This window comes from Leptosomus discolor, chromosome 4 (genome assembly GCF_034619465.1).
Source record: "Leptosomus discolor isolate bLepDis1 chromosome 4, bLepDis1.hap2, whole genome shotgun sequence".
Taxonomy (NCBI): Eukaryota; Metazoa; Chordata; class Aves; order Leptosomiformes; family Leptosomidae; genus Leptosomus; species Leptosomus discolor.
Genome location: NC_141394.1, coordinates 83,074,611 through 83,175,676, shown reverse-complemented (window position 1 = coordinate 83,175,676; position 101,066 = coordinate 83,074,611). Strand labels below are relative to the sequence as shown.

General features: G+C 60.8%; 3 protein-coding genes across 3 annotated transcripts in view; 2 read left to right on the top strand and 1 right to left on the bottom strand.

Annotated features, from left to right (window-relative positions):
- Positions 1-620: 620 nt before the first annotated feature.
- PAIP2B (poly(A) binding protein interacting protein 2B) lies at positions 621-13,995 on the bottom strand. Its single transcript, XM_086464877.1, is given in 4 exon segments — positions 621-707; positions 709-820; positions 4,017-4,182; positions 13,962-13,995. Coding segments are annotated over 3 exon segments (357 nt in total). The 5' UTR covers positions 4,175-4,182; positions 13,962-13,995.
- Positions 13,996-41,760: 27,765 nt separating this feature from the next.
- On the top strand, positions 41,761-84,828 carry ZNF638 (zinc finger protein 638). The gene is made up of 25 exons (XM_086463913.1): positions 41,761-43,362; positions 50,755-50,816; positions 51,069-51,107; positions 53,598-53,905; positions 55,185-55,510; positions 55,919-56,065; positions 56,407-56,538; positions 56,854-56,912; positions 57,081-57,124; positions 58,113-58,184; positions 58,630-58,803; positions 58,891-58,962; positions 59,902-59,954; positions 61,107-61,238; positions 61,388-61,516; positions 61,818-61,859; positions 63,602-63,742; positions 65,266-65,391; positions 70,383-70,432; positions 74,296-75,694; positions 76,316-76,381; positions 78,322-79,321; positions 82,070-82,162; positions 83,167-83,285; positions 84,524-84,828. Exons 1-25 carry the CDS (start codon positions 41,959-41,961, stop codon positions 84,581-84,583), a joined length of 6,249 nt encoding a protein of 2,082 aa, XP_086320039.1. The 5' UTR covers positions 41,761-41,958; the 3' UTR covers positions 84,584-84,828.
- Positions 84,829-88,615: 3,787 nt separating this feature from the next.
- The window catches only part of DYSF (dysferlin), a 101,461-nt gene continuing 89,010 nt past the window's right edge, over positions 88,616-101,066 (top strand). Inside the window, 11 exon segments of the mRNA XM_086464921.1 lie at positions 88,616-88,703; positions 93,766-93,821; positions 94,587-94,678; positions 97,732-97,837; positions 98,973-99,026; positions 99,028-99,088; positions 99,235-99,442; positions 99,608-99,722; positions 100,452-100,514; positions 100,681-100,731; positions 100,825-100,855. Coding sequence (XP_086321047.1) covers positions 88,616-88,703; positions 93,766-93,821; positions 94,587-94,678; positions 97,732-97,837; positions 98,973-99,026; positions 99,028-99,088; positions 99,235-99,442; positions 99,608-99,722; positions 100,452-100,514; positions 100,681-100,731; positions 100,825-100,855 — 925 coding nt within the window.

Genomic DNA, 101,066 nt, shown 5'->3' with positions numbered 1-101,066 from the left:
TTCCCTTCCCTCCCCGCCACCCGGCAGGTTTCCCGGCTCTGCATCCATCCGTGCAGGCTCGGGGCGCTCAGCACCCCCGGAGCAGACCCACCCGCTCCTCCCGTACCTCCCCAGCCCCGCCAGGACACCCCAGCTCTGCCCCAAAACGCCAGAAAGGTCCCGGTTCGCTCCGGGACCGGAGCCCAGCTCAGACGCCAGCGGCAGCCCCGTCCCACGGCTCCTGGAGAGCAAGTGACCCCGGGGTGACACGTCCCCTCCGAAACGCATCGGCAGCGGGGCGTGAGCAGCAGCTCCTGCACCGACCCCCCCAAAGGATCCACCCCCGCCCCCAGGACAGCTCCTCTGCGCTTCGCCAGACCTCGCAGAACGTCCCCCGACCCGAGGCCCTTACCAGAATGTCCCCCAAACTGTGGCCCTTACCAGAACGTCCCCCAAACCGAGGCCCTTACTAAAATGTCCCCCAAACCGAGGCCCTTACCAGAATGTCCCCCAAACTGTGGCCCTTACCAGAACGTCCCCCAAACTGTGGCCCTTTACAGAATGTCCCCCAAACCATGGCCCTTACGCAGAATGTCCCCCAAACCGAGGCCCTTACCAGAATGTCCCCCAAACTGTGGCCCTTACCAAAACGTCCCCCAAACCATGGCCCTTACCAGAATGTCCTCCGACCCGTGGCCCTCGCCGAGGGCGAGGCCGTTGAGCTGCTGCTTGCAGCTGCCCCATGCCCTGGGGCAGGTCGCGCGACGGAATGAACCAGTCCTGGTCTTCTTCCTCCAGCATCTCCTGGAAGCAGCGGTCGAGAAACTCCTGCTCCTGACAGCTCCTCCTCCACCTGCCCAGAGAGGACGGCACAGCTTCGGTGTCTCCCTGATCCCAAGAGCCTGCAGTGCTCCCGCCGCACCCCCGCTGCCGGCCGTGCCTCGCCTCGCCGGGCAGCCAGGCCCGGGTTTGAAACCGAGGCGAGCTCTGCCGAGGGACAAGAGGCGCGTTCCGCGGCCGCCGCGCGGCTCCGCTGCCGCGGGGCGCGGTGCCGGAGCTCGGCCGGCCTTTTCGGCTTCTCCCGCCTTCCCCGGCTCGTTGCAGCGGCTCTGCTCAGCCCCCGCGGCTCTGCGAGCACCCACGCAGGGCGGCAGTCGGCTCCCGTCGTCTCCGTGGCGGGAAAACTCCTCCCGAGGGCGAGGAAAAGCCCAGGACGGGGCTGGGGCTCGCGGGGCTGACGGCTGCTGGGGCAGGGGCGGGCAGGCAGGAGAGACGGGCAGGAGCGGGGCTGGGGGTCCCGTCCTCGCCCCCGGGCAGGCGCGAACCGTCGGTGGGTCGCGTCGACCGGCTGCTCCCATCTCCCAGGCTGGTTTCCTCTGGGTGCTGCCTCGAGCGAAGCCAGCAAGCGGCCACGGGGTGGCCCGAAACCGAGCCGACCGCCAGCACCCGGCACGATTTCGAGCTGCTGTGACCGAGTCCGAGGGGGCTGCGCGAGCCCACGAACCCCCAAATGCTCACAAAAACTCCAACCCTTTCACACAAAAGCAGAAACGACAACTGAAACCGGCTCCCTGGGGAACCAGCCGGGGAGCTCTGCCACCCCCCGCGCCCCGCACCGCAGCCCCCGAGGTGGGGACGGGCTGGCAGCCCCCGCCGCCGGGGGGCTACTGGGGTGCTGCCACCCCACCGTGGTGTTTGGAGAGACCTGCCCGTCACAAAGGGCTCGGGAAGGTCACCCTGGGACGCCCAGGCCGCCATCGGCTTTGGGGTTCTTCGCCGCCGGTCCCTGCCGCGTTGGAAACCGCGCCCGGGAGAACTCCTTGCCAGGGCCGGGCGCCGTCTCCGGCCCCAGCTGCCGAGAGCTTCCCACCCCCAGCCCTGGAAATTGGGTCTGGGCAGGGGAAAACCCCCTTGGCCGCCAACAAACCACCCCAAACCATCCCACCGCTGGGTTTCCAGGGCTGTCCTTGAATCTGGCGCTACCACGGGGGATAAAAAAACCCCACGCCGGGACCGCCGGCCGCCCCGGGATCCCGCCCTGCCGCGGGACACCGCCGGAGCGAGCCCAGGGCTTCGGGCCCCCGCCGACACCGCAGCCCCAGGGGCAGGGTCCCTCTCCTCCGCTCCACCCGCAGCCCCGCCGTGCCCTTTTCGGGGGCCACGGGGGCCGATGGCAGCGCTGGCGGCGAGGCGGGGACGCGGCGACGATGTCGGTGCCGGGCCAGGGAGGGGGAGACCCTGGACACACTCGCCGCACCGTGACAACCCGCACCGGGAAACAAAGGGTTCAGGGTTGGCTCCGGGCTGTTCTTCGGCTCCCGGCGGTATTTCATGCAGCTCTGTCACCTCCCAGGTCCTTCTGCACCAACCTCACCCGCTGTCGGCAGTTTCTTCGCAGCACAAGGGCCCACCACTCCCTTTTTGCCCTCCGGGATGTGCTGGCTCCATGGGAAAAGGAACGTCGCGCGTGTAAATAAGGCAGGACCGTGCCAAGAGGTTCCTGGAGACGCCTGCCTGCTCCCCTTGCTCGGGGCCGGGACGGCAGGAAACCTTTGCCGAGGAGGCAAGGGAGCAGCGCGGGCTCGGAGAGCTGAGGAAGAGCCGAGAGCCAGGGGGTCTGGAGGAAGGTTCAGCCCCGGATCCTACCGGGGCGTGCACGTGGAGGCGGCAGAAGCCGCCAAAAGGGACGCGCCTGCTGGCCCCCACCCCGCGCCCCCACCGCCGGTGTCTCATCCTCTCCCGGGGCCGCTCAGCAGCGACTCCGGGCAGGGAGCGGGATGGAGCGGGACAAGAGGCGCGGCCCCCGCGCCAGCCCGCGGGCGGCTCTCCCGGGCACCCCGCCTGCCGACGGACGAGGGGCCTGGCGCGGGGCCGCCCTCCCTGCCCCGGCTGCTGCCCCGCCGGCAGGCGCGCGGCCTCCAGAGCCCAGGCTCTGCCCGACCCACCGGCCCCGGGAGCGGCGTTCCAGCAGGAGCTGGGCGAAGGGCTGAGCTCCCAGGGCCCCGCCACGGGGCTGGGAGCGCCGAGGCGAGGGCTGGCGGACCAGGAAGGCACAGGCGAGGATCCCGGCGGCGCGGCAGCCCCACCCAGGGAAGCGCCGAGGTTTTGGCTCCCTCCCTCCGCCTTGCTCCTCCGCCCCGGGACGCTCCCTCCGGCGCGGAGCCGCGGTGGAGTTTGCTTTGCACCTCGCCGTCGGCCGGCTGGTCGGCCGGCCGGCGCTTCACCGACGCCAACGAACGGGTGTCGCCCGTTTCCACCGGCGCGGCCGCTCGCGGGGGCCGGCTGCTGCCCTGGCCACGCCGCGCAATGACACCCAAGCCTCGAGTCACAGCCCACTGGCGCGGCCCTCACCGGCGAGCGGCCGCCGTCTCCTGCCGTGGGAACGAGCCTCCAGCGTCACCACGGGGAGGTTTTGTGCCGAGAACACCGGGAGAGCCGATGAAACCCTCCTGGGGTGACCGGGGCTGCGGCTCCCTCTGCTCCAGCTCGCCGGCGTCGCAGCGTTATCTCACGACCACGAGCTGTCCCAGTCCCACCAGCAGCTCTCGAGAGCTTCCCCGGCCACGATGGGACGCAGCATCCGGTGGCCGAGGCTCCTCCCAAGCGGTCTGGCTGCTCCGGGGCCGTTTCACCGAAACGGAGACTTTCCACCCCAAAGGAGAGCCGCTAACTGCAGGAACTCCTTGCCGAGACAGCCGGGCTACGAACACTCTCCAACCTGGAGCACCGACTGTGAGGCCGGTGCCCTCCCTCCAGCGGAGCAGGCGGGAAGGGAAGGTCTCGGTTCGCACAGCAACGGGCAGGAGAAGGTGACAGCGCCGTCACCGTCCCTCTGAGAGAGACCTGAGAGGGTCAAAGGCGTCGTGAGGGGTTTTTTTTTCCCCCGACTTTATCCACCCCGAGTCCTCATGGGCAGGTCCCACGCAAACAGGACGACTCCTCCCTTGAGCCGCCGTCTCCGTGCCGGGCCCGTGGCTCAGCCCTCGCCCTCGCCTCCCTTTTAGCCGCCGAAACGCGGAGCCGGCGCCCACCCCCGCCCCGGGCTCACCTGTCTGTTGAAGTCTTCCTCGTTCTCCATCCACATGTACTCTGCAAAGGGGTTGTTGTCCTTCTCATCGTGGCCGTTCACTACTTGGTCCTCTTTGGATTTGGGACTGGACGCCGTCGTGCTGGCGAGGTCGGAGCCATTCATCATGACGGACTCTGGGAAGAGAAAAACACGGCGGGTGAGGGAGCTGCCGGGGACCCCCGTGCCCCCCCAACCCACCCAGCTCCCAGCTCGCCACCGGCCCCGCTGGTGGGTGACAGCTCAGGCTCCCAGCACAGGAACCAGGGGGTTTCCAAGGTCCCACCTCCTCCCCTCTCCCCCCAAAGCAGCGGCACTACACCTCCCCGGCAGCGGCAGCATTTCTTTTCGGCGGTTTTGTCCCACCAGGGACAGCCTGAATGTACTCGGGCTGGACTTGGAGCAAGGGGGGGCCTGACCAGCAGCTCCCGGAGAAGCTGTCAACAGGGCTTGGAAAGGCACCGGCACCCCAGACCCCGTCCAGCCGTCAGGTTTATTTTAAATCTGCCACAAAAATACACCAACAGACCCCAAGGGGGTTGTCCCTGCAGCCAACACACCAACACCGCAGGAGCAGACTGCCCCCTGCCCCAAAATCGGGCGGTTTTTTGGCAGAACACGCCACTTCGGGCCCCTTTGCCCCCGCTGTAACTTGCTGATTTTGAAGAGGGCATTTCACAGAAGCCTGGGGGTGGGCGACACGAGGGCTGCCTTTTCCCAAGGCGCAGATTAAAGCCAGACGAACCCTCCAGAGGCGCAACCCTCCGCTTCTGCCACGAGGGAGCAGACGGAGGGAAGGACGCCCGGGCGGAGAAACGACCCCAGAACCCAACCAAGTCCCAGGGAGCAGCGAGACGCGGACCAAGGCCAGCCCAACCCCGCTGAAAACCACCCCAACGCCCCGTAACGACAGCCCAGGCGGGTGTTTCGCCCTCCCCTGGCAAAGGCTTTATCCGGAGCGGGGCGGCACCCAGCTCCCGCACAGCGCCGGGGCGCAGGGACGACCCCGCGAGCCCCCTGCCCGAGCAGGAAAACTCCTTGGGATGGCCCGACCCTGCGCGAGGACCACCGAGGCGAAGCAGACGAGCTCTGGGAGCCTCCCCGAGCCCCCCCGAGGCGGCCAGAGCCGGCAGCCCCCCCTTTTCTGTCCCCCCGCAGGTCCCAGGTGCCCTCGGATCTGCCTCCCGGCTCCCACCCCGCGGAGCTCGCTCAGGGGCCGAGGGGATGCTTCGCGTTTTCGGGAGGACTCCGAAGCAGAGCCAAGTCCCCGGCGGCTGCCCCTCGGGGGGGCTCTGCACCCGCGCTCGGGGGTCCCCGGGAGCGGCGCGGCTTTAACGTGGCCGCTCCTGGGCAAAGAAAAAAGGGGGAAAGAAAGGAAAAAAAAAGGGGGAAGGAAGAGCAGCGAGGTCCTGCAGCCTCGGTGTTATCATCAGGTCTGAATTTCGAATAGATAATTGCTTTTCATTGGTAATTAATCGCTTTTAATGACCAGCTTAAGCGCTTTAATGAACAAGTAACGAACGTTTTGTATTAATTTCCTGATTCAGTTCATTCACACGATGGTAAGAAACACCCAACCCCTCCCTGATGCTCAGAGCCAGCAGCTGCTGCCTTACGGAGACGGGCAAAGCCAGAGCTGCTGCGGGGGTGAAGTGGTGCAGAGCAGAGCAGGGAGGCAGGTACAGGGGGTGAGATTGTACATTCCCAGCTCGTTCTTGTCTTATGGGATGGAACCACAGAAACAAAGGAATGTTGCTGTGAAGGGTCTCCCCTCCTCCCCATCCTGATTTGTAGATCAGAGATTTTGATCAGTAAAATAACCAATGATTATATCAGTGCAGGAGTGTGAATAAAGTCCTATAACAGGGTGGAGCAACCGCTGTGAATGTCCACGTGAACAGCGGGCAGAACACGCGCGCTGAGGTTAAAATCTGTTAAGGATCACGGCTTTGCAGGAAAAGGATACAAAAATGTTGACTTTCCCTGTAACTCTGAGGCGCGTCAGGAGGAGCCACCCCCGTGCTGCCAGCGCCGCAGCACAGAAGTCTGCGGTGAGGGCGACCCTCCGAGTCGTGGGGCAGGCGGGGAGGGCAACGCAGCAAGGGAAAAGGCCCGGAAGGTTCGGCCCGGGGAGTGCTCCGTGCTCCCTCCTCCTCCTCCTCCTCCTCCTCCTCCCCGGAGCTCAAGGCCACGCGAGTGCCGAGGAGCCGGCGGGTGTCGCGGCTGACGTACGGCGCGGAGCCGGCGCTGGGGTGCCAGCCGCCGCACAGAGCAGTTTAGCCGGAGAAGCAGCCCGAAGAGAAGAGGGAAAGCTTTTGCAACGTGGTTTTTAAGCTTTTTTTTTTTTTTTTTTTTAGAAAAATAAAGATAGAAAGCTGCGTGTCCCCCCCCCAGGGCTCCGCACCCCGCACCAAGCTGGCTGCAAGCTCCCGCGGCGCCGGCTCTCGGCAGAGCTTCGTGGCTCGCTCTGAGCAGCTGTCCTGGTTTGGGCTAAACCAGAACTCACTCTGGTTTAGTGCTTTAACTTTTCAGTTCGGTCTGTTCTAAGTAACGGCACTTTCTGAAACAGCAGCGTGTTTTTCCAGACAGTGACTGCTCCCAGCAGCGCTAAGGGCTGGTGTTTACAGTCAGCACCAAGGAACGGGATGCAGAGAGGCCCTGGCTTGTACTTGTTCTTACGGCGACCAAGGTCACTGCTAAATCCTGTGCTCCGTGTTGGGAATGAAAAGGGTCACACCTGCAGGGAGGAGCGAACCGGACGGGTGACCCAAACCTGACCCACAGCGTGTTCCACCCCATGGACGTCACGGTCAGTGTAAAGCTGAGGGGTCACCAGGGTCTCACTCTCTTCTTCGACGGCCGACACCTGAGGAGGGCTCTGTCTGTCCTTCTGTCGTCGATCCCGACCCGTGCGTCCCTGGATCCAGGGCCTGAGTCCAGCTCCTGCCTCCCGTCCCTGTCTGCTGCCCAGTCCAGCCTGGGACTGCCCCAGTGCCAGCCCTGCACTGCGGTGGTTTTATTTCATTAAAGCTGTTTCAGTTTTCTTTTCCAAACCGTAAAGTCTCTCTCCCTTGTTCTCTCTCCTTTTCCCTTTTGGGAGGGGAGAGGGGTTCACAGAGTCTGTCAGTTGTTGGTGACGAGCCCAGCCTCAAACCTTGAGCGCTCGGTGTGGGTGACGTGGGGCCCACGGCAGAGCCACGGGGAGCTGCCGGTGCCTCCCGCCCGGGTTTGAGGGCAGCAGCCGCGCTCCCCGTCGGCAGGGCGGGTTTTTTTGGGCGGCCGGGGCGCAGCGACGCAGCTCTGGGCACCCACAGGTCGTAGCAGCGGGGCAGCCCCCGTCACCCCAGCAGCCCCTCGGCCACCGCCAGGGCACCCAAGGGCTCCCGCGGGGCGGCCGGCTGAGCTCGGCCTCCCGATTTCAGCTTCCCCCCCTCCCCGCAGGGGCAGACGGAGAGCCGGGACCCCCGGGAAGGGCGGCCCCACCCGCTGCAGTCCCCGGGCTGCGAACGCAGACCTGCCGCTCGCCAAAATTAGAGGGCGAGAAACGCCCACGTCGCTCCCAACGCCGCTTGTTTACTCCATCACCAACGGGGCTATTTTTCCTTCCTTTTTTTCCTCCTTTTTTTTTTTTTTTTTAAATTTTTAAGCACAGAGCTGGCCAAAGCCCCTCTCAGCAGACCCCGACCCCCCCCACACACTCACCAGGGAAGTTGCTTCACCGCAGCTCTCGCACCCGCTGCCCCACCACACGCTTTTGTTCGGTTTAAGCCACCCCAAAGCCTCCCGAGCCATCCCCTGCCAGAGCTTTCCCACAGGCCCCCCCCCCAGAAAGAGGAGGTGGGAGAGGCCAGCAGGGAGGAGCGGGCCAGGAGCCCTCCGCAGAGCGATGCCCCCGGGCTCGGCTGGGAGAAGCGGTGGGCAGGAGGGGCGGCTGCCACCCACGCTCCTCCCTGCCCCGGGGGGAGCTCCTGCCTGCTGGGAACACCCTGGGGGAAAGAAATCACCCCAAAGGAGGAGAGACACCCAAATCTCGGTGCTGGCACGAGGGGCAGCGGACACCCAGGGGCAGGGGTACGTGCACCGACGGCGACAGCACAGGAGCGACCCCAAGTGACGTATTGCTTCGGTAGCCCCCCAAAAAAAACAGGGAAAAAAAACCCAACCCCAACACCAAAAACGGCTTTTCCACCTCCCATTTTTCGCAGCTGGCTCCGAAGGACCCCAAGGTCGGGGTTTCCCCCCGCAGCCGGCGCTGGGAGCAGGCCAGCAGCCCCTCGCAGCAGCCCCAGCCGCGCAGAGCCATCCCCGCCTGGAAAACCGCCTCCCAGGAGCCCATTTTCCAGCCTGGCCCAGCCAGGCTCGATGTATGTTTTGGTTTGCGTGTCATCGACCTGAGTCACCGGAGCAGCGCCGTAACCCTCAGCCTGACCACGTACGCGCAGAGCCGGGGTAATGCTGAGGCGTTGCTGCAGCCGGCTTGCTGCTCCGAGCCCCGGCCCTCCATTAAAACCAAGATAAATGGTAAAAATCTGCTTTCTTATAACGAAGCCTTCTTGGATTTGTTTCTTTTTTCCCCCTTGGAAAATGAAGTAGGCTCAAAAAAGAAAAAGAATCAACCTGGGGACTGAAAAAACACACCCAGAGCACGGTAAAGCCCGAGGAGCTACGCCGTGGCGAGGGAGGGAGGCAGCCTGGGAGGTCCCCGCTAGTCTTTACAAACCCCTTCGTCGCTCTGAACGCCCCCACAGCCGCCTGGCGCTGGAGCAGCAGCCTGGCAAGGCGGGTTTCCTTCGGACAAGGGTACGGGACAACGCGAGGTGGGAAAATCCAGCCCCTGAGTTTGGTATTTAGGTGCTGCTTAAAGGCACGATGCTTCAGGGCTGCGGATCGGGCTGGACCCAACCCCAGCAGCGGCTACCAGGGGGTCCTGGGCTCGTTAGGCTGGAAATAGTCACCGATGCCAATTAGGACAAGGGACCGAGACACCCGCGGGCAAGCGAATCGGTCTCGGCCGACGCCAAGGCAACGCCGCTGCCGCGGCGCCACCGGCATCTCGAGGATGGCCCTTTTTTGGGGAGGAAACCCCCCCGTTTCGGCACGGCCACGGCCCTCAGCTGCGCAGAGGCGGCTCCGCGGCGCAGCACAGGGCCAGGCGTCGCCTCGCCGAAGCCAACGGGGCGAAGCTCCCGCTCCTCGGCGGCACGGAGCGGAGCCCGAGCGAGGTCCCCTCGGGGACGAAAACGTTGGGGTGTTCAACGCGAGAAGGGCAGAAGCTTCACGGCTGGACCCCGCAGGAGGCGCAGAGGAGGGGGCAGGAGGCGCAGGGAAGCACGGCCACCTCGCTGCCCGCCGGCCTCGGGGGCTGCGGCACCGTCCGTCGGGCGCCGAGGGGCACGGAGAAGAGGCGGCAGACGGCGGGGTGGCGCGGCGGTCGGAATCGAGGCCTTCTGGGAGGAGAGAGCCCACGGAGGGAGGCTTCGGCAGGAGGTCACGGCGAGCTATTCCTCCTGCGGATAATGCCCTGCGGATAACGCCCCGCGGATAACGCCCGGCGACAGCCCAGCTTTACAGACGCGGTGATCGGCTCTGCCCAGGCAGGCCATCAGACATTTCCTTACCTAATCCAGGAGGACCACGGGCGGCAGAACCCCCCGGGGGTCAGTCACGGCGGGACTGAGGAGGCCAGACCCTTCGCGAGCCCCGTTTCTGGCTGGTTGCTGCCCCCGGGGAGAGCGTCCCTTGCTTGGAGGGCGTGTGGCGCGAGCCACGTTCCTCCCCTTTGCCCCCAAAGAGTTAACGTGTGTGTGTGTCCCCCGGCTGGGGGAACCGAGCGCAGCTGCGCTCTTGGCTCCGGGCAGGGACATATGGGCCTCCTCACCCTCCCCGGCTGGCGCGGCCGGAGCCAAAACCTCGGCGGAGGCGGCTGCTTCGGCGGGGTGACGTGCCGGGGGGAGGCTGGCCAGGGCTCCCAGCTCTATAAATAGCTTTGGGAATCATCGGGTTTGCCGACGGGGCTGGTGGTTCAGCAGGGAAAACCCACCCTTCCAGAAACCACCCCCCCCCCCCGCCCCCGAAGCAGAGCCCTTCTTTCTCCCCGCTGCGGGGCACGGCCGGCTTTGCGAGGGCTGGGGGAAGGCGAGAGGTCAGCGCTGCCTCCCCAAACCTCTGCCACCACCACTTTGGGTTTCACAACACTCCCAGTCTCAACCCGTAGAGCCTTCGTAAAAAAAAAAAACCAAAACCAAACACCATTTTGCACCCTCCACCAGTACAGACCAGACTGGTTTGAAATCCTCGGTCTGACCCCGACTGGGGGCCCAGCACTGACCCGTGCCCAGCTGGGGCAAGGAGGGCAGGCGAGGGCCGCCTGTTTTTGCAGGCCACCTCTTGACTCCTCTGAAGCAGCCACCAGAGAAGCCCCGGCTCGCCGGCGAGGCGAGAGCTCGCCCCGTCTCCCGCGAGCGCGGGCTCTCCCGTCCCCTCACGCTCCGCAGGTCACTCTGGTTCAGCCCCAGCTCCTTCCACCGCCTTCTCCCTCTGCCCACGGAGAGCCCCTCGCTCCAGTCACCAGCAGCAGACAAGGTCTCTGCCCTCCAGAGGCCCAAGCTGCGCTTTTTATCTCCCAGCCGTGTGGATTTTTCCAGCAGCCGCGAGCACTCGCCACGTTCCCGGCTCTCCGCCTCCTCGCCGGGGAACCCGCCGTGCCTGGGTCTGGCTTTCCTGCCGGGCTGCCACCCGGCTCCGGCCCAGCCCACGCTCTATCACCACCCCAATGTCTTTCAAGTAGGGTTCCCCCCCCCCCCCCCCAGGCTTTTCCTTCCCATTCGACTGGTGCTTCAGGTTTGGTTCCCCGCCGCCGAGGCGCTGAGCTGGCGAGCTGCTGCAGAGCTGGGGGAGTCACCCGCTGCTCCCCGCTGACTTCAGCCCTCTCTCATGGCAGGTGAGTCTTCCCGGTGAGTCTGGGCTTCCAACCTTAGGCTGGGCTCCTGGTCCTCCCTTCTCACGCCTGCTGGGCTACCGGGGGGGGGGGGTGCCAGTCCCTGCTCGCAGCAGATGTGGAGCTTTCCTTTTTCAGCCCTCTCAGTTGCCGAGGAACTGCATCCTATTTCCATCTCCGAGCTGGGGGATAATCTCCTCCGGCACTATTTTAATCTGCATCCACAAGCACAAGCCCCCACTTCGCTCAGGCCCAAAACAAAGCGCCACCAAGTTCCCCCCCCCCCCCCCCCGCCCCCATCGGTTTGAAAGGGCCAGAACCCTGGAGCGCCGCTCTCGACCTGTGTCCGGGAAACACTCAGAAGCCTCATCCCAAATCCACCAAACCCGTCCTGAACGCTGCTCTTCACTGAGCTGCTTCTAATCCCAGGCAAAGACGACGCGTTCCGCGCTCACCAGCTCACGGACGGGTCCTGCTGCTCGCCAGGACTGACGCCAGCGCCACGCACGAGCCGCACTCTGCTGTGATTTCTCTGCAGGAATTGGTAACAGAAATTGCTTGGAGCCTTCCAGCCAGAGCACCCATCCAGCAGCACCTTCCAGCCTCCTGGGCAGAGGCAGCCACTTCTGCTCCGGGACGGGAACCCTCGGGATCGGAGCGGGGCGATGCTCTTCCCACGGCCCTTCCCGCAGAGGGACCTCCACGGGGCAGGGCAGGGATGGCCCCGCGGGGAAGCGGGAGCACAAAATCCCAGCGGTGCCGTTTCTGCAGGAGCAGCTGCAGCCCCGGCTGGAAGCGGAGACGAGGGCGGCAAACCCGACGCTCCGCCAGGGCTCTCCGGATCCGCAGGAGCAGCTTTATCCCTCGTTCAGGCCGGAGGCACCTTCCCGGGCACGTTGTGGCTGTGCCCGTCCCGGCGTCGGACGCCTGCCCTCCGCGCCGTGAGCGGGGCCGGGGAAGCAAAGCCGGGGCAATTCGGGGGCTCGGGGCTGGCTGCCCCCTCCCTGGAGCTCCGTCCCAGCCGCCGGGGCTCGGGGCCGTCCTCGGGGCCACCGCGACCTGCCGAAACCCCCCCTGTCAACGCCAACCGAGAGCGGGCGCGGGGCTGGCAGCTGCCCCGGGATTTCGGCTGCCGACAACATCGGCGTGGATCAAGTTCAGGGCGGTGGAAGGGCCGGGGTGATGACAGCTCCGGGGCAGCCGCTGTCCTCACGCTGTCGCGGTGCCCCGGGGACGGGCCAAGCCCCGCCGGGGGAGGGATGGGTGACCCAGAGGCCGAGGGTCTCGCTTCAGCGGCCTCAAGCTCCAGCTCAGGGCTGCGAGGGGACAACAAAGCGCTGCTTCGAGGGAGGGGAAGGAGCTGCTTCCCTCCTCGGGAGCACCAAAGGGCTGGAGGAAAGCCGGGCTACACTATTCCCCTGCGTACGGCCAGGGCTTTCTGCGTGTCTCAGGTGGGGAATCCTGCGAGGACACGTGGGCACCTCCCGCACACACGTGCCTGGCTCTTCCTTTCTCAGCCTGGACCAGGGCTGTCCCCTCAGCGTGCCACCCAGAGGCTCCTCAGCGGGCAAAACCGCCCACTTCTTCGCACAGAAAGGAGCCGGGGACGCTTTCAACGCCCTGTTGTGACCCGCATTTTTTTTGTCTCGAGCTACGAGGAACCCAAAAACGCCACAACTGAGGGCTTCACACAGCCTTTTCCGCAGCCTCCCTGTGCAGAGAGGTTTCCCTGCCCGGCCACATGCTCCTGGAGCAACGTCTGACTTGTCGCCGCACGCCCGGCCGAAACCTGACGCGCCGGCACGTCCCTCAAGAGCTGAAGGGCACCACGCCACGCCGAGCCTGCCGCTGCCGTGGCCCCCGTAAACACGGCTGGCAGGGGCAGGCTGGCCCGGGCTGGGGAGGGCGATCTCCTCCCAGCCCAAACCCACCCGTGCGTCACATCCCGAGCCTCCAGGGCACGGGCCGGGCTATTTTTTGGGGGGCGGTAACGTTGAGAAAACAGTTTGCAGTCGCTGCAATCTGCAAAGACAGCACATTGTGGTGCCTGACGTGGGACTGGGTGTCCCTCCGGAGTGATGGCTGCATGTGGGACCCCTGTGCCCGTCCCCTGGGACCCCTGTGCCCGTCCCCTGGGTGCTCCGCTGGACCGTGGGAGCGGGTCTGAGGGGGCTGAGGAGGGAGAAGCCCACCTCCCCCCAGCCCGTGGCCTTGCTGAAGGCACCCCCCTTCCCTGCAGGGCGGGTCGGCAGGGCCGGTGGCACGCTCCCCTCGCCTCGCCCCACGGGCACGGGACCCGGCCCACGCAGAGGGAGACCGTGGGGGCTGTTTCGGGAGCTGCCCCCAAGCGGTGCCGGGAGAGGACAAGGGGCAGGGCGGTGGGAGAGCACCCAGCTGGAATCTGGCAGGGCCCCAGCTGCCAGCGCTGGTTTCTTCCATGAAAGCAACCAGGAGGGACTTCTGCCGGGCTGCCCGAGCCGGCTCCGTGGCCGAATACCCGCTCCCGGGGGTCCTCCACACCCCCCTCACCCCGGGGGAAGGAGCCCCCCGGGCAGCCCGAGCCCCGCGGCCCCCAATCTCCGGCTTTACCCGGCCTACGTGCCCTGGGGAAGGAAGCTCCCCCACCAAACCGCGGCACCTACGATCCGGTACAGAGCCCGGAGCCGAGACACGCTCGCTGCTCCCCTCCGGGCTGTCCCCCGCCGGCTGCAGCCCTCCCACCGGGAGCAGGCCGGAGCCTGGCCGAGGGCCGCCGGAGCCTCGCGGTTGCGCTGGCAGAGGCGCGGGGCCTGCGAGCGTCGCCCAGCGGGGCTTTAATCCGAGACGGGCCGGGCTGGGGCCTGCCAGGCCTGCGCCCGCCGGAGGCCCGCCGGCCCCAGCTCCCCCCCGGGGCCTGCCCCAGCGGCCCGCGGGCTGCCGAGGCCCGGTCGGGGCCTGCGCCCCGGGCTCGCCCCGGGTCCCCCCTCCCCGCCCTCGTACCTGCCGGCCGGGCCGGGCCGGTGCCGCTCGCCGAGCGCCCGCCCTCCGCTGCCACCGCCGCCGCCGCCGCCGCCACCGCCGGACCCCGCCGCCGCGGCGGGGACACGCCCACCCGCCCCGCCTTTACAGGACCTGGCCCCCCCATTGGCCAGCCCCTCCACGCGTCCCCGCCCCGCTCCCCTCCTCCCCGCCCTCAGTTCTAAGCCTGGTTGGGCGGCAGGGCTCGCGAGCGTGCCGCTATTGCACCAGTCCCCTGCCGCTCCAGCTTTTAGTCCCGCCCCGTCTGACGCCGTCTGATTGGAGACCCCCGATCCACCTCCTCGCCTCCCGATTGGTTAACCTCGAAGGGTCGGATTGGCTGCGTGCACGCGGCCCCCACGTGGGGTCAGACAGGCAGGCCTCGGGGGCGGGGCCATGGCGGGGGGAGGCGTGGCTGGCCACAATGTAAATAATCACATCAGCCCGCCCCTTCTCCCAGCTCCTGATCGGCGGGCACAGCGCCCAATGGGATGAGGCTTCACAAGCCGCCCGCCCCCCGCCGTGCCGGTGTGCTGCTAGAGTGCCGCTGATTGGCGGGTTGATGTAAACACAGCGAGGGGGCGGGGGATTCCCCGGGCGCTAACGGAGGAGGCGGCGGCGGCGGCGGGGGGGGCTGTCACGTGGCGGGCGCGTGGCTGGGGGGGGGGGCACCCCGGGGGGGGTTGTCCCGGCTCTGCACCCCAGTTTTTTTTTTGGGGGGGGGCACCTCAGGGGCCACTCAGCCCTGTCCCCCGCGGTGGGGGGGGGCCTGGGGCGCGCAGCCCCGCACCCCCAGGGTCTGGGGGACCCCTCGGGGGTCCCCCAGCCCCGCAGCCCCGGAGAGGGGGGGAGCACCGGGGGGGGGGCCACCCAGCCCGCACCGCAGTTTTGGGGGGCACCGGGGGGAGGGCAGGCTTGCACCCCCAGCGGTGGGGGGGACCCACCCTTGCACTCCCAGAGTGTCGGGGGCGCCTCGGGGGGGGGGTCCCAGTCGCGTCCCCCCCCACCCGATCCCTGGCTGCCCCAGCGCCGCCCCCGAGGCCGCCCCCCGTCCCCCCCCGCCCCGGTGACGAGCCCGGGCCGGCGGCCAGGACCGAGCCGGGGCCGCGCCCGCGGACACCCGCTCCCCGGTCCCCCGAGATGCCGGCGGGCGACAGCGGGGGCTCCGCGCCCCGAAAACGGGGTCCCCAACGCCCCCCGGTCACCGGCTCGTTGCCCCTCGACCCGCTCGGACGGTGAGTGCCGGGGTCCCGGGGGTTCCCGCTGCCCCCCCCCCAGGGGGTCCTCAGCCCAAACACAGGAGTGGGTTTTTTTTGGGGGGGGGCGGGGGCAGTTAGAGCCTTTCCCAGCCCCTCGGTGCCCCCAGCCCCACTGGCCACCCCCACTGGGGGTACGGAGGAGCTGGGTGGGAGAAGCAGCCCCCCACCCTGGCACTGGGACGGGGGGTCTGACCCCCATGTGGAAGGGGGGGGCACATCACCATGGCAGAAGGGTGGGTGACCCCAAACCCCTTCCACCTTCCGCGCTGGGATTTTGCTAAAATGGGGGGAGCGTGACAGCCTGGGGGGGGGGGGGGGGGGGCATCCATGTACCCCTGCCCAAGGGAGTGTCCCCACACTGTGGGGAGGCTTCATCTTTGGGGATACAAGGTTTGGGGATCAGCCAAGGGTGGTCCAGAGACACCCCCCCCCCCCAAGCCTTCAGGTTTGCCTGACCCCCATTTTTGGAGTAGGATGAGCCCCCCCCCCCCCCCCGGCAAAGTCATGACGTCTCTGCCACTGGTGTGCAGGATGTCCCTGGGCATGTCACTTAGCTCTCCTGCAGGATGGGGAGGTGAGCAAGCAAAAACCCAATCTGCTGGGCTGGGGGGGCGAAGGGGAGGGCCGGATCCAGGGCCGTTGGCCCTGGATCCGGCCCTCCCCTCGCCCCCCCAGCCCCACATTTAGATGGTTGTACCAGCCCCACGGCCACCACGCGCCCCTGGACGAGCTATTTCTAACCCTGTGCCCTCATCCGTCGGGAACCTGTTCCTCACCGGGTGCTAATTTGGGGCGAGTGGAGAAATCGAGGCTGGATCTCGAGCCGGGGGGGGGGGGAACAACCCACAAACATCCCAAGGTGTCCCCGAGAGGTCAGCGGGGTGGCCGACCGGCCGGGGGGCGGGGGGGGGGATGTAAGACGAGCGTCGAGGTGACAATCCCCCTCCCCGGGGGGCGGCTGATGGCTCCTTGTATGGCTGAGGACCGGGCGCTGCCACCGGACGGGACAAAAATAGCCTGTGGCCAAAGGGCCTGATCCGGGGAGGTGCTGGGCAACCCCCCCCTTTCCAGCGCAAGGGTCTTGCCCATGTGGGTTTTGGGGTGCGGGAGATGCTGGTGGGGGTCTGGGGGTGCCCTGCTGGGTCCGTCCCCGCTGTTCGGCGGCGGGAATGGCCCCGGGGAGGCAGCACGGGATGTCCCCAGGGCGTGGGGACGTTCGTCCTTACGCCTTGTGACACGGGGGGGGACACACACACCCCCAAGCGCGTCCCCACGCCGCGGTCCCACCACGAGGAGCCCCACAGCTCCGGTGGGTTTGCAGTTGACCCCCCTCCCACACCCCATGGATCCCCTTTTGGGGGCGCAGAGACACCCCCCCCCCCCCCCCCTTGGAGCTCCCACGCACCGGCAGGGCGAGGACCTGAGGTGGCGGGGGGCAGCGGTTTGGGGGCTCCCGGGTCCCTTTGAGGGGACGAGAGGCCCTGGGGTGGAGCCGGGGGGGTGGGCACGGCTCTGTCCCCCGCCCCATCCCCGGACCCTGTGGGGTTAACGGGACGGGGAGGGCGAGGGCGGCCCCGCAAGGTCAGTGAAGGCCACCGAAGGCCACCGAGCGCCCGAGTCAGCGCAGGAATGTCACCACCGCCGGGTGACACACCGCCTCCCTCCGCACCCTCCGTGGTGCCGGGGCTGCGGGCGTCCCCCCTGCTCTGTCCCCAGCGGCGACACGGGGCTCCCCGTGTCCCTCCGTTTAACCAGCCCCCGTCCTCGGGCCCTCGTCCCGCCAGCCCCGAGCCCTCCGTGCCCGCACGCCCCTCCGCAGCCCCCCGAGCCCTCCTTCCCAGCCGCCTTGCGGCCGTTTTGGGATGGATCCGTGCCCGTTTGGGGGTCCTGGTGGCCAAAGCGGCACCCAAAAGGTCCCGTCTGGGTCCGCTTTTGGAGCCAGAGGAGGGAATTCGGGAGCATTTTGGACCATGGTGCATTTTCTGGGGTTTCCCCCCGTTTCCCTGCACGGGTCGTTCCAAACCCAGCCCTAAAAATGTCCTTTTTCTTCCCAAACTGCTCTCCAGCACCAAGGGCTCTCACCCCGCGTGTTGTGGGGGACAGTGTCCGGATGGGTCCTGCCTGGCAGGGGTCCCAGCTCCCAGCCCTCCCAGCTCCCCAGTCCTCGCAGCTCCCAGTCCTCCCAGCTCCCAGCCCTCCCAGCTCCCAGCCCTCCCAGCTCCCAGTCCTCCCAGTCCTCGCAGCTCCCCAGTCCTCCCAGTCCTCGCAGCTCCCCAGTCCTCGCAGCTCCCCAGTCCTCGCAGCTCCCCAGTCCTCGCAGCTTCCAGTCCTCCCAGCTCCCTAGTCCTCCCAGCTCCCCAGTCCTCGCAGTCCTCCCAGCTCCCAGTCCTCCCAGCTCCCCAGTCCTCCCAGTCCTCGCAGCTCCCCAGTCCTTGCAGCTCCCCAGTCCTCCCAGTCCTCCCAGCTCCCAGTTCTCGCAGCTCCCCAGTCCTCGCAGCTCCCCAGTCCTCGCAGCTCCCCAGTCCTCCCAGTCCTCCCAGCTCCCCAGTCCTCCCAGCTCCCAGTCCTCGCAGCTCCCCAGTCCTCGCAGCTCCCCAGTCCTCGCAGCTCCCCAGTCCTCCCAGCTCCCAGTCCTCGCAGCTCCCCAGTCCTCGCAGCTCCCCAGTCCTCGCAGCTCCCCAGTCCTCGCAGCTTCCAGTCCTCCCAGCTCCCCAGTCCTCCCAGCTCCCCAGTCCTCGCAGTCCTCCCAGCTCCCAGTCCTCCCAGCTCCCAGTCCTCCCAGCTCCCCAGTCCTCCCAGTCCTCCCAGCTCCCCAGTCCTCGCAGCTCCCCAGTCCTCCCAGTCCTCCCAGCTCCCCAGTCCTCCCAGCTCCCAGTCCTCGCAGCTCCCCAGTCCTCGCAGCTCCCCAGTCCTCGCAGCTTCCAGTCCTCCCAGCTCCCCAGTCCTCCCAGTCCTCGCAGCTCCCCAGTCCTTGCAGCTCCCCAGTCCTCCCAGTCCTCCCAGCTCCCAGTTCTCGCAGCTCCCCAGTCCTCGCAGCTCCCCAGTCCTCCCAGCTCCCCAGTCCTCCCAGCTCCCCAGTCCTTGCAGTCCTCCCAGCTCCCAGTCCTCCCAGCTCCCCAGTCCTCGCAGCTCTCCAGTCCTCCCAGTCCTCGCAGCTCCCCAGTCCTCGCAGCTCCCCAGTCCTCCCAGCTGCCCAGTCCTCCCAGTGCCCCAGCTGAGGAGCAGCGGTGCATCAGCTCACCGGACCGTGCAGCGGCGCAGCAGGGCCGTGCCCGCGGGCGGTTTGGAGACACGGGTGGGGGGTGGCCGGGGGCTGTCCCCCGCCTTGGCGCCGGTGTCACGCAGCGTGAGCCCCCCGGGGGGCTGCCATCTGGGGCGAGGGGCTGTCACACCCCCCCGGGAAGCGTCCCTCTGGTCCGTCCTTGCTGATGGATTAATGGATCCACCGGGCGAGCGGGGGGAAGGAGGCGCTTGGGCACGTCCCTCGTGTCCTGCTCCGGCCGCCGAGGGGGCAGCTGGGACCCGGGCGGGTGGAAGGTGTCAGGGAGGGAGGTGGTGGCTCCTCCGTGTCCTTGTCCCCGCCGAGGGGCCGAGGATCCCAACGCGAAGGGTGGGTTGCTGGGGCTTTGCAGGAGCCGGCGCCGGAGCAGAGGGGGCTTCACGGGGGTTTCCAGCAGCCCCGGCACAGGGGGGCTTTGCTCCCGCATCCCCTCACGCAGGCAGAGGCCAGAAGGACCTGGGGGGGGGCAGGGTGGCTCCTCTTCTCTCCTCTTCCATGTTATTCCTGCTCCTCGGAGCCACGTGGGAAGCGAGCAGAGGGGATCCCCTGGCAGCTGGGATCCCCCCACCCCTCCGAAAACGGCCTTTTCGTCTCGCCAAGCTCAACGTTCCCGTTCGATCCCGCCAGCCTCGCTTCCACACGCGGCTCCGCCTGCGGGATCACCATCTCGTGGGTCCATCCCGCCTCCCCAGGCCTCGCCCCAGTTACCACCAGTTAAACCCAGCGGTAAAACTCGCTCACCACAAGAGCAGATGTCCCGTTGGGGCAAAACTGGATCTTGAGGGGTGATCCTGGGCGGGGGGAGCTGTCAGCTCAAGCCCTGGGCTGCCTGGCTGGGAAGCCAGTCCCTGGAGGAGCCAGTCCCTGGAGGAGCCAGTCCTTGGAGCAGCCAGTCCTTGGAGGAGCCAGTCCCTGGAGGAGCCAGTCCTTGGAGCAGCCAGTCCTTGGAGCAGCCAGTCCCTGGAGGAGCCAGTCCCTGGAGCAGCCAGTCCCTGGAGGAGCCAGTCCCGGGAGGAGCCAGTCCTTGGAGCAGCCAGTCCCTGGAGCAGCCAGTCCCTGGAGCAGCCAGTCCCTGGAGCAGCCAGTCCTTGGAGCAGCCAGTCCCTGGAGGAGCCAGTCCCTGGAGGAGCCAGTCCTTGGAGCAGCCAGTCCTTGGAGCAGCCAGTCCCTGGAGCAGCCAGTCCCTGGAGGAGCCAGTCCCTGGAGCAGCCAGTCCCTGGAGGAGCCAGTCCCTGGAGGAGCCAGTCCTTGGAGCAGCCAGTCCCTGGAGGAGCCAGTCCTTGGAGCAGCCAGTCCTTGGAGCAGCCAGTCCCTGGAGGAGCCAGTCCTTGGAGCAGCCAGTCCCTGGAGCAGCCAGTCCCTGGAGCAGCCAGTCCTTGGAGGAGACAGCCCTTGGAGCAGCCAGTCCTTGAAGGAGCCAGTCCCTGGAGCAGCCAGCCCCCGGAGGAGCCAGCCCCCGGAGTAGCCAGCCCCCGGAGCAGCCAGCCCGGCGGTGCAGGCTCCCGGCCCCGCTGCAGCCTTGCCGGCTCAGAGGCCCCCTGTGCCAGGAAAGCTGCCGGCTCAGCCCAGGGCTGGATGGGCCAGCAAGGCGTGAGGGAAACTGGTTTCCCCAGTAAAGCCCAGCTCCTTCCCTGCAGAGCAGCAGGGGCACAGGGCTGTGGAGGGAGGCAGAGCAGATAAACGTGTCCCGGGGTCTCCAGCCTCCGTGAGACCCCCTGGCAGAGGCGCTCGCCTGCGCTGCCACCGCTCGGGTCCCTTTTCAGCCCCCACTGGCTGTCACTGGACGTGCTTCAAGGGCAAGAGGGGTTTTTTTTTGGCTCAGGCAGGAGAAACTGGTTGGTTTTACAGCCTTTTTGGGTGTTTCTGCTCAGGGGGGAGAGGGTGGGGACCCGAGGAAGCTGCAGGGGGACGTCCTGGTGCCCCCTTCCCCCGGGGGAGGGTGGCCCATGGGGCACGGAGCCGGCACGCTCCCAGGGTCTGCAGGCTATTCTCCCGGGAAGCCCAGGGATGGTGGTGAGGAAAATGGAGCCGTGGGAGGTGGATCTTTGGAACCCACGGCACGGGCACCTCCGGCCTCAGCCCCGGCAAACCAGGCGGGGGTCCAGACCTCCTCCCCACGGGCTCCCGCAGCACCCACTACCGGTGACCCCCTTGGTGCTGTCAGCGACAGGAGACCCCTTGGGTGCCTGTGGGGGCACAGGGGATGCCCGGACCCACCGAGCTGGGACACAACTGCATGTCTGGGCTGCGCTTCTCCCGCTCCTCCACCCCACCCCCCCCGGCCTTGGCTGTCACCCCTTGTGTCGGGGGGGTGACCCACCTTGCCTACAGGGTGTAAAGGCAAACGACCCCCCCCCGCATGCTCAGAGGGAAGGGCAGACCTGCTGCGCCTCTGCTGTAGGGGAAGGGCCTGAATTCCCACTGCCCCCCCCCCCACGCTGCAGCCCCGCTTACTGGGCTTACTGGGCGGAGGGATTGGCCATCTGAAGAGGTAAACCCTGTCCCCAGCCCCGGCTGCGGGCTGAGGCAACCCCCACCATCCCGGGGAGCGGGGCCAGCTGCCAGGCACCCGTGTGTCAGGCGAAGGGCACGCGGGGCTCGGCAGCTGCCAGCCCGCTCCCGGGGCTCCCAGCTCCAAGGGCTGTGAATACCCGTGGGATCAGCTGGAAAACAGGCTGTGGGCAAGGCTTGGCAAGATGATGGGGCTGGGGGGGCAGCTGGGAGCCAGGTAGTGCTGTCCAGTAGCCAAAAACCTGCCCCAGTGAAGCCCCTTCGCTTGAGGAGACGCCGGCTCCTTCCTCGCTCCGGGGTTTCCATCGCTTCCCCAGGGCACAGCCCGCTCCCCAGCAGCAGCTGGCCCAGCCCCAGCCTCGGGCAGTCCCCCCAGCGGAAAAAACATCTCACTTGCTGGCTACACCCCAAGAGTTTTTCTCCCCGCACCCCAACAGCTGCTGGGAAGTCCTGGGTGGTTTCTGGGGAGCTTCAGGGCCAGCGCTGGAGAAAGGAGCGGAGCTCCTGCCCCTGCGGGCCGGGCGGCTGGGCCGAGCTCTCCGCTGTCCCCTGGGGTTGTTCTGGTTTTGGTCACACGTCCCACCTCTTCTGGAGACTTTCGCTCATTTTGACCCAGGGCAGCACATCCAAGAGCTGAAGGGGTTCAGGGCAAGGCAGCTCCGTGGCTTCATCCCAGCTGGAGCCGAGTCAGAAGCAGCAGGTTTGGCAAAGAGCTGGCAAACCCCCCCACAGGAGCTGGGCTGGGACCTACCCACATCCCACAGGGATGGGCCCCAGCTTATCCTGAAGCTTTTACCTGTGTCCCCCCCGTTGCCTCCTGCCCTTTGCACCTCCCCAATCCTGCAAGAAACGAGGCAAAAAGTCCTGCAGCGAACAGGTGCCCCAGAGCAGAGCTGCGGGGGCTCCAGCGTCCCATCCCGTGACTGGAGATCGGGTGTGGGGACACCAGGAGGTGTGGGACAGATCGGGCTGCACAAGCAGCCTAAATGTTTACATCCCCCAAGGCCGCTCTGCTTAATTGGCTTCATTTTACCACCTTAACGATGCCTTTTGAGACAGCACTGCTGGAATTGCCACCGTGTCTTTAGCAAAGGAGCCCGTGGAGGTGATTCCGGCCTCGTTTGCGCCTGGAACTCGGTGTGTTTTGACTCAAAAGGTGATTTCTCACGTCTGGCTGTGACCTTTCACCGCCTTCAGGGCAGCCCCCGCGGGAGCAGGGCAGTGTTCAAGCTCCAGGGAGGCAGAGCAGTCACCTTGGCTTCCTTCTGTAAAGCCTTTGACCCCAACGATTCTTTCCCAACTGAAAGGATCCCCAGCAGAGGCCACCCTCGGGGGGCTCCGAACCCCACCGTTGGCTCTGGCAGAGTCCCACGGTCTCACGGTAAAAGCTGCTCCTGTCTTTTCGTCTGCAGCGGGGTTTCCCTCCTGCAGTACGTCAGTGAAGGTCTTCGGGCTGGCCTGAGGATGGCAGAACAGACACAGCTCGTAGAATTGAGCTGTAAGCTTGACTCCAAGTTTAGGAAATAAAGCTCCCAACTCTCCAAAATGACCCGAGCTGCTTCCCCCCTGCGGTGCCGTGCTGGGAGTAAGGACTGCCTGCGGTCTACAGAAGCCTCGCAGGGCTACACAGCGCTAAGCAGGTTTCCAAAGCCAAGAAGAAATGGAAATCTTAAAGGTTTTTGGCGTTTCCAAGACTGTCATGCACTGGAGAGGAACTGGAAGAAGTTTGGAGACAAGGACCAGCGAGCAATTTCGGTGTCCCAGCACACCCAGCACCAGCAGATCACTAAAGATGCTGCCGAGGGGGCACCCTGCTGTCTGCCACGGCTGCAGCAGGACGGGGAGGGGGCTCCCAGCAGCGTGGAAATCTGCCCCCCGGCGGGAGCAGGTGGCGGGGTTTGGGGCAGAGCTGCTCGCAGGGCTGCTTGGTACCCGCCCCGCTTCGGGCTGCAGCAGCAGCAGCGTTTCCAGCCCTCGCTGGGGTTCGGTTTGGCCTCCGCCACGGTGTTTTCAGGAAATAATGTGGCAGCTCTTAAAGGCACCTTGTGTCTGCTCAGAGAGCAGCCTGTGAAAGTGCTTTGTGGGCAAGAGCACGGGGAACCTGGAGCAACAGGATGTCTCTGTGCCAGAACCTCGTGGGGCCACCCAAGGTGACAGAGCTTTTTGTACTCTCCTTTCCCAGTCCGCACCAGCACCTCGGGCCGCAGGGAGTGGGGGAAGCCTGCACGTGGGGACGCTGAGCCGCTGTTCCCCGGGGGAAGCAGCTTGTTGGAGGGACCAGGTCTGAAGGCTGCTGCTCCAAAAGCAAACCTCTTCCTAGCCAGCAACCCCCGCGAGTCAGTGCCAGCTCCGTGCTGGTTTTCACTGGGAAAACTGAGGCAGCCACCAGCTCCCGCTCAAGCCCAGGACACCTCGAAGAGGAACTCAGCAGAGGGAACCCCCACGTTCAGCTGGAGGCACCTCAGGTGGGAGCCCCCAGAAGGGCCAACTCCAGGCGCGCCGGGCACGGCAGAGGGAGGCTCCAGCAGGGAAGAGGACGGCGGCCGCTCGGTGCCCTCGTGTCTCTGCTCTCTGTCGGTGCAGGCCAACGGCAGGCAGGGGGGAAGGCAGGTGCCCTCATGTCGGAGGGGCGAAGCGCAGCCCCATGGCGGACACCGGGCCTGCGGCAGAGGAGCTGGGGGGGGGGGGGGGGAAGGCTCGAAGCAGGATGACAGCACCGGCGGGCGCACGGGAGGGCACAACAGCAGTGCTGGGAGGAGCAGGAGGCGGTAACGACGCCCGGAGGGAGGCACGGAGCGGCCCTGGGCCCTCCCGCCAACATGGCGGCCCGGCCCCTGAGGCGGCGCTCAGAGCGTGAAATCCCAGCATGCTCTGCGGCCCGCGCAGTTGCCCGCCCCCACGCGAGGCGCATGCGCAGCTCTCCCTCGCGAAGCCATCCGCGCCCGCGGGTACCGTGCCCACAACGGGGGGAACGGACCGGCTGAGGCTTCGCGGGCGCTCGATGCGCCTGCGCCGCTGGCCGCGCTCCGCCCCCTTCCCTCCGCGCGCAGGCGCAGTGGCCGTCGTCTCCTTCCTCGGGGTTGCATCGCCGCGGTGGCGGAGCCCGGCCCGGCCCGGCGCGACGAGAGCGGCGGCGGGGAGGAGCGGCCGGGGAAGCGGAGCGAAGGGCGGCTGCGAGCAGCGCGGCTCGGCTGGGCCCTGCCGGAGGTAGGAGCTGGGCGCCCGCCGCCCCCCCCGCCCCTGTGTGGCGCAGCGGGGGCTGAGGGGACGCACAAAATGGCGGCGGCGGCGGCGAGGGGGGGCGACCGGCCGGCGTTCCCGCCCTCCGGGGCAGCCCCGCACCGGTACCGCTGCCAGACCCCGCCGCGGCCCGTGGGCCCACGGGCCGCGGCGGGGTCTGGCAGCGGTACCGGTGCGGGGCTGCTCCGGCTCGCGGTGTAACGGCCCCGCCGGTTTCTGCCTCGGTTGCTGCGAACCGCGGCAGCCGGTTGATACCGGGGTGTTGGCGGCCGGGTTATAGGCGCTTGCAGCGCGTTTGGGCTTGCGGCTGCCGCCCTTTTGCATCGGGATTTCGCCAGCCGAGGGGTGTCAGCGCGGCGGCGGAGGGCACGGAGCGCCCCGCCATGTTATCATCAGGTCTGAATTTTGAATAGATAATTGCTTTTCATTGGTAATTAATCGCTTTTAATGACCAGCTTAAGCGCTTTAATGAACAACCAACGAACGTTTTGTATTAATTTCCTGATTCAGTTCATTCACACGATGGTAAGAAACACCCAACCCCTCCCTGATGCTCAGAGCCAGCAGCTGCTGCCTTACGGAGACGGGCAAAGCCAGAGCTGCTGCGGGGGTGAAATGGTGCAGAGCAGAGCAGGGAGGCAGGTACAGGGGGTGAGATTGTACATTCCCAGCTCGTTCTTGTCTTATGGGATGGAGCCACAGAAACAAAGGAATGTTGCTGTGAAGGGTCTCCCCTCCTCCCCATCCTGATTTGTAGATCAGAGATTTTGATCAGTAAAATAACCAATGATTATATCAGTGCCGGAGTGTGAATAAAGTCCTATAACAGGGTGGAGCAACCGCTGTGAATGTCCACGTGAACAGCGGGCAGAACACGCGCGCTGAGGTTAAAATCTGTTAAGGATCACGGCTTTGCAGGAAAAGGATACAAAAATGTTGACTTTCCCTGTAACTCTGAGGCGCGTCAGGAGGAGCCACCCCCGTGCTGCCCAGCCCAGAAGCGCCGGCTCCTGTGCCGCGCTGTGGGTGAGTTTATGGTGAGGGCGACCCCCCGCCGACCCCGGGGGGCTGCGGGACCCGCGGGCTCCCCGGCCCCGCGGCTGGTGGCGGTTCCTGCCGTGCCCCCGGCAGGGGAACAGAGCCGGGGGGCGTTGGGGCCGGCAGCGCGGCTGGTGGCGTGGTGGGTTGGACAGCCCGGCGTGCGGCTGCTCAAGCTCAGCTCTTTGGGAAGTTGGGGAAAGGCGCCGTTTACCTGTGGGGGCTGAGCTGGGATCTCTCTGTGTGTCAGTGGCAGCTCAGGGCTTTAATTAAACCCATCAGTTGAGCCCATTGCGCTGAAACAGCTGTCTGGCAGGTTGGGGTCGGTGGTTTTGCCTTTCAGACTGGCCCGTGGGTGAAGCAGCACTCGCTCTGGGTAGCTGGAGAGATTGGTTTTCATATCCTTTGAGAGCTCAGAACGTGGACGTGTCTTCTGGCACCTCATACCTGTGTGTCAGGGTTAAAAAGAGAACTCTCCCTTTTCCCGACCTTGAGGATGGTGGTAATTGTTCTCAATTGGTGAAAAGAACCAAATCAAGAATTCCTTCCAGCCAAGGCAAAGTGTTTTAGCACCGTGGCTAGGCTGGGTCACAGTGCTTACCCAGGAACCTCGCCTATTTGGAGATTTGACCTTTTTTTTTTTGCAATTTAGACACATACTGCTTTAGTATTTTTGCTCAATTAGGATTATTCTTTTCCCAACTGAGGAGCGACAGGACGAGAGGTGATGGCCTTGGGCTGTGCCAGGGGAGGTTTAGACTGGCCATCAGGAGAGGTTTCTTCACTGAAAGAGTGGTCAAACATGGAACAGGCTGCCCGGGGAGGTGGTGGTGTCACCGTCCCTGGGGCTGTTCAAAACCTGGGTAGATGTGGCACGTGGGGACGTGGTGGTGTCGGGTCAGTGGTTGGACTTGATGATCTCAGAGGTCTGTTCCAACCTAAATGATTCTGTGATCCTATTTTAGTGCAGTAATGTAATGTAGGTGGTTAAATTTTTTTTTTTTTTAAATTTCCTTTTCTATAGGATTATTTTAAAAAGTATTTAGCTGATTAAAATGTATTGTTTTTTTTTTTTAAAAAAGAAACAAACATACACACACCCAAAAACCCCCAACCAAAACAAAACCACCCCAACCATCCATCCTGGTTTATAGCCCAGAGTTGATGTTGAAATGTGTGTTCAGCTTTGGGTCACGCTCTTCTCTCTGGTGTGTGGTCATTCACTAGACATCTAAAATATCCAATTGTAACTGTGTTGTGAAGTCTTCAAGAGGGTGGATATAAAAGTGAGGCAATCGTTTTCCCTGTTGAGAAGCACTCTTCAAGGACAAGGAGTATCTTTAATTGCATTTTTTTCTGATTTTAAAAGAATACTCGTCTGCCAGAACTAACAGACGAGTCACGCTGGCTCGAAGGGTGGAGGACGTGAGGGACTGGACCGGTCTCCTCTTCTACAGCTTCTACAACAACTGATATCACCGAGTGAGGTTTAGCCAGGGGTGGGGTTCCAAGCCGTTACAAAACCCTTGGGTTCCTTTTCTTCCCTCCTCCTGTTTCCCAAGTATCCTGCGGTTCAGTTTTGGGAGGCTCAGCCGTGCTTGTGTTCGTCCTTCCCAAACCAGGAGCTCTTCTGTGTATGAAACGGGAAGAACGTTGAGATGTTTTTTTTTTTTCCCCCCAGTGTTTCACATTTGAAGGTAAATAAAATGTTTTCTTATCTTTTGGCCATCAAATTAAATATTCTGAGTGGAGTGTGGGGTTTTTTAGTCAGTTTAAGGCAGAGGTGTTAGTAGGTGCTCTTTGTCCATGGTGCTCTCGGGCCCGTCTCTGCATCAGGCGTGCAGAGCTCCGTCTGCCTTGGAGCTGCTGCACGTATATAAACGTACAGGGTTTGTGCTGCTCTGAAATCTGATGTGGAGAATGAAAACTGAAAAAGGCCGGGAGGTTTCTGCTGCTGGTGTTCCACGAAGGTGTTAAAATGCCCTTCTTTCTCTCGTTTTAAGAACTACTTGCCAAAAAACTTGTGCTGATTGGTATTTTTTTTTTTTTTGGTTTTGGTGTGTCTGTGTATGAATTTGGTGCGTTGAACACCGGGGTGGAATGGAGTCTTTTGGGAAGATTTCGGTGAATTGCGTTACTGGGCGGTACTGGCCGTGGCTGGGATGGCGGTTACCGGCCCGCACAGCAGGCTGTGAGCCGCGGGTTTGTGGCTAAACCCGCGTGGGTCACCGTGGGCCGCCACCAGCTTTTTGGCTGTGGCTGAGCAGTGCTTGCACAGGGCCAGGGCTGCCCCCCTGCGCCCTGAGAGCGGGCTGGGAGGGTGCTGGCGGTGCGCTGGGCTGGCCAGAGGGGTGTTCTGCTCCGTGGACAGCCGGGCTGGAGGGGGAAGAACACGGTGGGTTGGGAGCCTGGCTGGGCGCTGCTCTGCCTGCGGGAGGTGGTGGGTTATCATTGCCTTTGCTTTGCCTTTTTTTTTTTTTTCCTCCTCCTTTTCCTTGCCTTTATCCTACCCCCTGGGCTTTCTTACTTTTGTGTCTCCTTTTCTCCCCCCCGTCCTGCTGGGCTGGGGCTTGGGGGGGAGCAGGGGCTCTGCTGGCTGGGGTCAGCACCCCACGGACCTTTGTGGGGGGTCAAGAGATGATGATGGGTGTGACTGGGGGGCGCTGGGCTGGGTTACTGGTGTTCAGCTGGGCTCGGTGGGGCTTTGCCGTGGCGGGTCCCAGCCTTGGCTGTTGGCTGGGTCGTTCTGTTTTGCGTGGGAAACCTACGGTGAAAGCGGCGCTTTGAGCCTGGTCCGGGGGTTGGCCTCTGCGTTGCTGTCGTCCCAGCGCTCTGGGAACCATCCCCTGGAGACAAACAGCAGTTACACCTTCCTCCTCCTCCTCCTCTCCTCGGGGGCAGATCCTGCCAACCTTGCTGCAGTGGCTCCTCGGCTTCCCCGGCGTCCTGGCGTAACCGAAACTTCCGTAGCGCGGTGTGCTGTGAACCTGGGCTTGCTTTTGACCCGTCGTTTGTCGTGGTAAGAGCAGTGCCTTCCTGCCACCAGTGCCGCCTCACCAGGCTCTGAACCCCCGGATCCGAATGCAGATCTTGGTGGATCCTCCAGTAACCAGCCAGCCGGGGATGGCAGGCGGGAACGTGCCCCGCGGCAGCCGGCTCCTGGGTGGCACGGCGTGTGGGAGGGTGTGGGCAGGTGCCTGGAGCCGCTTTCACCTCCCGTGGCCTGGGAGTGTTTGCCTGAGCGGGCGTGTAATCCTGCGGAACCGGCGAACCACCGGCGGGAAGGGTGCCTCGTCTCTGCCAGAGAGTGACAGTGGCTTCGAGAGCTGCGTGGGGACCCGGCCGGCGCTCACCCGCCCTCTGTGCAGCGCCCTCGAAGGAGCCGGAGGGTCCCCGCTGGAAGGAGGGTACAAACGGACGCTGTGGCTAAACCAGCGACTCGGTGCAGCCTGTCGAGGGTGAAGGGTCACTTCGAGGATGATCTGATCGGCTGCAGTGGTGGGTGGACCACCGGGTCCGGGGAGGCGGTGGAGGCGAACACCACCCGGGTCCCCAGAGATTGGGACGACGTCCAGGGCACAGGGGCTGCCTGGCCGAGGTCAGCGCCTGCGTGATGGTGGGCCAGCCCCGCGGCGGTTGAAGGGCTGAGGATGCCTCTCCTCCTCCTCCTCCTCCTCCTCGTCACGTTGATGAAGGCACGTCTGGTCTGCTGCGGCAGGAGTCAGATCATGAATGCTGCAGCCGGGAGGAGGGGAGCCCTGCCTCTGGCCAGGCAGAGGAAAGGGACAGCGGGCTCGACTGGAGGGTGTGGGTTCGGTGGCCTGGCACGTCGGAGCCATGGGAGCAGAAGGCTCCGGTGCCCCTGAGCACACCCACCGTACGCTGCCAACGTCGTGGTGTCGGGCAACGCAGCGTAGGAAGTGTTGGAGAAAGGAAGGGAATGACCCAGATCCTTCTGAAGGCTGGTTTTGCCCCAAACCGAAGCAAGATGAAGGGACCTGCGAAAGAGATGGGTTCTTGGGACTGAAGTGGGAAGGACGGACGTCGTCCCACCCTGCTGGCTATACGACAGCCGCGTCCCCCGCAGCTCAGGAGAGGGAAATGACAGCTTTCCTGGGCGTGGTGGTGCTCCGGAGGATGTGCTCGGGGTGGCAGCCAGCGGGTCCTCGCTGTTGAGGAGCCCAGAAGAAGAACTGTTCCCGGCGGGGCCGTCGGGCAGGTCCGACAGCGGAGCGTGGTGCGCTCGTCCTTGGGCCAGGCCGGAGGGGCCCAGCTGCGAGGAGCAGAAACCCCCTGGGGAGACCCGAGGCCACTCCAGGATTTGGGAATATTTCGGTGGATCGTGTTGCTGAGCAGGCTGGGTCCCGCTGGGGTGGAGCGTGGGGCCGTGTTTCGGGCGTGCGGCTGACCCAGCGGGGGTAAGTGCCCGTTGCGGCTCTCGCTGGGCACCCAGGCTTTCTGCCGGGCCCGGCCCCCCCAAGCGAGCGGGCGGGGGTTGGCAGGAGGCTGGGAGGGGACGCAGCTGGGACAGCGACCCGAGCTGGCCGAGGAGCTGTTCCCTGCTGCCTAACGTCATGCTTGGCCAGAAAAACGGGCGTAGAGGAGGGAGAAGAGGGTGGGTTTTGACTTCCAGGGTCGTGTTTTTGGAGCCGGCTGAGCATCTCGCTGCCTGGGGGAGGAGGTTAGTGATTGCCTTTGCTTTGCTCAGGGTTGTTCCCCTCCAACTCCACTTCTGGGGCGGTGGCTAAAGCCCTGTCAGGCTGTCTTTGTTGTAACCCGTGGGTTTTCCTTTGCTCTTCCTGGTCTCTCCCTGTCGGGCTGGGGTGTGTGAGTGCTTGGCCGCCGGCTGCGGCCAGCCCAGCACGTAAGTATGGGTCGTGTTCTGTTGATGCTTGGGAAACTTCAGCTTCTGCTGCGTTTTTCTGGGTGCTTTCATACTTGAGATAGCTCCGTAATGGTTTCTGTCGGGGTCTTGCTGATGCTTGACAACGTTAATTCTATGGTCAGCTCACACCGTTGCTCATTGTGTGTGTCAGGTTTAGGTGACCAGTTCATATGTGCTCATACTAGGGCTCAGTTCTGGTTTTCACTGGAGAGGGCAGTGGGGCAGGGCTTGGGGGCAGTGGGGCAGGGCTTGGGGGCAGTGGGGCAGGGCTTGGGGGCAGTGGCTGTGGTTTGGAGTGCTCTGAGTGACGGGAGCCGTGGGGGCTGTGTCCTGAAGGCAGGCAACGCTGCAGGCGCTCCCTGAGTGCAGCCTGGGCAGCGGGGAGCAAGTGCCGCTGCCTGCCAGGAGGGTGAGCCTTCAATGGTCGCTTTTGTAGCCAGGCAGTGATAAACATCTTCGCTGACTGCCTTCTCACAGCCCTCTGCTCCAGCTAGGGCTCTTTTTTTTTTTTTTTTTTTTTTTTTTTTTTTTTTTTTCTTCTTTTCTTTTTATTTCTCTCCCAGTACTGCCAAAGAGGTAGCTGCAGAGGCAGGAGTGAATTACACGTTCGCACCACAGATCTCTGCAGGCCTGTTCTTGAATTCATCCTTGTCCTAGGTTACAGTGTAAGATGTGCCCCAAAAGTATTCTATTACCATCTTCGGGAGCTGTTGAGACCAGGGGGGGCGGTGCTCCCTGCCTCCCCCCTCTGGACTATCTCCTGTCAATGGGCACAACAATGCCTTATCGCCTGACCCATCGATAACTCGCTCCTGGGCTATCTCCTGTTAATGGCCCATCAAGGAACTGCCTCACGACTCCCCATCCCATGGTGAGATGCTCCGCCCGGGGGGAAGGAGCCAAGCAGTCCATGCCAAATAAAAACGGAGATCTCCAACACCCTAGCAGCCTTCTTCCACTGGATTCCCAGAGGAGTTTCCCCCCCCCCCCCGGAGTTCCAGAGGACAAGAGCTACCTACCTACCACTGGACCTTCGGAGGAAGACCAGACCCTTTTACCTGATTGCTGCTTCCACAGCACTACACCCATCACTTAGGAGGACTGCAGCCAGCATCTTATCGGACTGCTACTGCCACCCTAACAGGGGGTCAGGTTGTATTCCTGACTCTGTCAGTGTAAACCAGTGGGTTGCTTTTCTGCTTTGTTTTATATATAGGTATATATATATATATATGTAAAGAACTGTTATTGCTGTTCCCCATATCTTTGCCTGAAGGCCCCTTAATTTCAAAATCATAATGATTTGGAGGGAAGGGGGCTGCATTTTCCGTTTCAAGGGAGGCTCCTGCCTTCCTCCACAGACACCTGTCTTTCAAACCAAGACAGATTTTGGTGCCCAACGTGGGGCACGAGAGGGCATCGAGAGAAAAAGGAATAACGGTTCTTGTGCGTTGGGTATAGATTCCTCGTTAGGTGGCATCATGTGGGTTAGCTCATCCTGGGTCGTGTGGCATGTGGTGGTGGCTGTATTTCTCCCATTTGCAGGCCCTTATCTAAACATGGGTCCTATAACTAAGGCTACTGTGACTGTTATCCAGTTTGTTTTATGGATTAATAAGGTGAGGAATTCATGGCTTATTAACTTCCTCTGGAAGGTGGGCACATGGATTCAGAGCTATCACACACTAACTGTATGTTTTTGGGGTTACTTTAATAATGGTACCTACTGTGAGGAAATGACACCGGGAGAAATTTTCTCCCAACCCTTAACCCAGGTTTTTGGGTCTGCTCCACCGGTTTTCGAAGGATTCAGATCTTCCCTACGTGCTAATGATATCATACAGTGGCTGGTCTTGCTGATAGTCCTATTTTATTCAGTATTCAGAGATAAGGGGAGATTGACTTGGATAACCACCCTGATACCTACCCCAGGGACTAGGAATGCTGCTCCAGAACCTGACCCTGCCTCACAGCTCTACCTTTATACTGATTCGTGGGTGGTAGCCAATGCTCTGTGGGGCTGGCTGGAAAGGTGGAAAAAGGCCAACTGGCAGCGTAGGGGAAAACCAGTCTGGGCTGCTGATGAGTGGAAAGATATTGCCACTCGGGTAAAGAAGCTACCTGTGAGGGTCCGTCATGTAGATGCTCATGTCCCCAGGAGTCGGGCTAATGAAGAACATCGTAACAACAAACAGGTAGATCAGGCTGCAAAAATAGAGGTGTCCCAGATAGACTTGGATTGGCAACATGAAGGAGAGTTGTTCTTAGCTCGATGGGCCCATGATGCCTCAGGCCATCAAGGCAGAGAGGCCACTTATAAATGGGCACGGGACCGAGGGGTGGATCTAACCATGAACAGTATCTCCCGGGTTATCCAAGACTGTGAGACCTGCGCTGCGATCAAGCAGGCCAAGCGGGTAAAGCCTCTGTGGTACGGTGGACGATGGTCCAAGTACAGGTATGGGGAAGCCTGGCAAATTGACTACATCCCTCTTCCCCAAACCCGTCAAGGCAAGCGCTACGTGCTGACCATGGTGGAAGCAACCACTGGGTGGCTGGAAACCTACCCTGTGCCTCATGCTACTGCCTGGAACACCATCTTGGGCCTGGAAAAGCAAGTTCTTTGGAGACATGGCACCCCTGAGAGAATTGAGTCCGACAACGGGACACGTTTCAAGAACAGCCTCATAAGCACTTGGGCCAGAGAACATGGAATCGAGTGGATATATCATATCCCTTATCATGCACCAGCTGCCGGGAAAGTGGAACGGTGCAACGGGCTACTTAAGACTACCCTAAAAGCACTTGGAGGGGGGACTTTCAAAAATTGGGAACTGAACTTAGCAAAGGCCACCTGGATGGTCAATACCCGAGGGTCCATCCATCGAGCTGGTCCCGCCCAGTCTGGACCCTTGCACACAGTGGACGGAGATAAAGTCCCTGTGGTACACACGAGAGGTATGTTAGGAAAGACTGTTTGGATTAATCCCACGTCAGGCAAAGGCACACCCCTCCGTGGGGTTGTTTTTGCTCAAGGACCTGGTTACACTTGGTGGGTAATGCAGAAAAATGGGGAAACCCGTTGTGTACCACAGGGAGACCTGATTTTAAAGTGACAGCTATGTGTAAGGTTTCATGGTGTATATATGTACATATGTATCTGTAAGGGGGCATTGGGTTGGGTATGGTGTAGATGGTAATAGAATAAGGGGTGGATTATGTCCTAGGTTGCAGTGTAAGATGTGCCCCCAAAAAAGTATTCTATTACCATCTTCAGGAGCTGTTGAGACCAGGGGGGGCGGTGCTCCCTGCCTCCCCCCTCTGGACTATCTCCTGTCAATGGGCACAACAATGCCTTATCGCCTGACCCATCGGTAACTCGCTCCTGGGCTATCTCCTGTTAATGGCCCATCAAGGAACTGCCTCACGACTCCCCATCCCATTGTGAGATGCTCCGCCCGGGGGGAAGGAGCCAAGCAGTCCATGCCAAATAAAAACGGAGATCTCCAACACCCTAGCAGCCTTTCTTCCACTGGATTCCCAGAGGAGCTTTTCCCCCCACTGGAGTTCCAGAGGACAAGAGCTACCTACCTACCACTGGACCTTCGGAGGAAGACCAGACTCTTTTACCTGATTGCTGCTTCCACAGAACTACACCCATCACTTCAGGAGGACTGCAGCCACCATCTTATCGGACTGCTACTGCCACCCTAACAGGGGGTCAGGTTGTATTCCTGACTCTGTCAGTGTAAACCAGGGGGTTCGTTTTTGCTGCCTTGTTTTATATAGATATATATATATATGTAAAGAACTGTTATTCCTGTTCCCCATATCTTTGCCTGAAGGCCCCTTAATTTCAAAATTATAATGATTTGGAGGGAAGGGGGCTGCATTTTCCGTTTCAAGGGAGGCTCCTGCCTTCCTCCGCAGACACCTGTCTTTCAAACCAAGACAATCCTCTTGGTTGATTTTACTTTTCAGGAAGGTGCTTGTTTGGTATTGATCACATGCCCCTAATAAATTTGTGTTTGCTTCAAGTGGAAGTAGCCCGTTTCCTAAGGATTTGTAGGTTTGAAGGAAAGCAAGGAACAAATCCTCTGGTTTGATTTTTCAAGCTCAGAATATGTGTAGTTGCTTTGGCGTTTCGAGGGAAGAAGTCGGACGTGTATCAAGCTCGGATTTCTCATATTTGGGGTGTGGAGTTTCTGTTGCTGCTTTCGCTGTAGTTGGGCCGGCAGCGATGGAGGAGTCTGGTTTAGATGCAGTTTGTTTAATGCTTCACGTCCTGCTGAGCCGGACTTTCAGGGAGATCAAGGTGTTCTGGTGATGGCTTGCTGTGGTTTGTTTTCCTTCTGCTGGTGTCTGGCTGCTAACCCGGGCTGTGCGCTTCGTGTTCCCGTGGCGTGAAGTTGGTACGGCTCTGTCCTGGCTCTGCCTGGGCTGGAGGAGGTCACTGCCTTCCCCAAACCCGTGCTGGGCACACCCCGGGGTTTTGGCCGCTGCTGGCCAGTGCTTGCGGTGTCCAGGCTCTTTGTTTGTCCTCCTCTGCCCCCCAAGTGTCGGCTGGGAGGGGCGCAGTGGGGACAACCGAGGGGCTGTTCCGTACAGAGCAGTGTCCTGTAGCGCCCTGCTCGGCAGCGACATGGGGTGGAGGGAGGAGGAGGAGGGGGTTGGCTTTGGCCTTTGCTCTGCTCCCCCCGTTTCACTCGTCCTCCCAGGAGCTTTGTCACTTTTCCCCTCGTGGCCCCGCTGGGGAGGGGACGTGAGCGAGCGGCTGGGTGGGTGCTCGGCTGCTGGTGGGGGGCGGCGCTGCCCGTTTGCCGTCGCGCTGCTGCCGGTGCCGCCGGCGGGTCCCGTTGGGGCTCCCGGGCTCCCGTTGCTCGTGGCCTGGGGACGTTGGCTGCTTGGTTGGCGCTAGTGTGGTCTCTGCAGCCTGCCTGCGTTCCTGAAGTGTCGTTAGGTTGAAATGCAATCTTTGACTGCTCTCTAATTAGCACATACCCAGAAAATGCAATACCATTTATAGAGAGAAATCAGAAAATTACCCTTTCAATGACTGTGCAAGACTGTCTTCAGGGAAAGCCCTCTCTTGTGACTAGAGAAAACAGCCTCCACGTTCCGATGAGGTCTGGCTGCCAAACCTGTAACTTAAGCCCCCGTTTTGTTTCTTCCTTTGAGTGGTTTTTGTATTGTGCTGCTGCCTTAAAGGTGTTTCTGCGGCTGAGAGGCAGCTGACCACCGAAACGGTACAGCTGCGGGATGTACCTGCTGATTTTTCTCACCCTCAACACTAAGAGCTTGGACTCGGTGGCCCTGCTGCTCGGTGCTGCCTTGCCCTTGCTCCGCTTGCAGGACTTCTTCTCCTTTTAGCTTCAGATCTGCTGGTACCCGCTGCTTCTGGCTGACGCCTCCTGTACCTGTAAGAGAAAGGAGTTTTCTGCAGGTTTTTGTGGGCTTGCCTCCAGGTTGGCTTCGTGAGCCCTCAGCTTTGTCAGCACCCTCTCTGGGTCGCTTTGATTCGGTGGCTTTAGCCTTGCACGGAGGCTCTGCACGCAGGCTAGAGAGAGTTTTAAGAAAGGAAACGGTTATTTTGGGCTGAACACGCCGTGGGGCTGGTGGGGCTTCCCAGAGAGCTGCTCTAGGCGTTACCGGGCGGGCTGCCCCGGGGGGCGGCGGGGGGTGTTTGCTGCCCAGATGGGCAGCGGCAGGAGGCAGCCTCGCACCCGTCCATCACCACAGTCTCCCTGCCTGTTTTCTTTAGGATTTTTTTTTACCATTCTCTGTGTTTTTCCTGTTGAATCCTGCTTGTCTGTGCCTGTAATCCCCCCCCCCCTTTTTTTTTTAGCGCGCTCTACAGACTTTAGCAGACCTCTTTCCTCCAGCTCCAGCAGTTTTCTCGGCAGCCTGGCCAGGCTTCTGCAGCTGGGCTGCCCCAGAGGCGGGCCTGGGATCCTGGGACCCGGGGAGCGAGCAGGGAGGTTACAGGGAGACCTTGTTCTGGTTGTATCCTTCGTGTAGGGAGGGCGCAAGCCCGTCCCGTACGCACCGCCTGGGCGGATGCTGTCCTTCAGGCCCTCTGTCCAAACCTGCAGGGGTCAGAAAAACTCCTCTACACGCAGTTCAATAAGCAGAGACGTCCTTTATTAAGGGGACACGGGATCCTTCCCCAGCATGTCCGCCTGCACATTGCAGTCCACAAATATTTATATATTAAATCCCTACATATTCAGGCTATACAACGCATATTTAATTTCATCCTCTCGATGACTGGTTCTTCCCTTCTCGCTTCTGATGCAAATCAGCGCGCAGCCTCTGTCGTAGTCTTCTGTTGTTCCCTTGTGAGTAGGTCGTGTAATTTGGGTGGGTGGTCTGTGAGTCGGAGGTCTCGACCACTCCTCAAATTGACCATGTTTGGTCAGGGAACACGTCCTTGGCTCGCAGGCTCTTGGCTCGTACCTGCTTCGGTCACGATTCAAAGATTATACGCAATGGGAACCACCATAAATCCTGTCTTGCAGACATCTTGGACTGCAACAGACTGTCCCTCACCACCAACAGATCACTGGTTAATGAATACCTCAGGTCTGGAATTTTACAGGAGTACGCTAGCAGCATTGGCAGTACAGGTTTTATTTTATATTTGATCATTTATTCCATTTGAGACTTACTTTTCCAAAATAATCATTAGTCTCTCCTATTAATATCCACTAATTAGAATTCTTGATATTCAAATCAGGATGGGAAAAGTAAGGGGATTTCCAAGCAGTATCCTAAAATCCTAAATCTGGTGATTTCTGCAACACCTTCAGTGTGGAAGTCGGTAGCCAGAGCTTTTAAGTTACGTGCCCGTGTTGGGAAGCTCTGCAGAATGACTGGCGCGGTTGAAGGGGAAGCAAGGAGGGTGTCACTTGGTGTTTCGCTGATGCTCTGACGTTTTAAGTTTGAAGGACTACCTTTTCCAGGAGTGGGGCGAGGCCAGCGGTCTTTGGGGAACTCCACCTATGTTTCATTCCCTGACGAGGAAGCACCAGCAAAGCGCTGGTCGCTGCTGTGAGCCTGGTCGGGGTGTCCTGCGCAGAAAAGGCAGCCGAGAGGCTCACAGACATGCCCCGAACGCAGCTTCTCTTGAAGAGGAAGGTGAGGCTCTAGCCTTCAACGTCCAGAACATTGTTTCCTTAGTCTTGGCATCCCTTTATCTTTCAACTGCCGTTTCCAGCATTTCTTGTGAAGAGGTCAGTCGTGAGCCAGGGCTGAGGAAGGCTTCCCTGCAGCTCCCTGCTGCGCCACGCCTGGCTGCGGGTCCGAACAGGACTGTACAGCTTCCACGGGGAAATGCGCTTTTAAGTGTTTGGCTTCTGTTTCGGGCGTGGGTAGGGCCGGGTGACGAGGGAACCGGTGTCTTAGGCGTGCTCAGGTACATTTGTGGTGGTGTGGGTCTGAGCAAAGTCCCCAACGTTTCCCTGCGGGTGGGTTTGAGTCGTGCAGGGCTGTACAGCACAGCTACGGATGTCTTTTAAAACCTGGACTTGCAGGTTACTTTGTGTTTATGTTTTGAATTCTTTCATGAACTAGCATTTGATCACAGAAATCCTGAAATTTGTCTTCTCTGTTTCTTCAACGATTAATATTGACGGAGAGCCTAACAGTTTTAGTTGGAGAGAGAACTTCGTAGTATCTGTTCTCTTATTTCTCTGGCCCAGGAAGGTGGTTTTAAATGCCAGTGCCGCGTCTCTCCTGTTTACCTGAAGAGACTGGGTTTGGTGTGTGTCTCCCAACACCACAGTGGCTGAGAAAGTGGCTCTCACAGTCCTGTTTGTTACAGAACATCCACTTCTGAGGCTGTGCTGATCATTTTTGGAGGGTAAGTTAGCAGGCCTGGTATTATCTCATCTGGATAGATTGCAGCATTTTGTTCGTTGGGTCTGAGAAAAGTCTCTATTTGACTCTTTTGTTTAGTGAACATCTCGGGTAAAAATGATGTTACACCTTTCAGAGTGTTCACTGAAGAAAGTTGCGGGACTTAGGAGAGAAAGTACCTGCGTGGTCTGTAGCATCGGGTGTTGGTTACTGCCGAACACAGGGTACTGGAGCTCTGTTCTACTTCGGGAGGCTGGTTTTATGTTTTTAGTATCCAAAATTGAAGGTGTGTTTTCCTCATTTTGGAGTACTGTGCTGAAACCGTTGTGGTTTAACCCCAGCTGGCACCTCGGCCCCACGCAGCTGCTCGCTCGCTCCCCCGTGGTGGGATCGGGGAGAGAATCAGGGGAGTAAAAGTGGGAAAACTCAGGGGTTGAGGTGAAGACGGTTTAATAGGCAAAGCAAGAGCCCCCCCCCCCAGCAAAGCGGAGGCATCGATTCCCCAGTCCCGTGCAGGCAGGTGTGGGTGTGCGGCTGTCCCCAGGGCAGCAGGGCCGCTCCTCACATCCCCCCTTCCTCCTCCTTCCCCAGCTTTACATGCTGGCCGTGACCTCGTCTGGTGTGGGACATCCCTCGGGTGAGCTGGGGGGGTCGGCTGTCCCGGCTGTGTCCCCTCCCAGCTCCCTGTGCCCCCCCCAGCCCGCTTGGGTGGGAGGAGCAGGAAAGGCCTCGACTGCGCGTGAGCTCCGCTCAGCGGGAAGGAGACATCGCCCTGTGATCCCAGCACGAAGCCAAAACACGGCCCCGGGTTGGCTACTGTGAAGAAACTTAGCCCTACCCCAGCCAAAACCACCACAAAAGTGGGAAGAAGTTATCCTCAATTTCAGTTTAGGATATTCACGGGAACACGAGAGAAATTTAATCTGTCTTGCTTTTAAATAGCTGATTCCCTGTGGACCATGACCCATGCGTGCCGTAGGGGTCTGCTGGAGGGGTAGCCTCAGAAATTGCCGTAACGGAGGAGACCTCTCGTTGTGGCGTCCTGGTGTTGGACCGACCGTGCGAGATGTCGGTCAACGCTTTCCCCCTGCCCATCCCCGCTCGCCCCCTGCCCAGGCTGGGTGCAGGCGTTTGCAGGGGCGTACGGCTTGCGGCACTGGGTGCTGGTGCGGGAGCAAACTGGTGATGGAGAGCTCTGCGCTGCCGGGAAACCTCTGCTTGAGGGGGAAAAGCCTCTTCCCATTGCAGCTGTGGTTTGCTGCGTGCGGTGGGTGCCCGCCGAAGCTGCTCTGGCGCTGCCCTGCTCAGCTGGGAGAGCAGAACGCAAGGAGAGGCTCGCGGTGGAGGTCAGGGCAGGGAGGGCACCCGGCAGTTACCAGCACGGGCAAAACGGACTCGCCTTGGGGAAATTAGCTTGGTTTAATAGCAATCAAACCGGAGTAGGATAGTGAGAAATAGAACCTAAATGTTAAAACACCTTCCCCCCACCCTTCCCTTCTTCCTGGGCTTCACTTTACTCCTCGTTTTCTCCACCTCCTCCCCGCAGCGGCGCACGCGGATGGGGACGGGGGTTACAGTTCATCCCACGTTCTCTGCTGCTCCTTCCTCCTCGGGGGGGAGGACTCCCCGCGCTCCTCGCTCTTCCCCTGCTCCAACGTGGGGTCCCTCCCGCGGCAGACAGTCCTCCAGGGGCTGCAGCTCCTCGTGGCCTTCCCACGGGGCACGTCCCCGCCGTGGGGTGGGAGAGACTCTGAAAAGGGGTGAGTGTGGTGGGGTGAGGGGAAGGCAGGTTCATAGGGCAGGCAGGGGAGGGAGGATCATCCCCAGCGATGAGAGGACACACGGAACCAGTGGTGCCCCTTGCAGTTGCTCCCTGCCCGCTGGTGGATGCCCAGCCAGTCCCCGAGCAGCAGCCCCCGGCCAGTGCTCCCCCCCAGTTTCGGTACTGAGCATGAGGCTGGATGGCCTGGAACATCCCTCCGTCCTCTCCCAGCTCCTCCTGCCCCCCAGCGCTGTGTGAGGAGCTGGGAAGCCCCTGACTTAGCGCGCGCGCGCTGCTCAGCAGCAGCTGGAGCATCGGGGCGTTACCAGCATCGTTCTGGTCCCGAATCCAAACCGCAGCGCTGCGCCAGCTGCTCGGAAGAAAACCAGCTCTACCCCGGCCGAAAGCAGCACCCCCCAGAGGGGATCTCCCGGGAGATTCCTCATCCACAGAGTTAAGGTTCGGTTTGCAGACCGGCGTGGTTGGTGTTACCTCGTGCTCTGCTGACACGGGCGTACTTGCCATGGGAGGCTTTGGTGGTGGTCTCTCTCCAGTTGTTTTCCAAATCCGTGTGCCGAGGGGCTTTTTTGCCCTCCGGTGCCGCGAGTTCCCGAGAACAGCAAGACTGAAAGGCGAGAGGTTGCTCTGTGGATGTTTGCTTCATGGGCTGGTTTGAAACGGTCTTGAATGAACTTGGCCCAAGGTGCAGTTACCGTCTAAACGCGATTTAATTTGTGGAGGGATGTTGGGTAAGGAGCCCTGGGTGGGAGGCCAGAGTTCTGGGATCGTTGTCTGGTGGGGATCTTTTCTTTATCACTGCAGCTTCTGGTGTTTCTGTAGTGGAGGAGAGGTGATTAACGTTTCTGTAGCTTGGCCTGACTTCAGTTTGTACTTAGCAAAACCAATAATGGCTAATAGAACTTAAAAAGAATGGTTTTGCGGAGTGAAAAATCTGCTGGTAAACCGGGTTCACACCTGATGTGTCGCTGCCAGAAGAATGAAGACGGCAGGGTACCCCGTTCCGGGAGGTGGCAGGCTGCCGAGGGGCGGAGCGGGGGCTGCAGCTTCGGGGTGCGGGCAGGGCTGGGCGGATGGGGCACCTCGCTTTGGGGATGCATCTCCAAAATTTTGGGTTTTGTTCCTGCGAGCATCACTTTGTCGTCTTTTACCTGCGTTCGTACATCCTTTGCTGCGTTACAGGTTGGGTTCGCCGTGGTTTCAGCCGAAGTGGGATGGCAGTTGCCGTCATGCTTTTTTCCGTGCTTGTATGTAGACGGTTTCAGTTTCTGTGTGATTTTACACCTTTCTCTATCAAATAGTTTCCACATAAGGTCTTGCCTTTAACATCTGGGAAATGGAAGTTGTCAAATCCTGTCCCACCCCCTGGATGCCTTCAGGCTGTGGTAGTTTACCCGGGAGGGTGCTCATGGGAGTGTCCCTCCTGAAAACGGTCCTGCTGTCTCCAGATCAATCCCACAGTGACTTGACCTTCGAGTTGTAACTGGTTTGAGTTCTCTACATAATGGTTTCACTTACGGTTGTACCTCATAAACAGCTGGAGAGGGTCTTAACGCTTTGGTTTGTTGCTCATGAAATAGCTCTAATTGTAAATAAATCCAAACGATGTTGTCGTTAAGAACTGAGCCACCGAGTTTCAGCAAATGCTGTTGAAAGTGTCATCACGAGGTACGTTACCTGTGACGTGGAACTTGCTGGGTAAAGCTCATTTACTTAATGGTCTGTTACCTCTTCGCTGCGTGTTAACGTTTTATGCAGTGAAAGAAAACGGTTTTGTTCGACAGAGTTTTGAATTCCAAAGTCCCATTTAAACTGTCATTAAAATGCTGTTTTGTGACCGCAGTTGTTTTTCTCACCGGTTATAGAATCCACTGCGCGAAGTAGGTGAAAAGATAAAATAATCTAATACTTGTCTTTTAACTTTCAGCTTTGTGTTATTCTTGGAAAGTTTCGCACCACTTGTGAATTCCTTGAACCTTGGCATTGCGAGCCCACTTCTGTTGGGCCCTCCTCCCTTACAGCTTGCCCAAATTAAGACCCAGTTGGCTCTTCAGCAATTGACCTCAGTTGCTACCAACAGCCCTGCACCTCCCCATGCTTGGTTCAATCGGGCGGTTCTGAAAAGCGCCATGTTTAGCCCTAGAGGAACTTTACCTCAGAGGCCGAGAGGACCTAATCCGTCTGGCACCAAGCCTCCGGGATCCTTTAGGGGAGGAGGTGCAGCGGGTCTTCCGAGAAAGCCTGCGCCTGGAACGCCCCAAGGAATGGCACCCAGATTTTCGGGACAGGACAAGTTTCAGTGGACGGGTTCGCAGAGGATAAACGTTCGGGTCACTCTGCACAGGCCCGATCCGAGGAAGGTGAAGGAGAAGACGAACCTCCACCAGGAGCAGAAGGGAGAGCCTCGCACGAGTCACTGGGAGAGCAGCCCGTGCTCAGCTGGGACAACTGGGCAAAAACCCTCGGCCTCGGCGCGGATCTCGGAGCAGAATTCGAATGCCCAGAACCGCTACACGCCAGAAAGCGCTTCCAGTATTTTAGCGAGTTTTGGGCTGTCCAACGAAGATTTGGAGGAACTCAGCCGCTATCCAGACGATCAGCTGACGCCTGAGAACATGCCGCTGATCCTGAGAGAAATACGGATTCGTAAGATGGGCCCTTCTTTGCCCGGTCTGCACGCTCAGAGCCGAGGGGAAGAAGCGCTGGGCGGTACGAGCGGCGCGGCGGTCAAGAGCAAAGTGATCGATTACGGGCACGCGAGCAAATACGGTTACACGGAAGATCCTCTTGAAGTGCACGCCTACAATCCCGAGGTGCTGACTGAAGATCCTCTCGAAGCGCGTGTCTATAAACCCGACGCGTCGAGCGGAGAGAGCAGGGAAGACTTCCAGCGAGAGCAGAACATGCCAATGGGTGTCCCGCCGCCGAGCGTGACGTGTAACCCCGTGTTTCCAGTGGAAGAGCTGATAAAACCGACGGGCTTCCAGGGTGAATCCTCAAATACTCGATCATTTTTTCCAGCTGAGACTACGGGAAAGGTGGCCGGACTGTGTCCAGCACCCGCCGGGCTCCCCGTGGTGAAGACCGTATCCCAGCCCGCCATCCCGCCCGTCATGCCGCCGATGATGCCGCCGATGATGCCGCCCTTGGCCCAGCCCGTGATGCCGCCGCCGGTCATGCCTCCTCTCGTCCAGCAGCCGCTGCCCCAGCACGTGATGCCGCCGCTGGCCCAGCCGCCCTTCTCGGCCGAACTCCTCGCAGCCCTGAGCCAGCACGACGCGGGGACGAGCCAGGCGAGCGCCCCGGGCGGCGCCGGGGCAGGCCAGAAGCCCTTCAAGCCGCCGGCGGAGGAGCCGTTTAAAACCCCTTTCGGTATCGTGAAAGCCTCCTGGCTGCCCGTGTTCCCCCAGTCGGACGCCCAGAAGGTCAAACGGTTGCCCACCCCGTCCATGATGAATGACTACTATGCCACCTCGCCGAGAATATTTCCACATATGTGTTCTCTGTGTAACATTGAATGCACTCATATGAAGGTGAGTGGCTTTCAAAGCTTATTGCCTAAACTTGTCCTCGGCCTCTTACCCGCTGCACTGTTTGATGAACTAATTTTCCCCTGTCCGTTACGTGAGTTGTGGTGTCGCTCGCCAGTCGGAGCGCTAGGAGCGGTGCTGGTGAACGTTTGTAACCGCTGCACAGTCCTGTTCCAACGTGCCTTTCGGAGTTGCCATGCCCCTTGGGTTTTTTTAATAATTTTTTAATATTAAAAATGTTTAATGTCTTCCGCAGTGGGTTTCCAGTGACAAAACAAACCCTTTATCAGTGGCAAACGGTTTTAATGTTCAAAATGCGTTATGTCTTCCGCAGTGGGTTTCAAATGACAAAACAAACCTTTTATCATCGGGGTGACTAAAATGTGGGCAACAATTGCGCGCTGGGTCTCGGCAGGGTAGAGGAGATGTTTGTGTGTTCAGCCCCCCCCCCCCCCCCCCCCCCCTCGCAAAGCCTGCGTTAAAACAAAGCAGCCGATTTAGCTGCAAAAATTTAATGTTCCACATGTGGTCTGTGTGACAGTGGCTCTTCCAGAGGCTGAAGACTAGCTCTGAGGGACGCGCAAAATGCTTTCATTCATCTGCCTGAGCGTTCAGCTCTGAAGCAAATAACAGTTTCAGCTCTTAAAGGAAGAAAAGGAAGGAACTGGTGAATGCTGGGAGAGAGGAAAGCGTGCTGAGAGCGGTGGATGTGTCTTGAGAAGGACCTAGGCTTAACGTGTCAAAAATACAGGAGAATGTAATTTAAAAAAAAAAAAAGAGTAATTTGTTATGGGTTTGTGTGTTTAAATTTTAAACAGGCTTCAACAAGCGTGCGGAAGGCCTGTGGGGAAGCACTTTTTTTAAAATTTTCTTTTGGAATTTGGCAAAATTGCGCACGATGATGGTGCTGTTTGTGCCGTGTGTTAAAAAAGCGGAGTGAGCAGTCAAGGCGGGGAGAGCTGCGTCAGGGGCAAACCGAATCTCCAGGTGCTTTGGCGCTGGCAGCACGGCAGGCCAGGGAAGTTGGGTTTAAGGGAAAAACGTGTGAAATGGAACAGGGCAGCGCATTGGGGTAACGAAGCGCTTTGGGAAGGTGTGAGCTGCTTTGACGTGAATTATTCGGTAGCTTCCTGGTGCTTTCGAGAATGAAGCGAACGTTATTACTAAAAATACTTGCTGACACATCTTTTCTGGGGAGGTTAAAGGTTCTGACTTCTTGTCCTGATGGCGCTACACGTAGCACGTGGTGTCCGGCCGGCCCCATCCCGCTGCAGCTCCGCAGCCTGCCCTCCCTGGCGGGGCTGCCTCCCGCTCTGCCGGGCGTGGGCTCCATCCTGCGCAGTGGGTTTTGCTCTGTCTGCCCCTCCTGCTGCCTGGGCAGCTCCGACTGCTGTGAGGGCGCACGGGGCAAGCCGGGTTTAGACAAGTGTTGCAAAATAACCAGCAGAGTTAGAGGTTGTGGGGTTTTTTTTGTTACTGCAAAAAATAAAAGTTTGTTCAAGGAATGTCAGTCTTGTGTGTTTGTGAATTCTAAAGAATGAAGAATTCCTCTTTCTTTCGGTTTTACAGTTTGGTTTTACAAATAAAGTTGTCGTCTTTGTCTCAGTTGCGTGGCTAAAGGTGACCTAGAGCTTCAGTTTTTTGTCTTTAAAGCTGTGCTCGGTGTTACGGAGAAGTGTATGAAACGGCCCCTTCGAACGGGGAGAGGGGATGGGGAAGTGGCGTCGCAGAAGCTGGTCAGCACGTGCGGTGTGTCTTGCCCTAGGGAACGGTTGTTCCACCCACAGCACGGGTGCTGTTGGCCACAGGGTTGGGAAATCCGAGTTGAGAAGTAACTGAACAAGCTGGTGGAAGACGATCCTTCAGAGGCCGAGCAAAGACCCTCTGAGGGCTCCAGAAGTCCTGGATGAGATGATGGCCGGAGGCGCGTTCTGGTGCTCTGTTTTGCCGTGCACCTCCCCTGCTGCACGCCACGGAGGAAGAAGTGCTAGGTCGGCTAGATGGACCTTTGGTCTCCCCAGCACACCTGGAGATGAACTGAACCTTCAGAGCTGGTTTTAGGTCAAAGTGATTCGACATGATGATTTCTGGTGCGTCACCCCAAGGTTGTGTACAAAGCATTTGACAGTCCCACGCGACGTCATTGTCTTTGACCTGGAGAGACATGGATTTGATGGATGGACCACTTGGTCGATAAAGAATTGGCTGGAAGGTCACACTCAGAGAGTCGCAGTCAATGGTTTGATGTCCAAGTGGAGACCAGTGACGAGTGGTGTTCCTCAAGGGTGGATGCTGGGACTGGTGCTGTTCAGCGTCTTTGTTGGTGAGAGGGACAGTGGCATTGAGTGCTCCCTCAGCAAGTTTGATGATGACACCAAGCTGTGTGGTGGGATCGACGTGCTGGAGGGAAGGGAGGCCATGCAGAGGGACCGTGACAGGCTGGAGAGGTGGGACCGTGCAAACCTCATGAAGTTCTGCAAAGTCCTGCCCGTGGGTCGGGGCAATCCCCAGCACAGACACAAGCTGGGTGACGAGGGGATGGAGAGCAGCCCTGGGGAGAAGGACTTGGGGGCGTTGGTGGATGAGGAGCTCACCGTGACCCGGCAAGGGGCGCTCACAGCCCCGAAGGCCAACGGCATCCTGGGCTGCACCCAGAGCAGCGTGGGCAGCAGGGCGCGGGAGGGGATTCTGCCCCTCTGCTCTGCTCTGGTGAGACCCCGCTGCAGGGCTGCGTCCAGCTCTGGGGGCACCAGCACAGGACAGACACGGAGCTGCTCGAGCGGGTCCAGAGGAGGCCACGAAGATGCTGAGGGGCTGGAGCAGCTCCCTGTGAGGACAGGCTGGGGGAGTTGGGGGTGTTCAGCCTGGAGAGGAGAAGGCTCCAGGGAGACCTTAGAGTGGCTTCCAGTGCTGAAAGGGGCTGCAGGAGAGGTGGGGAGGGACTCTGGATCAGGGGGTGGTGACAGGACAAGGGGTAACGGTTTCACACTGCAAGAGGGGAGATTGAGATGAGATCTTGGGAAGAAATTCTTCCCTGTGAGGGTGGTGAGGCCCTGGCCCAGGCTGCCCAGAGCAGCTGTGGCTGCCCGCTCCCTGGCAGGGCTCAAGGCCAGGCTGGATGGGGCTGGGAGCGACCTGCTCTGGTGGGAGGTGTCCCTGCCCAGGGCAGGGGGTGGGACTGGGTGGTCTTTGAGGTCCATCCAACCCAAACCGTGCTGTGATTCTGTGAAGTTGCAACCAGCGGTTTGCAGCGCTGTTACGGGCAGGTGTCCTTGGAAAGAAGGTGGCAAGTGAGGTGGATGATGTGCAACAGGAATGGATGAAGGTGATGAAAGATACCAAATGAGGGAAACCTCTTTATCCAACGCTCGAAGATGCTGGGTATCCGAAACACAGCGTTCCAGTGGTGTTAAAACGAGGGATTTCAAGTTCAGGTTGTTCATGGTCATGAGCTGTCTTTTTTGGTGGATTCTTTTAATCCAGCCTTGTACTGACGTGCAAACTCGTCCAGGATTCCTTTGCCCACCGAGGCTGAAGCAGAAGCTGCGTTGCCCGTTGGAAGAGAATTCCGGGTGTGTCAGCTGGCATCGGTTTACTGAAGTGGCAGGATTAGGGCTGGATGTGAGACCCGAGCCCTGCTCCTGGAGGGTCACGGCCTCTGGGGCTACGGTCAACGTTTGGGGCTGAAACGTCGTGTTTGCATCACCTGGGCTGCCTCCCCCTTGTTCCTTCCCCTTGGCTCTCCCAGAAATGCAGTGAGACGGCGGCTTGGAGTGAAAAACGCTTCTGCTGTTCCCTCAGCATCGGCCGGTTCTCCTCGTCGGTCTGTCTTGAGTATCTTAACTTGCCTAATGAACGAGGTCTGATGGAATCAAAGCTGGAAATGGCCTTGGGATGTCTGCAGCGTGGCAGAATGCAGAGTGTCTTACAGCTAAGCAAGGGAATGTATTTTCTGGTTCTTTTGTAATCTGCAGAGAACCCTGAGCACCTCTTCTGCAGAGCTGGGTACATCTATTTGACGTTGTTTTTTTTGTTCAGAAGTCAAAAGTGAAAATATTTCCCATCTGCCTGGCGTAGCCATGGTAGATCTGTCCATGGAAAAAAAAAAAAGGAGGTTTTAAGCTTTGAACCTTTTTTGTACTGCGCGTGGGCAGTCCTCGTGCGCAGTGCTGCACGGCGGGTCAGCGGCTGCAGCCCAGGGAGAACACTTGAGCTGCCCCACGGTTGGAAAGGCTCTGCTCGGCGTTCCTGTTCCTGTCTGAACGGTTCGCTGGATCTGTGGCTGATGCCTCCAGCCGCCTCAGTTGGGTCTCGCTGAGGTTTTTGCTCAGAGGTGAACTGGGACGCGTCCTGCCTTTGGAATCCGCAGCGCAGCTTCATGCTTGGGTGGCCTTTGTGGCCCTTCGGTCGGGGATCGGCGCTCTAACAGGCCGTTCAGCTTTCTGAAATGGGGTGGGTCTGTGGTAAAACGTGATTCCCGCGGAGCTGAAAGCTGGTTGTTACCCGAGCAGCATCAGAAACGTGCACGATTTGTCCTTATTTCTGGCGTGCGTTGGGAGGGCTTCTGCAGCCTTGTCAGAGGCGGCTGGACACGGTACTGCGTTACAAGAAAAGGTGGGCTTTTGGAGCTTTAAAGGATTAATTTGGAAAATTAATTGATGCTAAGGGGGACTTGTCGATCTGAAAGTGGTTACCGAAAACGTGTGTGGTTGTGTCCTGCAACGCTTTTAGTGGACGAGTGCCCGGTTTTGCCCTTGGCCAGGTGGAACCTCCCCTCGGGGTTGGCTTCTTTCACACGTGGTTACAAACCCCCCAGCGTGCAGAAGGGTTTCGTGAGCGCTGCGCAGAGCAGCCGGCTCTTCGACTGGAGGTGGCGGATGCCTCGGCCTAACAAAGCGCCGTTGCTCGGTCTCCAAGCGCCCGTCGCTTCTGGACGAAGCGGATCGGCGACGGTGCCGGCACAGGGAACGCGCTGGCCGTGGAGGAGAGTTGGTGTTTCCTGGCCTGAATGGATTTAACCGAGGGTGACGTCTTCTGGGCACGGGGCTCCTTGTTCTCCCCGCAGAACCGTGCTTGGGATGGGAGGGGGCGGAACGGGGTCTGCCCCGGTTCGCTCCTGGCTCTCCGGTGTGAGGCCGTGCTGTGGGAGCAACACAGACGAGTGCGGGGCCCGTCCCTCCGTGTTCTCGCCTGGCCGCTGGGAGAGGAGGCGGGTTCGGAGACCGGAGACGCTTCGCTCTGTCGGCTGCTGCTGCTCCGGCGGGCTCTTACTGGGACGTGTTGGAGTGCTTGGGCGGGGAGGGGATCCTGTCCTTGGCGGGAGGCTCCGGCTTTGGGGACAGGCTCGCCCGAGGGAGCGGAGTGTTTCTGAAGACTGGGAAGGGCGAGGGATGAATCAGAGAGGAGGAACATGCAGAAATGGAGACTCCTGTGATTTTGTGAAGTACAGGAGGGCGTTGGCGTAGCGAAGGCTTGGAGAGGAGAAGAAGGTCGTGTCTGTCGGGAGGAGGATCTCTCCGTAGCCTGCCAGGCTCCTTCACGCTCCTGGGCCCGGCAGCTACAGCCAGTGGGAAGGGAAACGGCCTCCCCCGGCCCCGCAGGCCCTGGGCGCCCTGTCCTCCTCTGGGACCGCAAAGTGGGTGCTTGGAGCCCCGTTCCCCTTTGTTTCTGCGAGCTGATTCGCTTCAGCCCTCCAGGAATAGTTTTCCTTTTTCCTGGCTAACTAAGACTGGAGATAAATGATGTGCTTAAGGGTAGGATTGCTCAGTAACGGCGTGTTGTTAGGAAAAACCAGTGTGTAACGGTGACCTGCTTGCTGGTGCGCACGCTGGGCGTTCGCCGGGCGCACACGTGGGCGGCCACGAGCTGTTTTAGCCGCCTGCTCTTTGGCTTTTCATCTGCTGTGGCTCACCGAGAGAGGCTGAGGCAAAGGGTCTTCTGAGAAGTACGGGTCTGACCTTGTTGGAAGGGTTAGGGTGGTTTTATCAACGCAGCTAGTGAGACCTCTCAGTGCCTCTCCAAGATGGGTTGACCAGTATATCCATTTCTTCAGGAAATTATAGTGAGTTTTGTGCTTAAAATGTCTTTTTGTTTCTTGAAACCCCCTCGTTTCATACGTCAGCAGTCCGGGTAGGTGTCCTGTAGCCCATCTTGGCATGGATGGGCTGGAGCGGCTGTTCTCACCGCGTTCCCTGGGCTGCCCAGCTGCACAAAACTGGCCGTGCCCTGGCCACGTGAATCCTTCCACCTCACGGCCTTTGAGTCAACCATCACGAGCCGTTCTTGTAACCGGCGCGCTCAGCGTTTCTGCCAGCCAACGAGCGGGGCCGGCGCTGCCAGCTCCGCGCTTCAGCCTCCTTTGTGTTAGGAGCCGGCGGGGACGCCGGGTTTCCCAGCCGCCGGTGATTTCCTGCAGCCTTGCCTGGCGCTGGCGTTGCGCAGCCACCCGTTACTGCCTGGTTTAGGAGATGAAAGCAGCTGCAAGTTGCGTTTGTAAGGGTGCTTGGTCACGGTCCTCGGCTGTGACCCAGGGCGCCTTCCAGCCTCAGGGCACGCAAGGTCTCTTCTCAGTAGCAAACCGACCGCAGCGGTTGCTTCCTCTCTAGCAGGTCGGTTTATTTTCGTAACAATAATGCCAGACTAAAGTCTTCAGGCGAAGCTTCCCGTGCTGGGGGCTGGTTCTGCCTTTGCAGTTAAACCCGTGCTGGGAGGCCTTTTCGAGGGCGAGGGCTTGCGTTGTCCTGCTGGAGTTGTCTCACGCTTAACCCACCGGCTCTTCCCCAAGTCAAACCTTTTGTTAAGGTTTTTTTTTTTTTTTTTTTTTTGAAATACAAACCCGAAAACCCAGCGTGTGCGTGAAAGATTTCACCAGGCTTTTTGACTGACCGTTGGCTGTGACGTTCTAGGAGCGAATGTTCTGGAGCTCAAGGCGTGAAAAGTCGCGCCTCCAGGGCTGGGATATGGCTCCCAGGACAGCGTGTTGGGTTGGGGTCTCTGATTGATTTGCCGGGCAGGCGTTCAGCAGTCTGGCAGCCTGGGGAGACCGCTGGTAGTTTTGTTTTAATTCCGCTGGAGGTTGGAGCAACCTTTCGTGCCGTGAGCGTGGGGACAACAGCCCAGTGTGTTGCTGGAAGTGACGCATCCCTTCCTCGGGATGCATTTTGTTCTGCTTCCACTTGGGTTCCTTTGTGTTCTTCAGCAGCTTTGGGTAATCGATCAGTGTTTGCATAAAGGGTCGTAATTTTGAGTGGGAAACGCGACCTTGACGTAGGATCAAAATCTGATGGAAAAATCTGATGGAAGGTTCAATGTGGCGGCTCGCCGCCAGGAGCTGTGGTCCCACGCTGACGTTTTAGGCGCTAACCGACCCTCTCTGGCTGTCTTCTCTCCACCTAGGACTGGATCCTGCACCAGAACACCCCTTCGCACATCGAGAGCTGCCGCCAGTTACGCCAACAGTAAGGGCTCTGCTTCCAAAGTTCCCCTGGGCCGAGCGTGGGGTCTGTGCATGCAGCCGTGGGCGAACGCGTGCGTTGTGCTGGGTTTCCTTTGGGGGGGCTGGGGGTACCTCAGCTGTCGGGGCGGGCTGTAGGCCGGGAGGGGGAAAGAGGAACCTGGTGCCGCTGGAGCCCTGAAGGGGAGCGTTCCTCTGTAAAAGCTCAGGAGAACGGGGCTTTGTCACTGACGGCTGCGTTTTTAACGTTTGACAGGTACCCCGACTGGAACCCCGAGTCTCACTCCTCAAAGAGGTAACTGCTTGGTGATTACAGGCTGGTTTTAATCTGTTGCCCTGACAAGCGCGTGGTAATTAATGCCGTTAATTGGCCTCTTTTGCTCACTGCCAGCTGCCGTCAGCGGGGTCGTGTTTTCCTTACGCAATCGCAGCTTTGGGGGTTTGCCCTGAGCTCGCGTCGCCCCGTGGGCGGCACAGCCCCTCCCGATCCTCCCCAGGGCGAGGAGGGGGAGCTCTGGAGAAGCCCCTGAAGACTGACCCTGGCAGCAGCCTCGTCTTGACCCTCCTTCTGCCCGCGCCTCGGTTCGTCCGAGGCGCTGGGGGGGAATGGAGCTGTACCGAGCGGGCCTGCCCCGCGTCAGCTCCCTGGCGAGGCTGCGGCAGCGAGTGCTGACTTCAGGCTCCGTCTTCTTCCCGGCGGCGCCGCTCCTGTTTGCCCCTTCAGACCAGTTTGACAGCAGGCGTGCTGGGCTTGGCTCTGAGGTCGCAGGCTGCGGTCCGTAGGTCCCTCGGGGAGCTACGTGATTACGGGTTGAAAGAACAGTGGAATCCATGAACTCACGTCCCTTCTGTCCTTTAAAACCGTGCTGTTTGCTGTTTTCTGAAAAACCACACCCTGTGGACTAATTCTGCTTCAGCCTCAGCAAGGTTGGGTTGTTTTGCTGGTTCAGTACTTGTGCATGTTTCGACGTGCGTACAAATAGGAACGCTGGGACTTTAATTTCTGCTGGATTTCCCTGTGACTTTGCATTAATTACTTTGACATACTTCCCGGGAAGCTAACTATTAATTTCTTTTTTTTAAAAAAAAAAAGTGGTACAAAGCTGCGTATGTAGGTCAGGTTAATTTGTGAGTGCATCTGAGGTCTCCCCACATTATAAACAAGGAGAAATGAGACTTTAGAGAGAGTAATAAAGCAAATAAACTTTGGAAACGTTCGTGAGAAGAATGAATTACTTTTTAAAACCTCGAAGTGAAATTGCTCTCCAGTGCTGCTGACGTTACGTACAGCCGAGGCGAAGGAAACCGCTCGTAGCTGGAGGCCCTCGATAAATTGGAGAAGCGTTTGGTTGCCCTTCTTGCGAGCGAGGGCTCTTGGGGTGCTCGCAGGCGGGGCGAGAGTTGTTTCGAGGGTGGAGCTTTCTCGAATCCTGCCCGCTGCCATCAGTACAGTCAAACGTTCTGACTGGGCACAGGCCTCCTGGGATTTATGTGGATTTTTAACCATGTTTGAAACTTGCTGATGGAGCAACGCCCGTGGGGTGGGTTGGCACATCACCGCGGAGGCCTGCGGGGTGTCGGGCTGTCCCCATCGAGCTGCTGGGCGAGGAGGTCGGGCAGCGGCTGCCTCGGGCGCTTGTCGTCCCCCTCTGTCCGTCCTCGCTCCTTCGCCTGTCCCCTCTCACGGGAACTTTCTGTTCGGAGCCTTCAGCAGCACCAGTGGGGCTCGACGGGGTGGTTCAGGGAGCTCTGCCGCTCGGGACGGGCTTCGGCAGCCTCACGCACCCCTCAGCTGGCGCGGGAACTCCCCCCGCGGGTCGTGTGAGGGACTCGTGCACGTCGTTGTCCAGCCTGCCGTCTTCCCAGTCAGCCCAGTTGGGCTGGAAGGACCAGCATCAGTTAGTTCCCGGGTTGCCGTTGGGTTTGTCGCTGTCGTGACTGGGGAGCTGCTGCTTTTCCTAGTGCAGCCAGGGGACGTGCTTCGTCAGCGGCTTCTGCCGGTTTCAGGTCTCAGGGGCTGTGCCTGCTCGGCCCGGTGCTGAGCGCCGGTGCGGCCTGTCTTGGGCGTCCCAGAATCCCGGGTGGGCTGGGAAATTGGGCGAGTGCTTGGCTGGGGCGCGCTGGCCTGCCGGCTGACGAGCTCATCCAGTGTTGGGGGTGTTTAAGCATGTACTCTGCGTTTTCCAGGTTTTCCCTTTTACTCCTGTGGTCTGTCCTGTCAGGGTGTTCCTATGCCTGACCCCTTCCCGTGTCTCCGAGAGGGACCGTTCCTCTCGTGGATCTCTTCACCATTGCTCCTTTCCGTGTCCTTCGTCACTTTTGACATCTCTGGGTAGCCTCAGCGTGCAGTGCATGTGTGTTTACCTAGCACCCTCAGATCTCTCTTTCAGTCTTTTAGACATAATGTCTCCAGGTTGCTTACTTCCAAACGGAATTTGGAAGAAGCAAGGAAAGTGTCTTGGTTTATTTCTCTTTTACGTACCCTTTTCCTCTTCCTCCTCTTTTTGCATCGCACTGCAGCTTGTAACTTCAGAGTTTTCTTTGCAGCTCTCTCCTGTTCCACGCGGGTTGTTCTCTCCTACTTGCTTCTTTTCAGTTCTGTCTGCCCGTCCTAAATCAACGTTAGCAAACGTTACCGGTGTGTGAGGTGTGTTCGTTAACAAACGAGCCTCTCAACTTTGTCAGGTTTGGTTCTTTTTTCTCGCAGAAAGTCTGTTTCCACAGACTGGGGTGAATGACTCTGTTCTGTCCTGTCCACGCTCATCGTGTGCCTTTATCCTGTTAGAAACGCCGGCGACAGGAAAGAAAACCAGACCCCGAAGCGTCGCTCCAACTCCGCCAGCCCCAGTCCCAGGCGCTCGAGGGTCGCGGGCTCCAGCTATGTCCTTCGCCGCTCGCGGTCGAGATCCAGGAGCCCCGGGCGGTTCCGGCCCACGAGGCCGAGAAGCCGAAGCCCGCGGCAGATGCGGCGGCTCAGCCCCAGACACAGGTCACGGTCGCCGCAGCGATCCAGGAATCCGCTGAGGACCAGTCCCCGACCTCAGAGATCCTCCAGTAACGACTGGTCATCGAGGAGGTCAACGCGCTCGCAAGGTACGGGGAGGGGGGGGGGTACGCGCCGCCAGGTTGGACCTGCCTCTGATTTCGGGGAAACCGAGTGGATTCCAGGAGGTTGATTTATCTGTTCAGGTGCCGCCTGGGCGTTTTTTCGTGGCAAAATTCTGCTTTTGAAAATTTCCTTTTGCTGTCGCTCCGGGAGGAGTAGCTTCGAAGGGAGAGGGCTGAGGTCTCCCTCACCTCGCGCCGGGAGTTGGGTCGTCGCGTCGAGCACCGCTGGACGCCTGTCTGTGCGCAGCGTGCTCGGCTTTCCCGCCAGCGAGGGTCCTCAGGGCCCGAAGCCGCGGGAGGCAGTGCTGCAGGGGGACGGGGCTGAGGAGAGGGAGGTGCTCGGGAGCTGCGCGGAGCCGGGGGCGGCTGGCGGGGCCGGGCCGGGGCTGAGGGGCCGCTGCGGCGCTGGGAGCGCGCGGGGTGGAAGGTTGGTGCTGAACCCGCCTTCAGCTTCCTCCAGCTCGGTTCTAGGACGTCTGATGTGAACGTGGTCAGGTCCTTGTGGAGGCTCAGGCTCTGGCTGAAATGCCCGTTTCTTTGGAGTTTTTGCTTCTGTTTAAATTCTGAAGAGAAAAAAAGAGGAATATTGAAAGGTTGATTTTTTTTTTTTCCCTTTGATCTGTGTGCTGTGGGTACGTTGGTGCTGTGCTTTCAGGAAACAAAGAGGCACTGAGCTCCTGGGGGAAAGCAGCCTGGGTAGGAAAGTTGGGAAGGGGGCAGGCAGGCACAAAGGGATCTTCTGAAGGGTGGAATGCAGGCGGTTGTAGGGGAGAAGGATGAGGGGAAGGAGCAACGAATAACCAGACATTCTCCACGGAAAGAAAGCGTACAGAAAACCAGCGGTGTATCGGTCGTTAAAGAGTAGTTTAACCCAGAACACCGGTCTGTAGGACAAAGAGCCAGACAGAGGAGGGTACAGAATTTAGCGGGAGGCATCCAGGCAGTGAGGGCTGCTGAGCACCAGCGTGCGAGAGGAAGATCGGTCTTGAAAACATCGTTTCTTCTGACACACAAAGTTAATCATTCCTTTGCTCCAGCCCTTAGGGTTTTTGTAGGTCCCACTGCTGGTGTCCCTAACTAAAAACGTCCAGCTGCCCCACAGCGCAGGGGTCTGTGACTGTTCATCCCTGCTAGAGGTTCTCCGAGTCGGCGGGTCTCCAGGCGGGGTCAGGAGTGAGGGGCGAGCCTGAAGCGGCAGCAAACCCGCCAGCTTCCTTTGAAAGGCCCCGGACCGACCCCGCTCTGCTTTCCCTTCCGCCCGCAGACCGAAAGGCAGCTCTGGAGGCGGTCGTGAAGAGTTTGGGGCCTGGCTTCGTGGCAGAGTTCAACAAACATAAGTCACTTCAAGCAGCTGGACAGGGATCGTCGGGATCGGGAAAATCCTCCCCGTCTCACGGGCTCTTGAGGAAGGCGCCTGGAAGCACGAAGAAGCCGCTGAAGACGAGTGTTTCTGCAAAGGCCTCGAGGAAAGACGTGCCGTCCTCGCCTGGGTCTCCTGAGCCGGAGGAGTTACCCCAAAGCAAAGCGGATGAGGATGAGGAGGACTCGCCCACAGGCACTGGCGGGCCTCGTCCTGCTTCTTACAACAGGGTGGGTTTCCTCACGGTTTCCTCTGTGATTTGACGCGTCGGGTTGGTATCTCGTTTCGGGGGGGACCGCGTGGGGAAGGGCTGACCCCTCTGTTTGCTGTGCGAGGGGCACGGCCTTCTTAGTGCCAAGCTTTGCTGGGCCCGAGGGAGCGCGGTCGTTTACGCAGCCAGGGCTTTTTAAAGCAAACCCTCTCCGGTGCTTCCCAGCAGCGGACAGGAACGGCCCTTAAATTCGGGTCCTCCTGCTGCCGGGCGCTCGTCTGTGTGAAGTGACGCGATAGCTCTGTTTGGAGGAGCTTATTGTGCAAATAACCTGCTTGGGGGTACTTTTTATTGCAGATCCTTCTTCCTCCCCTTCACTGGACTTGTCCTGGGAAGTGTTTATTTTGGTTTTGTTTTCGATTTGTAGCTGCTGAGGAAGGAATTGCTGAGCTGTGGGACGGTTCTTCAAATATCCGACCTACCGGACGATGGCTTCTCCGATCAGGACATTAAAAAAATCGTTCAGCCGTTTGGCAAAGTCAGTGATCTCATTGTGCTGCGCTCGAGGAACGAGGTGAGTTTTCCCGGGGAGCGGTTTTGTGTCCAGAGTGCAAAAAAACCCTGTCAGGCAGCGCGGTGTAGCGTTTGGCTCCTCGGGTGATGGTGGGATGAGGCCCCCTGAACTGTTGGTCGCTGAAGATCACGTCGGTGATCCTGGGAGGGCTGGCAGTGCTACCTTGGAAGTGCCGGCGCCGCAGGCGGTAGAGGAGCAGGGTGTGTTTTGTGCGCCAGGCTTCACCAGGCTGCCCCTCGGTGTGGAGAGGGCAGCGCGGAGGGGAAAGCCGCGAGGGGAAGACGGCAGCAAACGGTTTGTGGTGTCACGTAAACAGCGGCTGCACGTGCCGTTCCTTGCAGGCCTTCTTAGAGATGAACTACAAAGAAGCCGTGATAGCGGCCGTGAAGTACGGCGAGACCGTGCCGGTGCTGGTGAACGGGAAGCGGGTGAAAATCAGCGTGGCCGAGAAGCCCAAAGCGCCGCCGGGCCAGGTAGGCAGCCTGGGGGGGGGACACGGCCTGGTGCTTTGTGTGAGTAGCTCGGTGTTTGCCTCCAAAACCTGATGGAGTCTGGAAAAACAGGGGTTTAATGTATTTTTTAATTTCCTTTTCGTAAACAGCAGTCTGAAATAAGTAGGAAAACACGGTCCTTAATTCCAGTTTTCTTGGTTATGTTTGGTGTTGGTGAAGAGCATCGGTGTAGCGGTGCAAGATAACCCCTGCGTGGATACGTACCCGCTTAGTTCATCCTGTTTGTATATGAAGTGTAAATTGTGCAGTAAAAGTTCTTCTTTCTGTCCGTTTCAGGCCAAAATGAGTATCAAGAAAAGGGCTCAGAGTATTAAAAAAGTTGCACCGAGTGCAAAGTAAGTGTTGCCATCGCGTCCGTTCGTGTTAGTGGTAAGCACTGCGAACCAGACGGGTCCAGACCGGTTTGGGTTGTGGTGTGCCACTGGTTTGGAGCTGCTTTGATAATCGTCAGTTCTCTCAGAACCTGATTTTTCTTTTATTTTTCCCCCCCCCGCTCACGACAGAAAAGACCAGACCCCCACCGCTAAGAGACCGAAGTCCATCACAGGTAAAGGGTTTGACATCCCCTTTTCTCTGACGGTGCCTCTGTCACCTCCTTCCCTCCCCCTCCCGTGTCCCCGTTTTCAGCCGAGTGCTTTCCCTGACCGCAGCGGGAGCTGCAGGGAGACGCCTTGTCGGGGCCCCTGGCGCTCTGGAACCCCCCGACCCCCCCTCAGGCAGCAGGGACAGCCCCACCTTGCCCCGTGCCTGTGCTCGGGGATTGCAGATGCTGCCCCCGCTCTTGAAGACAAGTCCTGGAGTTCTCCAGGCTGTCTCTGAGCTTCCCAGTGGCCTCTGTTCCTTGGGTGCTCCAGGTGCTTTTAAGTTCCTGCCCTGGTCTCCTATTGATCCTGACGGGAATTATTTCAATTATTATTATTATTATTATTACTTGGTCTGGCCGGTAAACTCCTCTGTCATGCTGTTAGAGAGGAACTATTTCAGTACTTCCATGAAAACGGGACAAACCGCAGGAAATACGTCAAAAGCCGATGGAAGTTTACAAAAATTCGGTAGCAGTAAGACACTGGAAATAACAGACGTTTCGGGTTGCTTGTTTTGTTGGCTGTTGTTTTTCTGACCAATGGTTGAGACCAGACACTGTTTTGAGGGGAAATGGTGCTTTTTGAGGACGTATTGATCTCGATTCCCTCGGCAGCACACCCGCTCCTGAGCCCAGGGGCCGGGGCGGAATTAAGGCTCCTGTCATGGTGGGTTTCAGAGCTGCCTCATGGAGGGGAACCGTGAATTTTGTTTGCAGGAGCAAGGTTTTGTCACCGGAACCCTGAACAGACTCCCAAAAGATACTCTTGCTTCATGGCTTTTATCCAGTAGTTTGTTGGAATTCACTTATGGTTTAGGTTTTGGGGATTTTTTTGTCGTGTCCGTTGAATTGCTGCAGGTTAAACGGGTTTTGTGTGTATTTTTATATTCTTTGTAAGTAACCTCAGTAACAAGCATTTCTACTGACGCTCATTTTTGGATATTTTATGTAGGTAAAAAAGAAAGGACTAAGAAATCAGTGGTGACAGGGGAGAAGAAGATCAAGAAAACGTCAAATACCGCAGGTAAGACAAACGAGAGCTTTTACTCTTTACTTGGAAAACACAGGCAGGTGCTTTGCTCTCCCCCTGCCCCCCTTTCCGGAGCAGGAGGCGCCTCCAGGCTCCTCACCCCTTGTCCTGGGCTTGCCCCCCCGTCAGCTGGGCGAGCGCCCTGCCGGCGCCCTGTGGCGCGGCTCGTGCCGGGCCTGCCGGTGCTGCCTGGGCCCGGACCAGCAGAGCACGGGGAGGGGAGGTGGGGTGGGGAGGCAGAGCCTGCCACGGGCGTACCCCGTCCCCCAAAGCTTCTCCTGCCCCCGCCTGTCTCGAGGAGCGGGGGTTTATGTGACAGGAGGCCCCGGGGTGCCGGGCAGGGAGGTGCGTAGCGCGGTTCGCTGCTCTTGTGCCGCTCCGTGGGGCGCGTGAACCGCAGCGAAGCAGCTGTGTTGTGTTGTGCTGTGCCCGCCCGCAGCGCCCGGGGGTGGAGACCCTCGGGCCTCAGCAGAAGCCGAGGTGGAAGCTGGGGAGTCGGAGCAGTCGGACCCAAAGAGCCCTACGGAAGGGGACGGCGTCGCGGAGCCCGGGAGCGCGGGAGAGCCTCAGCCCGCAGGAGGGACTGATCCCCCGCCCGGCCCGGGCGGCTCCGGTACGGCGCTGCCATTTCTCAGTGACTTGGCTGTCAGTTACGTGAAGTCTGACATCGTGATGGCTTCTCCCTTGTGTCCGTTTTTAGAGAAACTGGCGCCGGTGCCTCAGGTGGCAGCGCTGGACTTGGAGGAGCTTAACGAACCTTTAGCTGACCAAGGTAAATTGCAGCTGACGGGGGGGGGGGTTTCCCGTTTCTGTCCTCAACCTCTCTGCTTTTGTGGCCTGAATGAGAATGCTTTCGAGGCCAGGGAATTCAAATGACGCAGGGTATCGGGAAAGAAAGTCTGTTGGCATCAGTTCACTGACTGACACGTGCACCAGCAGTTCATCCCCGTGACCAAAGTGGCTAAAACCCCCGAGATTTACTTATTTCAGTGGACATAACTTTTTTTACCTCCACCTTTTCAGTGCAACACGGGGACTTTCATTTTCAGGCGGGCAGAGGGGTGCAGCTTTCTGTTCCCAGCCCCACCACCCCTTGTTTTAATCTCACTGCTTTGCGTCGCCGGCCCGAGCTGGTTCAGTCGGTGCCGTTTCCCCCGTGTTTTCCCACCCTTCCGTCACAGGCTTTGTTCAAACGTAGCACAAGGGTGGGTTCGTTCTCGGGGCTCACACACGTGGTGGTGGAGGCAGGGCAAGGGCGTAGCTGCTGGGATTGCTGTGCTCCTCCTATCCTGCCCTCTGTGCTCCTGAGCCTCTCGCCTGTCCCTGGGGGCTTGTGCCAGGAAAGAGAAGGAAAAAAGGTGGCGTGGGTACGTGCTGGGCACCTGCGTGGCGCCTGTGCCCCCAGGGGAGTCTTGGGGTTGTGGGTGTTCAGCTGATGGGATCTCGACGGCAGCAAGGCGTGCGTGTGCTGATGGAGGGGGTTGGATGGATTTCGTGTCCCTACTTGGAACTGCTCTTTCTGGAAGCCTTTAGGCAGCCCTGCCTGTGTCTCACCCGGGTCACGTGTCACTGTAAGTTCAGCGAAGGGATGTTTAATTTTTCACCACGGCAGCGGTGATAAAACTGGTGTGAGAAGCTCTTAGAGCTCTGCGGGGTGTGAGGAAATCTGCTCAACTACTAAGCTGCTCCCCCCCACCCCCCCTCTTTTTAGAAGCCACGGTGACGACTACAAAGAGTGAAGAATCAACAGAACCGGCGAGCAAGGTCAGTGTAAAGGTGCTCGGGTCTGGGGGGACTCTCAGCACCCACTTGGGGCCATTTCCAGGTGTTGGGGGGCTGTCAGCCCACACTTGGGGCTGTTTCCAGCTGTTGGGGGGCTGTCAGCACCCACTTGGGGCCATTTCCAGGTGTTGGGGGGCTGTCAGCGCCCACTTGGGGTCGTTTCCAGGTGTTGGGGGGCTGTCAGCCCACACTTGGGGCCGTTTCCAGGTGTTGGGGGGCTGTCAGCACCCACTTGGGGCTGTTTCCAGCTGTTGGGGGGCTGTCAGCACCCACTTGGGGCCGTTTCCAGGTGTTGGGGGGCTGTCAGCGCCCACTTGGGCCCATTTCGAGGTGTTGGGGGGCTGTCAGCACCCACTTGGGGCTGTTTCCAGCTGTTGGGGGGCTCTCAGCGCCCCACTTGGGGCCATTTCGAGGTGTTGGGGGGCTCTCAGCGCCCACTTGGGCCCATTTCGAGGTGTTGGGGGGCTCTCAGCACCCACTTGGGGCCGATTCCCGTGGTGGGGGGCTGTCTGAAACCTCCAGTTGAGCTCCCCTGCCTGGGATTCCTTGTGAGACCTAGCAAAGAGGTTCTCTTCCCCTCGCTGTTTGTGATTTCGCGGACATCCCCCATTGCCCTCGTTGGGTTTTCCTTTTCCCGGGAGCTGGTCAGTTCCCCCGGAGCTCCTTCCCCCTCTGACCATCTCCGCTGCCCTCCCGGGGGTTTCTTCCCTTCAGAGGCGGCGTTTGCCCGCACGGCCCCGGGGGATGTGGCACGCGGGCCCGGCAGGGACGTACGGGGATGGCGGCGGCGCAGGGGTTGGGTTGGGTTTGGGCTCTGGGTGAGTTGACAGGAGTGTGTGTGCAGGGGTAGCTTGGGTGTGGATGCACCCACAGTTAAGCAGTAATTAAGGTGGTGACGTGACATAGTTAGACGAAAAGGTTAAAAACTTGGTTTGCTACTAAATCCTGGAAAGGCTGAAATGCCCTTTGGCGGGGGGTAGTTGCAGGTGTTACAAGGTGCTGCTTAACTCAGCTCAGGCCGGCACTTCCTGCAGGCTCGGGGGTTTGACACAGCAGAAACGCTCCCTCAGCGCTGTGGCAGGCTGGCGCCGAGCGGGGGAAACACCAGCCACGTTTGCTGTCGTTTGCTTGCAGGAGCTCGACGAGATCTGCGTGGTTCTGGTTTCCAACCTGCCTGAGAAAGGATATTCCGTGGAGGAAGTTTCCAACCTGGCGAAGCCGTTCGGAGGGCTGAGGGATGTGCTCATCCTGTCTTCCCACAAAAAGGTAATCCAGTCGGTGGCCTTTCTGCCTGGGGAGCAGCAGGTGCCGTTTACCAGATGCAGACGTGGCAGCAGGAGGCGGGAAGGGTTGAGGCGAGACGCTTCTGCTGAACTCCAGGTTTTTAAAAATTTTTGTGGTCTTGATTTTAAAAGGCCTATCTGGAAATAAACAGGAAATCTGCGGATTCCATGGTTAAATTTTACACCTGCTTCCCGATGTCCCTGGACGGCAATCAGCTCTGCATCGACATGGTGCCGCAGTACAAGACTGTGAAAGATGAAGTGAGTAATAAAATGGATGGAAATTCCGGGGGGCGCGGTAACGGCGCGGGATTTCGTCTCTTCTGGGTGTTCTGGTGGTTGGCCCTGTCGAGGCCTGACTCGGTTAGATGTCGTTTTGGGTCCCGGTCTGCTGGTACGAGGCTGACCCAGGCGTCAGCAGTGCTGCTGCTGTTGGTTGTAGTAATAAAGCAGAAAGGAAAGAGTTGTTGGGAGGCCGTCCTGCCGGCGAGCTGCTGCTGGGGAAGCTGTGTCTTCCAGTCCAGATCTTACAATGTCTTTTTTGTCTTGTTTCTTGTTGAAGGAAGCCATATTTGCTGCTATCATTAAAGATTCTGACCCCAAGGTAAGTGGCTGGCAGACTAACGTTTCCTCCGCGTGCTACCGAAGTGCCTTGCTTTAAATTGGGATTCCCCGCCCTCACGCTGCAACATCAGCTGGTTGAATCCGAGCTTTCTCTTGAATTAAAGGTTTATAGGTTCCACGGGCGAATGAGCAGGGGATAGAATGAGTAAATGTTCACTTAGTTCAGCTCCCTGATGCGTGAAGTGCAAGGAATTAAACATTTACCGGGAGTCCCCTGGGAGCCTCCCCTGCTGTTCCAGCTTTGCCCCTGTTCTGACAGCAAGCGCTGCGGCCGGGGGAGTGCCCAGGGTTGGCCCCTGGGCGATGCCACCCGCCTTCCCGCTGCGTTTTCTGCCCAAACACATCGCTTTGACCCTCCCAGCTCCCTCGGGGCTCGGCTCCGCGCGGCCTCTCCCTCGCTGTCCCTCCTGCTCCTTCCCCGCCCGCGGCGCCAGCTGGCGCGTGGCGCCCGGAGCGGCCTTGTCCCGGGCGGGGAGGTCGGGGTTAATGCAACCCCAGCTTTGGGGCTTCTGGGAAAAGCTTTTCCAGGCTGTTCTTGATGGAGGGTCCCTCCTCGGGTCTGGGGCTGTGTCCTCGCCGGCACGAGAGTGTCACCCGAGGGACGAGAGTGTCACCCGAGGGACGAGAGTGTCACCCGAGGGACGTCAGCCCAGCCGCCGCGGGAGGCGGGGGTGCTGCCGAGCGCCCTGCCGACGGCGCGCCGCGTCCCCGGGAGCCCCCAAAGGCGGGGGTTTCCCCTCGCAGATGTCTCGGGGGGGGGGGGGGGGGTATCTGCTTCCTCCTCCTGGTCGTGGTTTGGCGCGAAGAGCCGCACCTGAGCGCTGGCCGCCGCCGCCCCCGCCGCCGTACCCTGCGGGCGCTCCTGTCTGCTGGTGGTGGATGGTTCTTCTCTGCGCCGGGGAGGGCGGTGGATGGTGGAAGAAAACCAGAGGAGACCTGGAGAGCAATAACGGCCTGCTGGGGGGGGGGGGGTGTTTGTAAAGACACAGCGTTCAGGCGTGGAGGGATAAGCCTTGTTTGAAGAAGTCGTCTGGTGCCTTTGGACGTGGTGTCCCGGGGCCCTTCTCTTTAAGCCTCCACAAAATACTGGGTGCCAGGGTTCAGTCCCTGGCTCTGCTGGCGCTGCGTGGCCGGTGGGGGCTTTCCCCCAGGTCCTTCCCGGTCAGTAGAGACTGACTGGTCTGACTGGTGTCCCTGTGACAGCACGCCCCCATGGTGGTGGTGATAACTCTGAAAGGGGAGAGACACAAGAAATGATACTTGACCGAGGATCTTTGTGTTGTTACAAACCGATCGGGTAAAGCAAACTGCGGCGTAAAGCCAGGGCTGGAGTCTCTCGGGTGGGTGTCTGTGCCTTGGCCAGGCTGTAGCCTGACGAGATAGCGTCTGCTTTTCAAAATACCAGGTTTTATTTAAACTGCAGCTGTTCCTTAAAGAGACTTTTACGAGTTAAAAAACATTACAAAGGTAATTTAAAATAAACCCCTCAACTTGACCCTTTAAAGCCTGTTATTCTTTACTGGGAAGGGTAGCTGGTTCTCGGGGATGCTGCGCAGAGCGTGGAAAATCCCGCCGAGAGTCTGGAAACGTGAGCGCTGGGGTGTGGGGGTGCTCTGTGTCAGGAAGGTCGGGAGCGGGGCAGAAGCTGTGTGGGGCTTTTCTGGCCTGGTTCAGGAGTTGCTCATTAAGGATGTTACAAGTTTTGTCATCAACTTTCTTTAGGTAAATACTGAGACCATTCACAATCAGTTCGTGCACCTTGGGAACTTGCCCGATGATGGATACAGGGAGCTTGAAGCGGTTTGTGTGGGCCTTCGATTTGGAAAAGTAGATCATTATGTTGTACTGAAGAATAAAAACAAGGTAAGTGGTTTTTTTTTTTCTTTGTGGTGCAAAGTTCCGTGTTAGGAAGAAAAAACCTTTGGAAAAAGGAGGTTTGTCACCTCCCAGGACCAAGAACGTTCTGCTGATGGGAGACCGAGGTTTCTGACTCTTTCCTGCTCATCCTGAACAGGGAAATATTGGTCTGATTGGTTTGGGGCAGCGAAAAGCCGACCAGTCAAACCAGACTTCAGGCTTTTATCTGGGCTGAACAGCACCAGGACAGTCTGGCAAGTTCAGAAAGCCGAGCTGCCCGGGTGGCTGGGCCGGCTGGTGACCTCTGCCGCTGGAGCTGCAGGCGGGGAGAGCGAGTTCCCAGTTGGTAGGAGGCGCGGGGAAAAGGTCGGTTTGGTCTGAGGAGTGAAACTGCCGGCGTTGCTGGGGCTGCTGCTCCTTTGGGGCGCTTCAGACGGCAGTGGCTTCATCTTCAGGTTTTAAAAATGTTGTTATTTTGGTTTTTAATGTTCTGTGTTTGCTCTTAACATTGGATTTTTGTTTGATGAACCAGATTTAATTTGCTGCAGGCGTATATCTGCTTTAACGATTAAAAAGCACTTGTGCTCCCGTTGTCATGGCTGTTTGATGTGCCCCTCTGCTAATAAACCATAAACCAGGTGAAGACGCTTTTAAGAAGAAGATAGTATTTTTCTTTTTTGGAACTAAAAAAGCTTTCAAAAAAATTTTCAAAAGCCACGAGGAGAGCTCTGCAGCAGTAAAACGTCTGGGGCCAATTTCTAGACCTTCAGCTAATTCTGTCGAAGTGCTTCGACTCCACCGAGTCAGCGCTCCGTGACAGACGGCTGTCCGTCAGATCCCGCCGGTTTGCGAGAGCCGGAGGTGCAGCAGGGATCCCACACGGGCAGGGGTGGTTTTGTAAGGAAAAAGAAAAAGGCAGGGTGGCTTATTTAAGGTGTAATTTTGAATAAAAATTAACAAGAAGAGAGAGAGGGAGAGAGAGGAGTCATCCAGTCACTATCAGCTTCAGAGCCAGATCGAGCAGCTGGAGAGCCTCGCTGGTGACTGACAAGTGGTGCCCTGCGTGACCTGGTAGCTGGAAGGCGAGGAGCTGAGCCGGGTGGTGCAGCAGGGACCGTTCCCGGGATGGCTGGGCTCTTGCAGTGTTCTCGTGGGCTTCCCCTCGCGGGAGGCTGCTCCTCAGCCGCGGCAGAGCCGAAGCCGCACGTGCCCAGAGGCCGGAAGGCTGGAGGCACGTGGTGGGCAAGCCCCAGGCTCCGCTGTACTTCCTTAGCTCCAAAGGGAGCTCCGAACAGGAGAGATTTCTTCCTTCAGCCTCTCGGAGAGAAGAGACTCCGCTGTTCTCTGTGTCCGGAGCGTAGGATTCAATCACAAGACGCTGCTTAGAGCTGACTGAAAACGAAGCTGCTGAAACCCCTGAGGGGTGCTGGCTGCCCCGTGCCGCACGGCTGACCTTATTCGACTCGCTCTGCGGTACCGAACTGAGATGAAGCGACAGTTCCTTGAAGCTTCTGCCCTTTTCCTTCTAGGCCATTCTCCAGCTGGACAGCCCCAAGTCAGCCAGAGCCATGTACAGCTTCCTGAGGCAATACCCCTACAACATGGGCGAGCACACGCTGACCTGCGCGCTGTCACCCCGCGGAGACTCCGCTGAGGTAAGGGCTTTTCCTTCTCTGTCCCCGCTACGTGGTGGTGGCGGCGCAGAACCGCCCTCCCGCGGAGAGCAGCGCGTGGTGGCAGCGTCGGGGTTTCCTGCGCTGTTTGCTGTTGTCGTGGATGAGAGGGGAAACAGCCGGGAACGGGCTCAGCTCGCTGGGTTGTGGCGCGTGGCGGGGCTGCGCGCGGGTGCTGCTGCGCGTCTGCCTCCTCCTGGGCCTCGCAAACGCGGACGGCAGCTCTTGCCGCTGGTGACAGCGTTCCTTGACGAAGGATGAGGAGAAAAAGGGAGAAAGGAGGAAAGCAACTGCTCTGTGCGGGCGAGAAGGGGATTGGTAAATGGGATTGGGAGTTTTTTCCTGATGCAGTTCGGTTCGTCTCCAGCAGTCCGGCTGCTTTAGTCCTCTCCTCCATCCCGGGCGCGGCTGCTCCCGCCTCCTCTCGGGAATGAGACGCCTTGCAGTGCCGAACTGCTCCTGGGTTAGTGCTGCCGTGAATCCCAGAAAACTCACTCACCACTCAGTGTTATCCAGCAGGGATTCCTTATCGCGGTGCCGGGCAGCACGGGGGATGGCTCCTTCCATCCCTGCGCGCCCAAGCGTTGGGATTCTGGCCTTATATTTACAGCTTTCATCGTTATTCATTACATTTCCAAGAAAAGGTTGGGTTATTCTCATTATTGCCAGGAAGTCATTAACAGAAGTTCCTCCCACAGTCCCGCCTCAGTCCGCCCAAGTTACGCCCCCGTCGGTGGTCGTTGGGGATGAAGGTCCGAGTCTTCCTCAGGGCTGAACTTTTTCACTTGTCCTGTGGCGCCTGCCCTGCACCATCCTGGGGCTTTCCCAGCTCACAGAACCAGCTCTCTCTCGCTGCCCTCCCTGTCTCTCCTGCTCAGTCCTTTGTGTTCCTTGAGCCCCCCGGTCTGACGGGAGGATCCCACCGGGTGTCCTGCGCTGGGCGGATTCTGCTGCCTCCTGATCTTCAAAGGGCTGGTCAGTCAGCAGCGGGTCTGTGCACAAGGGTCGGTACAAATCACCTCCCTCCCTGTCTCCGAAGGCTGGGCAGCAGTTCCTTTCTGAAAGCCCGTTTTCTAAAGGCTCGTTAGCCGTTCTTTATTGCAGGGGCCTGGCTGAAGGACCAGCCCCTGCAGCAGCTGAGCACCGGAGGAGGGAGCTCCGGGCACGGGGCAGATACGGCCCTCGAGGCAAGAAAGGCCGACGCTGGCCGCGTGCCGGCAGCGCCCTGGCTCCCTGCGCGGAGAGTGCGAATCCAGGGTGGTCCTTCTGCGCTCCAGCAGGAGGGGGTTTTGTTTCACTAGCGCTGCGTGCCCCCACCTTCTCGGTTTTCAGCTCCTTTCTCATCTCCTCACCCATAAAATAGTTTTAATCGCTTGTCCGGTGGTCGGCTCTCCATCTCTTGCCCCATCTTCCAAACTGCCTTTATTTTAGGGGGATGTAGGTTGCCTTTTATTCCTCTGCATCCCAGCTGGGTTTGTTCTCCCAAGCCCATATGGAACGGCGAGAACAGGGCCCAACGCCCGGCTTCACCGTGAGCTGTGAACTGCGGGACAGGCCAAAATCTCTACAGGGGGGGTTGGGGCTTTTGTTTTCTCGAGGGTTTTTTTGAAAATGATTTCTTTTTGGTGATTAACCCACGTGGATTCCATTCGTGGGGCTCTCCTTCCCTGCGTGTTGCTCGCTCTTTCCAGTGGCATGACTTCGGGACGCCGATCAAACAAGAGGCTGTGCCTGGAGGCGCAGGGCATCTTCGTTTTATTCCCTTTGCTTTTATTCAGCACGAAAGTTTAACCTCAGGTGCCTAACGAGAACGAGGGCCTCAGTCTGCTACTTCAACAGGGAGGAAACAAGAAGTCATCCGGCCGTGTGGCTCTGCGTACCGGGCTGGCCCCGCCGTCGCCGAGCATCGCCGGGGAGTTCAGCGGTTTTTCGAGCCTGGGCCGTGCCCTGACCCGGGCCTTGTGCCGCGCTGGTTTCTGCGGCACCGGCGGTTGTGCCGCTTTGCTGCCCAGCCCCCCCCGTCGGTGCAGCCTGCCGGGGAGCTGCGTGGTGGCGAGGAGCCGTGTCCTCAAAGGCACTCCGTGTCAGTGGAGAGGGCGGGGGGGGTGGTTTGGTTTCGGTGGGGGTCTCCGGCCGGAGCTGTCGGGTTGCGTCTGAGCTGGTGCCAGCCATGCGGCGGCGCCCAGCCCGTGTGGGTCGGGCACGCGGGTTTTCCCAGCGGATCCCCCCTGCCCCATCCCGGATCGGCCGGTGGGTACCGTGGGCCTGCAGAGCACGGCTGAAACCCGTCAGGGTTTCACCCTGCTGCGGGTGTGCCTGAAGGATGAACCAAGCAAGACGACAGAACAGAGAAGTTCCTGAGGACAGGCAGCTGAAACCCAAAGTCTAAGAGAGAGCAAATGAATCCTGGTAAGCAGGAGAGGACACAGGTACAACGGCCTGTAAGTCAGCGAGCTTCGACCGCGGCATCACCGGTTTCATGGGTTTTGCCATTCGTGTATTTCACAGCTAACAGTCAAATCAAGAAGGAAGAAGGTGAATAAGCAATTACTGATTCTTGAGGGGTTTTTGGACTGAGTTTAGGTATGTCAGTTAAATATTTAGTTTGATAAAATGAGCCAGGCCCTTAGTTTCAATTCACCCTTCTTCCAGTTGTCTTCTGTGTCTTCTGTGCGTCCTTCAGCGACCAGCCTGCCATCCCGGCTCTGCCCAGCCCCTTCCAGGCCTTCCTCCCTGGCTGGGGGGGCGCAGGTTGGTCATGAGGGGCAGCCCTCCCGTTAACTGGCCTAGACATGGTATCATCATTTAGTAACAGTAATTTTTCATTACCTGTTTGATTCAGAGAATGGTTTCTCTTCCCTCTGAACTCTGCACCTCTCCCAGGCGCGTGCGGTGGCGTGGCAGGGCTGGGTAGGGCGGGCTGGCGGGCCTTCCTGGGGACCCGCTGCGGGAGAGGTGCTGGTAGCTAAAATCGGGCGAGCGGGGGTGCCTGGGGTGCTCTCGTTTCCTCTGCTCGGTGCAGGGGCCTGGACTCGAGGTTCTGAGAGTTTTCCTCTCTCTCCTCTTCCCCGTCGCGGGGGTGAACCTCCCCATCGCTGACCCTTCGTGTGGGCCAAAGGCTGCTGCTCTCCCGCGCCGTTTGATTCTGTATTTCGGTCCCTACAGAGAACGTCAGCGCAGTTTAAAGAGCACGAGTTGTAGTTGTGTTTGCTGATGCATTTAAGAGTAGTATTGGACTAATTTGGTAGCTGAGGAAAGCGAGCCCATCTTCAGGCTTAAGGGCTTGTTCTCCGGTCTGGGAAATGCCGGCGACCAGCTCCCTTGGCGCTGCAGAACCAGCAAAGCATCCTGGCTGCCAGGGGCGCGTTGGGGGACCGCCGCGGGCTCCGAATCCGCTGGCCTAGCGGTTCCTGTGTCCTGTGCAGCGCCAGAACAACGTCCCTTTGTCCCCGTCACCGTTCCGTCGGGCAGTGCCGACAGGGCGCGGCGCTGGCCCTGCTCTCGGCACGGCGCTCCCTCCCGGCTGCCGGCGCGGGGCCGTGCGGGGCGCGGCTGGGCCGGGCTCAGCGGCCGCCGTGGCACAGGGACGGCAGCGAGGGACGGGCTGGCTTCACCACGGTGTGCTTTTGTTTCGGGGAGTTTGCTGGTCAGGTCTGAGTCTAGCGCTGCTGAGAGCCCCCCGCAGTACGGGGCAGCCCCTGTACCGTGCGGGATGCCGGCGCGGGGCTGCCGCCGCCGTCGTTCCACCCTCTGCCGGGGCGACGGCCGCGGCTTGGGCGCTGAGGCGGATCCGTGCTCGGGCGATGGCGCCCCTCAGCTTTCTTCTTCTCTCTGCCTGAGGTGCAGAGAACAAGGCCTGATGAGGAGGAGACCTGCGGTTTTCCATCCGTTGTTCTCCTCCGCGTTTGGGGTCCGTTCCCTCTTGTCCGTCTGCTCAGCGCTGTGGCCAGGACCCGGATGCCGTGCCTGGGTACCACAGGGCGTGAGCTTGTGGCTCCCTTTGCCGTAAGCTGGTTTTTTCCAGAAGCCTTTCAGTCAGAAGCTGGTCTGAAGGAAAACCCAACTCATTTCTGTGTCGTTCTGACGTGTTCAAGTCACCTTTGGCGCTTACCCCTGATACAAACCTTTTTAGAGAGGGAAACCCGAAGGCTCTGGAACGATGTGCATAAATAAAAGATTAAAGTGAGTTCTCCGTGCGCTGGATTTATCTGGCGTTCTTTCTAGCAGTGATAGTCTTCAGCTGAGGGTGTGGAATGCCCTCAGAAAAGAGACAGATTTCAACACCGAGTTCTTCCAGGTTTTTTTGGTTGCTTGGACCTACGCTACTGTGGCAGCGGCAGCGCCTGGGTGGTTTGGGGTTGTCTGTTCTTTCAGGAGACATCATTTCAGTCACCATTTATTCCACAAGGTTGTATGTAACAGAAAGTGGAAACCTTTAGTCATCCTGCAAGGGGCGAACGCAGGTTTTGGGGAACAGCACCCGGCCTTGGGTTTTCCGTAGATCCTCGGGATGTCGTTTGTCCTGGGGAGAGGTGTGCTGCTGGCACCTGCGCGGCGCTGCTGAGCCGGCTGCGCCCACCCGGAGCTCCGCCGCCGTTGGCAGCGCAGGAAAGAAGGTGCTGCCCGGGAAAGGAGGCGTTTACCGTCCCTCTGCCCCAAATGTATCACAGACCAAGAGCTAATTCCGCTCAAAACCGTGGCGGCTTTGGCGAGGAGACGCACCAACCCCCGTGCGCCGCGTGGCCTGTCCAGCACGCGTGGAGCGAAATCCCTTAACGCGGCCGGGCGCTTCGGTTGGTCGCCTCCCGCAATTCCAGGGGGAACAGTTTCGGACCAAGTGGTGTCAGTCCGACTTTTCGGGCGATAACGTGCCTCAGCTTGGGCCCGTGCTGCTGCGGACCGGCGGGGTTCTGCAAATGCTGTGCCGAGGCTTCTGGAAGTCGTAGGTACTGACCCTGGTTTTTGCCTTTCAGGCTGACGTGGTGAAGAGAGAAGGGAAGCCGGAGGAGGCGAGCAGAGGAAGGTACGGCTGCCGAGGGGCCGCGGGGGGCGGTGGGGCTGGCGGGGCGCGGGGGGCTGGGCCATCTCTAGCCGAGCTGGGCGAGGGGCCCGCGGTGGGATCCATCAGCCTGCGCCTGCTGCCGCCGCTGCCCGGCTCTGTGTGCTCTGTCTGCGGGGACGCTCGTCATTCCGGGGAAATCCGGGGCTTTCAACGAGCGTGGACAAACGGGGCGAAATCCTCTTTTCTGTGTCGTTTGTGGAGTTGTTGTTACGTTACTAATTTGGCCAGGATTTTACCGCAGGTCCTGGCAGGTATGTTTGGATGTACATGTTGGTAAGACAGTTTTCTGTTGTATTTCACCGGGCAGTGATTGCTTTATTTTGTCCTACAGCGCTTTCCTCTGTCAGAGCACCTGGCTCTATTGTTTCTGTTTCCAAATGCTAAAAATAAACTGAAACTTCCTTGTTTAACTTCTTAGCATTAACTTCATGCTGTGATACAGGTCCCTGAATTGGTTTAAAAAATGTCTAGACGCTGTGTTAACATCAGAACCTAGAAATGGGGGATGGTGGGGTTTGGTATCTTCCATTTAAAACGGTTTGACCGACATTGCTTGTAGTAAAATTTCCAATTGTGGAGCAACTCTTTGTTGGTTTTAGTCTTGCTTATGTTTTTTTTTTTATAAATGGATAGCTCATTCTGAGAGTTCTTGTTAACACATATGACTTAAAGCACCTTCTGTGACTCAAATCCATATTTCTGGCTAAGTTTAATCATTAAAAAACCACCCCAAACCGAAACTGTGTAAAATAATGGCCCTAAACTTCCATTTCAAGTGCTGCCATGGTGCTAGCACGGCCTGTCACTGGATCTCCCAAACCCGCTTCTTCCAGAAGCGGAGTTAGGCACCCCTCGTGGAACGAAACTTCTCCTCCCACCCTCGTCAATGCTGGAAGCGTTTCCTTTCGAAACTGCCCCCGACGCGCCGGTAGGCGGAGGCGCGGGTGACCCTTCGGTTCCGCTCTGCTGGGCTTTGGCTGGCCGCGGCCGTGAACCGAAACCAGCGCCTCTCGCGTGAATCCCGGCCGCTGCCCAGCGCCCTGCTGGGTGGGAGACCCGGGGGTGCTCCCCTGCGAACGTCCTCCTTCCCCGAGGCAGCTCTGCTCCCTGCGAGCCTCGGTGACTTGGCCGTTTTCTTCAGTTGCGTTTCACAAGAAGCGGAAAACATCTTCAAGGTGATTATGTATAGGAAGGCCTTGTCGCATGTTTCTGGGGAGGGAAGGGGGAGCAAAACGGGGAGAGCAGGAGGCGCTGCCCTCTCGCTTGCCCGGGCTGATGAGATGATCTTGGAAAAACCTTTGGAACGTTTCTGGCAGCTGGGTTGCTGCCCAGCCCAGCCCGAGCAGGCAGCTCACCTAACCTTGCGTCGGCACGAGGGCCTCTGCTCTTCTCGAGGGTTTTGTGGGCGTCTGGTTTCCTCAGCTGAAATAGCTGAAGCTTTTCCTGGCCGGGTGAAGGCCATCGGGGACCATCTCGCTGCTCCTGCTCATCCCGAGCTGGCCGTAGGAAGCAGGTGGTGACCCAGCCTCTGCGCTGGCCTTCCTAGGGCTGAGCTCGCCCAGCCTTTCCCTCGAGGGCTCACCGGGCGCCCGGCCGCTCCTGCAGGGACGTCCTGGGCCGAAACCGAGCCCCGCCTGCGCTTGGTTTCCCCCTTCGCCTAACTGCGGCGCAGCTCTGCCTCGCAGCTCTGCCTGCTCGCTCTTCCCTGATGCCTGACGGCTCTTTGAGGTGTTACTTCAAGCACCTGGATGCTTCATCGGGCTCCCTCATCCTCACCTCTGCGTTCCTGCCTCGGCAGCGCTCTCCTCCCGCAGCTCCGCGGGCTGGTTTGGGTCTGTCCGGCCCTTGGGGAGCCCAGCAGGGCTGTGGGGAAGGCGCAGGGCGGGTGGGGGCCTGAAAGGGGACGTCAAGTCCCAGGGATTGAGGGACTAATGTCTCACGTGAGCTGTGTAGGGGGTAGCGCGCCGCCCGCTGTGAGCTCGGTGCGTGGTTCCAGCTTTCGCTGGGAATGGAAAAAAACATTCCCTGCAAAGACAAAAGGATGGGCAGAGGCTGTGGGGCACAGCTCAGCGAGGTGCTGGAGCGTGTGTGTGATTCTTCTTTCCACGCATCAGTGGCAGACCTGCAGCGCTGCCCCTCGGGCTCGTGCTGGGCCGCCCCCGGGCGGCGCTTTGCTCCGCGGACGCGCGAGACGTCGGTCTCGGCGGCCTGCAGGGGCTCAGAGAGAAGAGAAAACGACCTGAAGCGGGTTTTGCTTTGGGAACACAGACCGTGTTCACCTGGTGCCAGGAGATGTGCTCTGTGGTGGCCGAATGAGCCCGGCCTGCCCCGTCAGAAGCAGGGGAGCCCCGAGGGCTTCGCCGCTGGCGAGGCACGCTTGCCCCAGGGACAGGGCTGACGTGATGACGGGGCTGAGCGGCCAGCTACTGGGAGCTGAGCGGCTCGGGCTCCAGAGGAGATGCCAGCATTTCGCGGGGCAGGGCTGGGAGCACCCCCGAGATGCTCCCGCGGGCCTGCCGCTGCGCTCGGGGGTGCATTGTCGCGCCGTACCGCATCTCTGCCGGTTTTAAACCGGCGGCGTGGGAGGTTTTGCAGCAGAATTCACATCCCTCCTTCTCTCTCTTCCCACGTTTTGTGCTCTCGGGTCTGGAGGAAACCTTCGAGGTCGGTGTTTCTGCGGCGTCAGCCGAGTTTCCCTGTTCCCATCTTTCTGTTGGCTCGGCGCGTCGTCTCTTTGTCTCGCTCACCCTCGCATCTGGCCGCTGCGAGGCCGAACGTTCTCGTCAGCGCTGGGCCCCGGTTGATCGAGCCTTCCCTTCTCTCGCTGGGAGCGTTCCCAAAATGCAGGCCTCTCTGCTCCCTTTCCTTCTCGGGAGGGCTTGTACAAACGTGCACCCTTTCTTCGCGTACCGAGGCTGTGCGGAACGTCAGCGCAGGCTGCTCCCCGGTGCGTAACCACCGGTCGGGTCTGGGTGGATGCTGCCTCGGCGCTTGGTGCCACGCTTGTTTCGGCCCCTTCCCACCTAGAGACACACGAGGTGTCGGGGTGCTCGTTTCCTCGAGCTCTGGGGGGAGAAGGGGTGCAGACATCTCTCCTTTCGGGGTCTCCCAAGTTCATCCTCGGAGGATTCTTTCTTTCGGAGAAGAATAACGCACTTCCTGTCACTGAAATGCTCCGCAAAGCGCGATCCTCTGCGTCGTCGTCTTGGGCTTTGGCATCCTGGGAGCTGACGGTGGGGTTACACGGTGCAAACAGAGCCCGGCCGAAAGGAGCCTCTGTGCCTGCCTTGTGTTCCCCGCGATTGTGCGAGGGCAGCGGGGCTTAAAACCAAAGCAACCCCTCCCGGCCCCAACCCCGAACCAAAAAACCCCCCGAAAGAACAAACCCCAGGCTCCCGGGAGAGCTCCCTAGGTCGGTGGGTGCAGCGTCTGCTGCCGTCAGACGCAGCAGACCTCTGGTCATGCCTGTACCCGGGGAGACCAAGCTCTCTTCTCGCTGCAGATGCGCTCTCACAGGCTGCCTGCGCCCGGGGTTCTAAATTTTAGGAGCTCCTGTCAGCGCTGAGGGCACGGGGCACACCTGTAGTGAGTGCTGCCGTGAAGGACCGCGGTTCCGAGGGGGAGAGGTGGATTAAAGAGAAGCCTAAAACTAATCAGCTGTTCGCCTCCATGCCTTTAACCCTGTTAACACTGACAGGCTAGATTTCCAAATGCTAAGCACTAATGCATCAGGAAATCCCCCACCATTGGCGTCAAGAGGTTTCTGGTAACTGTAGAATGCTCAACATAGTTTGATTTCTTCTGTTTTTTTTAAATGCATTTAGCTCTGGCTTGAAAAAATATCCAGAGGGATCGGGAGTGGTGCAAACAGCAGCTGCTAATCCTCCAGTAGAGCCTAGTGTGGCAAAGAAAGGACCCGTTCCCATCTCTCATGTCAAAGACGAGATGTCAGCAGGACAGATAGAGCCCTCTGAGTCCCACCTGGAAGGAGCAGCGAGGGAGCCTGCGGCGAGACTGGCAGGAGCGTCTGGGGAGGAAGCGGACGCCGGAGTCGCCGTTTCGGTGGCGTCGCCCCGACCTGCGGGTACCGAGTCGTCGGAAGAGACGCTGCCGCCGCCGCCTTCCCGCCTGGAGAGAGAGGAGGCAGCTCCAGACAGCGCCGAGCCAGCGGTGTTGGACTCTGCTGCGGTGTCGGCACCGGAGGGGGAGGTTGAAGGTGAAGAGTCGGCGGCTCCTGCCACCGGGCCGCCAGAAGGCTCGTCCCGGGCGGGCAGGGCTGAAGCTGGGCCGGCGGGGGGTGCCGCGAAGCCGGCGGCGGGGGGTGCGGCGGGGGCCGTCCCTGAAGCGGTGCTGCCTGATGCCGACGTAGGGGAGAGGGTGTCGCCTGCTGTCCCACCACCGCCCGACCACGGGGATGCTCCCGAAAACCGTCCTGTTTGCGATGCCCTGAAAGCCGAACACAGAGCGCCGGTGCCTCAGATAGCCGAGAGGAAACCTGTTCTGAAAGCTGGGTCGGCCACGGAGAAGCAGCTGGACACTGCTGGAGCAGAGAGCGAGGTGAAACCAGAAGAGCCTGCGCTCCAAGTGGGAAGAGCTGCGGAGGAGAACCCTGACAAGCTTTGGGTCGAGACCGGCGCAGAGACAGAGGAGAAACTTGAAAAATCGGTGGCCGAGGTTGGGGCCGCTGTGGAAAACGCCGCAAACGCCGCCAGCGAGAGCGACGAGGGAAGTTTGATCAAAGCACATCAAAGTAAAGGAACGGGACCAGCAAAACCCGACGAAACCCACAGAGCAGTTACGTTAAACCCCTCTTTATGTGTCAAGGAATCTGCCTCTGTTGGTAAAACGCTTTTAAAGGCAGTGGTGTGTCTCCCGGATATATCAAAGTCGAGGGTTCCCGCACAGAGAAATGAGCCTTCCCTGTGTAAAGGAGGGGAGCAGAAAGCTCCCTCGAAACCGGAGCCCCGCGGCCAAGCAGCGGCGGAGAAGAAAACGGCGTCGAAAGAAGAGGGTCACCCGCAAGCTGGCGGCAGCCCCTCGAGCCCGGGAGACGGCAGGTGCCCAGCGCAGAGAAGTTCGGTGGTGGATGGAAAGGGAGGCAATGGGAGGAGCTCAGCCCAGCAAGAGAAGGACTCGCGAGCGGAATCTAGGGCTAGTTCAAAACAGTCTCAAGAGGGAGAGAGTAGATCATCCAGCACGAAGAAAGACAACCGCAGCAATAAGGTGAGGAGGGCAGGCAGGCCGGTTCAGCGTGCCTGACCGGTAACTAACTCCATGCTTCTCTCAGAGGTTGAGGATGGGACCATGAGCTTATGTTCCCCTTCCCTTTTCCGTAAATCCCTCCGCTGGTTTGGGCCAGCAGGCGAGTTGGAGTAGCGAGATGGCGGGCAACCAGTTGCGGCGTGCGCAGCGCAGGTCTGTAACTGGTTGGAAAAATGCTGCTCGGAAAAAATGGCAGGAAGGTATTTTTGAAGAGAGCCTTGACTGAGTGTCGTGACTTTATGTCCTGGATTAGCTCTGAACGGGAATGAATAAGCTTTTGCCAGCTGACACTTGCTTGGTCAAGTCCTGCACAAACACTGGTTCCCGAAAAGAGGCTTCTAAGCAAGGTACTACCCGTGACTTGTGGCTAGAGACTGTGGGCCTGGACTCTGCCGCTGGCGGTTGGCTTAGTTCTGTATTTGCCGAGCCTGTGCTCATGGACGCTGGAGTCTGAACAACTTAAAGAAAGTCCATTAAGGGAAAAAAATAGCTGAATTTTGTCTTTTTTTTTTTTTTTTTCCCTCTTGTGGGCAGGTTGGTTGGTTTGACTGATTTCGTGTGAACTTCTGTCTGATTTTGCAGGCTTCTGTTGGGGACGGTGCTAAAGCTTCGAAAAGCGGCGCTAGCAGCGGTGGGAAACAAAAGGAGGTAAGGATGGGACCCCCGCTGGCCTGGAGGGCAGGTCGTCTTCAGAGCCTCGGGGGGGTGCGGGGGCGTGTGTGCTGAGGATCTTCGGCGTCCTTCCCTAGGGAATTTCTTGTGTTGCTGGTTGTTACGGGTGAGTGACTGGGGAGAGAAACTTAATTCAGGGGGTGTTAAAAGGAGGTGGGGTTTGGTCCCGTTTGTTTGAGGGAGAGAATCAAGGCCTTGGATGTCTGGTTGCCTGCGTGAGATCTGCCTTTGTCACGGCACTCGGGAGAAGAGGAAGGAAGGCTGACGTCTTCTGGGGCTTTAGGAGTGATTTTGTACAGCAGGAGGGGTCGGAACATCCCCGGCCGTGGTCCCTCGTCCTCCAAAGGTACCTCCAGCGGGTTGTCCTGCAGAGCAAGCCTCGCTGGACGGGCTTGGTGCAGAGCCTGTGGGCCGAGCTGCTAAAGAGTCTGCAGTTTGGCGGGAGGGGGAGAAGAGGTGCCCCCTCCCTCTTAGGTAGGTGGGGCTGTGGGAAAGAAAAGCAGCAAGCAGGTACTGAAACCCCTTCTTGGTGTGTTTGTGGAAGTAGCGTTACGGCACCGAATCCAAGACCTCCCTTTGGGTGGGTCGTGGGTCCCTGTGGGAAGGGGGTTGCTGAGGGGAAGGTGGAGACCTGAATCTTTTATTGGTCTTGATCCCCTGGACCCTCTGGCGTGCCCCGGGCGGTGTGTGGGTGAAGGCGGTGGTAACGGGGAGCGCCGGCGCCTCGGACGCTCAGGGGTGTGCGGGAGGCCCCGGGGGGAGCTCTGCGCCCTTTGGGAGCCCGCGGCCTGCCCTCGGTCGCTCCTGGCTGCTCTGTTCTTCTCTGTCCCGCAGCTGGTGAGAGCCAGGATCTGTGCTCTCCTCCTCGTGGGAGAGGGAATACAGTAGTGTTTGGTTTCGGGTGGAATAGAACCAGATTCTTCCTTTTTTTTCCCACAGTGCCCACCTTGCATTAAGTATTCCTCAAGTCAGGACGTGGGTGGAGGCTGATTCCCGGTGTTTGTTAGCTTTTTCGAAAAGAAGGGGAGAAAAGGCGGGTAGCCTTTGAATTTCAGGTTACTTTTTCTGCTGGAGGACTGGTTTTGGTATTTCTTAGCTGCAGTCTTACTCTCACCTTGCCTCGGCCTTAGAGTTCAGCTTGGACAAGAGCTTTTTCGTTCATTCTTGTGCCAAAAAACGGGCCGGTGTTTGATGGTGGGATGGAATATCTTGGGGAAAAAAAAAGACGTTTCAGAACTGTTCGTTGAAGAAATTGAGCGGATCGTTTGGGGCGGGGTGGGTATTTGGGTGCCTTGTACAGTCTAAAATCAATTTATTGATTGGCTTCAAGTCCCCATCGTGCCCTCCTTACCCTGCCACCCTGGTTGCAGAAGCTGGTTTACAGTGAAGGAAGTGCGGTGCTCTGTTCCAAAACCGCGCCCGCTGCCTGTTCCAGTAACCTCCGAGTCGGTTGGGTTAATTCAGTCCGTTAGGACATCCAGCATCCCTCCGTCCTGCTCCCGAAGCAGGGAGCCGCTGCTCGTGCTTCCCGGCGCTCCCGGGATCCGTGGCTGGCGGCTGGCACGCTCGGACGGCGGGGCGGGAGGGGGTGTGGGGGTCAGGCCCTGCCGTCGGGAGCGCCGACGCTTGCCCCCGGGCCCCCAGCGAGCACCCGCGGCTGCCGGGCACCGGGGGCTGGGCAGGGCTGTAACGTCGGCTTTCCGAGTTCGGCCTCCTTGCCCCCCCAGATGCCGGGGAGGAAGACTCCTCTGCCTGAGCCTGAAGGCCCGACCGTGGGTTTCCACCCTCGGGTTGCTTTTTCCCGCCAACCCCCTCGAGGCAGCTGCAGCGTGTGGGTGTTTTTCATTAGGCGCCTCGTGCGTGGGGGTGTTTGGGCCACGTTAAACGTTGTTGTATCCACGTTTTTCCCCGTCTAGGAAGAAGAGCTGTTTCCGTTTAACCTGGATGAATTTGTCACCGTGGATGAGGTCGTAGAGGAGATCGAGTCTCCCGTTAAAACGAGGCGGAACCCCCCGAGGGGAAAGAGAAAAGAGGGTGCTAAGCCCAACTCTTCTTCGGAGCCGAGTTCCAAGAGGAGGAAAGGGAAGAGCTCGGCGGCACGCGTGGCCGAAAGCGAGCTCTCCTTTGTCACTCTGGATGAGATCGGGGAGGAGGAGGACGTGGCCGCCCAGCTCGCGGGCGTCGCTACGTTAGAGGCGCTCAGCGACCCGCAGGGCCTGGTGGTGGTGGATGAAGTGATGGAAGAGGAAGAGCTGATGGCAGAAGCGGTCAAGGACCCGCAGTCGCTCGTGACGTTGGATGAGATCTCCGAGCAGGAGGAGCTCAGTTCTCATAAAGACGCCCCGAGGTCCATTTTCGAGGAGCAGGATTTGAAAGCCGAACCCTTGGTAACCGTCGACGAGATCGGTGAAGTGGAAGAGCTGCCGCTGAACGAGCCGACGGACCTGAGTCTCGAGGATGTGCTGAAGCAGAAGGAGGATGAGAAAGCGGCCGCTGAGGATGCTGGAGACTGCGCTTCCTCCCAGGTGCCGGATGATCCCAGCGCTCTCGTGACGGTGGATGAAATACAAGAGGACAATGAGGACAACCCCCTGGTGACTTTGGATGAAGTGAACGAGGACGAAGATGATTTTCTGGCCGACTTCAATCGTCTCAAAGAGGAACTGAACTTCGTTACAGTGGATGAAGTTGGAGAGGAGGATGAGGAAGAAGAAAACACTTCCTCAGGGAAAAATCTGAACGAGGATGAAGACGATGAAGATATTGTTGCCGTGGCAGGACCAGAGGAAGAAGAAATTGCTGCCATTGCAGGACCAGAAGAGGAGGATATTGTTGCTGTCGCGGGGCCAGAAGAAATGGAAATCCTGGGAGACGTGAGCCCGGGAGAAGAAGTGATGGCAGTCTCGAAGTCCAAAGGTAGGGGACTTCGGAGGGGAAACGGAAAATAAGGGGCTTGCGGTCAGTGCCGCGCGCGGAGGGGTCCTTGTGGCAAACGGGGGGAGCTGAAACACGCCGAATCTTTGGCAAAGGTGATGGAAGAGGCGTTGGGGGAAGAAACCCAGAGGCTGAGGGTGAGCAGCGGCCTGAAGGTGGGATGTTTTACTGGTGTTCCCCAGCCCGCCTTCCTTCTGGTGTCCCACTGAGCGGCGTGGTGAGCTGAGCTGGTCGGCGGGTGTTCAGGGTGGCTGAAATGGGGGGAAAAGAGTTTCTTTTCTGGCCTTTAATGCAAGGCCTGGTAGGGGACCGACCGCTGCGGCCCTTAACTTCGGGGCCAGGCTTCCTCAGGACGGGCGAGTCCCGTGGAGCAGACGCGGGGGCTGCGGGCTGGATGGAGAGGAGAACGTGCAGGAGAACGTCTGCAGCACGGAGGTAGCCCAGGGGTGAGGAAGTCCAGCGCCGAGCCAAGCGGGGAGCGCTCTGACCCGCAGGGAGAGCGGAGGCCGAAGGCTCTGCGGGAGGCTGCTCCCGAGTTCTCTCTCTGCTCTGCTGCTGCGGCCGCGCACGGGCACGGCCCCTTTCGGGTGGAAAAGCTTTTCCCCGTCTCGCTGCGTGGCAGAGGCCGGCTGGGCGGTGTGGGTGGGGAGGGGCTGCAGCAGAGGCAGGTATCTTCCTTAAAACGAGAGCGTTCTAAGCTTCAGTTTCTGCTAAACGTGAGGGAGGGGATTGGGTGGCTGTATATCCACCCGGAATTTATTTAAATGTTCCCTGTTGGTTTGATGTTGTTAAGGACAGGGACTGACCAAAGCCTTTGCTGAAAATGCAAACCACCTTCTGTGTCCTGTCAGCAGGCTGGCTGTAAAAAGGCCTCTTAAAATATCCAAGCCCCTCAGCTGATTTCGGATCCAACTGGTGGTGACAAATTACACTAAGTACGTCCGAGACGCAGTAAATACGTGATTTTTAGTTGCTCTCTGTGTAGTAGAAATCTGAGGCGAAAGAGTCGGGCGTAGGAAGGAGCGGTTCCTGCTGCCTCTGAGCAGCAGCGTGGGGAAACTGGGAAGGAGAGGTCAAGGTGGGGAAAACCCCATCACGCCGTGAATCCGGCAGCAGCGGAGGGGGAAGGGTTTGCCGGCGCCCCAGGCCATCAGCTCGGCGCTGGGGCTCAGGCCGCAGCGGGGCAGGAGCCGCCTGGCAGACCCGAAACCCCGGCGTGCCGCAGGGGTGGCCGGGGCAGGAGGCTGCTGCCGTCCCTTGGCCCTTCGACGGCGTCCCGGGCTCCGCTGGGAGGGCGGAGGGTTTATTGCCCTGAGCTGGTTGGAGGTGTGATGGAGCTGGGGGAGGTGTGATGGAGCTGGGGGAGGTGTGATGGAGCTGGGGGAGGTGTGATGGAGCTGGGGGAGGTCGATGGAGCTCCTGGGGGCATGATGGAGCTCCTGGAGGTGTGATGGAGCTGGGGGAGGTCAATGGAGCTGGTGGAGCCATGATGGAGCTCCTGGAGCCATGATGGAGCTCCTGGAGCCATGATGGAGCTGGTGGAGGTTGATGGAGCTGGGGGAGGTTGATGGAGCTGGGGGAGGCATGATGGAGCTGGCAGAGGTTGATGGAGCTCTTGGAGGTGTGATGGAGCTGGGGGAGGTCGATGGAGCTCCTGGAGCCATGATGGAGCTGGTGGAGGTTGATGGAGCTGGTGGAGGTTAATGGAGCTGGTGGAAGCGTGATGGAGCTGGCAGAGGTTGATGGAGCTCCTGGAGGTGTGATGGAGCTCCTGGAGCCATGATGGAGCTGGGGGAGGTTGATGGAGCTGGGGGAGGTTGATGGAGCTGGGGGAGGCATGATGGAGCTGGCAGAGGTTGATGGAGCTCTTGGAGGTGTGATGGAGCTGGGGGAGGTCGATGGAGCTCCTGGAGCCATGATGGAGCTGGTGGAGGTTGATGGAGCTGGTGGAGGTTAATGGAGCTGGTGGAAGCGTGATGGAGCTGGCAGAGGTTGATGGAGCTCCTGGAGGTGTGATGGAGCTCCTGGAGCCATGATGGAGCTGGGGGAGGTTGATGGAGCTGGCAGAGGTTGATGGAGCTCCTGGAGCCATGATGGAGCTGGTGAAGGCATGATGGAGCTGGCGGAGGTTGACGGAGCTCCTGGGGAGGTCGATGGAGCTCCTGGAGCGCGTGAATACAGAATTGGAGAGAAACCAGGCGGTGGTGGTGCGTGGCTCCTCGCCTGCCAGGTGGGCCGCTTGGGTAGTCTGAAACCCGGAGACTTTATCTCCTGCTAGAGGAGACTCTGTCAAGCTCCTTGTCTCCAGAAAAACCCAAAAATGTTGATTTTTGATGAGAGCTCATTAATCTGGTAAGGTGTGGGGTTGGGTTTGCCTGGGCCTCTAATGAGACTGAGTGGGTGCTGTCGAGCTCCAGCTCGATGACCTCACGGCAGCTGGGTGCCTTGTGTCACAGGAGGGTTTGGGAGGGGAATGGTGGGGTTTGGGACCGTCCCCCCCCCCCGGAGCCAGCGTGCAGCCGCTGAGGAGGGCCGCGGCGGCGGCACCTCTGGGCCCGAGGGCGCTGTTTGGAGCCGCCTCCGCAGCACCGGGGCCGTCCCGCGGCCGCGGGGCTGGTGTCGGGGGGCTCCAGGGAGCTGCTCTGCGGCGGGCACGGTGCGGGGGGAGTGGCGGGGCTGGTGCTCCCAGCGCCCGTCACCCGCGCGTTGACGTGGCTTTGTGGCCTCCAGCAGATCAGCTGCCGCCAGGAGAGAAGGAACCGGAGGCGAAGCGGAGGAGAACGACTCCTTCAGGTGGGTCGAGGACGCAGAGTGCTCCGACAGGTAACCCCGAGGCCCCAGCCCGCGTGCCACGCGCTCTCCTGCCCGTTGGAGAAGCTCTCCTGCCCGCTGGAGAAGCTCTCCTGCCCGTTGGAGAAGCTCTCCTGCCCGCTGGAGGAGCTCTCCTGCCCGCTGGAGAAGCTCTCCTGCCCGCTGGAGGAGCTCTCCTGCCCGCTGGAGAAGCTCTCCTGCCCGCTGGAGGAGCTCTCCTGCCCGCTGGAGAAGCTCTCCTGCCCGCTGGAGAAGCTCTCCTGCCCGCGGGAGAAGCTCTCCTGCCCGCTGGAGAGCCCCTCCTTTGCCTCGTTACCACGTTTCAGCTTTAAAGCCGTGGCCCAACGTCTGTGTTTTCGCCTTCCTTACCTACAAGTGCGCGTTCGGCACGGTTCTGCTCTTGGCTTACAAGAGGCAGCAGAACCAAAAGTTCTTTTTTTTTTTCCTTAAAATTTACAAATACAGGCCCTTTTGTTTATAATGAGCAGAGTGCAGGGTAATGCCTCACTGCTCGAATCCTGTGACGAGTTTTATTACCGGCTTTCAGTGTACCGAAACGAGGGAGCTGCTTACATAGTTTTAACGGGGGGTGTGTATATATATCTATGGTTTTTCCCCCAAGATCCTCCCCTAAAATACCTCTCCATAAACCTACCGGTAACCAGAAGGGGCCAGGACGACAGGGGGACCCTGCCTGACGGCTCGTGTCACCCTCTGGGACATGGGGTGCTCCTGTGGCAGGGCTCCCACCTGGCGAGGGGCTTGTGTCTGAAGGCCAAAAGGTGCCGTGGTGGCCACGGTGAGCCTCCCATCCAGGGGGTCGGTTGCCCCCCTCTGCAGGAAGGCACGGGCCCTGCTCTGGTTATTGGGTCAGAAACCCCCTTTTTGGAGCTCTGGAGTGACGCAGCCGCGTTCCTTCCCGCAGCGACCGACTGCACGGGTTGGGCTGAAGGAATCTGCTTTTTTTGGGGTGGTTTGGGGTGTGGTAAAGCCTCCGTGGTGTGCTCTCTCCTCAGACCTGGATTACCTGGTCCCCAAGGCGGGCTTTTTCTGCCAGATCTGCTCCCTCTTCTACGCGGATGAGCCGTCCGTGAAGAATCACTGCAGGACGCCGCTGCACCAGCAGAACATGGAGGTGGGTGGAGGCCGAGGCTGCTCCAGGTCTCGTCATTCCCTGGTGGCCCCGGGAGCTAGTTAGGACAGGGATGTTCCTGCGGTGCTGGGGCTCATCCTGCACAAAGCCTCCCTTCCCCAGGGGGAATTCGTCTCCTTCCCTTCGCTTTTAAGGAGCGATTTTTCAAAATCCCCCTGCAGCCTTGTGTCCCAAAACCCCGTGGTTTGGTCACGTTCCCTGGCTGGAGCCACGGACTGGCTCAAACACCGTGCAGGTCCAGGAAAGGGCCAAAAGGTCTATTTGGCAGCCAAAAACCTGAAGTTGGGGGGCAGGCCTCCCCCCCCCCGCCCCTCGGCAGCACGTCCCGCTGGTTTATCGACGCAGCCGTTGGACGGCGGGCACTGACTGTGGAGTTCCTGGTTTACCCTCCGTGCCCGGGGCTCCCTGTCGCCCGCGGAACTCCGGGTGCCAAATATTTTGCCCTGTGCAGAAAAAATTCCCCTCGGGAGCGTCACCACTTGGTGGCTGTGGGGGTGTGGGTGCCGGTCTGTGGGCAAAACTGGGGGGGGGGGGGGGGGGGGGTTTGGTGCAGATCACACGTTACCAGCATCGCGCTGGTTTTTGGGTGAGCTGATGAGGAGACCCTCGCGGCGGGAGGAGACCCTCGCGGCGGGAGGAGACCCTCGCGGCGGGAGGAGACCCTCGCGGCCGGAGGAGACCCTCGCGGCCGGAGGAGACCCTCGCTGCCGGAGGAGACCCTCGCGGCGGGAGGAGACCCTCGCTGCCGGAGGAGACCCTCGCGGCGGGAGGAGACCCTCGCTGCCGGAGGAGACCCTCGCTGCCGGAGGAGACCCTCGCTGCCGGAGGAGACCCTCGCGGCCGGAGGAGACCCTCGCTGCCGGAGGAGACCCTCGCGGCGGGAGGAGACCCTCGCTGCCGGAGGAGACCCTCGCGGCGGGAGGAGACCCTCGCTGCCGGAGGAGACCCTCGCTGCCGGAGGAGACCCTCGCTGCCGGAGGAGACCCTCGCGGCCGGAGGAGACCCTCGCGGCCGGAGGAGACCCTCGCGGCCGGAGGAGACCCTCGCGGCCGGAGGAGACCCTCGCTGCCGGAGGAGACCCTCGCGGCGGGAGGAGACCCTCGCTGCTGGAGGAGACCCTCGCAGCCTGAGGAGACCCTCGCTGCATTTAGGCCGCGGTCTCGTCGCGGACCCAGCAGTGACCTCGCGGTGCTTCTCACTGCCTGCCCTTATTTCCGCAGAAATTCATGGCCAAGCAGAAGGATGAGGAGAACGACGGGGAAGAGCGGAGTTCGAGGTGATTGGAAGCCAGGAGAATTCTTTGAGTGAATCAAACTTAGGGTCCAGTCAACTTCGTGCATTTCGTTATGATTTCATTTGTAATTTTGTTTCAGAAACGAGCGTCCGTGTTGTACAAATCTGAGCTCGGTCTCGACAGACCGAACGGGAGCCGCGGGGGCGGCCGTGGGTTGGGTGTCCAGCCGCCTGGCTCGGGAGAGACTTTTACAGGTGGCGACGTGAAATAAATGTTCCGGCTGTATAGTCAGCGCCGGGGGCTGTGTCCGGTGAGATTCCTCGTGGGCCCTTAACCCCGGATCGCGGCCCGGGGCGGGGAATTCCCTCCCGAATTCGCTCCAGACGCCCCGTGGGGAGGGTCGCGCCGGCCTCGGGAAGCTCGAGCCGAGGGGAGCAAAGCCCGTGCCAGCCCGTGCCTGGCGCCGCCCCTCGCTTCTCCTCGGCGACCGAGGTCGCCGCTTTATTTTGGGCTGGTTTCCCCCCAGTTTGTCCCAGTCGTGGCTGGGCTTCGCGACCTGCTCCCGGCCGCTGCTCGCCGCCGAGCCTGGGCTTTGGCCGGCGCGGCGCCCTCGGCGTCACCGTTGACTTGGAGCTTTTCCTCCCGCCCCGCCGCTCGGCGTTCCTTGAGGAGACTCGCTTGAAGTCCGCCTGTCGTCTGTGCCGCCCCTGCAGGCTGCGGGTCCGTGGCCTTGGGCTGGAGTTCGCTCCCGGAGGAGGGGTACGGAGGCGTTCCTGCGCCTCCGCAGCAGGCGAGGGACCTCGGTGGGGACGTGGCAGCCGCAGCCGTGCCGCAGCCGGCCCGGCAAAGCCTGGTGTCCTCCGGGCGCCCCTCGGTGAAGCGCGGGAGGAGCGATGGGCGAGCGCAGGGAACGTGGGCTGCGATGGGAGGGGGTGCCGGGACGTCCCTCGGGGCTGAAGCCGAGCGGGAAAGCGGCTGCGGGTCCCTGTCGGCCCCTGCAGGAGGCCCGAGCCTGCTCGGGGGTCCCCGAAACGGAGGGTTCGCCTTGGGCTCCCCAGGCGGCTGGTGGGCGGTTCGCAAAACTCCGCGAATCACTGTCGTTGGGGCTTTTTTGGGGTCGTTCCCACGGCTCCCTGCGTGCGGGCGAGTCGCCGCGCTGCTCCCTCCTGCCACGTCCCACCCCCCGGGGGGACGGATGAAGCATCCCCGAAACGCGCAGGGGGGATGTCACCCCGCGAGCGTTCAGCCCGGTGGGGAGCGCGGTTCGGGGCGAGGACGTGTGTGAGCGCCCGTCGCCCTCCTCCCCTGCTCCGGAGCTGCGCCCTTCCCCTGGCTCGGGCCCCTGGGGGCCGCCAGCACCCCCCTCCCCTCCCGGCAGAGGTTTTCCAGCCCCGGCAGAGCGCGGGATGGGGCTTTCTGTCCTCGTCCATCCCGGCTCTGTGCCTCCGAGGGATCCGAGTCCCTCTGGGGTCAGGGGGGCGAATTCTTGCCGCGGTTTCGCTGTGCGGAGGCCGAGGAAACGGCGTCGTGCTTCGTGCCTCGCCGCCCGGCTCGGGGCGTGGAGGAGGAGGCGGCGAGCACCCGGGAGCCCCGGTTGGGTCCGTGAGCGCCCTTCCCCACGGAGCTTGGCCTGCTTTTCCCCGGAGTTCTTCCTCGCCGTGGCGTTTCCGAGGGGGATGCTGAGAAACCCCGCGAGGCGGGAGCGGCTCGGCCCTGTTCAAGGCTGCTCCGAGGGCGACGCATCGAGAAACGGAGGGAACGGGTCGGCTTTTGAGCTGGGGGCTCCGTCGGTAAATCCCGTTTCTGCTCCACCTGCACCCGCCGGCTGGGCCCGGCCGAGGTGCCGGCACACGTCGGGTAAAACCAGGCGAGGCCCCAGGAAGAGCCACGGGAGCCATGGACCTGAATTTCGAGGAGGAAAAAAAAGAGCCCTGTCCCCCTGGGGTGCGGTGGGAAAGAAAAACCTGGGAAAGAGGAGGTGAAGAAAGACCCCGAAGGCCGTCACGGGGCGTTTCTCAATGTCGCTCCCCAACCGGCTGCACACGGGGCCTATTTCGGAGGTGCCCGGGGTTAAGACGGCCCTGATCCGCGGAAGATCTCCGCCGCCCTCCCAGGGGGTTGTGCAGCAGGTCTGTTTGTTCCAGCTCTGCAGCGCTGGGTGCGGCGAGGGTCCCGTGCCCCACGGAGGCTGCACCCCGCGCCGCGGGAATCACCTCCTCTTGAAACCAGCAAAACTTGCGAATTTACCGATTTACCGCTCTGTCCCGCTTTGGGTGTAAATCAGATCTCCTCCCCCTTGCGCAGGCGCAGTCTTCCCCTTCGGGGGTCTTTTGGTGGTCTTGGGGAGGAGGTAAGAGTTCCTCGAGTCTTCCTCACCGTTGTCCTTTCGAACCCGTCCTCCGGAGCGTGCGGTTCAGGGGCAGCTGGGCAGGGTCTGCCCCCGCGGCCACGGCTCGAGGCGACATCCCCCTCCTGGTCACGGTCTGTGGCACCAAGACCGTTCCTCCCCCCTCCCCATCTCGCCTCAAACGCTGAAGCCGGCCTTGGAGTGAGCAAGACCCTACCGGAGCCCTGCCCGGGGCAGGGGGTCACGCTCTTCTTTCCCAAAGACAAGGCTGGCGAGCTCATATTGCTGAGACTAAAGCGTGCCCCGTATTTCAAAAAGAGTATTTTCAGATATTTTCTGTTTTCCCGTGTCAGCCCTGTCCCCATGGCACGCTGTCCCCTGGGCACGACGTCGGCGGGGCTGCTGCCGCGGCGGTGGTTTGAGTAAAATCCGTGGAGCTTTGGCCCCAGGACTTTCCCCTCCCGCTGCGGGGAAGGATGCGGTCTGTATTCGTGGGGTATCGATGTTTTAGGTGTTCGTGGTGCGGGTTTTGCCCCCCTGGCAGCGCCTGTGCCCCGCGTGGAGCCCAGCCGGGCGGCGGCGATGCCCCAGCTGCTCCCGGGAGGGTCTCGCCGAGGGAAGGGGCCGAGCTCGGCGGGGTCTGTGGGGCGCTGGGGGGGGGTCCGTGGGGCGCTTGTGGGGTCCGTGGGGCGCTCAGCGCATCGCGGTGGGGCCGTGGGTGCTCCCGGTGAGCTCGGAGAGGGACGGACGGGGGACAAAGGGGCTCTTGCCCAAGCCCAAGAGGGACGGGGGGAGCGGGGCAGCACCCCAGTGGGTGCGGGGTGGGGGGTCCTGGCCTGGCTGGGGGGGAGGGACCCCACTGAGGCGCTTGCTGGGAAAGCCAGGGGTAAAAATAACCTCCCCGAAATAGCCGGGGGCCGTGGCCGTCCCCAGCTGTCACAGCACGGCCGTGCCAAAAGGAGAGGTGATCCCCCCCCTGGGGAAACTGAGGCAGGGCAAGGAGCGTTGGGACTGGCCCCACCGCACCGCTCGGCACTGGGATGGACTGGTCCCGCTGGGACCCCCGCGCTGGGGGTTTGTGGCCACCCACCTCTCTGCTTTGGGCCGTGCCCGGGGGTGCCGCAGGCTTCACCCCCAGCCCCCCCCCCCCCCCGGTTCTCCCACCCATGGGGTGATGTTGCCCCCCTCCCCCCCCCCCCCCCCCCCTAGGCCTGGCCCTGGCGTCACGGTGAGGGGCTGCGGCTTCACCCAGGGCTGGGGCTGCCCCCACCACGGGCCAAACCGCGTTTGGGGGGGGGGGGGGGGGGTCCTGGGGGGCGGGGAGGGGGGTGTGTGGGGGGGGTGTGTCTCAGCGCTGCAGCAGCCCCCACCCGCGGGGAGGCAGCAAAGAGCAGCGCGTGGCTGGGGGGGCGCCCGCCCCTTTTTTGGGGTCCCGGGGGGGGGGGGGGTGTGGGGGGGCCACTCCCCAGCTTTTGCTGCAGGGGGGGTTGTGCCACCCCCCCAGCCCCCTCCCCCCCCCCCCCCCCCCCGCCCTCATCCTCCTGGGGCTTCGCAACCGCCCCCCGGGGGGGGGGGGTGGGGGGGTGTCTCTGCGCATCCAGCCCCGGGGCGGCGGCCAGCGGCGATCGTTCCCCTTTAAGAGAGGCGGGTACCGGGGGGGGGGGGGGGGGGGCGGCGGGTAGCGGGGGGGTGCAGAGGGGCGGCGGGAGGCGGCGGGGCCGGGCCGGGGCGATGCTCCGCGTCTTCGTCCTCCGCGCGGAAAATGTCCGCACGACCGACGCGGACATCAGCGACGCGTATTGCTCCGCCGGCTTCGGAGGTGCGGGGGGGCGGGGGGGTGTTTCACCGGGGGAGGGGGGGGGGGTGTTGCACCCGGGGAGGGTGGGAATTTGCCCCCCCCCGGGGGGTTTGCACCGGGAAAAGGGGAAGGGATTTTGCCCCCTGGGGTGGGTGGGGGGTTGCAACCGGAGATGGGGAGGGGGGGGTTTGCACCCCGGGGGGGTTGTTGCACCTGGGCAGGGGGGGATTTTGCCCCCCCGGGGGGATTGCACAGGGAGGGGGTGTGGAATTTTGCCCTTCGGAGCGGGTGGGGGTTGCACCCGGAGATGGGGGGGGGGGGGGGGTGTGTCTGCACCCAGGGGGGGGTTTGCACTCGGGGGGGGGGGGGGGTGTGTTGCACCCCGGGGGGGGTCTCACAGGGATCTGTCTCGGCGGCAGGGAGGGTGCTGAAAGCTTTGGGGGGGGGGGGAGTCTGACACCTCCCACCCCCCGCCCATCCATCCCCCGGGGTGTCCCCCCCCCAGCGTGCATTGCCCACGCAGCCCCCCCCCTCCCCCCGGGGGTACCGTCCCCGTCCCCCCTCCCCTCTTTACCGCCCCCCCCCCCCCCCCCCCCCAGGGAGTGGATGCCTGGGGACCCCCCCTGTCCGTCTGTGTCCCCCCCCGGAGGGGTCCCTCCTTATTTGGGGGGGTACAAGGCCACAGCTGTGGCGGGGGGGTGGCCGGGGGGGACATAGCTGAGCGGTGACAGCAGCAGCGGCAGCCGGGGCTATTTCTGGCCTCTGCTCCGCCCCTGGGGGGGGGACACGGCCGTCGCGGGGGGGTCCCGGCACCAGGGGCCGGAATGCCACCTCCCTTCCCTGTGCCCCCCCCCGAGGACCCACGTCCCACGGGTGCAGTGTTGGGGACCTGCTGGACACCCACAATCCCCCCCCCCCCCCCCCGCCCCGCTGCCTGCCCCCCAACAGCCCCGGGGCTGGGCGGGGGGGGGCGGGGCTGTACTGGGCCCCCCGTGTGTCCCCAGTCCCCTGTGTGACCCTCCCGACCCCCCTCCAGTGCCAGCCTGGGTGCCAAATCCTACCCCCCCCCCCCCCCCCCCAGGAGAAATGACGCAGCGTGTGACGTGTCGTGGCTTGTTGGCCACGCTCCGGGCATCCTTGGGCTGAAAAAGCAGCTTTTTGGGGTTCGTTGGGCGGGATGCGATGAGCAGGAGGAAAGGGGCCTCGTGTCGGGTCTGGCTCTGCGGCTGGGGGGGGCGGGACCGTGGCACCGGGGTCCCTGTCCCGCTGTCACCGGGCATGGCTGTGGCCGTGGAGCCCCTCAGCTGGGCCTGAGCAGCTTCTTCCCTCCCGGTCGCCCTCATCCTCGCCGGGGCTGTGACAAGGGGATGGCCCCCACCTCTGCTCTGGGGGGACAGGGAAGGTGGTGGCAGCAGGAATGTCGCCCCCCCCCCAGCCACTGGTGACACTTGGGCCCAGGGGTGCGGGGGGCTCGGAGCGGGCGCTGGCCGCCCCAGGGGCAGGTTTGTGGTGAGAGCCCAGTTCTGGTGCTGTGGGGGGCTCGGAGCCCCCCGCCCCGGCAGCGGGACACCCCCTCCTCCCCGTGCTGACCTGTCCCCAGTGCTGTGGCCTCCCCAGTGCTGCCTGGGAGCACCCTGGGGTGCTGGTGCGCCAGCGTCACCAGGCGTGTGGCATCTCCCGTGTCCCGCTGCTCCGGCATCCCCGGGTGTTTCACCCCTGGGCTCTGCTGCTCAGCACCCCCGAGGCTCACAGCACCCCTGGGGGCAGCTGCTCGCTCACCCCGAACTCGCAGCACCCCCAGGTCCCCGTGCTCTTGCACCCTTGGGGCTCGCAGCGTCCCCAGGTCTTGGTGATTTATTTACCATCCCGCAGCTCACAGCATCCCTGGAGCCCAGTGATCTATTTACCATCCTCGGGGTTTGCAGCATCCCTGGATTCTGGTCATTTATTTATCATTCTTGGGGTTCGCAGCATCCCCCGGTCTCAGCTCTTGAGCATCCTCCGTGCCTGCAGCATCCCTGGTGCCTGCAGCATCCCCGAATCCCGGTGATTTACTTACCATCCTCGGGGTTCGCAGCATCCCCCCAGTCCCAGTGATTTATTTACCATCCTCGGTGCCTGCAGCATCCCTGGATCCTGGTCATTTATTTACCATCCTCAGGATTCACCGCAACCCCCCGTCCCGGTGATTTATTTACCATTCTTGGGCCTCGCAGCATCCCCCGGTCCTGGTGCTTGAGCATCCTCTGTGCCTGCAGCATTCCTGGATCCCGGGGATTTATTTACCACCCTTGGGGTTCGCAGCATCCCCCGGTCCCGGTGCTTGAGCATCCCTGCTGCCTGCAGCATCCCCGAATCCCGGGGATTTATTTACCACCCTTGGGGTTCGCAGCATCCCCTGGTCCCGGTGCTTGAGCATCCCTGCTGCCTGCAGCATCCCCGAATCCCGGGGATTTATTTACCACCCTTGGGGTTCGCAGCATCCCCTGGTCCCGGTGCTTGAGCATCCCTGCTGCCTGCAGCATCCCCGAATCCCGGGGATTTATTTACCACCCTTGGGGTTCGCAGCATCCCCCAGTCCCGGTGATTTATTTACCATCTCCGGGGACTTGCAGCATCTTTGCATCCCGGGGATTTATTTACCATCCTGCTGCTTGCAGCATCCCCGGATCCCGGTGCTCGGGCATCCTCGGAGCCTGCCGCATCCCCGGGTGTCGTTAATCTACTCGCCAGCCCCGGGGTTCGCAGCATCCCCGCATCCCGGGGATTTAATTGACCACCCCCGGGGCTCGCAGCATCCCTGGATCTTCGGTAGCCCCCGTGGCTCGCAGCATCCCGGGTCTTGCAACCTCCGGAGCGACCGCGCCGAGGAGCTCTTTGTCACCGCCCGGGCACCTCCTCCATCCTCCGGGGAGGGCCGGGACGCTGGAGGCGGTGATGGGGAAGGCCAGATCCTGCCCTTGGGGCCGAGCCCAGTTTGGCCTCACTGGCCCCCGCTCCATCGCCCGGCCATGCTGCGTTGCTTGCTCCAACGAGCCAGCCACCTCCCCAACTTGGAGAAAGGCGACAAACAAAGCGACCCGGTGGCCAGCCTGACTTTCCGAGGTGAGGGGGGACCCCAAATCTGGGTTGGGGGCGGGGAGGATTAGGGCTCTCGTTTGTTTTTGAAGCCCACTCTAGCAAAGCCCGGCTTCTGCGGGGCGCCCGGCCAGGACGTACGTCCTGGCCGGGCGCCCCGCAGAAGCCGGGCTTTGCTAAGCTCCATCCTCATCCTAAATCCTTGCAAAATCCCCCCCCCCATCCCCGCTGCACCCCACTACCAAATACACCGTAGCCCCCCTCCATCCCCACCCTCCGATCCATCCCGGCGCCGACGCTCACGCGCGTGTCCGAGGCTCCCTGGGGTGGCCTGGGGGGTTTTAGCGCTCTGCCTCTGGGCTTTTTGGGGGACAGGGAGAAATCCCGTCGCCTCGAAGGGGGACACACGCGCTTGGGGGACACACGCGCACACTTGGGGGATGGCCATTTGGCACCCAGCATCGAAAAGCGGTGGGGTGAGGCGGTGGCGAAGAGCAAGACCCCGGCGCTGCCGCGGCGTGCCGCACCCTTGGGTGCTCTCGGGGGCTTTTGCGCTTCGCTCTCGTTAATTAAGGTCTTTTAATGACCGATAGGAGACGGATACAAACGACCCCTTATCGAGGGGGTTGTCCCACGGCCGTGGGAGGCTGGAGGTCCCGGGAAGGGAGCGCTGCCTTTGCACCTCGAAAGCGCTCGCTGGAGGTTGTCGCCCTTCTTGGGGTTTTTCTTTTTTTTTTTTTTTTTTGGCCGCCGTTTCCTGGCGGTGGAAAAATGTCCATTTTTAGAAAAAAAAAAAAAAAATAAGGAAAGGGATGAGTGGCTTCTGACCCAGCCTTTCCTGTGCTGCGTGGGGTGGGTTGTCGGGGGGGGGATGACACGATGCTGCTGCCAGCCCCTACCCACCCAGCTCCGGGATCCCTCGTGCCTTCACCCCGCGGTGGGTGCTGGGTGCTGCCGGCCCAGGGTGGGCTCCCTCCGCGGGGGGAAGTGGCTCTTGGTGGCCAAATCCCCACCCCGAGAGCGTGGGGGGGAATTCCAGGGCTCTGCGTCCCGTGAAGATGAGGCGGGAGCAGGAGGACGTGCCATGGGATCGAGGGCGTTTGGCATCTCTCGGGCTCGGTGACGCTGCCCAGAGGTGCCGTGTCGGGGCGAGGGCGGCTCTGCCTCCCGGCTGCTTCGGCCTGGGGCTGGGGAAAGACTCTTTCCAAGCTGAAACAGGAAAAAAGATTCATTTAGTGATGCTGAAATAAAAAAAAAAAACCAACCCACCAAACAAGAATATTTGGAGCGAGCGGCTTGGCTGCCCCCAGCCCCCCGTGCCGTGCCGCAGGCCGGGGTACCCACACACGCCCGCGGGGCGCCCGGCCGGTGTCCCCCGGGGTTTGAGTCACCGCTATTGTTCGGCTCTTCCTTTTCCTCTTCCCCCGGGCCCTCCCGTGACGCAGCCCCTCGGGGCCCGGCGAGCCTTCGGCCAGTTGCCGGTGTGTCCTGAGGGTCGCGGTTTTGGGGTGCGTCGGGGGCTCCTCCGGCAGGGCTGGACCCCCCCCCCCCGGCACCGGGGCTCCCGGGGACGTTGGCTTTGGGCTCCTTTTAGCTGCAGCCGTCCGTCTCCGCTCCCTGGGACGGCTGCAGTCCCAGAGCTGGGTGACAGCATCCCCATCCGCATCTATTGGGGGTGTCAGTGGGCCAACCCCCCCCATTCCGTGTCCAACCATCCGATCACTGGCTCTGGGTCCCGTCTGGGGCTGTACCGAGGTTCACGAGGAGGATGCCTGGCTCCTCCACGGCACCTTGAGCCCCAAAACCCACCCAGCAGCCTTTGGGAGCCTCCTTTCTGACCCGCTCGTGGGGAAACTGAGGCACGACACATCGAGGTGACTTGCCCGGGGTTTTCCAGCAAGGCTCGTGGCAGGGCTGGGGCTGGAAGCGGGCAACGGAATTTTGGGGTCTTTTCCCACGGTTCGGTGGGGAATCCAGTCTGACCCGTGTGTGTCGCTCCCTGCAGGCGTGAAGAAGAGGACTAAAGTCATCAAGAACAACGTGAACCCCGTATGGAACGAGGTGAGCCTGTCCCCGTCCCCGCGGGGGACAGCCCGGGCACGGAGGGTGCCCTGGGACCTGGGTGCAAGCCCAGCAAGACGCCCCAAGCCCAAAGGGCTTGTGGGGGGCCCAGAGATGCCCCGGGGTTGCCACCCTGTGGAGGGTTTGGGGCCGTACCCCATCAGGAGCAGCTTCGTATCCCAAATCCTGCAGCGGAGGAGCGGGACGGGCTCCGCAGGGCCCTTCGCTCCGGCCTCTTCCCCTTCCATCGAGATCTTATCGGGGCTGAGCACGCACGTTAAAAGGCGCTGTTTAAACACATTGCAGCTCGAGGGGAAAACAAGTGTGTTTTACTCATCAGCCTGGCCCAGGGGAGGATATTTTGTTCCAGCACCTTCTTCCTTCTAACCCTGACCTGTGCCTTCATGAGTCAAAATGAAAAGAAAAAGGGTTTTGGTGGGTGAGCGAGCACCGTCCTGGTGCAGCACCGCCGCGGGCCGGCTCCCATTGTTTTCTCCTCCACTTTTAATCCGTGACGAGGGATCCTTTGTCCGGGGCATGTTTTTCTGCTCTGGGTTTGACGGGAAATTCTGCTCGGGGCACGCGCGGCGCTGAGGTTTGTGCTGCCGGCGCTGTGATGGGGATGAGGGTCGGGGGAGGAGGGTCTGGCGTTTCGGTTCTCCACCTCCGAGACCCTCCGGTGGCGCCGGAGCCGATCGATGCCGGTGTGAGCATCGCAGCCCCGGCCGGGCGCTGACCCGGGCTCCTCTCTCCTCCCCCCTCCAGGGCTTCGAGTGGGACCTGAAGGGAGCTCCCCTGGACCCGGGTGCCGAGCTCACCGTCGTCGTGAAAGACCATGAGACCGTGGGGAGAAACAGGTGGGAGAAGCTCCGGGTGCCGGGTGCGACCCCCCCCCCGCCCCGCTCCCACCGCCGGCACGGCCCTTGCACGCGCGTGTGCCCGCCCGAGGCTTTGCACGAGGGGGCTGGGGTGGGCGGCGAGGGGATTCGGGCTCTCCCCGGGGTTCCGGGCGCTGCTCCCCGGTGCCGGCTGCCCTTGGCAGCGGAGGGCGGCTGGTGGGAGGCGAGAGCCGCATTTCTGGGCTGCTTTGGGGAGAAAACCCAGCGTTTGAGGGCTGGGAGCACACAAGGGACCCTTGTGCCCGTCGCCGCCCCCGGGAGCGGCGTCGGCGCCGCGAGGCTCCGGTGATGGGCGCTTGGCCCGGGAGGTGTGAGGCGGCGGCCAAGCTCCTTTTCCCGCACACCCTTCGCCGGCGGAGCTGGGAAGGGCGGCGCTTGCCGGACAAACGGCTTCCTTCCTCACGGCAGCTCCTGGTGCCCCTCGCTCCGGGGGCAGTGGCGGTTTCCCCGTGGGGTCGGGGTCTCCCTCCTCGCAGCGGTAGGAAGGAGGGCGAGAGCGGACGGCGGTGCCACCTCCAGCCCCGGGACACCCAGCTCGGCCACCCCCTGGCAACCCACGCCTGCACGTGGGGCGCCTTTGGGCGGGATCGCTGCTCGCCCAGGGGAAAAAAAACAGAGGAAGTAATTTATTTTTGGGCAGCCGAGGGTGGGAACCCGCCGCCGTGCTCCGGCTGGGACGGGGAGGGCGGCCCTGGCGTGAAGGATCCCGTCTCCAGAGCTGGAGCCGATGCTGGATTTGCTCTTGGGCTGGAGGCCAAGGGAGGTGGAAATGGGGTCTGGTCCAGCTCGGTGGCGTCGTGTGTCTCTATAAATAGAGGAGGAGGAGGGTGGGAGAAGGGTCCTGGCTCCCGGCGCCGGGGATTTCGTCTGTCTGTGTGGGAGCAGCCGCTTCGCTGCGACCCGTGGGGACGGTGACGCTCTCACGTGTGGTCCCCTCTCCATCACGAAGGTGACGGTGGATTTTCGCTTCTTCTCTCGGGAGAAAATACCAACCTGCCCGTCCGCTGCAGGGAGCCAATGGGGCAATTAGCAGGGACAGGCAATTAACTCCCTGGCTCGGCTGCTGTTGCTGTCTGAAATCGCAGAATCACAGCACTTTGGTGTGTGATTCGGAAGGGACCTCAAAGACCACCCAGTCCCACCCCCTGCCCTGGGCAGGGACACCTCCCACCAGAGCAGGTCGCTCCCAGCCCCATCCAGCCTGGCCTTGAGCCCTGCCAGGGAGGGGGCAGCCCCAGCTGCTCTGGGCAGCCTGGGCCAGGGCCTCACCGCCCTCCCAGGGAAGAATTTCTTCCCAAGATCTCATCTCAATCTCCCCTCTTGCAGTGTGAAACCGTCACCCCTCGTCCTGTCACCACCCCCTGATCCAGAGTCCCTCCCCACCTCTCCTGCAGCCCCTTTCAGCGCTGGAAGCCGCTCTAAGGTCTCCCTGGAGCCTTCTCCTCTCCAGGCTGAACACCCCCGACTCTCTCAGCCTGTCCTCACAGGGAGCTGCTCCAGCCCCTCAGCATCTTCGTGGCCTCCTCTGGCCCCGCTCGAGCAGCTCCGTGTCTGTCCTGTGCTGGTGCCCCCAGAGCTGGACGCAGCCCTGCAGGGGGGTCTCACCAGAGCGGAGCAGAGGGGCAGAATCCCCTCCCTCGCCCTGCTGCCCACGCTGCTCTGGGTGCAGCCCAGGATGCCGTTGGCCTTCGGGGCTGTGAGCGCCCCTTGCCGGGTCACGGTGAGCTCCTCATCCACCAACGCCCCCAAGTCCTTCTCCCCAGGGCTGCTCTCCATCCCCTCATCACCCAGCTTGTGTCTGTGCTGGGGATTGCCCCGACCCACGGGCAGGACCTTGCCCTTGGCCTTGCCGAACCTCAGGAGGTTCCCACAGGCCCGCTTCTCAACCTTGTCCAGGTCCCTTTGGACGACACCCCTTCCCTCGGGTGAATCACCTTCACCCCTCAGCTTCGTGTCACCTGCACAGATGCCGAGGGCACCCTCAGTCCCCCTGTCCGTGTCAACGATGATGATATTAAATAGTGTTGGTCCCAGCACGGACCCTTGAGGAACGCCACTCGTTTCTGGTTTCTGCTTGGCCGTCGAGCCGTTGACTGTAACTCTTTGGACATGACCACCCAGCCAAGTCCTTATCCACCTGACAGTCCATCCGTCCAACCCGTATGTCTCCAATTTAGAGTGATCAATGTCCTCCACGACTGCACCAAAGGCCTTAGGGAAGTCCAGCTAGATGACAGACCACCGCTCGTCCCTCGTCCGCTGATGCAGTCACTCCATCGTGGAAGGCCACCAGCTCAGCCAGGCCCACTTTGCCCCTGGTGGAGGCACGTTGGTTGTCTCTAGTCACCTCCCTGCCTTCCACGTGTTTCGACACATCTTCCAGGAGGGTCTGCTCCGTGACCTCACCGCGCCGATGGGGTTTGAGGGCTTTCCTGCCTCTGGGTGGCTGCGGAGAAGTTGGGCAGCAGCACTGGACCCCCTCCCCAGCCAGCCCTGCTCCGTGGGGCAACTGGTGCTGCTGGCCGGGGTGGGAGGTGGCATGGCGCAGGAAGGGTTAACCAGAAGCCGGGCACCAGGGAAGGGCTGAATAGGGGAAAACCAGTTTCATGGTGGTTTGAAATCCTCCCGGGTGACGGTGGCACACAACCAGCCTCGGCTGCCGGCTCTGGTCTCACCCGCCTCCAGCAAAACCCCCAACCCCTCGTGTCTCTGTTTTCTCCGTCAGCAAAGGAAAAATCCATCAGCGCTTCGGTTTATGGCTCCTGGCTCCCCGGCGTGACTTCTGGGTGCTTTTCCTTGATAAAAAGGGGACAAAGTCCCCAGAGATGCTCACCCCGGGTGCCTCCCCTGGGCTGGGACTGGGCTGCCCGTCGGGGACGCGGGGAGGTGGCCCCTGCCCCAGCCCTGCCCTCCGGGGCGGTCGCTGGGGCCCGGGTTTGCACCAGCCGCGGCTCCTTGGCCCCTTCCCCTGCTGACCCCCCCCCCCCCCCCTCCTTGCTCTTCACCCCCAGGTTTTTGGGAGAAGCCCGAGTGCCCCTGCGAGATGTCCTCTCCTCCCCCAGCCTGGCGGCCTCCTACAACCTCCCCTTGCTGGACACCAAGAAGCAGAGCACCGGGGTGAGTCGCTGCGTGGGGACCAGTGAGACCAGTTTGAGCAATGTTCCCTGCCAGTTGCAGCTCCCATTTGGACACCGGTATAAGAAACATCCCTATGAGTTGCAGCTCCCAGTTTGAGACCAGTTTGAGACACGTCTGTACATAGTTGCAGCTCCCAGTTTTGAGAGCAGTCTGAGCACTGTCCCTACCAGTTGCAGCTCCCAGTTGGACACCAGTGTGAGCAACATCCCTGCCAGATGGAGCTCCCAGTTTGAAACCAGTGTGAGCAACGTACCTGCCAGATGCAGCTCCCAATTTGAGACCAGTCTGAGCACTGTCCCTACCAGTTGCAGCTCCCAGTTGGAGACTAATTTAAGCAACTCCCCTACCAGTTGCAGCTCCCAGTTGGAGACCAGTCTGAGCAATGTCCCTACCAGTTGCAGCTCCCAGTTTGGGACCAGTTGTCCCATCCTGGGCTGTTTCCAACAAGCAAACCCGGTGGCCGGGGCAGGGGGGCAGCAGGAAGCCGCTCGGTCCGGGCTCACATGGGACCTCCTGGGCCGTGCGGGGGGAGTCACCTCCTCCCATCCCGGTGTCCCCCTCTCCTCCTCGCCTTGGAGCCTGGGGAGAGCTTTGCTGGGGACACCCCGGTGCTTTGCTGGGGACAACCCAGTAGCAGACGGGTCAAACCTCTTTGCAGGGCAGATGTTGGCAGGGGCTGTAGCCCGTGTGCCCCCTGGGACAGGGGTGCCCCTGCTGGGTGGCCGGCGGGCTCTGTGGGGAACACTGGGAGCACTGGGAGCACCTCTCACCCCCCATTAAACCTCCTTTTCCGCAGCTCCCCTCTCCCCCAGCCGCTCCCCGGCTCTGCCTCCGCATCTCCCTCTCTCCCACTCCCTCCCCAGCAGATGCAGAGCCTGGCCCCAGCCCAGCCCAGCCTGGGGCTGCCATCTAGTGGGATGGGGACCTGGTGGTCACCCCGCTGGGACCCCCGCATGCCCGTGGTGCCCCCACGTGGGTCCTGGGAGACCTCTCCCTGCCCTTTGCCGAGTTGCTCCTGATTTTTATGGCTGCATCCCCCACGCCTGGGCAGACGGGGTGGCCTCTGGGAAAGCGTTTCTGGCTGCCTGTATGATGATTATGTCCTTTTTTCCAGGCTTTCCTCATCCTGCAAGTGTCCTACATCCCCCCACCAGGAGCTGTCCCCCTGTTTCCCCCCTTCGGCCCCCCCTGAGCCAGCACCGGCTGCTGCTGAGCCCGACACGGCCGCCGGTAACCAGCAACCTTCACGTGTAGCGCCGGGGGGGACGTGTCCCCCGGTAGCATCGCGTTTTTCCCAGCCAGACCCCTCCCTCTGATCCCACAACGCCCGGTCCCACGTTGCCTGTATCCTCCATCTCCTTTCTCACCCCGCGCAGAGACGGCCAGAGAGGAGGAGACAGAGGATCAGGTGGCAACGGGGGATGAGGCAGAGCCCTCCTCCTCCTCGGGGCCGCCGGGGTCCGAGGCCCCCTCGCTGCCCCACAAGCCCCCCGTGCACCACGGCCAGGGGGTGAAGAGGAGGAGGAGCTCACCCAAAAAGCCTCTATCCAACAAGCCGCAGGACTTCCAGGTGAGACCAGGCTGGTGGGGACGAGCCGCTCTCCTTGCACCCACCTCCCCAAGGCCCCCCAGCCTCTCCCTAGGGGGGTCTGTGTGGTCACCTGAGAGGTGCCCATCCCGGGGTAGGACTGACCCTGGTGAACTCCTGTCCTGTCCTCCCTCCCATCCCAGATCAGGGTGAGGGTCGAGGCATCGAGGGCCGCAGCTCCCCGGGGTCAACATCAGGCCCGTGGTGAAGGTGACGGCCGCCGGGCAGACCAAGAGGACGAGGATCCGCAAAGGCAACAGCCCCTTCTTTGATGAGGTGAGGAGGGTGGGGGGAGGCTCTCTGCTCCGTGTGCTGCGTCGGGTGCTGGGGGCACCAGGAAAGGCTCTGGAGTGTTATGGGTTGGGGTCCCTAGTGACGAAACCCCAGTGCAGCGCAGAGGCTGGGGTGTGGCGACGGGGACTGCGATGGGGGAGAAGCTCAGACAGCGGCAGGGAGCCCTTTTGGCAGGTCCAGCATCCCCATCCTTCACGCAGGGCTCTTGGTCACCTTCCCGAGTGACTCAGGTGTCCAGGAGTCCCAGAGCACCGTAGCATCCTGGTGCGTGTCCTGGGCAGGGATGGGCAACGCAGCCGGGCGTGCTGCGGGGTAGGCTCGGACGGACGCAGGTGACTCGTCCCCAGCCCTGTCCCCGCAGGGGAACCTTCAAGCCTGCCTTTTGGGATGTCCCCAAAGCCTGCTTCAACCTGTCCCCTGTGCTTTATTTGGAGACCCCCAGGGAGAGATGCTCTGGATGTGCCTTTGCAAACCCGCCCTGGCAAGAGCAAACCGGAGGGTGTTGCTCATCGGGGCGCACCGAAGCCACCCAGCGCAGCCCCCTCGGGAGGCTGTTGCTGTTAACGTGGTGGGGGTCCCACCGAACAGGAGGGAAGAGGCTCCAGCCTGCAGAGTTGGGGGCACGGGAGGGGCTGGGAGGGGCGAACGTGCCCTGGGGGGGGAGGCTGGCACAGAACCTCCACCTCGCACCCTCACCCCTTTTCCCTGCAGACCTTCTTCTTCAACGTCTTCGAGTCGCCGGCCGAGCTGTTCGACGCGCCCATCTTCATCACGGTGAGCTTCAGCAGACTGGGGGGATGCTCGGGGCCGTCGCCCTGTCCCCCTCCCTGCAGCGCCCCGGAAACGTCCCCCCGTTTCCCACGAGGGCGTGCGGAACAGTCCTCCACCCTGGCAGGAATTGGGCTGGATTTACCCGCTTTTCCTTATTTTCATCTCACAGGTTGTGGACTCTCGGTCTTTCCGGACGGACTCGGTGATCGGGGAGTTTCGGGTAAGGCCGCCCTCTCTCCTCTCCCCCCCTGTTTTCCACCACGCTGACCCACGGCGTTGAACGCTGGCATCTCTTTTCCCTTTCCTTGCACAGATGGACGTCGAGACCGTTTACTCCGAGCCAAGTGAGCCCAGCGGGCGGTCGGGGTCCGGGCCAGGGTCACCTCCCGTGGCTGGTGGGGGGTTGCTTTGGGAAACCTTTGTTTTAGGGCCAAACATAGGGGAAACACCCACGTCATCACCGTGGTGATCCGTCATCACCACCCATTTCTCTTCCCTTGCCCCAGACGTACGTCCTTGAGCCTTTCAAGTCGTCGTGCCACCGGCTTGCTGGCA

Coding starts and splice junctions, on each gene's coding strand:
- ZNF638 (XM_086463913.1), top strand. CDS start 41,959: ATGTTTAGCCCTAGAGGAACTTTACCTCAGAGGCCGAGAGGACCTAAT. Junction 43,363..50,754: donor TTGAATGCACTCATATGAAG/GTGAGTGGCTTT, acceptor CTCTCCACCTAG/GACTGGATCCTGCACCAGAA. Junction 58,804..58,890: donor GCCCGGCCCGGGCGGCTCCG/GTACGGCGCTGC, acceptor GTCCGTTTTTAG/AGAAACTGGCGCCGGTGCCT.